Raw genomic sequence first — 122,279 nt, 5'->3', positions numbered from 1 at the left:
TGTGCGGGTGGAGGCGGGGCCACTTATATACATACAGAGTGCAGCAGAACGTAAGCTAGTAGAAGGTAAACAAGCGGATTTGCTGCATTTTCAGGTTGTTCAACAAAACAAAATGTCTCACTCCATTCATGCCGCTGTTCTATGGACCGAACCATGCTGCCTGTTTGGAGAAGGGCGATGAAGAAACACAACACACGGGAATATACCGAGGTCGGCAAAATGACCTAGCTTATTGTGCGATTCATGAATGGATTCAAATCATGTCCGATGCCGATGAAGAATTGTTGACACATTAGCATTAGCTTTCCTAGCGGACGAAAGGACAGCCACGCCTCAAATTCATTCATTCACGCCTTCAGCGTGAAATTCAGGTCATTCCTCACCACACACGGAACAGGACTAGCAAGTCTGCCAGGTCGCTTGGAAAGGAGGCCGTCAAACACTAAGTGTGTGTGTGTGTGTGTGTGTGTTGGGGGAAGGATAAAGACGACTAGGGAGAGTATGATATTTGATACTTATATGTTATGCATACTCAGGACAGCATCAAAGTCAAGTCATATATGGACATATATGCATCTGCATATTAATTTAATGATTGGTACACACAAGAACTACATTACTAGTGTAGTTTTTTTTGTTTTGTACATTAGACAAGGTCTGGGGAACGCCTTCCTTACGCCTCCATCAGGAAGGACATGTTAGGGGACACTGCTACCTGTACTTCCTGTCACCCCACATGGTGGGCAAACATGTCACAAATCATCTACCTGCCTCGATACAAAAAAGGGAGGGCCCTTTGTATATAGTTGTGGAGTCCTATAGAGCAGCTACACACAATAGCCCACACACAAAGCTTTCTAGATCTTCCACAATATGTGCCCTACCCACAGTCAGTGTTGTTAAGTTGATTTATCCATCATCATAGAATAGTCCAAAAGAGTCATCTTATTTTTCTGGAAGAAGGCCGTTTGACGCCCCTGCACCACTTCAAGCTCAGGTGGGATCTCCTTGTATTGCCAGTGACGTTGGAGGTCATCTGGACCATCAAGGGACAAGGAAACCTTCTTCCACCTTTCAATGTCACATGTTTGGTGCTCTCCTGCTAATTACAGTAATTGGGCAATTTTGGAAGGGGGAAGGGGGGGGTCTACCACTTGACTTTTTTTTGTTCCAGGAGCCTGAGGATGTTTTGACTGCTCTTCCACAGCCTGTTTTATGTTAATGATTCTTTGTAATAAATAGCTTTTTTCTCTCACTCCCATTTCTTCTTCTGGTATTTTGACGCTCTACTTAGAACCTCCTTAATCCAATCCAATCCACTTTATTAAAATAGCACATTTTATAAACAAGAGTCTCCAAAGTGCTACACAGACTAGTAAAATAAAAAGTAAAAATAAAATACAATAAATAAAAAGGTACAAATTGAATTTAATTCAAAACTAAAAGACCAAAAAATAAGTAAAATAGATATTAAAATATAAAAAACAAGAAGCATAGCAATAAAAGTATAAAAAATAAAACCAATTAAAATAAAAAAGACCATAACGACTCACTGCGAGTTAAAAGCCAGAGAATAAAAGTGGCTTTTAAGACCAAACTTAAAGCTTTCGATGTTGGGGGGCTTTTTTTTTTTTTTTTACTTGGGAGGGGTGAGAGTTCCATAGCTTGGTCTCCCCTGGTCTTAAGTCTCGTCTTGGGCACCACAAGTTGGACCTCACCCTCGGACCTCAGTGACCGCGTTGGAGAGTAAATTAGGATGAGGTCCGAGATGTATTTGGGGGGCCAGCACAATTCAAACAATAAAATCTTAAAATCAATCCTAAAGCAAACACGCAACCAATGCAGGGAGGCCAGAATTGGGATGATGTGCTCCCCCTTTTTTGGTTCCAGTTAAAAGCTGTGCCGCAGAGTCCTGCAAAGAGACTTTTGGCTAATTCCAGAGTTTTCCTTAAGATCCAAAAAGGGATTTCTCCCATGCAGTTCTTTTGCGGCATTTGTTTTTGACCTTGCAGCATTTATGCAACTGCAGCATTTTTCATTTGCATAAGTTTATGGCCCTTGTGTGTTTTTGGGTTGTTGGATTATTTCTGTGTTTAGTGTGTCTGCTCACCTGTTGAGGCTATTTCCATTCACACACACACACACAAGCATTGATTAACCGCAAACGATACAGTGCGGATTTATTAAAGCATTATAATGAGCTACAGTGGCGCACTGTAAAGGAAAGTTCAAGTGAAATTAATTAACTATACATGCAAGAATAATAATTTAATTACGCTGTCGTGCACACTCAAAAAACAAACGTTTAGCCTAAAAAAAAAAAAAAAAAAAACAACGCAACAGTTTCCATTAATCTTTCTTAGTTATGACAACTTAATTTGAAATTGCTTTGAACCAACAAACAATATTGCGTTGCACAAATGAGCTTTTCCTCTTCACTCAAAGCTTATTTTAAGTAATGCTTACTGAATAATTGTTTTCATAGGGACAAGTTTTTAAGTAACTCAAAAAAATATGTTAAGTCAACTGACTTAATCATTTTATTCAAAGTAGTTTAATTTGTTGTCTACTTAATTATAATAATGCACACAGCTTTTTAAGTAGCAGTAACTATATAAGTATATATATATATGTGTGTGTGTGTATATCTATTATGTTACCAAGCTAATTTTATTAAGTCATGGCAACTTGAATTTTGTTTTAAGCTTACCAACAATAAAATTTGAGTGTATATGACATGCTAAATTAAGTTCATGTAATACCCAACATTATTATTTGAACATAACTTAAAAAAAAATAAAGCTAGCAACTTAGAAAGTTTATCTAAATCAATTAATTACATTTTTTACATTGCATTTATGTATTAAATCATAAAGTGGTGTCAACAGATACTCTGAATGACTTTTTAGAGTGTGTAGTCTCCATTGTTTATGTTTCTTGAACGCTCTATTTTATCTCGCAGGCGGCTTTTGGTATCACTCCGCCCCACAGTGATACGTCGTTCCAACTGACACGAGGCATGACAAGTACAGTAAATAAAACATCATTTCACCAGCACAATATTAATTTTTCGTCAATAATAAGAAAATATACTTAACAGGGATGGTATAAGAAGACAAACAATCCACAGCGTGCTGTTTTAAATCAACAGTTTCGGTTGGGAAGACAAACAGGTGCGGAGTCAAAGGTCGCGACAGGTGACACGGCTACCTGCGGCTGCTACCGCTGAGCCAGCTTGCTAGCGTCAACTAACACAAATATAAACATCTTAAAGAAATTATATTCAAATTGAATAATATTGTCTTGTCTTATGTTGTATATACATGCGTTCCCGTCGTGTGTCATTTGTAACCAAGCCCATAATCATTTAAAAGTGAGCGTACAAACCTAGCTAGCCACGTTAGCTTCGGATCTTCGATATAGAATGTTTGGAATTAGTCGGCAACATGTCGCCTTTTCAACGAGAGGGGAGGGCAAAATAGTTAAATTTCTCACCTTTGATGGTGCTTGAAAGCTCAGCGCTTCCACAGGAAGAGGTTTCAAAGGCAAAAAGCAGAGTCAGAAGTTGTTTCTCTAAAGGAGGAGGAACAAGTGCACTCATGAGGGAGGAGTAGGGAGGGCGTTCATGAAGAAGTAACAGCCTCCTCTGGAATAGCTATTCTTTGTAACTCCCGCAGAGGCGAGGTGTGGGGGAGCATTCGGTTCAGCTCTGCTTTTCCTCCTTTCCTTCGACATGTCTTCTCTCCTTAGCATTTCAGGTGACTTTTTATGATAATAAACAATCCCATCAGGGGGTATTCATACGTCAAAAAAAACATAAAATCAATTTACTACTCTCAAACTGTGGTACGATTACAATGCTGGTGTAAAAGGAAACCAATGTAAAGTAGTCGGTACACAGGTTATGTTCAACAGGGATGCACCAACTCATGTGTGGTTAAAAACACAGGCTGCATTCCCACGTGTGTCCAACAGGTGGAAGCATTGTACCGCAAGTAAACCCAAGTGCGGTTTCAGGCAGCTCTCCAACCTTCCTGTTTAAATGTTTCCATTGTGTGTGTGCGTGTTTTTTTTTTTTTGGGGGGGGGGGGGGGATATCCACATCTCAGCTATGTGATTCTGTAATACATATACATGTATTTCTATATTATACTCCGTCGTAACAGGCACTGCCTGAGACAGCTACAAACATGGACGACTTATGTGACCTTTGGTAATATTACATTATTTTTTCCTCGTGAATTTACGACTATATTTTTTCTAACTTTACAACTTTTTTTGAAACAATTTTTTTCTCATATGTATGACTTTATTCTTGGAATTTCAGATAATTTAAATACTCCGTTGTAACAGGCATTGACTGAGACAGCTATGAACATGGACGATTTATGTGACCTTTGGTAATATAAGACTTTTTTTTCTCGTGAATTTACGACTAATTTTTTCTAAATGTACAACTTTTTTTTAAACAATTTTTTTTTCTCATACATGTATGAATTTATTAGATTATTTAAATACTTATATATTTAAATACTTGTAACAGGCATTGCCTGAGACAACTATGAAAATGGATTACTTACGTGACGTTCGGTAATATAACGACTTTTTTTCTTGGGAATTTACGACTATATTTTTTCTAAATTTACAACATTTTTTAACAATTTTTATTTCTCATATATGTATGACTTTATTCTTGGAATCTCTGAATATTTAAATACTCTGTTGTAACAGGCATTGTCTGAGACAACTATGAAAATGGGGGACTTATGTGACCTTTGATTTTGGGCAAAGATAATATTTTTTTCTCGTAAATGTCTGACTTTTCTCATAAATTACTGACTTTTTATCTCAAGTCTAAAAATTTATTCTAGTATTACAATATTATTATAGGAGTTTTTTTCTCATATTACAATACTACAACTTTCTCAGAAATTTCAGACTTTTTTTTATTTTATTTTTATTCTCATATTTACTTGTACATTTATGGACTTTTTTTTTTTACAACTTTTCTTCTCATAAATTATTATTCTCATTAAAAAAACACTTTATTTTTGAAATCTCAGATGTTATTTTTTAAATGTGACCCAAATACTCGGCCTTAATTTTGACAGCCCTACTAAAAATTTGCCTTATTTTTATCTCAAGTGTAAAACTTTATTCTAGTATTACAAAATTATTATGAGTTTTTTTCTCATATTACAATACTACAACTTTTCTCAGAAATTTCCGACTTTTTAAAATTTTATTTTTATTGTCATATTTACTTGTACATTTACGGACTTTTTTTTCCACAACTTTTCTTCTCATAAATTATTATTATTCTCATAAAAAAAAACATTTTATTCTTGAAATCTCAGATGTTATTTTTTTAAATGTGGCCTTAATACTCAGCTTTAATTTTGACAGCCCTACTAAAAATTTGCCTTATTTTTAAAACAAAAAAATGAGCTGTGGTCGGAATACGCCCCCCCCCGGGGCGGCACTTTGGGTACACCCGTCCTTTCATATGACAATATAAAACGAAGCACAGGTGGAGCCTGAGCTCGGATGCACCTTACTGCATTATTTACATTTTATTTGATCTTATTAGAACGATGCAACACACTCTTTTCCCCGGCATCGCAAAGAAGCAAAAAAAAAACAAGACCAAGAAGTGCTGTTGGTTGATCACGAGTTCAGAAATCTGGATTTAAAAAAAAAAAAAAACATGTAAAAACCTTTTTTTTTTTTTTTTTGTAAATGTGCGGAAATATCTCCAGAACGACAAGATCAACTATGTACACAAATATGTCTTCTACTGTATATTACTACACATGTTACTGCGTTTACCACGCCAGTACTCTCTCTCTCCTCTATCTTCTACAAGCCGACACAATGAAGGAAGCAGCTTATTGGTCGATCTGAGGAACACTTTAAATATCCTTCAGCTGTACTGTAAAATGTCAAAAGTGTCCCGTAAAATGAGAAAGCGGATGGGAAAGCAGAAATAAATAAAAAAAAAAATAAAAAAAAAAAAAGTCCTGTTTTGTCCCGTGTTGGAATACTGCTGAGTGTGAGGAGGTCAGTAAGCCACTTCATCAACGTTCTTTTTGTTCAAGACGGACAAAAAAAAAAAAAAAAGTGAGGTTTTTCCGTATCCTCGTCTGTGATGTTGGCCGTGGGACGAGATGGAAGGACACTTTTTGTCTTTCTCTCTTTGCCAAGGGAGGGGGGCAGGAGTCTAGAGGAGTTTAGCAGCCTTCTTGTATGTTTCACAGTTGAATCTTTTCTCCACACTATAGGAGATTTAGATATATTTTTATATATTTTTTTATATATATATATATATATGTACAGTACGTCATGGATAATTCCGACAGGAGCTTCTGTGTACAAAAGGCGCCCCCCCCTCCCCTGGGGGGGGGGCAGGGGTACGCACTGTAGTGTGTGTGTTTGTGGCATGAGAGATCCTGAGATACGCATGGAGGGAGAGTGATACAAGTGTTGGTGTATTAGATATAGATAAGTATAAAAAAAAGACAAGAAAAGTATACATATGTAAGCGTTTTTTTTTTTTTTTTTAGGGGGGTCGGTTAGGAGGGGCTGGAGCGCGGCAGCGCCAGTATCCGTCCGTTGCTCTTGCCCCCGTTCATGTGCGCGAAGGGGATGTGGTGCTCCTCGTAGCTGCCCCCGCGCAGCCCCACCGAGGAGCCCTCGTCCCTGTCCAGACACTGCTCCCGCTGGGAGTAGGACGACGGGTCCAGAGGGATGCTCTCCATGTTCTCCATGTCCAGGTCGAAGTCCTCGCTCTCGGGGGGTTTGTTCTCGTCGCTGTAGAAGAAGGAGCGCTCCCGGAAGGACGGGTGCAGGTCGTCGCGGAGCATTTCGATGATTTCCTGGAAGGTGGGACGCATCTTGGGGTTGTACTGCCAGCACATCTGCATCAGGTTGTGTCTGCTCGGACGGATGGAAGACGACAACACGGATTCAGACCAGCGTTCCGGAAAGACACCGGGGTCCGTTTTTACTCACAGTCTGTCTGCGCAGTTGTCGGGGCGGTCCAGGTAGCCCCCGTCCATCACGAACTTCAGCACCTGCTCGTTGGACAGGCCTTGGTAAGGCTGCTCAGCCAGTGTGCTGATTTCCCACAGCACCACCCCAAACGACCTACAGGGGGCAGCGGAGACAACGCTTTCATTGGCCTGATGCTGGTTTATTATTGGAAACAATAAACAAGCAACATTATCGCACTGGTTGTTAGCATGCTAATGTTAGCATTGCTAGCATGCCAACATTAGCATAGTAGCATCTTTAGCTCTTTTCATGACTAGACAGTTAGCACTATCATATCATGCTAGGTGTTAGCATGTTAGCATTACTAGCATGCTAACATTAGCATAGTAGCATCTTTAGCTCTTTTCATGACTAGACACTTAGCACTATCATGCTAGATGTTAGCATGTTAGCATTACTAACATGCTAACATTAGCATAGTAGCATCTTTAGCTCTTTTCATGACTAGACACTTAGCACTATCATGCTAGGTGTTAGCATGTTAGCATTACTAGCATGCTAACATTAGCATAGTGGCATCTTTAGCTCTTTTCATGACTAGACACTTAGCACTATCATGCTAGGTGTTAGCATGTTAGCATTACTAGCATGCTAACATTAGCATAGTAGCATCTTTAGCTCTTTTCATGACTAGACACTTAGCACTATCATGCTAGGTGTTAGCATGTTAGCATTACTAGCATGCTAACATTAGCATAGTAGCATCTTTAGCTCTTTTCATGACTAGACACTTAGCACTATCATGCTAGGCGTTAGCATTACTAGCATGCTAATATTAGCATAGTAGCATCTTTAGCTGTTTTCATGACTAGACACTTAGCACTATCATGCTAGGCGTCAGCATTACTAGCATGATAACATTAGCATAGTAGCATCTTTAGCTCTTTTCATGACTAGACACTTAGCACTATCATGGTAGGCGTTAGCATTACTAACATGCCAACATTAGCATAGTAGCATCTTTAGCTCTTTTCATGACTGGACACTTATGAGCACTTAGCACTATCATGCTAGGTGTTAGCATGTTAGCATTACTAGCATGCTAACATTAGCATAGTAGCATCTTTAGCTCTTTTCATGACTGGTCACTTATGGACACTTAGTACTATCATGCTAGGTGTTAGCATGTTAGCATTACTAGCATGCTAATGATGACTCATGCTGCATGATAGGCTTTTTTAGCTGTAGTATATGAGAAGGTTTTTTTCTATCTATTTGTTAGCATAGGTCCTGTGATTGGCTGGCCACCAGTCCAGGGTGTACCCCGCCTCTCGCCCAAAGACAGCTGGGATAGGCTCCAGCATGCCCGCGACCCTCATAAGGATAAGCGGTATTGAAAACGGGTGGAAGTAAGCATAGGTTAGGTTTTAGCGTGTGGGTGTAAATAAGCGTGTCGCCCACCAGCAGTCTGAATGCGCGGTGAAGACGCCATCTTTGAGAGACTCTGGCGCCATCCACCTGACGGGCAGAAGGCCTTTGCCGCCTTTCCTGTAGTAGTCCGTCTCGTAGATGTCTCTGGTCATGCCGAAGTCTACCAGGAAGACAAAAGAAGGTTAGAATGGAGTGTTTTTCTTACACGCCGTATGAGGTAAAAAAAAAAACAAAAAACAAAAAAAAAAACACCTCCTATTTTGACGGTGAGATCTTGAGCCACCATGCAGTTTCTGGCAGCGAGGTCTCTGTGCACAAACTTCTTGGCGTTGAGGTAGGCCATGCCGTCGGCGATCTCAGCCGCCATTTGTATCATCTCCTTCAGCGTGGGAGGCGGACGGCCCGGGTTGTTCTGAGGGACACGTTTTCCTCATTAGATCACCAAGTTCGAGTTAGCAACATACAGTAGATGACATCGACGAGGGAACGTTACCTCGGCATCGGGCCGGAGCGAGCGCAGGTAGCTCTTCAGGTCTCCGTGGGTCATCAGCTCCATCACCACCAGGGTGGGCTGGCCCTTGGACACCACGCCCAGCAGACGCACCTAATAAACAATAAATGAAGAAGCAGAAGATAAAACAAACAACAGTCCAGAAAATGACACTTAAGACACGGTGCGACTTCCTCTGTGGGCAGGCCGAGTCGCTACAGCAGGGGTCCCAAACAGGCGGCCCGCGGGCCAAATGTGGCCCGCAGGACACTACTTTGAGGCCCCCGCATGGTATGAAAGTTTAATGTTAGTTTGATATGGATGCTGTATGGTATCATGTACCCAGAAAAAAATATTACGTTTAATTAATGTTCATGTTAAAGGTTAAATAACTGTTAATAGTTATCCTCCCTATCTGTGTGGAAGTGGTAAGTTTTTGGCTATTTAAGTTTAAAGGAAATAACTTTGAAGGCTACCGTTTAGGTCGCTAGCTCGCTAGTTTGCGAGTTAGCATGTGTCTCGAGACCCTGCAGTTGCGCAATATGTTGTAAATAAAAAAAAGTATAAATGTGACTATAGTCGTGTTTTGTCATGTCTACAGGGCTCTAATAATGCTTTGTTCATTTTAATCTGAAAAAAAGCATTTGTCTACCCACCAACTATATGTGGTTTCTTAAGTTTTTATTATTATTATTATTATTATTATTATTATATTTATTACTGATTGATTTTCTTTATTCTTGATTTGTTTATTTATATTTCATCTTATTTTGTGTAGAAAAATAAAAAGTAAACCTGATGCGGCCCAGCCTTGCCCAGACCCTAGCTCCAGTGGCCCCCCAGGTAAATTGAGTTTGAGACCCCTGCGCTACAGGCTGGCCCCACCCACCAAGCCTGGACCTGACGCTCCATCATTCATTCATTTTCTACCGCTTTTTCCTCATGGTGCTGGAGCCTATCCCAGCTGTCTTTAGGCTAGAGGCGGGGTACACCCTGGACTGGTGGCCAGCCAATCACAGGGCACATATAGACAAACAACCATTCACACTCACATTCATACCTATGGACAATTTGGAGTCGCTAATTAACCTAGCATGTTTTTGGAATGTGGGAGGAAACCGGAGTACCCGGAGAAAACCCACGCATGCACAGGGAGAACATGCAAACTCCACACAGGGATGCCTGAGAGTGGAATTGAACGCTGGTCTCCTAGCTGTGAGGTCTACGCGCTAACCACTCGACCGCTGTGCCGCCCACACTCCATCATTTCACATAAAAAGTGTCCTTCAAAGATGGCTTACCACGTGGTGACAGCTGAAAGCTTTCATGACCGAGGCTTCATTGAGGAACTCGATCCTCTCTCTCAGGCTCGCCGACTCGTTGACCGTCTTCACGGCCACGCGGGTGTCGCCCTCGCCCTTGATGATGTCCCTGGCGATGCCCTCGTACACCATGCCGAAGGAGCCTTGACCCAGCTCCCGCTTGATGTTGATCTTCTCCCGCGCCACCTCCCACTCGTCCTCCTCGTACACTGCGCGGCACACACATCAGTCAAACCACGAGAGCGTGGCGTTTACGACGCTTCGGATGACTTACTGTCATTAGCGCTTAGGTACTCTGGGTTGGAGGAGGCGTAGATGGGACCGCTCGGCCCTTGTGTTTGACTGGAAGACAGGAAAAGCGGCAACCAATCAGGATCGTTACAAAGAGACGGGAACAATAACGAAAACCAAGGAAGTCCTACTTCTTCTTGAACATCACAAATCCCGCCATGGCCACACACAGCAACAGAACCAGGCAGATGACCGGCCCGATCACAATCTTAGCGATGTTGAGGGGATCTCCTGTGAAGGCAGACTATGAGACGCGACACACAAAGAAGTCCAAGTCCGATCTTTGCTTTCACTTACTGGCATCCTGCACGTAGAAGTAAGTGGGCTCGGTCCAGGATCCGTTCCCGGCCAGTGAGGTGGCACGGATCCTCACCGTGTAGTTCCCCGAATGCATGACTCTCAGCTTGCAGCCGCGCGTGGCTTTGTACATGTTCCTGGAAACGCAGTGGTGCTGTTCCTGGACGAGGCGTGACAAAAATACGACTCTTTATCGGAGCGTCTAGCGACTGAGGACGTGCCTCTGGCGATGCGTTCCTCACCTCGCTGTCTCCGATGCGCTTGTAGTGGACCTCGTACAGGATGATCATTCCGTTGGGGGTGGCGGGCTCCTGCCACGCCATGTGCACGGTCATGTCGGACACCTCGTAAGTGATGGCGCCCAGGATGTCGTCTGCTTTGTCTGCGGCCATGACAGAAGACACGCCATGAGACGGCCATAATTGGAAAGGGATGCTTATTTTCTAAAATGTGAATATGCAGGAAATAGCAGCCATATGTTACCCAATATAGCAGACATCATAAGAAAAAATAAGACATAGAAAATGTGTTTACCACCTTCTAATCATTAGAGCCCTCTAGACATTAAATAGCACCCCTACAGTCACCCTCACACTTCTATTACCCAATGCAATAAACATAATAATAGAAAATACGACATGTAAGACATATAACTGTTTACCACCTTCCAAATACACTTTTTAACATTAGTAGAGCCCTCTAGACATGAAATAGCACCCCTATAGTCACCCTCACACTTCTATTACCCAATGCAGTAAACATAATAATAGAAAATACGACATGTAAGACATATAAAAACTGTTTACCACCTTCCAAATACACTTTTTAACATTAGTAGAGCCCTCTAGACATTAAATAGCACCCCTACAGTCACCCTCGCACTTCTATTACCCAATGCAGTAAACATAATAGAAAATACGACATGTAAGACGTACAAAAACTGTTTACCACCTTCCAAATACACTTTTTAACATTAGTAGAGCCCTCTAGACATGAAATAGCACCCCTATAGTCACCCTCACACTTCTATTACCCAATGCAGTAAACATAATAATAGAAAATACGACATGTAAGACGTACAAAAACTGTTTACCACCTTCCAAATACACTTTTTAACATTAGTAGAGCCCCCTAGACATGAAATAGCACCCCTATAGTCACCCTCACACTTCTATTACCAATGCAGTAAACATAATAATAGAAAATACGACATGTAAGACATATAAAAACTGTTTACCACCTTCCAAATACACTTTTTAACATTAGTAGAGCCCTCTAGACATTAAATAGCACCCCTACAGTCACCCTCACACTTCTATTACCCAATGCAGTAAACATAATAGAAAATATGACATGTAAGACATATAAAAACTGTTTACCACCTTCCAAATACACTTTTTAACATTAGTAGAGCCCTCTAGACATGAAATAGCACCCCTATAGTCACCCTCACACTTCTATTACCCAATGCAGTAAACATAATAATAGAAAATACAACATGTAAGACATATAAAAACTGTTTACCACCTTCCAAATACACTTTAACATTAGTAGAGCCCTCTAGACATTAAATAGCACCCCTATAGTCACCCTCACACTTCTATTACCCAAAGTAGTAAAAATAATAATAGAAAATACGACATGTAAGACATATAAAAACTGTTCACCACCTTCCAAATACAATTTTTAACATTAGTAGAGCCCTCTAGACATGACATAGCACCCCTATAATGACTTTGGCTTATAGCCTATTAGCCAATATAGTAGGCATAATAATAAGAATGAGAAATTTCAGATGTGAATAAATTCATGCATTCATGTGTGGAAGACAGGAAGTGACATCAGCGGTTCAGAGCTACTAAACGGCGTACCTTCAGGCATGGTGCGGGCGCTGACGTAGGCCGCCATGCTGCAGCGGGCCGGGTCGCTGGGGTGGTTGCAGGCGTGGATTTCGATCTGGTAGCTGGTGAAGTGACGCAGATTGGAGATGACGGTGGACTCCTTGGCGTGCACGGTGACCACCGTCTTGGTGCTCTCGAACGTCTCCTCATCGTCGGGGGTGTGCGTGCCCGCCGGCCTGCCTGAAGCCGTGGTGGGTAACGGGTGCGTCTGGTTGGCGACGCCCATCACGGCACGCCGCTGTCTGGAGCGCCTGTGGTGCAGAAGGAGGAACGTCAAGATTAAGATTAAGATATGCCTTTATTCGTCCCTCAGTGGGGAAATTTGTATTGCACAGCAGCAAGAGTACAGAGTCAGTTAGCAGTACAAAAAAAGTACTACATGTAAGACATATAAAACAGTTTACCACCTTCCAAATGCACTTTTAACATTAGTGGAGCCCTCTAGACATTAAATAGCACCCCTATAGTCACCCTCACACTTCTATTACCCAATGCAGTAAACATAATAAAAGTAAATACGACATGTAAGACATATAATAACTGTTTGCCACCTTCCAAATACATTTTTTAACATTAGTAGAGCCCTGTAGACATGAAATAGCATCCCTATAGTCACCCTCACACTTCTATTACCCAATGCAGTAAACATAATAAAAGTAAATACGACATGTAAGACATATAATAACTGTTTACCACCTTCCAAATACACTTTTTAACATTAGTGGAGCCCTCTAGACATTAAATAGCACCCCTATAGTCACCCTCACACTTCTATTACCCAATGCAGTAAACATAATAATAGAAAATACGACATTTAAGACATATAAAAACTGTTTATCACCGTCCAAATACACTTTTCAACATTAGTAGAGCCCTCTAGACATGAAATAGCACCCCTATAGTCACCCTCACACTTCTATTACCCAATGCAGTAAACATAATAAAAGTAAATACGACATGTAAGACATATAAAAACTGTTTATCACCTTCCAAATACACTTTTCAACATTAGTAGAGCCCTCTAGACATTAAATAGCACCCCTATAGTCACCCTCACACTTCCATTACCCAATGCAGTAAACATAATAAAAGTAAATACGACATGTAAGACATATAATAACTGTTTACCACCTTCCAAATACACTTTTTAACATTAGTGGAGCCCTCTAGACATTAAATAGCACCCCTATAGTCACCCTCACACTTCTATTACCCAATGCAGTAAACATAATAATGGAAAATACGACATGTATGACATATAATTGTCAAGTAAGTGTTGACATGTTGTGTTTGCGTCTTACTTCATCTCAAAGACTTCGTTGTGGAGGTAGTTCTCAAACGTCTTGCGGTACTCCAACTCCTCCTTCTCCTTCTTCAGCTCTTTGTCCGTCTTGGGGCAGGCGCAGCACCGAGTCCCTGGGCCCTGCTCCTCTGTTTGGTTCCACTTTTGCTCCTCGTCGCTGTCCACCTGAGTGGGAACTCGTGATGGCAGCTTCATGCCTGAGCGGATGGAAGAGACAACGGCGTTACAAAAACAAACACACACACACACGCCTGGGAGGCGGGGGTCGCGCGGGGGGGGGGGCAAGTGACAAGTACTGCTGATGAATTACAAGAGACACCACGTCCCTTCGAGTTCTTCATGGCAGCCATGATGACCCTGATAACAACACTTCTGCTTACCCATCACCTGGGCTGCACACCTTGTTCACAATGTTTACACTGCACAATACATACTGGTACATACTAGTACATAGTAGTATACAGTAGTACACAGTAGGGATGCAAATCACTGGTGGTAGTCCATTCCATATGCACCCATATACTATATCACTTTATTTACACATAAGTACTACTTACCTCGTACTTCGGTCTGTGACAAAAAAATTAAATTAATTTAAATTAAATTAAATGACTAAAAAAAATGAAAAACTATTTTTTATTAAATTAAAAAAAAAGAAAAAAATCACTTAAATTATATTAGAAAGGCAGGAAGTGAACAAATGTAACAGTTACTGATTGTAAAAAGTACCAGATGGAGGGGTAGGATTTAATAAGCTTTGCTTCTTCCTACTCCTTTTGGACATGTGGAACTGTGAACTGATTATGTGATGCGTTCAATTGTAATCCAACGCATGTTCAAATCCAATAAAACCATTAAAAAAAATAAAAAATAATTACTAAAAAAAATGAAAAACTATTTTTTTATTAAATTAAAAAAATAGAATAAAAATAACCTAAATTATGTTAGAAAGGCAGGAAGTGAACAAATGTAACAGTTACTGATTGTAAAAAGTAGCAGATGGAGGGGTAGGATTTAATAAGCTTTGCTTCTTCCTACTCCTTTTGGACATGTGGAACTGTGAACTGATTATGTGATGCGTTCAATTGTAATCCGACGCATGTTCAAATCCAATAAAACCATTAAAAAAAATAAAAAATTAATTACTAAAAAAAAATGAAAAACTATTTTTTTATTAAATTAAAAAAATAGAATAAAAATAACCTAAATTATGTTAGAAAGGCAGGAAGTGAACAAATGTAACAGTTACTGATTGTAAAAAGTACCAGATGGAGGGGTAGGATTTAATAAGCTTTGCTTCTTCCTACTCCTTTTGGACATGTGGAACTGTGAACTGATTATGTGATGCATTCAATTGTAATCTGATGCATGTTCAAATCCAATAAACCCATTAAAAAAAAATAAAAAATTAATTACTAAAAAAAATGAAAAACTATTTTTTTATTAAATTATAAAAATAGAATAAAAATAACCTAAATTATGTTAGAAAGGCAGGAAGTGAACAAATGTAACAGTTACTGATTGTAAAAAGTAGCAGATGGAGGGGTAGGATTTAATAAGTTTTGCTTCTTCCTACTCCTTTTGGACATGTGGAACTGTGAACTGATTATGTGATGCATTCAATTGTAATCTGATGCATGTTCAAATGAAATAAAACCATTACCATTACCAAAGTGGCAGCCCAAGTACGCTACGAAAGAGTGTGACTTCCAGTGTAGACAAAAGGCCAGTGAGGTAGTTTTGACAATAAACATGAGGGATGAAAAAGCCGTGTTGCCACAAACATCAGCACGGTACCTTTCTGACAGTAGTCAAACTTGTAGAGCTCGCTGGCCTCCGCCTGGCGTTGACAGAAGACCAGGTAGTGAGTGATGTTGCCGTTGGGGTCGTTGGGGGGCTTCCATTTCAGGATGATCTGGGATGAGGAGTTGGATGAGGAAATGGGGTCCAGCGGTACCGAAGGTTCTGTGGCAGAGGACAGAAGAGGATCCGGTGTCACAATATGGCACAGAACATGGTGGCGGGAGGGGGGGGCGACATAACCAATTTCCATGTTATAGCAGTATGAACAGATTAGATATACAAGTCAGACATCTGAGTGGGTGATAAAATAGAGGATCTTTGACAGGTGCTAGCCTGCAGTGCTGTGTTTCCGTACTGACAGCTGTGAGGATGAAGGGTGGTGGCAAGGGGGGGTGTTGTCAGGACTATTTGAACCACCGGTCCAACCGCATTATTCCTTACGACGGTGCTGGCCTTCTGGCAAGGCATGCCGCTCTTAAACGACACTGGAACCTTGGACCGTGGAGGGCGGAGGTGGCAGGTGATTACCACCCTTCTCTTGGCATGGCCGCTCCAATGAAAAAGCTTGCTTTGTTTCTTGGCAGCGGCCAATGACAGGTCTCGTGTAAAAGAAGATGTAATGAAGGGTACGCGGAACAATTCAGGTGATTTTTTTTTACGAGAAGCACCTTGTCAGTGCATCTGTCATCATGTGTGGGGAGTGACACATGCTAACTGATAGCATCCATCCATCCATCTATCGTCCTGGAACTCCTCCCCACTGAGGCATCCTGACCAGATGCCCGAGCCGCCTCATGTGGCTCCTCTCAATGCCCAGGAGCAACGCTTCTACTCCGGGTTTTCTTCCGGATGACGGTGCTTGACACCTTATCTGTAAGGGATAGCCCCAGCCACCCTACGGAATAAAACTTTGTCTGCTTCCACCAGCCACCTTGTCATAGGTGAGGGTAGATGATTTGGTTCTGGAGGAAAATTCTTGCTAAAAATACAGCATGTCTTGCATAATCAATAATTTAAGTAATTAAAGTATTGATTATTTAAATTAAATTAAATTAAATTAAATTAAATTAAATTAAATTAAATTAAATTAAATTAAATTAAATTAAATTAAATTAAATTAAATTAAATTAAATTAAATTAAATTAAATTAAATTAAATTAAATTAAATTAAATTCATTCATTCATTTTCTACCGCTTTTCCTCACAAGGGTCGCGGGGGGTGCTGGAGCCTATCCCAGCTGTCTATGGGCGAGAGGCGGGGTACACCCTGGACTGGTCGCCAGCCAATCCCAGGGCACATATAGACAAACAACCATTCACACTCACATGGAGGAAAATTCTTGCTAAAAATACAGCATGTCTTGCATAATCAACAATTTAAGTAATTAAAGTATTAATTATTTATTTAAAGTAATTTAATTTAAAGTAATTTAAAGTAATTTAAAGTAATTTAAAGTAATTTAATTTAATTTAATTTAATTTAATTTAATTTAATTTAATTTAATTTAATTTAATTTAATTTAATTTAATTTAATATTTAATTTAATTTAATTTAATTTAATTTAATTTAATTTAATTTAATTTAATTTAAATTTAATTTTCTACCGCTTTTCCTAACAAGGGTCACGGGGGGTGCTGGAGCCTATCCCAGCTGTCTTTGGGCGAGAGGCGGGGTACACCCTGGACTGGTGGCCAGCCAATCACAGGGCACATATAGACAAACAACCATTCACACTCACATTCATACCTATGGACAATTTGGAGTCGCCAATTAATGGAAAAGTGTGATTTTAAGATAGATAGTACTGTCTTTTAAGAAGATACAGTGTCATAAAGATGCTAGCCTAATAACATATGGAATGTATTATCCTCGCTAAAGAATCGTGGCGTGGGAGTGATTTTCTTTCATCTTACTGGTGGCGTTGGTGCGCACGTAGATGATGTCGCTCTTGGCACCGTTGACCTGGTGCTCATCGGAGGCGGAAAGCTGTGTCTTCACCATGATGGCGTACTGCGTCCAGGGCTTCAGCGGCAGGATGAGGTGACCCGGCTCAAAATGATCCCTGTCGCCTTCGGTGGAGCGCGGCGGAGGGTCTACATCTGCGATGACCCAGCTGTTGGATCCGCAGGCGTCCTGCCCGTCAAACTCCGTCACGTTCTGAAAGGGTCTTTCGAGGAGGAAAAAAAATACACTTGATGAGGCTGTTGGACAGGATAAGACACAAAAATCATCCATCTTGGGTCCTAAATATGCCTCACAAACGTTCAAAACACTAAATATCTCAGAAAACTTGTATTATGAAGGGAGAAAAACATCCAAACCTCCATGGTCCTGTGTGAAAACATAACATAAATTAGACCAGGGGTGTCAAACACGCGGCCCGTGGGCCAAATGTGGCCCGCAGGACACTAGTTTGAGGCCCCCGCCTTGATACAAAAGTTTAATGTTAGTGTGGCCCGCGCAAGTTTGATATGGATGCTGTATGGTATCATGTACCCGGAAAAAATTATTACGTTTGATTAATGTTCATGTTAAAGGTTAAATAACTTAATAGTTATCCTCCCTATCCGTGTGGAAGTGGTAAGTTTTTGGCTGTTTAAGTTTAAAGGAAATAACTTGAAGGCTACCGTTTAGGTCGCTAGCTCTCTAGTTTGCGAGTTAGCATGTGTCTCAAGACCCTGCAGTTGCGCAGTATGTTGTAAATAAAAAAAAGTATAAATATGACTATAGTTGTGTTTTGTCATGTCTACAGGGCTCTAATAATGTTTTGTTCATTTTAATCTGAAAAGAATAATTTGTCTACCCACCAACTATATGTGGTTTCTTAAGTTTTTATTATTTGCTGATTTATTATTATTATTATTATATTTATTTATTTATTACTGATTGATTGATTTTCTTTATTCTTGATTTGTTTATTTCTTTTGTATCTTATTTTGTGTAGAAAAATTAAAAATTAAGATATTTGAGAACAGTGGAATGTTTTATCAGAGCTTTTATTGTAGAAAATCGGAACCAAAGCACTGAAAAAGTTTGTATATTTTTCTGCACGGTGGACTAGTGGTTAGCACGCAGACCTCACAGCTAGGAGACCAGTGTTCAATGCCACCCTCGGCTATCTCTGTGTGGAGTTTACATGTTCTCCCCGTGCATGTGTAGTTTTTTCTCCGGGTACTCCGGTTTCCTCCCACATTCCAAAAACATGCTAGGTTAATTAGCGACTCCAAATTGTCCATAGGTATGAATGTGAGTGTGAATGGTTGTTTGTCTATATGTGCCCTGTGATTGGCTGGCCGCCAGTCCAGGGTGTACCCCGCCTCTCGCCTCAAGACAGCTGGGATAGGCTCCAGCACTTATGAATGAATGAGATCTATCAGTGTGGAAATGGTTATAAAGCCATTTTTTTAAAGCTTTGGGACTCCAGCCAACCACAGTGAGAGCCATTATCCACAATGAACCTTCCCAGGAATTTCTGGCCAACCGAAAATGAGAACATCAGGTCATCTGTTGGTGACCTCAAGATGAAAGCAACTTGGCTTCTGCAGCAGGACAATGACCCAAAACACACCAGGAAGTCCACCAAAGAAAAAATTAAGTCATGGTTCCTATTGAGATGCTGTGGAGGCTGAATTACAACAATTCCTCCACAGCGCTGCTGGAAGAGACTCATTGCAGTTTATCACCAAGGTTTGATTTCACTTGTTGTCGCTAAGGTTAGCCTAAGCACTTATTAGCATTTTTGCTAGATTCCACTTGGGAACGTGAGAAGAACTTACGCCTCTTTGTACAGCACCATGAAGCCCAGCAGGTCTCGAAAGTCTGGGGGCCAGAAGGCCTCCCACTTGATCATGATCTTATCGCTCATGGTGCGGATCTGAGTGAACTTCAGCACGTGGTTCTCACCTGGCAACACAAATTGTAGACCATGAGGGGAAGACGGATACAGGAGATGATCCCAGTAAGGATGTAGATGAGGAGGAGGACTTCACCAAAACACCATGTAGGGGAGCATCCGCCCGTGTGCTAACTCTACCAGTCCAAAGCAGCGCATATGCTCTTCTCTTTACATTAGCGTACATAGAGTAAATATAAATATGTAAAAGAACAATCCACTAAAAAACACATCTGTGTTTGACATGGAAGAACACCAAAGAGCAGACATGAAGAGCTAACAAACAAAATGGCGATGCTAATAAAAGATCTGTAAACACAGGCCAGGTCAGGGAAACGACTGCATTTGCATCTGCGCTGTGTCGCCGTGGCAACTTACACGAGGCCTGGTCCCCGTTGGTTTTGGACGCAATGTCGTTCTTGCGGTCCTTGGTGCCGGTCACCTCCTCCATCTTGCGTATCTCGGACATGCAGAGCTTGGAGTTGTAGTGGAAGAACATGCGGCCCTGGAGAATGCTCAGCTTGTGCTTGGACCAGTCCCACAGCTGCCGCAGGTTCTGGTTGTCCAGGGCGTAGAAGGAGTAATTGCTGGGGAATGGAAACCATCATTGATCGGTGTGCCGAAGCCTTAAAGCAGGGGTCTCAAACGTGCGGCCCGGGATAAGACACAAAAATAAGACACAAAAATCATCCATCTTGGGTCCTAAATATGCCTCACAAACGTTCAAAACACTAAATATCTCAGAAAACTTTTATTATGAAGGGAGAAAAACATCCAAACCTCCATGGTCCTGTGTGAAAACATAACATAAATTTGACCAGGGGTCTCAAACACGCGGCCCGCGGGCCAAATGTGGCCCGCAGGACACTAGTTTGAGGCCCCCGCCTTGATATGAAAGTTTAATGTTAGTTTGATATGGATGCTGTATGGTATCATGTACCCAGAAAAAATGATGACGTTTGATTAATGTTCATGTTAAAGGTTAAATAACTGTTAATAGTTATCCTCCCTATCCGTGTGGAAGTGGTAAGTTTTTGGCTGTTTAAGTTTAAAGGAAATAACTTGAAGGCTACCGTTTAGGTCGCTAGCGCTCTAGTTTGCGAGTTAGCATGTGTCTCAAGACCCTGCAGTTGCGCAATATGTTGTAAATAAAAAAGGAGTATAAATGTGACTATAGTCGTGTTTTGTCATGTCTACAGGGCTCTAATAATGCTTTGTTCATTTTAATGTGAAAAAAATAATTTGTCTACCCACCAACTATATGTTTTTATTATTTGTCGTTTTATTATTATTATATTTATTTATTTATTACTGATTGATTGATTTTCTTTATTCTTGATTTGTTTATTTATTTTTCATCTTATTTTGTGTAGAAAAATTAAAAGTAGATATGAATGTTTTATCAGAGCTTTAGTTATATTTTTTATATAAGTTTATTTTATTTTTCTGTTTTTAATAAATGCATTTTTTTTTTTTTTTTTTTGAAAACCTAATGCGGCCCAGTCTCGCCCAGACCCTAGCTCCAGTGGCCCCCCAAGTTAATTGAGTTTGAGACCCCTGCTTTACAACCTGACCTCTGAAAAGAATCGAGAATCATTAGGAACCGGAATCGTTCAAATTCAAACAATACCCAATCCGAGCTGAAAACTATCAATGTCATTTTTGGTAATTATCTAACACATTGAAGCAAAGTTGATCAATAACAAGTAATGGTGGGGGGGTGTTGTATTCATAACAAACATGGCGAGGACACTCGGGGTAATTCGGTCGACTCACCCGATTTCCGTCTCCTCCCCGCGAATGATGCGGAGCTTGCGAAAGAAGGACAGTGATACGAGGGCATAGGACCGTCGCACCGTCATGTATCCGGTGATCTCCTCCAGTTGGCCCAGACTGGCCTCCAGTTCCGCTGCTATGTTGTCTGTCGCAAAACACACGCGAGACGTGAGGGAATCAATCATTCGCTGGAGTCGCTGCGGAAAAAAAAAAACGACTCCTTACTTCCTCCACGCAGGTTGATGACCAGACTGCCGTTGAGGATGGTGCAGCCTCTCAGCGCCTGAGCCGCCGTGACCGAGTCCACAGTCTTTAGGCCCATGCACACCTTTGGACAGAGGCCGGCACACGGTGTACAGTTCAGTCTGGAGGAACACAGAAACAAATCATGGTTACCCGGTAATTCACCAGCGGACACCACCGCACCCTGGTCCCTGGAGGCGGTGGACACCTTTAAACCCATCCCTGCATCACACCACGGCACGGTGGACACACATGTTCCCACTGCCCTGGGCATGGCACGTTTTGTGTTTGTCCGCCACGACGCGCTCCCGTGGGACTTTACGCCCACCCTATGACGGACCATACAGGGTCCTGGAGCACGGTGACAAGTATTTTGTTTTGGACATGGGCGGCCGACGGAGACTGTCTCGGTAGAACGGCTGAAGGTTGCGCTGGTGGACGACGCCCAACCCCTGACACTGTCGTAGGCCCCCGCTCCCTGGCAAGGCGCCCCCTGCTGGGCCATGCATGCCGACCCCCGCGTGGACGATCCCGTCCCCCTTCACCACACCCTTATCCCCTGCGGCAAGCAGTGCGCACACGGCGCGGCCGTGCGGTTGTCCCCGCATGCACGGACGGTTTTGACTATGGGTGAATTCTGCAGGGGGGGCTTGTGTAGTGGTAGGTTACCGGGACATAATTCACCCGGTAATTCACCAGCGCAACCGGACGCCACCGCACCCTGGTCCGACGCCCTACAGAGGTCCACCCTGCAGGAGGCGGTGGACACCTTTAAACCCATCCCTGCATCACACCACGGTACGGTGGACCCATATGTTCCCACTGCCCTGGGCACGGCACGTTTTGTTTGTCCGCCACGACGCGCACCGTGGGCCTTTTTACGTCCGCCCTATGACGGACCATACGGGGTCCTGGAGCACGGCGACAAGTATTTTGTTTTGGACGACACCCAACCCCTGACACTGGCGGAGCCCCCTTGCCGGGGTAGGCTCCCGCTCCCCGGCAAGGCGCCCCCTGCCAGGCTTGGAATGACGACCCCCGCGTGGACGATCCCGTCCCATTCACCACACCCTTGAGACCCCTGTTGTAATCAGACTGCACTTCCGGAATAACAAACAAAAAACAGATTACCTGGTAATAAACCATTTCTGATTCTGATTAGGGCGGCACGGCGGTCTAGTGGTTAGCGCGCAGACCTCACAGCTAGGACACCAGGGTTGAATTCCACCCTCTGTCATCTCTGTGTGGAGTTTCCATGTTCTCCCCGTGCGTGGGTTTTCTCCGGGTACTCCGGTTTCCTCCCACATTCCAAAAACATGCTAGCTTAATTAGCGACTCCAAATTGTCCATAGGTATGAATGTGAGTGTGAATGGTTGTTTGTCTATATGTGCCCTGTGATTGGCTGGCGATCAGTCCAGGGTGTACCCCGCCTCTCGCCCGAAGACAGCTGGGATAGGCTCCCGCAACCCTCGTGAGGAAAAAGCAGTAGAAAATGAATGATTCTGATTAGGGAATGCCCATATAAGGAAGTCCGGCTCACTGTGATGTCACAGGTGTTAGTGGAAAAAACTATCAAACACCTTTCAGGTGTGCAATGGCATGGTTTAACACCAGAATACAACATTCCAATCACATTTAAGCGGAAAAATCACCAAAAGAGTTTTGCTAAAGCAATTAATTCAAAGTATTAGGAACACTGGACTAAGATAAAGTCTACCATGCATCCATCTACTCTATTCTACTCTATTCTTCTCCCCCACTTGGTTCTCTGTTTTCATGTCGGAGTAAAGCGTCATGAGATAAGTGCTGTTGTGATTTGGCGCTATACAAATACATTCAACCGAACTCCGCCAGCAACCAACAACAGAAGGAAAGGTGATGCCATTTCTCTTTATCTGCCTCTCATCTCTGCTCTCGCCCTCCAACATCCTGTGAGAAATATCAAGCCCATTAAGCGGCGCGGCTAAATGTGTTTGTCTGCCCTTTATTTCGCTCCCTCTCGTTCCAGACGTCTGATTCCAAAGTTCACGTGGTGCGACAGACGCGCGAGAGAGAGTCAAACACACCATCTTGATTCTAATTCAATCTTTTGGAGTCGCCGCTCTAACCCCCCCCCCCCCCCCCCCCCCCCGTTGAAAGCACCTGGCTTACGTAACGTGCTCTCATAACACGTCCATCTCCCGGCACGGAGATGAAATTATTTCCTGAAGAGCCATCTGCACAATCCCATCACTCATAACACGGGGCCAGCTGAAATCCAAAGTACACGACAGCTTTTGTTGCTATTAAAACCAGGATTAGACACCAGTGATGGGTGCTTCTGCTCGGGGTCAGTATGTGGTCTGGCTGCTTTTGTTGAGCATCTTTCCATCTTTCCGACTTCCATATATGGGCATGCCTGGGTACAAGCTGTTAGCTGTACAAACTCATTGGGACCAATCAAAACGAGGCCTGCACTTCTTTGGATGTTATTGTGGGGTCTTTTGTGACCTATCTTGGGGTGATTTTGGTTGGGAAGGTGCGCCACTGGGGTCAGTATTTGGTCTGGCTGATTTTGTTGAGCATCTTTCCTCTTTCCATCTTTCTGACTTCCTTATATGGGCATGCCTGGGTGGGACCAATCAAAATGAGGCCTGCACTTCATTGGATGTTGTTGTGGGGCCTTTTGTGACCTATCTTGGGGTGATTTTGGTTGGGAAGGTGCGCCACTGGAGTCAGTATTTGGTCTGGCTGCTTTTGTTGAACATCTTTCCGACTTCCTTATATGGGCATGCCTGTGTACAAGCTGTTAGCTGTACAAACTCATTGGGACCAATCAAAACGAGGCCTGCACTTCTTTGGATGTTATTGTGGGGCCTTTTGTGACCTATCTTGGGGTGATATTGGTTGGGAAGGTGCGCCACTGGGGTCAGTATTTGGTCTGGCTGCTTTTGTTGAGCATCTTTCCATCTTTCCGACTTCCTTATATGGGCATGCCTGGGTACAAGCTGTTAGCTGTACAAACTCATTGGGACCAATCAAAATGAGGCCTGCACTTCTTTTGATGTTTTTGTGGGGCCTTTTGTGACCTATCTTGGGGTGATTTTGGCTGGGAAGGTGCGCCACTGGGGTCAGTATTTGGTCTGGCTGCTTTTTTGAGCATTTTTCCTCTTTCCGACTTCCTTATATGGGCATGCCTGGGTACAAGCTGTTAGCTGTACAAACTCATTGGGACCAATCAAAATGAGGCCTGCACTAATTTGGATGTTGTTGTGGGGCCTTTTGTGACCTATGTTGGGGTGATTTTGGTTGGGAAGGTGCGCCACTGTGGTCAGTATTTGGTCCGGCTGCTTTTGTTGAGCATCTTTCCTCTTTCCATCTCATGACTTCCTTATATGGGCATGCCTGGGTACAAGCTGTGAGCTGTACAAACTCATTGGGACTGCTTTTGTTGAGCATCTTTCCTCTTCTGTGTTAGAAGCTAACAGGCGATTTTACTGTGACTCCTCCATGAGGCCTACAGACGTCATGCGTAGAAAACAAAGGAGTGCATTGTGGGCCGCCGCTGTGTTGTGTTTGAGATTAATAACAGATTAGAGCAACTAAAACAACAATCTGCTGTACGTAACTGCAGGGCTGGAAGAACACAGCCAAAGGAGAAAGGAGAAAAACATCTTCCCTTTGACGTACAATCAATGGTGACCTCTTTCCTCGCCGGTGCCACATGTGCACTTTGAGCGTGGACGCCAAGCACAACCTTGTTTATCTCCGGCGCTCTCATTTGTGGCACGCAGAGCCGCGGGAAGCGTTGAGCCAGCACCAGGGGGAGTTTCAACTAAAGCTGCCCATAACTGAGTGAAGGAAGGTTCCGGGCGGGTCAACACTGATTGCATGCACTATTAGCTACATAGACCAAGGGGTGCAGCCCGGGGGCCCGTTTGAGGGCTGCAGCTTGTTCTTTAATGTTTGTGGCCTCGGGCACATTCTAAAAATAAATGTAAACAAGAAAACTAAAAAAAAAAAGAAACAGCATGGGCGATAAGGAAGGATTTGGGAGCCTCCGGCGGTTTTCCATCATTATTTCCACCATATTTGATCTAACAGAGCTGCTGTGGTCATTTCCTACACTGGCAATAATGCTTTCACACATGCAATCTAATGCTCTTATTTTGCACTGAACAGGAAGTGGCTGTGTGGAGGTTTTTGGGATGGCTTTGAACACTCGCTTTCAGAGAGTTTTTTTTTCTACCACCAGGTCATTGTGATGTCAAAGTGGGCCGACTTCCTTATATGGGCATGCCTGGGTACAAGCTATTACTATTGGGACCAATCAAGGTGAGGCCTGCACTTCTTTGGATGTTATTGTGGGGTCTTTTGTGACCTATCTTGCCACTGTTCCATGTTTTGGCCATTTGTTGGTAATGGCTCTCACTGTGGTTTGCTGGAGTCCCAAAACTTTAAAAATCGCTTTATAACCACTTCCACACTGATAGATCATCAATTCATCTTGGGGTGATTTTGGTTGGGAAGGTGTGCCACTGTTGCATGTTTTGGCCATTTGTTGGTAATGGCTCTCACTGTGGTTTGCTGGAGTCCCAAAACTTTAGAAATGGCTTTATAACCACTTCCACTCTGATAGATGATCAATTCATCTTGGGGTGATTTTGGTTGGGAAGGTGCGTTGCTGTTCCATGTTTTGGCCATTTGTTGGTAATGGCTCTCACTGTGGTTTGCTGGAGTCCCAAAACTTTAGAAACGGCTTTATAACCACTTCCACACTGATAGATCATCAATTCATCTTGGGGTGATTTTGGTTGGGAAGGTGCGCCACTGTTCCATGTTTTGGCCATTTGTTGGTAATGGCTCTCACTGTGGTTTGCTGGAGTCCCAAAACTTTAGAAATGGCTTTATAACCACTTCCACACTGATAGGTCTCTAACATGTAATGTCCCTCCGATGTATTCGTTCCTGATCCTATCCATCCTGGTCATTCCCAATGTGAACCTCAGCAGCCGCTGTCGACCACTCTCTAAACAGCTCAGCTAACAGCTGACTTTATCTCCAAGGTCTCTAACATGTAATGTCCCTCTGATGTATTCGTTCCTGATCCTATCCATCCTGGTCACTCCCAATGTGAACCTCAGCAGCTGCTGTCGACCACTCTTTAAACAGCTCAGCTAACAGTCTAGTCTAGGCAGCTGACGTCACACATCAGTACCCTTCCTGTGTCTGTTTGTTCCTGTTTAAAATCTCTCATTTCCTGTTGGGTCCAACCTGTCAATCATGCAATTACAGCTTCTGTCTAATATTGCTATGTGTGCAGAGTCATTAGCGAATGAAGTGATTATCTTTAGGGAAATGAAATCATGCACTTACGAGGATGAGTTGACAGTGGTGTAGCCGGAGGGACACTCTGGGACGCAGGCGCCGTCGTGGATGACGTACTCGTAGCACTCGGGGCTCTTGCTGTGCTCCTTCTCCCACTTGCACCTGCTGTGGAGCTCCTGGCAGAAGGCGAAGGAGACGCAGCGCCAGCCCTTGAAGGTGTAGTGGTTGTAGGGGCAGCGCTCCACGCAGGTGTCCCGGTGCTGGAGGCCCCGGCAGGCTACGCAGTGAGCGGCCGACCGGGGTTTCAGGCAGCCGCCGAGGCACTCGTCGTGACAGCACTGCTGGTCCTTGGTGCAGGCCCGGTGTTTGCACTGAACGGGACACACTGCGGAGAGACACAGGGGGGGTCACCAAAGTGACAAAAAAAATTAAAAAAATTATTTTTCTACACAAAATAAGATGAAAAATTAATTAAAAAATCAAGAATAAAGAAAATCAATCAATCAGTAATAAATAAATAAATATAATAATAACAATAAAACGGCAAATAATAAAAACTTATATTATATTAGGAAAGCAGGAAGTGAACAAATGTAACAGTTACTGATTGTAAAAGTACCAGATGGAGGGGTAGGATTTAATAAGCTTTGCTTCTTCCTACTCCTTTCGGACATGTGGAACTGGGAACTGATTATGTGATGCATTCAATTGTAATCTGATGCATGTTCAAATCAAATAAAACCATTAAAAAAATTAAAATTTACAAAAAAATGCGAAACATTTTTTTATTAAATAAAAAAAATAAAATAAAAATTATATTAGGAAAGCAGGAAGTGAACACATGTAACAGTTACTGATTGTAAAAGTACCAGATGGAGGGGTAGGATTTAATAAGCTCTGCTTCTTCCTACTCCTTTCGGACATGTGGAACTGGGAACTGATTATGTGATGCATTCAATTGTAATCTGATGCATGTTCAAATCAAATAAAACCATTAAAAAAATTTAAATTTACAAAAAAATGCAAAACATTTTTTTATTAAATGAAAAAAATAATAATTATAAAATATACATAAAAAAATATAAATAAAAATTATATTAGGAAAGCAGGAAGTGAACAAATGTAGCAGTGACTGATTGTAAAAGTACCAGATGGAGGGGTAGGATTTAATAAGCTTTGCTTCTTCCTACTCCTTTTGGACATGTGGAACTGTGAACTGATTATGTGATGCATTCAATTGTAATCTGATGCATGTTCAAATGAAATAAAACCATTACCATATTTACAGACTTCCTTCCTGGGTACATAGCAACATAGAAAGGAAGGCTAAGATTAGCCTAAAAAAAAACAAAAAACTCTAATATGTAGCGTTACTTTTGGCTAGGTGTGTGTTCATGTCTCACATGTGGATTATTGATAATCTGCAAAAAACGTAGCGAGGAAGGACATAGTCGACCCCCAGCGCCCTCGAGCTAAGCTGTAGTGGTCTACCGACTTCCGTTTGATGGGCTCATTCCGCACCAGATTGGTTCCCAGAAAGCTGGAAGCAATGCACAGTGTCAATGCTCCAGAGAGTGCTTATGTTCGGCGCACTCATCCGCCCGAGTGGAATCCCTCATCGAACGAGTCAGCAGCTGAGGGGATGATCTGCAAGCAGCGACCTACTGAGAATTATCGTACTCAAACAGCAGCACAAAAAACACAGTGACGGGTGGCGTCGCTTCTGCTGGAAGGCGGCGGCGGGGCTGTTGAGTGTTTTGCAAACAAGACACTTTTGTAACGTGAAACTCATGTGACGGCTGGTGAGTTGAGTTTTTTCACACATTTGGAGTAAGTCTAGAAGGTTCTACTACATGATTGATTCTTATCCATACTACAAACTTGGGCCTCAAGCGCCATCTATGGAGCCGCAAAAAAAAAAAGAGTAGGAAGAAGCAAAGCTTATTAAATCCTACCCCTCCATCTGGTACTTTTACAATCAGTAACTGTTACATTTGTTCACTTCCTGCTTTCCTAATATCATTTAAGCTATTTTTATTTTATTTTTTAAATTCAATAAAAAAATAGTTTTTCATTTTTTGTAATTATTTTATTTTATTTTTTTAATGGTTTCATTTGATTTGAACATGCATCAGTTTACAATTGAATGCATCACATAATCAGTCCACAGTTCCACATGTCCAAAAGAAGTAGGAAGAAGCAAAGCTTATTAAATCCTACCCCTCCATCTGGTACTTTTACAATCAGTAACTGTTACATTTGTGCACTTCCTGCTTTCCTAATATAATTTAAGTTATTTTTATTTTATTTTTTAATTTAAAAAAAAAAAACGCTTGCATTTTTTTGTAAATTTTTTTTTTTTAATGGTTTTATTTGATTTGAACATGCATCAGATTACAATTGAATGCATCACATAATCAGTTCACAGTTCCACATGTCCAAAAGGAGTAGGAAGAAGCAAAGCTTATGAAATCCTACCCCTCCATCTGGTACTTTTACAATCAGTAACTGTTACATTTGTTCACTTCCTGCTTTCCTAATATAATTTAAGTTATTTTTATTTTTTATTTTTTTATTTAATAAAAAAATGCATTTTTTTTGTAAATTTTAATTTTTTAAATGGTTTTATTTGATTTGAACATGCATCAGATTACAATTGAATGCATCACATAATCAGTTCACAGTTCCACACTGTGTTACTAACAGTTACTTTTACAATCAGTAACTCTTACATTTGTTCACTTCCTGCTTTCTATAATACAGTTTTTTAATTTTTTTTTTTAATAATGCACCTCGTACCGAAGTACGAGGTGATATGACCATCCGATGACATAATGTGTACCATAGTAAGTGTCAATATAGTGATATATATAGCACATCATGACTGGTTCAAGACTCTTCATCCTTGTATTTAGCAAACATCAACTGCTTGTATTGTTTCTCTAATCGGCTCATCGTTGTGCATTGTTTGAGGTCCTTACTCAAACGAATTGTGAAATATATTTCTCACATTTAGCGCTCATAAACAGGCCCCCCGGGGACACGCGTTGTTACAACATGGTTAAAAAAGTCATTGTGCAGGACAGGGGACCTTTAAAGGACAGACAGAAAAACAAGGTGGCTGTTTATACACAGGTCTGCCTGTTACGCAACGCTAGCCTCTGAGGATGGACAGGTGGGAACGCACCTCCTAAAGTGTGTGTGTGTGTGTCACTGTCCAAGTGTAAATGCGAGGACAAGTGTGCAAGGACAAAGGGTTCTCTGAGGTAATGATGAGCGTAATCATTAGGTTTACGCGTGGGAGGCGTTCACGTACTAATTACTATTAAGTATCGTTAGGCGCCTTCCTCCTCTCAGCGGTGAGTTTGTCAAGGGCTGTGATTTAAATGCGCTTGGCCTCATTAGCGTCCTGTGGACTCCCGTGTCCATTCTGCACCTCCGAGGGGGGGTGAAATCGGACCCGACATGCAAGGAAAAACTAATTAAAAACCAGTAGAAAAAAAACTAACACTTCATTTTGATACAACGCCCGCCGTGCCCCCCCCCCCCAAAAAAAAAGTGGCGTCATTCAACTTTTGCAAGCATCACGCAACAAAGGACTCCTGATCCCTGCAGGAGCGCTCCATGCCGGAGCGTGGGAGCGGCAGAAGATCCGCCCTCAGTCTGAGCCAATGTGCTGGCTGGCTGCAGAGGCTACCCATTGAAATGGCCTCTCCCCATCTCCAAGGAAGACGGCCCCCCAGCTTTAACCCTTTCAGTCCCTCTCTGGCTGATATCAGTAGAAACGTGCCCCTTACCACCCACCCACCCCCCCAAAAAAGAAAAAAACTGGGTTGTCTTTTCACTCCAGTTGCGCCTTTAGTTTTCAACGTGTAGGACAGCGTTGTTCTCTTCTAATGTGTCCAAACGGCGGCGAGCACCTCCGTTCCGTGCCTCAGGTAAGTGTCCCGTGTCTCGTCAAGTCCGAAAAACCATTAGAGGATTTTATAAACTTAAGTGGAGGTGACGCCTTCCTTTTAAGTTGTAAGTAATCACCACACAATTAGATAATCTGCTTTAAGCACTTCCAGACCGGCCATTCATCTCTTTGGGGGAGTGTGTGACCTGGTGCGGCCATCGTGACAACCTGACATGGATCGCTGGCATCGGAATGAGCAGAATTCCCGCTTGGAAGGGCTCATTCTCACCTTCGTGCATCGACGCTGTTGTGATCATGGTCATTATGTGTAACAGTATAACAATAAAACAGTCTGACAAAAAAAAAACCCACTATACTCATCACACAGCAACTTAACACTCAAAAAGTATACCAGAGAAATATACAAACATATAACAATACGAGTTTAACGTACAAAAAAATCAACAACTATTAGTTTTCCTTTTAGACATCTGCCTATGCTCCTTGTACTCCAATGAAATGCTTTGTTCTGATGAAAAGCATCATGGGAAACCGTTAAAATATTGTTTTGTTTGTTTTACGTGTCCTGGGAACCCGTTCATGAGCATTCATTACAATGGTGAAAAACTACTATAATATGGTGAAAAAAAGGGCTGCACGGTGGTCGAGTGGTTACAGCAAGGAGACCGGGGTTCGATTCCACCCTCAGCCATCTCTGTAATGGCTCTCACTGTGGTTTGCTGGAGTACCAAAACTTTAGAAATGGCTTTATAACCACTTCCACACTGATAGGTCATCAATTCATCTTGGGGCGATTTTGGTTGGGAAGGTGTGCCACTGTTCCGTGTTTTGGCCATTTGTTGGTAATGGCTCTCACTGTGGTTTGCTGGAGTCCCAAACCTTTAGAAATGGCTTTATAACCACTTCCACACTGATAGATCTCAATTCATGTCACTTCATTCGTTTAAAACTGCATTTTGTGTTCAGCTGTGTTGACACAGACTTATTTGATGGTGTGAAACATTTAAGTGGGTTAGCGCGCAGACCTCACAGCTAGGAGACCAGGGTTCAATTCCACCCTCTGCCATCTCTGTGTGGAGTTTGCATGTTCTCCCCGTGCATGCGTGGGTTTTCTCCGGGTACTCCGGTTTCCTCCCACATTCCAAAAAACATGCTAGGTTAATTAGCGACTCCAAATTGTCCATAGGTATGAATGTGAGTGTGAATGGTTGTTTGTCTATATGTGCCCTGTGATTGGCTGGCCACCAGTCCAGGGTGTACCTGATACATGTTTGTATCAGGTGCACCTTTTGGGTGTTAAGTTGCTATGTGATGAATTTAGTGCTGTTGGTAGTGACATCATAACTGTAACTGTACACTGGTATACTTGCACATTTACACATTTGGCTCCTAGACCTCACAACTAGGAGACCCGAGTTCAATTCCACCCTCGGCCATCTCTGTGTGGAGTTTGCATGTTCTCCCCGTGCATGCGTGGGTTTTCTCCGGGTACTCCGGTTTCCTCCCACATTCCAAAAACATGCTAGGTTAATTAGCGACTCCAAATTGTCCATAGGTATGAATGTGAGTGTGAATGGTTGTTTGTCTATATGTGCCCTGTGATTGGCTGGCGACCACAGGCTGATTGGTACCAAGCGTTCACCACTCAGGTGCTCCAACAACAGTGACCACACTGAAGAAGACGGTCTCCTTTGTCATGCACTTGTCAAAACAATTTCCAGGGTCAAAACCCAAGGCATCATCCCTGATCTGCTGGAGCCGGAGGCTGTCGCAGGGGAGACGTTATTCTTTCCTTAAAACATGCAAATCTCACAATAATGAGCAGGCTTCTCAGAATGAAGATACTGGTAGCACCGAAGCTCTGCTTCCACATGCCAGCAAGTCTGGTCTAAAAGCCTGCCTGCACACCTAGAATCCTCTGTTACCACTAAAACCCCCACCGGTCGGTCGGTCTTTAAATCATGTCATGGTGTTCTTTTTCATTGCCATGAAACAAGCACTTATTCAGGCCTTGTGCGTTAAACTCGTATCACCGGTCCCAGAAAATGCAAAAAAAAGGGGAGAAGTGGTGGCGTACTGGATGGTAATTAAAATTCCACTGCTATGACAAGGGCAGTATTTAGTTTCTAGCCCAGAGGAGAGGACAAAATAAAGTGCTTATGCTGACTGTCCTCCACGCATCGGTCTTAAACTTGAGAAGCGGATCATTTGGTTTGAAATTCCACTATGAAGACTTCATGAAGATGAAGCAGCAACACTCCGTCTTAGCTCAACGCCTGTGTCATACATTCATTCATTCATTTTCTACCGCTTTTTCCTCACAAGGGTCGCGGGGGTGCTGGAGCCTATCCCAGCTGTCTTCGGGCGAGAGGCGGGGTACACCCTGGACTGGTGGCCAGCCAATCACAGGGCACATATAGACAAACAACCATTCACACTCACATTCATACCTATGGACAATTTGGAGTCGCCAATTAACCTAGCATGTTTTTGGAATGTGGGAGGAAACCGGAGTACCCGGAGAAAACCCACGCATGCACGGGGAGAACATGCAAACTCCACACAGAGATGGCCGAGGATGGAATTGAACCCTGGTCTCCTAGCTGTGAGGTCTGCGCGCTAACCCACTTAAATGTTTCACACCATTAAATAAGCCTGTGACAACACAACTGAACACAAAATGCAGTTTTAAACGAATGAAGTGACATGAATTGAGATCTATCAGTGTGGAAGTGGTTATAAAGCCATTTCTAAAGTTTTGGGACTCCAGCAAACCACAGTGAGAGCCATTACCAACAAATGGCCAAAACATGGAACAGTGGTGCACCTTCCCAACCAAAATCACCCCAAGATGAATTGAGATCTATCAGTGTGGAAGTGGTTATAAATCCATTTCTAAAGTTTTGGGACTCCAGCAAACCACAGTGAGAGCCATTACCAACAAATAGCCAATACATGGAACAGTGACGCACCTTCCCAACCAAAATCACCCCAAGATGAATTGATGATCTATCAGTGTGGAAGTGGTTATAAAGCCATTTCTAAAGTTTTGGGACTCCAGCAAACCACAGTGAGAGCCATTACCAACAAATAGCCAAAACATGGAACAGTGGCGCACCTTCCCAACCAAAATCACCCCAAGATGAATTGATGATCTATCAGTGTGGAAGTGGTTATAAAGCCATTTCTAAAGTTTTGGGACTCCAGCAAACCACAGTGAGAGCCATTACCAACAAATGGCCAAAACATGGAACAGTGGCGCACCTTCCCAACCAAAATCACCCCAAGATGAATTGATGATCTATCAGTGTGGAAGTGGTTATAAAGCCATTTCTAAAGTTTTGGGACTCCAGCAAACCACAGTGAGAGCCATTACCAACAAATGGCCAAAACATGGAACAGTGGCGCAACTTCCCAACCAAAATCACCCCAAGATGAATTGATGATCTATCAGTGTGGAAGTGGTTATAAAGCCATTACTAAAGTTTTGGGACTCCAGCAAACCACAGTGAGAGCCATTACCAACAAATAGCCAAAACATGGAACAGTGGCGCACCTTCCCAACCAAAATCACCCCAAGATGAATTGATGATCTATCAGTGTGGAAGTGGTTATAAAGCCATTTCTAAAGTTTTGGGACTCCAGCAAACCACAGTGAGAGCCATTACCAACAAATGGCCAAAACATGGAACAGTGGCGCACCTTCCCAACCAAAATCACCCCAAGATGAATTGATGATCTAGTATCAGTGTGGAAGTGGTTATAAAGCCATTTCGCCCCTCATATGATATTGTTAAGCCTTTTTTAAAAAATACAGCAAGCTTATTATTAGCGTCCGGCCAGACGCAGTTTAGACGACAGTTATTACCGTGTGGCGGCCATTTTGGGTTTAGATGGCCCTCAGCCTTGTCTCACAGGCAGGTTCATTGAAGGTAGTTATTGAGCTCCTGCACACACTCGTGGCCAATTATTGTATTATTGTATACATATTGTATTTTGTAATTCTTGAAATGAATCAAGTTTAAACATGGATGTATTTGGTGTATTTTATGTATGAAAAGTTGATGAAATAAACTTTAACGTATACCACAAGCGAAGTATTCAATCATGTGTCACAGCAAAGTGGAAAAACTATCTGCCAAGGGAGCTCACTCGAGGTCACGACAAGCAGGAAAAACAAATCTGCACGGATGTGAACGTGACAACAATAAGCATCGGCCAATGAGCACAGAGTATTTATCTCCTTCTTCCTGGTAGCCGCCCGTGGTGTGGTTGTGACTCAACAGCACGTGACAACAGGTGGTGTAAACAATTTCATTAACGTCCGGGATGATGGAGAACAGGAAAAACACACTACAACAACAACAACCAACTGTTCTGTTCTCAACATCACCTGCGAGGAGGATATCCTGGTTGTTCGGGACGAGAATAGAAACGATAACCACGCACATGCATTGATGGGCAATTAGTATGCCAGCTCGACGGGGCAAATGACGCATAAAGAGGGTCTTTTCAATCTTGCCTTCCGGGCGCTTTGGACTCAATCTGAAATGACTTTTCTATCTGTGGCTGCACAGGACAACCTGTTTTGATAACAGATCATCCACTCAAGTATAAATAAAACAGAGCATGTGAGTGGAAAACATCATGAAAGAAACAACGTTCAATCCCGTGTGTTCGGCTGACTGATTATGAACAAAGCATGACGCTTGTTTACAAGGTCAATTAGCAGGCTAAACGACACAAATTAAAACTTTATACTCTGTAAAGGCTGTTATCACAGCTGGGGTGTTTATTGCCCAAAACCACAACGGGGATGAGGTGTTAACTATAAGCAGGCAACACACTTGCTTGCATGTAACAACTTTTTACTGTAATAGTCCTTGCGCAACACATCAGCTACAGAACCAATGTTGGAGTAGCGCCGATTAATTGTACACAACGCATCAGCAACAGAACCAATGTTGGAGTAGCGCTGATGAATTCTACACAGAGCATCAGCAACAGAACCAATGTTGGAGTAGCGCTGATTAATTGTACACAACACATCAGCAAAAGAACCAATGTACACAACGCATCAGCTACAGAACCACTGTTGGAGTCGCGCCGATTAATTGTACACAACACATCAGCAACAGAACCAGTGTTGGAGTGGCGCCGATTAATTGCACACAACACATCAGAAACAGAACCAATGTTGGTACACAACACATCAGTTACAGAACCAATGTTGGAGTAGCGCTGATTAATTGTACACAACGCAACAGAACCAATGTTGGAGTAGCGCCGATGAATTGTACACAACGCATCAGCTACAGAACCAATGTTGGAGCAGCGCCGATTAATTGTACACAACACATCAGCTACAGAACCAATGTTGGAGTAACGCCGATTAATTGTACACAACACATCAGCTACAGAACCAATGTTGGAGTGGCGCCGATTAATTGTACACAACACATTAGCAACAGAACCAATGTTGGTACACAACACATCAGTTACAGAACCAATGTTGGAGTAGGGCTGATTAATTGTACACAACACATCAGCTACAGAACCAATGTTGGAGTGGCGCCGATTAATTGTACACAACGCATCAGCTACAGAACCAATGTTGGAGTGGCACCGATTAATTGTACACAACGCATCAGCTACAGAACCAATGTTGGAGTAGTGCCAGTGAATTGTACACAACACATCAGCTACACAACCAATGCTGGAGTGGCGCCGATTAATTGTACACAACGCATCAGCTACAGAACCAATGTTGGAGTAGCGGCGATTAACCTGGTCTTTGGCGGCCAAATCTGGTTCTTGGGACATACCCAGACGCCTCCTTGGTGAGGTGTTCCGGGCATGCCCAGCCGGGAAAACGCCCCGGGGGCAGACCTAAGACACACTGGAGGGATTATGTCTCACAGCTGGCCTGGTAACGCATTGGTGTCCTCCCGGTGGACCTGGAGGAGGTGGCCGGGGACCGGGAAGTCTGGGCTACCGTACTAAGACTGCTGCCCCCGCGACCCGGACCCGGATAAGCGGAGGAAAATAGATGAATGGATGGATGGCATACACCCTGGATTGGTTGCCAGCTGATTTCAGGGCATATATAGACAACCACAATCATCGATAAAATGATCAATATTTTTTTTTTTTAGAATTTTTTTTTTAGCAATTTTTTTAAATCATTTTTTTAATCATTTTTTTAAGTCGATAATTATGCCAGCTGGATGAATAATTATGCTGGAAAAGTTGACACAATTGCCATAATTGTGTCAACTAACTGACTTTTTCAATTTAGTTGTACTTGTTATAATGACAATAAAGGACTATTCTATTCTATGCCGTATAATTTATAACAAAATGGTCTCAAAAATATTGGCGATAATATCGATTATCAACAATAATTTGTAGCATAATTATCAAATAGTAAAATGAGTTGCTGTTCAGGCGACCGTAGTGCTTATTTTCCTAGCGACCACAGGAGACTTTAGGGTTGAATGGAGGCGTCGATTGCTGCATTTACAGTACAATGGCGTCAGGATATTCCAAAATCGTTTTGACAGAGAATAGAGAAACAGTGCAGACATATTCTCCTCCACTCCTACTGAATCTTCTCCCCCGTGTGCACTCGCAAGAAACGCCTGTCGGCCCGGCTTTAGTAGATGCCTGGAATGTCTGGGATTCCACAGGACTGGCTCCAGGAGCTTGCACGGCCAGAGTTCGCTGGGTGCAGCCCTCAGCCGAGTGCCAAAGCGGTTAAGTCAGCTCAAAGGCAAAAGACTCGCGGTGAGTGAGTGGAGTGGGGTGGGGTGGGGTGGGGGGGGAAGGGGGGGGGGTGCAGCACACTTCAGCGTCCAGACAGCGAGACCGAGACTACGAGAGGCTCTTTAAATGTACCGACTCAGTTCAGCAATTTTCTCGTCTTTTCTTTCTCCCCCGAACTCAATCAATCCCAGACATTTTTCCAACATTCAACCCCTTCAGTCGTGGCCTTTTTTGACCCATCTTTCAAGGCACGCAGAATATTATGTTCTACAGCAGGGGTCTCAAACACGCGGCCCGCGGGCCAAATGTGGCCCGTAGGACACTAGTTTGAGGCCCCCTGAAAGTTTAATGTTAGTGCGGCCCGCGCAAGTTTGATATGGATGCTGTATGGTATCATGTACCAGGAAAAAATGATTACGTTTGATTAATGTTCATGTTAAAGGTTAAATAACTGTTAGTAGGTATCCTCCCTATCCGTGTGGAAGTGGTAAGTTATTTGAGAACAGTAAATGTTTTATCAGAGCTTTTATTGTAGAAAATTGAAACCAAAGCGAAGTTTTAAAAAAAAAAAATGTTTTTAATAAATGTGTTTTTGGGGGGGGGGGGGACCTGATGTGGCCCAGTCTCATGGTGATGCCTTTGATCTAATTAGATCAAAGGTATTCAGCGAGTAATTCCACATTTCTCAACAGACTCCAGACCTTCAAAAACATCAAACCATTCAATAATTTGTGCAATTATCCACATCACAGCAATCCCAACTTTTCCAGACATTCCTATTTTTCCTGAATACGGAAAAAACTATGTCTACATACAACAGATTCGAACCGTTCCAACCCCAACATGGACCCTTTCCTGCTTATTTGGGTTGTTTCTTTTTAAATTAGAGCCCACTTGACATGAAGTAACACCCCTATAGTCGCTGTCACACTCCTATTAGCTAATATAGTAGAAATAATAAGTCATTTAAAATATAATAAGTGTATATATATATAATATACAATCATCCAAACAAAGGTGGTCACTTCTAAACTGGTTTAATCTCCTGTGAAGAAAATGGCCAACATGGGCTCCTCAAATCATAAATTGTCATGGGTGCCCCACCTTTTGTAAAACACCGTATTTGTAAAAGCTTGAGAGCGGGATAAGTGGCGAGGGATAAGCGTGTCATCAATATCCCCCTTTTGCCTCAAGCGGCGCTGCTGCCGTGTCCATTCATGACCCCAGAGAGGAAACACAGCAACAAAGACAGGAAACAATTGTGAGGAACACTCCGTCAACTTGAGCCGTGGGGGGGGGGTGAAAAGGCCGGTGGCGCCAGAGATGGCAGTTGGGAGCAAAAGGGGGTGGGGGGGGGGCAAGGTCATCCATGTTTGCGTGATGGGGAGATGATGGGAGTTTGTTGTTTGTGTTTTTTTAAGGTGGGCCGTCCTGGTGAGGTGACCTCACTTTTCCCGTCCAACGGTAAAAGTGAGTGATTGGTTCACATGCGTGGTTACACCACCGTGTTACTCTTCTTCTGTCTCCTAGCAGCACGGCTAAACAATACCCCCCCCCCCCCCCCCCCCACCACCCCCCGGCCACACACACACACATGTGTGTAATTTCTAAGCTTTGTAGCTGTCCTGCACATATGCTGGGATGGATACGGTCACATACGTGACACATATCATTAAGCACCGCCCTCCGAAGATCATATCAATTATGCAAGCGTTCACGGGCAGGCAAATGCCCGCTGCCTCCCGTGTATGGTTCACCCAGCTCTAATTAAAGCTAATTAAGATGGTTTTTCATCATCTCCGGGGAGAAGGAATATCAGCTCATTTAATTTGTTTCAATGGGCACAAAGATTGCAAAGAAAGATTAGCAGCGCAAATAGGACATGTGGATGCTTTGCTAGGACAGCGTGGAAGCATAATAATAATAATAATAACCAGGTAATGACAACACATTTGTGTTAACTTTTCAATAACAGTGACTCAAAAGTCATAAGGACCCTGCAGCATATAGACAAACAACCATTCACACTCACATTCATATATCTATGGACAATTTGGAGTCGCTAATTAACCTAGCATGTTTTTTTGGAATGTGGGAGGAAACCGGAGTACCCGGAGAAAACCCACGCATGCACGGGGAGAACATGCAAACTCCACACAGAGATGGCCGAGGGTGGAATTGAACCCTGGTCTCCTAGTTGTGAGGTCTCGGTGCCAAATGTGTAAATGTGAAATATACCAGTGTACAGTTACAGTTATGATGTCACTACCAACAGCACTAAATTCATCACATAGCAACTTAACACCCAAAAGGTGCACCTGATAGAAACATGTATCAGGTACACCCTGGACTGGTGGCCAGCCAATCACAGGGCACATATAGACAAACAACCATTCACACTCACATTCATACCTATGGACAATTTGGAGTCGCTAATTAACCTAGCATGTTTTTGGAATGTTTGATGAAACCGGAGTACCCGGAGAAAACCCACGCATGCACGAGGAGAACATGCAAACTCCACACAGAAACGGTCGAGGGTGGGATTGAACTCGGGTCTCCTAGCTGTGAGGTCTGTGCGCTAACCACTCAACCGCCGTGCAGCCTGAATGAAAATTCACATCTTCTAAAATATCTTTGTATCAGTAGTAGACATATTTTCTAGTTCCCCCTTTACACAATTATTTATAACATGAAGGAAAATCGGGCGGCACGGCGGTCTAATGGTTATAACCACTTCCACACTGATAGATCATCAATTCATCTTGGGGTGATTTTGGTTGGGAAGGTGCGCCACGGTTCCATGTTTTGGTCATTTGTTGGTAATGGCTCTCACTGTGGTTTGCTGGAGTCCCAAAACTTTAGAAATGGCTTTATAACCACTTCCACACTGATAGATCATCAATTCATCTTGGGGTGATTTTGGTTGGGAAGGTGCGCCATGGTTCCATGTTTTGGCCATTTGTAGGTAATGGCTCTCCCTGTGGTTTGCTGGAGTCCCAAAACTTTAGAAATGGCATTATAACCACTTCCACACTGATCGATCTCAATTCATCTCACTTCATTCGTTTAAAACTGCATTTTGTGTTCAGTTGTGTTGACACAGACTTATTTGATGGTGTGAAACATTTAAGTGGGTTAGCGCGCAGAGCTCACAGCTAGGAGACCAGGGTTCTATTCCACCCTTGGCCGTCTCTGTGTGGCGTTTGCATGCGTGGGTTTTCTCCGGGTACTCCCACAATCCAAAAACATGCTAGGTTAATTGGCGACTACGTATGAATGTGAGTGTGAATGGTTGTTTGTCTGGCCACCAGTCCAGGGTGTACCCCGCCTCTCACCCAAAGACAGCTGGGATAGGCTCCAGCACCCCCCTGCAACCCTCGTGAGGAAAAAGCGGTATAAAATGAATGAATGAAAATGAATGAATGAAGGAAAATCATAGATATTATACCACCACCCACTAAAGCAGGCTTCACTACACATCTGAAAATACTCCCTGAGCTGTACGTTTGATCATTTCCTTTCCCTTCAGCGAGTAGGCTAAGCTAGCATGATGCGTATGTCATACATGGCATCTATTATGCTCAGCAGTACTCTGCATGTGTACATGAAGTACACCGTGGAAGGCGTGTACAAATACAGCTCATGAGCATGACCGCTACAAACACGCAAACTTGCGTGTTGTGTTAGCAGGAGTGCTGACTAAAAGCGCTTTTAATTCTTCTAATGTTGCACCTCTGAGGCTTTTCCATCAGTGGATGACAAGAACACTCCACGGGGGCCGTCGTATCTCTCGCTTTCCACGGCTGCAGCTGTTGACACGGCACGTGAGGCCCACCAAAATCTAATCATGCCGAGCTAACCGGCGTCTCTCATGACCTCGCTCTGCCACTCTACCCAACACACACACACACACAATTTAGCGTCAAAAAGGGAAGGGGAGCAATCTGTTGCGGTTGCAGCTAAAATTACCCACCCGGAGCAAGAGGAGGAAGGAGGGGAAACGGGTTGTGAGTGGGAGCTAAGCCAAGTCAAGCCTTAGGGATGTGTAGTCATGTTTCTTTGGTTTTGTTGAGCTACCTATTATCCCGCACTACTAAGTAGCCGTGTGATGATAATCAGAGAAAATAAACACAGGTTGACACTACAACAACAACAAAGCCTTGGAAAAAATGTGATGACGACCATAGAACCCAATGTAAATGTGAAAAATCCTCATCAAATCCATCATCAGCAAACCGCGTAGTGCTTAAAGCTGCTATACTGTATATCTAAACTACAAATGACTTGTTTTTACAACCAAAAAATATAACAACAACCATTCACACTCACATTCATACCTGTGGACAATTTGGAGTCGCTAATTAACCTAGCATGTTTTTGGAATGTGGGAGGAAACCGGAGTACCCGGAGAAAACCCACGCATGCACGGGGAGAACATGCAAACTCCACACAGAGATGGCCGAGGGTGGAATCGAACCCTGGTCTTCTAGCTGTGAGGTCTAGGTGCCAAATGTGTAAATGTGCAAATATACCAGTGTACAGTGACAGTTATGATGTTGTCACTACCGACAGCACTAAATTCATCACATAGCAACTTAACACCCAAAAGGTGCTGATACATGTTTGTATCAGGTACACCCTGGACTGGTGGACAGCCAATCACAGGGCACATATAGACAAACAACCATTCACACTCACATTCATACCTATGGACAATTTGGAGTCGCTAATTAACCTAGCATGTTTTTGGAATGTGGGAGGAGACTAAAATATGATTTAATCTTTTTTTTAAGTCTCACGTCAATAAATAAATGATGCAATAAACGCAAACTGGATAATTTAGCGCAGGGGTCTCAAACACGCGGCCCGCAGGCCAAATGTGGTCCACAGGACACTAGTTTGAGGCCCCCGCCTTGATATGAAAGTTTAATGTTAGTTTGATATGGATGCTGTATGGTATCATGTACCCAGAAAAAATTATTACATTTGATTAATGTTCATGTTTAAGGTTAAATAACTGTTAATAGTTATCCTCCCTATTTGTGTGGAAGTGGTACGTTTTTGGCTATTTAAGTTTAAAGGAAATAACTTGAAGGCTACCGTTTAGGTCGCTATAGCTCTCTAGTTTTCGAGTTAGCATGTGTCTCAAGACCCTGCAGTTGCGCAATATGTTGTAAATAAAAAGAGTATAAATGTGACTATAGTCGTGTTTTGTCATGTCTACAGGGCTCTAATAATGCTTTGTTCATTTTAATCTGAAAAAAATAATTTGTCTACCCACCAACTATATGTGGTTTCTTAAGTTTTTATTATTTGCCATTTTATTATTATTATTATATTAATTTATTTATTACTGATTGATTGATTTTCTTTATTCTTGATTTGTTTATTTATTTTTCATCTTATTTTGTGTAGAAAAATAAAAAGTAAGATATTTGAGAACAGTGGAATGTTTTATCAGAGCTTTTCTTGTCGAAAATCGAAACCAAAGCAAAGTTTATTCATTTTTCTGTTTTTAATAAATGCGGTTTTTTTGGGTTTTTTTTGGAAAACCTGATGTGGCCCAGTCTCACACAGACCCTAGCTCCAGTGGCCCCCCAAGTAAATTGAGTTTGAGACCCCTGATTTAGCGTATTTGTATTCCTCAGCTTTCTCCTCCAAGCAGGAAGAGGGTTCACTCTGTGCATTTATTCAGCATCAACAGCATCTTCTGCCCATGTATGACATTGAAGATTGTTAAAATGATACTAAAGTGTAATTCTAATTGTAAATCCAAACCGGTTGAGCCCCAGAGTTTCCACTGTACACAAACGCCTCACACGTTGCGGTCAAACCTTTAAGCTCAACACGTCTTTTTCGTATTCTGGTGAAAAACAATTAGCTCCCAAACCACAAAGCCCCCAAGCCTAGTCCAAGTGGGTCAACATCTGGTCTGAACCAATTGTTGCCGCCATCAAACCTTGATGCCTTTTGGCAGTGTTTACTCAACCAAAATAAAAGAGATCCCAACAGAATCCAACTTGATCCGCCCTTCAAACAATCAGTTGTCCACGGGTAAGAAAAAAATGGCCGTCTCACATCGACTCCCTTTACGAACCTGAGACCGCAGCAGCTGGCGTCTGCCTCCCAGAAACAACTGCTGTGCAACAAAGCGGGTGGGAAATCATTGGATCAGCAGCTCTCTAACATGCGGGTCACGAGTACATTGATTTCCCGATGGTGGCCAGGGCTGTTCCAGTTCAAATGGGTTCAAGGTCCCATATTCTAATAGTTTTTACTAGTTTTATTTTTTTTTCTAGCCATGACGCTGCACAAAGGAGTGGGATGGGAAGACACAAATGCTAACAAGACTAGCAGTACAATGCTAGCATTACACATAGTGCTCATGCTTGGGTGCTCATACCAACAGATATCATTAAAAGCCATAATGGCCGACCTTTAAAGTAATGGTAATGGTTGTATTTCATTTGAACATGCATCAGATTACAATTGAATGCATCACATAATCAGTTCACAGTTCCACATGTCCAAAAGGAGTAGGAAGAAGCAAAGCTTATTAAATCCTACCCCTCCATCTGGTACTTTTACAATCAGTAACTGTTACATTTGTTCACTTCCTGCTTTCCATAATACAGTTTAAGGTTTTAAAATTTTTTTTTTAAATAATGTACCTCATACCGAAGTACGAAGTGATAGCATGTTAGCATTACATCATCAGTAACTGTTACATTTGTTCACTTCCTGCTTTCCTATGTTATATTTTATTTTATATTTTATTTTATTTTTTGTATTTAATTTTTTGTATTTAATTTTATTTTTGTATTTAATTTTATTTTTTGTATTATATTTTATTTTTTTGTATTTTATTTTATTTGTTATTATTATTATTTTTTGTATTTATTTTATTGTATTTTATTTTATTGTATTGTATTTTTTTGTATTTTATTTTATTTTTTGTATTTTATTTTACTTTTTGTATTTTATTTAATTTTTTGTATTTAATTTTTTGTATTTTTTGTATTTTATTTTTTGTATTTTATTTTATTTTTTTGTATTTTATTTTATTTTATTTTTTTGTCACGTACCGAAGTACGAGGTGATGGGTACCATAGTAAGTGTCAATATAGTGATATATATAGCACATCATGACTGGTTCAAGACTCTTCATCCTTGTATTTAGCAAACATCAACTGCTTGTATTGTTTCTTGAATTGGCTCATCGTTGTGCATTGTTTGATTTCCTTACTCAATCCATTCCATAGTTTGATTCCACATACTGAAATGCTATGGCTTTTTTAACGTAGTCCTAGCATATAAGTTTCAAATTTAGTCAAAGTATTGTATAGTAGAGGCTCTGTGCTTGGCTGATTCTCATAGGATTAAAGTCACAGACAACGATCGCAATTTTAACAAATTACTCAAGTCCCGAGAGGCTCCAAAATTGCCCAGAAGGGGATTACAGCCTCCAAAACAAAATATATACGTATGCTGAGCAAACAATAACGGGAGTCAGTAAAACTGACTGGAATAACAACACTGGTAAGAATGTGAGCATGCACACAAATGTGGCTGAAAAAGTGCAAAAACCGCCTTCAGAGGGAGCGCAGCACAAACATTAAACAGGTGGAGAAACATATCAGAGCGTAAGCCCTGTTGCGTAAGGGTGCAGGCGAAGGTGTTGGAGCGGCACCCGCGTGCAAGATTCTTTTGAGGGCTTTGGACTGCTTGGCAGTGCAAGGTGAGCCGCCATTGTTATTCTACTGCCAAAAGGCAAAGCAAAGCTGGGGCGACGTCGGTGATCTTGCGAAGCCAGCGAAAGGCTTCGTTGTGAGGAAACACTGACAAGCCTGACCGGGAAAAGCGTCAGGAGCTGCACGGAAATAGAAGTACTTTAGCAAACTCGAGCACATGATGCCACGCCAACATTGCAACACTGGGCTAACTTTAGCCAAAGCTGCGATTCATCATTTAACGCTGACGTAAAGGATAAATTATTCGTTGGTTTGCACGGCGACCTCGACTGGCTTTAATCTGGGCCAAAATATGATGAAGCAACATGATACATGGTGACTTAGGACTAGCGGTCCGAGGCCACCATTAAGCATGTTGCTACTATATGACCATGTATGAACTAGGCGGCCACCTATAGTCATGTGCACACGTATGCCGAGACAATGGTAGATAAAACATGATCCCAGAAAATATCCTATTTGTGTTCCTTCCTTCCTGCCAGCAGGCTACTTCCTGGTTCCTACCACCACTGAGCCCAAAACTGGCTTAGATGATTCCCTGTTCAATAATATGACAAAGTGCCTGCTATGCTAAAGGTCATTTGAAAAATGACAACGTTAGCATAGCTTTCGACAGTCCAGTCGGGGTCAGCAACTGAGGTCGGCAAATAGAAAAGGTGCGCGCTCACAGACAGTGTCGCTCGCTACATCGCAAAAGACGACAAATTTAGCATAGCTTTTGAAAAGGTGCACGCTAACAGACAGTGTCGCTCGCTACATCGCAAAATTTAGCATAGCTTTTGAAAAGGTGCGCGCTCACAGACAGTGTCGCTCGCTACTTCGCGAAAGACGACAAATTTAGCATAGCTTTTGAAAAGGTGCGCGCTAACAGACAGTGTCGCTTGTTACATCGCAACAGACGACAAATTTAGCATAGCTTTCGACAGCCCACCACGCGTACCGAGGTCGGCAAATGGAAAAGTTGAGCGCTCACAGACAAGTGCCGCTCGCTACATCGCAAAATTTTGCATAGCTTTCGAAAAGGTGCGCGCTAACAGACAGTGTCGCTCGCTACATCGCAAAAGACAACAAATTTAGCATAGCTTTCGACAGTCCACGCGTACTGAGGTCGGCAAATAGAAAAAGGTGCGCGCTAACAGACAGTGTCGCTCGCTACTTCGCGAAAGACGAAAAATTTAGCATAGCTTTCAAAAAGGTGCGCACTCACAGACAGTGTCGCTCGCTACATCGCAAAAGACGACAAATTTAGCATAGCTTTCGAAAAGGTGCACGCTCACAGTGTCGCTCGCTACGTCGCAAAAGACGACAAATTTAGCATAGCTTTCGAAAAGGTGCACGCTAACAGACAGTGTTGCTCGCTACATCGCAAAAGACGACAAATTTAGCATAGCTTTCGAAAAGGTGCACGCTAACAGACAGTGTTGCTCGCTACATCGCAAAAGACGACAAATTTAGCATAGCTTTTGAAAAGGTGCGCGCTAACAGAAAGTGTCGCTCGCTACATTGCAAAAGACGACAAATTTAGCATAGCTTTCGACAGTCCATGCGTACTGAGAGGTCGGCAAATAGAAAAGGTGCGCGCTAACAGACAGTGTTGCTCGCTACATCGCGAAAGACGACAAATTTAGCATAGCTTTTGAAAAGGTGCACGCTCACAGTGTCGCTCGCTACATCGCGAAAGACGACAAATTTAGCATAGCTTTTGAAAAGGTGCACGCTCACAGACAGTGTCGCTCGCTACATCGCAAAAAAGACGACAAATTTAGCATAGCTTTCGACAGTCCATGCGTACAGAGGTCGGCAAATGGAAAAGGTGCGCACTCACAGACAGTGTCGCTCGCTACATCGCAAAAAAGACGACAAATTTAGCATAGCTTTCGACAGTCCACGCGTACTGAGGTCGGCAAATAGAAAAAGGTGCGCGCTCACAGACAGTGTCGCTCGCTACATCGCAAAAGACGACAAATTTAGCATAGCTTTCGACAGTCCACCACGGTACCTAGAGGTCGGCAAATAGAAAAGTTGCGCGCTCAAAGACAGTGTCGCTCGCTACATCGCAAAAGACGACAAATTTAGCATAGCTTTTGAAAAGGTGCGCGCTAACAAACAGTGTCGCTCGCTACATCGCAAAATTTAGCATAGCTTTCGACAGTCCACGCGTACTGAGGTCGGCAAATGGAAAAGGTGCGCACTCACAGACGGTGTCGCTCGCTACATCGCTAAAGAAATGCAACTATTCAGTACGGTTACATGGCATTTTTAAGCGACAACATCTGTACCAAGCTAACGTGGCTCACACAGGTACGCTATATACTTGAGTACCATCTAGTGGTTCAAATGTGAACTACACCTCTCATGACAACAATGAAAAAAACCATCTCAATATAACATCGATTATCTGCAATAATTTATGGAAGAATTATCAACTAGCAAAATGTGTTATTGTGACAGGACTTGGAATTCTTGAAGAAGGAACTTTTTTTTTGTTCTCGTTCCCAGTAGGATCATTTGGATGTGATGAATGTGTAATTAAGGAGGTGTAAAAGACGGACATGATTGCATGAGTGAAGGACTTACTTCTCTGACAGTGCTTCTGCGTCCAGCATCGTTCACTGAAGTGCCCGTTGATGGTGGTGGTCTGGCAGGTGGTCTTCCCGACGGACGCCCCTGGGCAAACATCTCCACACTCCCTATCGTTCTTGTTGGCCACGATGTAGTTGTCTTCCACCGAGTCCAGGATCTTGGACCAGTCCAGCGTGGACAGGTAGCAGAGGTCCGGGTTCTTCTCGATCCGCACGGCCCCCCGGGTGATGTTCATCAAGCTATGGAGGCCGATCTCTCGCAGCTGCAGCATCTCGAACACCACCAAGGCGTAGTTGAAGAAGAGGTTGTTGCCTCGGATGACCGTCAGGTTGGGGAAGAGGTCGCTGAGGCTCTCCAGGCCGTACACTCGGAAGAGGAGCAGGTAGTCGGTCACCACCGTCAGCTTGGGGAAGGTGAGGCCCCGGAAGTCTTCGGGCTTGGTCCCAAACATGAGGATGATCTTCAGGTGGCCTTCGATCACCGTGCAGTTTGTCAGCGAGTTGAGGTTGGTCACATTGTTGCGGATGTCTTTGCTCAGACAAACTGGAAACAGGAAGGGAAGAGGACAAGCCATAAGCTATTATGTAAAGCATAATCTCAAACACGCGGCCCGCGGGCCAAATGTGGTCCGCAGGACACTAGTTTGAGGCCTTGATAGTGTGGCCTGCGCAAGTTTGATATGGATGCTGTATGGTATCATGTACCCAGAAAACATTAAAATTATTACGTTTGATTAATGTTCATGTTAAAGGTTAAATAACTCTTAATAGTTATCCTCCCTATCCGTGTGGAAGTGGTAAGTTTTTTTGCTGAACCCTCCAGAGTATCTGTGGCCTGGCGTCTGCCGAGGGGCGAAGCCAAGCAGTCTGGCGACACTTCATTAAAGGTAGTGAAAAAGGCTACTTATTCCCATTAGAGCATGGGTCTCAAACACGCGGCCCGCGGGCCAAATGTGGCCCGCAGGACACTAGTTTGAGGCCCCCGATTTGATATGAAAGTTTAATGTTAGTGCGGCCCGCGCAAGTTTGATATGAATGCTGTATGGTATCATGTACCCAGAAAAAAATGATTACGTTTGATTAATGTTCATGTTAAAGGTTAAATAACTGTTAATAGTTATCCTCCCTATCCGTGTGGAAGTGGTAAGTTTTTTTGCTGAACCCTCCAGAGTATCTGTGGCCTGGCTTCTGCCGAGGGGCAAAGCCAAGCAGTCTGGCGACACTTCATTAAAGGTAGTGGAAAAGACTACTTATTCCCATTAGAGCAGGGGTCTCAAACATGCGGTCCGCAGGACACTAGTTTGAGGCCCCCGCCTTGATATGAAAGTTTAATGTTAGTGCGGCCCGCGCAAGTTTGATTTGGATGCTGTATGGTATCATGTACCCAGAAAAAAATGATTACGTTTGATTAATGTTCATGTTAAAGGTTAAATAACTGTTAATAGTTATCCTCCTTATCCGTGTGGAAGTGGTGAGTTTTTTTGCTGAACCCTCCAGAGTACCTGTGGCCTGGCGTCTGCCGAGGGCCGAAGCCAAGCAGTCTGGCGACACTTCATTAAAGGTAGTGGAAAAAGGCTACTTATTCCCATTAGAGCAGGGGTCTCAAACACGCGGCCCGCGGGCCAAATGTGGCCCGCAGGACACAAGTTTGAGGCCTTGATATGAAAGTTTAATGTTAGTTTGATATGGATGCTGTATGGTATCATGTACCCAGAAAAAAATGATTACGTTTGATTAATGTTCATGTTAAAGGTTAAATAACTGTTAATAGTTATCCTCCCTATCCGTGTGGAAGTGGTAAGTTTTTGGCTATTTAAGTTTAAAGGAAATAACTTGAAAGCTACCGTTTAGGTCGCTATAGCTCTCTAGTTTGCGAGTTAGCATGTGTCTCAAGACCCTGCAGTTTTTTAAAATTTTTTTGTTTTTAATAAATGCATTTTTTTTGTTTTGTTTTTTTAAACCTGATGCGGCCCAGTCTCACCCAGACCCTAGCTCCAGTGGCCCCCCAAGTAAATTAAGTTTGAGACCCCTGATGTAAAGAATACTATGCTTAATGTTGCAATGGATCCATGTTATGAATGTTACATTTATTACATCAGCTGAAAGGGACTGACGCCTTGGGTAAGACGTCTGGCCTGTAAAGTTGAACAAGTCAGACAGGATGGCAAAGGAGGGGAAAATAATAGATCTCTTGGTAATTAAAGGGAATATTTCATCGCAAATATGCAGCCATGATGAGGAGCAGACGGGCCTTTGTTGACATGTTGTTTAGCAACCACATTTCTGGCCCTCAGTCACTGTCAAATGTGGAGCGAGGCTGCGCTCATCCTGGGTTTTGAATCCCACCCCCCTCCCCCTCCCCCCCTCCCACCCCGAGATGATTTGTGACTTCAGAGCAAGCATGAGCTCAGGCGCTGGAAATATTCATCCCAGAAGAACCCGTCAGTCACGTTTGGGGCAAGGACCGTTATTTGTGGCGGTGGGGTTTATGATGATGACGATGATGATGATGATGCTACTGTACAGACATGGCACTGGATGTCGGAGTCAGAGTAGATGCCACCAAGCTTTATTGCTCTCTGGTACTACCATATTTTACTTATTGTGTGGGAAAATATGGGCTAATAACTATAAAAGCTATCTTCACTTGCTAAATGTACTGCAAAAAAAAAGGTCAGTAAGGATAATTCATAATGCCGCCTACAGAGAACATACTAACTCCTTATTTCTAAAATCACAAATACTTCAACTTGCTGATATAGTTCATCTTCAAACAGCTAAAATAATGCTAAATAAGGCTAAAAATAACCAATTAGCTAAAAATGTCATCCAGTACTTCTCTACAAGAGAGGAGAAATATGATCTCAGGGAAGAACTACATTTAAATAAAACACTTATATGCTAGGACTACGTTAAAAAGCCATAGCATTTCAGTATGTGGAATCAAACTATGGAATGGATTGAGTAAGGAAATCAAACAATGCACAACGATGAGCCAATTCAAGAAACAATACAAGCAGTTGATGTTTGCTAAATACAAGGATGAAGAGTCTTGAACCAGTCATGATGTGCTATATATATCACTATATTGACACTTACGATGGTACCCATTATGGCATTGGATGGTCGTATTACCTCGTACTTCTGTACGAGGTACATTATTAAAAAAAAAAAAAAAAGTATTATGGAAAGCAGGAAGTGAACAAATGTGGCTATGTCCACACCAACTTCACACAAAAAGATTGTAAAAACTTCCTATTGTCCGCACACAAACATTGGAAAGAAATATCCTGTTTCTTACAGGACTGCAATGTATTTGTGGTGGGCCGAACCAGGGGCAGGGCGCTTAATGATCTAATGCTAACATGCTATCACTTCGTACTTCGGTACGAGGTACATTATTTAAAAAAAAAAAATTTAAACCTTAAACTGTATTATGGAAAGCAGGAAGTGAACAAATGTAACAGTTACTGATTGTAAAAGTACCAGATGGAGGGGTAGGATTTAATAAGCTTTGCTTCTTCCTACTCCTTTTGGACATGTGGAACTGTGAACTGATTATGTAATGCATTCAATTGTAATCTGATGCATGTTCAAATCAAATAAAACCATTAAAAAATAATAATAATAATTACAAAAAAATAAAAAACAATTTTTTATTAAATTTAAAAAATGAAATAAAAATAGCTTAAATTATATTAGGAAAGCAGGAAGTGAACAAATGTAACAGTTACTGATTGTAAAAGTATCAGATGGAGGGGTAGGATTTAATAAGCTTTGCTTCTTCCTACTCCTTTTGGACATGTGGAACTGTGAACTGATTATGTGATGCATTCAATTGTAATCTGATGCATGTTCAAATCAAATAAAACCATTAAAAAATAATAATAATAATTACAAAAAAATAAAAAACAATTTTTTTATTAAATTTAAAAAATGAAATAAAAATAGCTTAAATTATATTAGGAAAGCAGGAAGTGAACAAATGTAACAGTTACTGATTGTAAAAGTACCAGATGGAGGGGTAGGATTTAATAAGCTTTGCTTCTTCCTACTCCTTTTGGACATGTGGAACTGTGAACTGATTATGTGATGCATTCAATTGTAATCTGATCCATGTTCAAATCAAATAAAACCATTAAAAAATAATAATAATAATTACAAAAAAATAAAAAACATTTTTTTTATTAAATTTAAAAAATGAAATAAAAATAGCTTAAATTATATTAGGAAAGCAGGAAGTGAACAAATGTAACAGTTACTGATTGTAAAAGTACCAGATGGAGGGGTAAGATTTAATAAGCTTTGCTTCTTCCTACTCCTTTTGGACATGTGGAACTGTGAACTGATTATGTGATGCATTCAATTGTAATCTGATGCATGTTCAAATGAAATAAAACCATTACCATTACCATATGCTATCACATTCAGGTGTTTTGGTCTTTACGGGACTGACAAATCTGAGCAAGATTGTTTGAACATCTTTGCAGGGACCCGAGCGAAACCAAATGTCGATTAGACAAATGCTCATTGAGTTATGATTGTAAAAACGTTAAAGGATATCTGTATGACACGCATGCTAGCATCATCAGGGACAGGACAGAGGTACTCCAGGGGGGGGTTGGTGGCGGCGGACTTGCAGTTGATAACATCAACAAACTGATGAAATGCTGATGTAAGCACCAAAAAAGAAGGATTGGCCAATCGCCCGCTGAGAGCAAAATGTACTACAACCATCTTTGTCAATCTAGGAACACATACAGTTGTTTCCGATGGTATATGATAATGATAAGGCAAGGCGTCATCCATTTCACATGTCAGTAAAAATTCATCTCTCTTCCTCTTTTGCCTGACATAACCCAAGAGCGTTTTCCTTTGCAGGTGCAACATGGGACATTCCAGGCACTTGGAGGAACGCCGCCTGGTGAGAGGCTATATTTGTTTACCAAATGACCCGGCAGCCAGCCAGGGGGGCACAGGGTCAACTTGTCAGGGGGTACAACAGCTAAGGCATGCACCTCATTTTACGACAGCAGCTTATTTTATGACTTTACCAGTCAACTAGCACACGTTAGCGGTCATTAAGTAGACAAACAAGAAGCTTTAATATGTACCTCTGAAAAATTGTTATTTCATATTGCAGGTATTCCTCAAAAAACATGTTTTTGATATCATTCCATTCACATTTTTAACTTTTATACATTTTAAGAAATTTTAGTTTTTGTGTTACTACCCCAACCTTCCATAAGTGGGTCAAAAATGACCCGGTCAGGTTGTTTTCTTGAAATATCTTCATAATGAATTTTTTTTTAAATAATTTTATATTCCAGGTATTCCTCAAAAAACATATTTTTGATATCATGCCATTCACATTTTTAACTTACCTTTTATAAATTTTAAGAAATTTTTGTTTTTGTGTTACTACCCCAACCTTCCATAAGTGGGTCAAAAATGACCCGGTCAGGTTGTTTTCTTGAAATATCTTCGTAATGAAACATTTTTATCATTTCATATTCCAGGTATTCCTCAAAAAACATGTTTTTGATATCATACCGTTCATATTTTTAACTTATCTTTCATACATTTTATGAATTTTTTGTTTTTGTGTTACTACCCCAACCTTCCATAAGTGGGTCAAAAATGACCCGGTCAGGTTGTTTTCTTGAAATATCTTCATAATGAATTTTTTTTATAATTTTATATTCCAGGTATTCCTCAAAAAACATGTTTTTGATATCATGCCGTTCACATTTTTAACTTACTTTTTATACATTTTAAGATATTTTTGGTTTTGTGTTACTACCCCAACCTTCCATAAGTGGGTCAAAAATGACCCGGTCAGGTTGTTTTCTTGAAATATCTTTGTAATGAAACATTTTTATCATTTCATATTACAGGTATTCCTCAAAAAACATGTTTTTGATATCATACCGTTCATATTTTTAACTTATCTTTCATACATTTTAAGAATTTTTTGTTTTTGTGTTACTACCCCAACCTTCCATAAGTGGGTCAAAAATGACCCGGTCAGGTTGTTTTCTTAAAATATCTTCGTAATGAAAAATTTTTATCACTTCATATTACAGGTATTCCTCAAAAAACATGTTTTTGATATCATACCGTTCATATTTTTAACTTATCTTTCATATATTTTAAGAAATTTTTGTTTTAGTGTTACTACCCCAACCTTCCATAAGTGGGTCAAAAATGACCCGGTCAGGTTGTTTTCTTGAAATATCTTCGTAATGAAAAATTTTCATCTTTTCATATTGCAGATATTCCTCAAAAAACATATTTTTGATATTATGCCATTCACATTTTTAACTTATCTTTATGTAACACAAAATGGATCATCACATTTTCTATTGTTGTACGGGGTCATTTTCTTTTTCAAAGATGTAAAAAAAAGTGAAAAATGAAGATGTTTCTAACATGAAATCATTCTTGTGTGGTCCTAAATATAATACTAAATATCATACAAGTGATTATTCCTAACCTAAATGGCAAAATTGGCATAAAAAAAGGCATTGATTCTAGTATGGGTCATTTTTGACCCACTTATGGAAGAGTGTAGGGTCCAGTCACTCGTGCATCTAAGGGTTAAGTACATTTTCCATAAGTTAATGTGGCTCTTCACCGTTGGGGTTTATTAACGAGTATTAATGAGTCTTAGGTGTTGAATGATTTGGGTCGACAATCAATAGGAGCAGACTAAGACTAAAACTAAAACTCAGACTAAGCTAGTTTGTTATTATCATAGTTGCCGTTCAAGCCACAAATGTCAACAAGTTAATCTCCAAAATGGAAAAGTTTCCTTTCACATTGACTGGAAACTGCAGCGAGAAGACCAAACTTCCTACTATGAGAGACCTGAATCAGACCCAAACCGGGTGACCCAAAGTGGGGGTGGGGAGGCGAGTCACGGCAGGGCAAGGAGTGCAAGCTCCTATCGGGGTTGACTTTCAGCCAGGATAGTATTTTTAGCCACACGTTCCCAATCGAGGATCTAATACACACTGATAGTGAAAGAAGAACATGGTAGCCCCCCCTTACGAGTGAGTGAGGAATTCTGAAGCGGGGGGCGGGGGGCGCACCTTTGCCAAGAGTCGTAAATTAACAAATGACGCTTGGGAGGGGAAAAAAAAAATGCATCTTGAGCCGCAATGACGTGACCAAGCAAAACAAAAGTCAATTATGCAGATAAAATGGCTGAGAAAAGGTTGCTATGGCGACGGGATCAGCAAGGCCACATTGAAAAGTGTTTTGCGGTGCTGAGAATGGTCAATGAGATATTAGCAAAAAAAAAAAAAAAAAAAAAAGGGCCAGCGGAGAATGGGACAAATGTCCACGTGCTCCGTCACACAATGTGGTACAGCTCCGCTGTTCCTTCATTCATGACGGCTATTCTCACCCCCCACTCCCACCCCTCCTCCATGAAGGTGGGTGGCGGACAGACCGTGGGGCCAACATGTTTCGGCTGGGGGTGTGCATATGGCTGCCCCCGGAGGCCCTCCGAGAGGCCTCAATAAGCATGCGGGAACACAAACACCACGGCTATTGCGACACTTCCCTTTTCAAAAGGTTTCACTCTTTTCTGTTGCTCTTCTGAACTACTTGCAAATCTCATATCCGCTTACAAAAAAAAACAACAAAAAAAAAAACCACACAAGTCAGCATGATACGCGACTGTTAACAACATGTGATGTAATAACTTTCAGGAAGGCTTGTAGAGAAGTTGTAAATAGGAGCGCTGCAACAGCAACAGTACACAGACTTTGGAGTACATGGTACGTGGAGAACTTATATATAGATATATATAATTTAAGCTATTTTTATTTTATTTTTTTTAATTTAATAAAAAAAAAAATTTTTCATTTTTTTATAATTATTTTATTGTATTTTTTTAATGGTTTTATTTGATTTGAACATGCATCAGATTACAATTGAATGCATCCCATAATCAGTTCACAGTTCCACATGTCCAAAAGGAGTAGGAAGAAGCAAAGCTTATTAAATCCTACCCCTCCATCTGGTATTTTTACAATCAATAACTGTTACATTTGTTCACTTCCTGCTTTCCTAATATAATTTAAGTTATTTTTATTTGATTTTGTTAATTTAATAAAAAAATTGTTTTGCATTTTTTTGTAAATTTTAATTTTTTTAATGGTTTTATTTGATTTGAACATGCATCAGATTACAATTGAATGCATCACATGATCAGTTCACAGTTCCACATGTCCAAAAGGAGTAGGAAGAAGCAAAGCTTATTAAATCCTACCCCTCCATCTGGTACTTTTACAATCAGTAACTGTTACATTTGTTCACTTCCTGCCTTTCTAATATAATTATAGTTATTTTAGTTATTTTTATTCAATTTTTTTATTTAATAAAAAATAGTTTTTCATTTTTTTTAGTAATTAATTTTTTTTTCAAATTTTTTAATGGTTTTATTTGATTTGAACATGCATCAGATTACAATTGAATGCATCACATAATCAGTTCACAGTTCCACATGTCCAAAAGGAGTAGGAAGAAGCAAAGCTTATTAAATCCTACCCCTCCATCTGATACTTTTACAATCAGTAACTGTTACATTTGTTCACTTCCTGCTTTCCATAATACAGTTTTTTGTTTTTTTTTTATTGTATTTGCCGCGTGTTTGAGACCCCTGGACTAGAACAAATTAGGATTTGACCAAGTGTTGATCAACTATGATGACATAACTACGATCACATATCAGAAGTCCAGAAAGGTGCACTGTAGTCAGGCACACACCCCAAGCAGCCGGCGTGATGCTACGGACGTCTTTGGCAAACCTTTTGCATTTTTCAAAAACGCCGCAGCACCGCCACTTTATGGTGGCTGATGAGGTGTTTTGATTGCTGGATGGGGGGGCGGCGGGTCTGATATCTGCCAAAGAACCGACACTGGAACTGGCAGTGCGATACAAGCAGTCCACCCCAGATTCCACGCCGGCGCTTTAATCCAGCATCCAGAGCCCACATGACGACAACAGCTTGTCCTGGCGTGTATAGCGAGGAGCATGTCGGCCATGTGGCTGTGGTTTTTGGTTCCAGCCCTTAGAAGAACGTCAGAGCTGGGTGCAAAACCTGCACAGGGCACAAGTTTCCCCCGGTGTTGGGCACAATATCAGGGAAGTTGAATGCAATCCGACTCATCACACATTTGAAGCAACGTCACAAAAAAAAAATATCCTGGAGGATTTTGGCAACGGCGTGGCTTCCGGAAACTCAAACATTTACAAAGCGTGAGAAACTCCCACGGGACGGCAAAAAGTGGTGACATCACAGAAAAACGACAAACATAAGCAACAGAAGAATGTCATTCAAATTTGACGAGTTGGGTTTTATGCTACCCATTCCGATACCGAACGATCATCCATGAGCAAAATCAGCCAAATCCGATTGTGATGATAAATCATTCCATAAAAATAAGTGATTCCAACCTGGAATCGAACATTGAAAAAACAAGAAAAAAGGCATAATTGTACTAAAGTTGTACAATTACAGAAACATGTGCATTTACAAGAAAATGTCATACATTGATGAGGATAAAGGCATAAGTTTTTTTTTATTTACGAGTAAAAAAAAGTCGTAAAAAAATATATATATATTTTCTCAAACTTTTTTCACACTTTTTTTCTCTTAAATAAACAAAATAAAAAATGAACTAGTTGTAAATTCACAAGAAAAAAGCTGTCAATTTATGAGGGGAAAAAATGGAAATTGACAACTTTTTTCTCATAAACTTCTTAAGAGAAAAAGTTGTCAATTTAAAACTTTACATTTAAAAGAAAAAGTCATACATTTTTTTATTTATGAGTAAAAAAAAGTCTTTAAAAAAAATAAAAGTAAAAAATTGACTACTTTTTTCACACTTTTTTTCTCTTAAATGTACTAGGACAAAGTCAAAAATTAACTAGTCGTAAATTCACAAGAAAAAAAGTCAATTTACAAAAGTCGGCAAAAAGTGGTGACATCACAGAAAAACGACAAACATAAGCAACAGAAGAATGTCATTCAAATTTGACGAGTTGGGTTTTATGCTGCCCGTTCCGATACCGAACGATCATCCATGAGCAAAATCGGCCAAAACCGATTGTGATGATAAATCATTCCATAAAAATAAGTGATTCCAACCTGGAATCGAACATTGAAAAAACAAGAAAAAAGGCATAATTGTACTAAAGTTGTACAATTACAGAAACATGTGCATTTACAAGAAAATGTCATACATTGATGAGGATAAAGGCATAAGTTTTTTTTTATTTACGAGTAAAAAAAAGTCGTAAAAAATATATATATATTTTCTCAAACTTTTTTCACACTTTTTTTCTCTTAAATAAACAAAATAAAAAATTAACTAGTTGTAAATTCACAAGAAAAAAGCTGTCAATTTATGAGGGGGAAAAAATGGAAATTGACAACTTTTTTCTCATAAACTTCTTAAGAGAAAAAGTTGTCAATTTAAAACTTTACATTTAAAAGAAAAAGTCATACATTTTTTTTATTTATGAGTAAAAAAAAGTCTTTAAAAAAAATAAAAGTAAAAAATTGACTACTTTTTTCACACTTTTTTTTCTCTTAAATGTACTAGGACAAAGTCAAAAATTAACTAGTCGTAAATTCACAAGAAAAAAAGTCAATTTACAAAAGTTGGCAAAAAGTGGTGACATCACAGAAAAACGACAAACATAAGCAACAGAAGAATGTCATTCAAATGTGACGAGTTGGGTTTTATGCTGCCCGTTCCGATACCGAACGATCATCCATGAGCAAAATCGTCCAAAACCGATTGTGATGATAAATCATTCCATTAAAAAAAGTGATTCCAACCTGGGATTCGAACATTGCCAAATTTGAGGATTGCTACACATCTTCTGGAAAACTGTTCCAGATTTTATAAAAACAAACAATGTTCACTCCTGACATGCACACAAGCAGAGCTGTCTTAAAGTCAGTGCAGAAGAGACCCAAGTACTGGACTATTATGCTTATATATTTCCTGCTTCTAGTAAGGACTCGAGCAGCAGCATTGTGTACGTACTACAGCTGTTTTACAACTGGTTTAGATGATAGTAGCCCAGCCTGCTGGAAAACAAAAGCCAGGTATTAGTCTCTCCAAAGCCGACTTAAACACTATTCCCTTTCATTTTGGATGTTTTTTTTAAGCTGGTGAAAAGCTTCCGATGTACAAGGCTGTACAGGTTTTCCCCGAAAAAAAACAAAAAAAAAAACGCATTTATTAAAAACAGAAAAATATACAAACTTTTTCAGTGCTTTGGTTCCGATTTTCTACAATAAAAGCTGTGATAAAACATTCCACTGTTCCCAAATTTTTATTTTTCTGCACAAAATAAGATGAAAAATAAATCAACAAATCAAGAATAAAGAAAATCAATCAATCAGTAATAAATAAATATAATAATAATAATAAAAACTTAAGAAACCACATACAGTTGGTGGGTAGACAAATTATTTTTTTCAGATTAAAATGAACAAAGCATTATTAGAGCCCATTTATACTCTTTTTTTTTTTTTTATTACAACATATTGCGCAACTGCAGGGTCTTGAGACACATGCTAACTCGCAAACTAGAGAGCTAGCGACCTAAACGGTAGCCTTCAAGTTATTTCCTTTTAAACTTAAATAGCCAAAAACTTACCACTTCCACACGGATAGGGAGGATAACTATTAACAGTTATTTAACCTTTAACATGAACATTAATTAAACGTAATAATTTTTTCCGGGTACATGATACCATACAGCATCCATATCAAACTAACATTAAACTTTCATATCAAGGCGGGGGGCCTCAAACTAGTGTCCTGCGGGCCACATTTGGCCCGCTTATCAACCACGAATGGTGGTGAATGATATCAATGTACTTTTCTGATAAATCTGTGCAACCGTGTAGTAAAAAAAGTCAAGAAGACATGTTGATGGGACCCCCTAAGTGTCATCACAGCACGAATAAGCACCGGCTGGTTCAATCAGACGTACAAACTTCATTCATTCATTCATTCATTCATTCCCACCGCCCCAAAACACAAATCCGTCAGGAGCTTATTGTCACATTCCAGCAGAAACACAAACAAAAGAGCCATCGAAAGAGCCGATTAGTTCCTCCTGCATTCTCAGACTTCTTACATGGAGGCAGCGGGAGGAGGGGGGGGGGGCAAAACATTTTGTTTACAGTGCACTCAGACACAAAACACACGATAAGTGCTAACCTTTGTCCCTTTGCGTGCACGCATGCAAGCCGCCGTGACTTACAACGAGGCAACAACAGCACAGCACCGCCCGCCCCCCCGCCCGCCCTCGTCAATACATCAGCGCTGACAAAACAACAAGAACGTACCGCCGCTGCAAACGCCTCACAACGCCTTTCTTGCAAGGTGGATAAGGCGACATGACACGACAGTCATAACGCCACACGTGTTTTGCTAGCTGGGCCCGGAGTCTATGGAAGGGCGCTGACAAGGTCACGATATCACCTTCATGGAAGAAAGCCTTTTCCAGCTAGCCCGAGGCTAACGTTAGCAAGCCCAGATCGGACAAATTCACAAAACTCGCCAGGAAAAATGTTGTCAATTTATGAGATTAAAATCAATCATCCTTTTTCCTAAAAAAAATTACCACTTCATTGTCATTAATTTATTACTTTATTTTTTTACTTTATTATTTTTTGGCCTAAATTTGAAAAAATTAAGTCATAAAATGACAAGAAAAAAGTCATAATTGTACTAAAGTTCAATTATAAAAACATGTGCATTTACAAGAAAAAGTCATACATTGACGAGGATAAAAGGCTTTTTTTTTATTTACGAGTAAAAAAAAGTCGTACAAAAATAATAAAAGTAAAAACTTTTTTATTTTCTCAAACTTTTTTTCTCTTAAATGTTCGAGAACAAAATAAAAAATTAACTAGTTGCATATTCACAAGAAAAAAAGTCAATTTACAAGGAAAAAGTCGTAAAAAATATAAAAGTAAAAAATTGACTACTTTTTTTATTTTTTCAAACTTTTTTCATAGTTTTTTCTCTTAAATGTACTAGGACAGGGGTGGGCAAACTTTTTGACTCGCGGGCCGCATTGATATGACAAAATTTACGGGGAGGAGGCAGACTATATATTTTACACGTAACAGTCCACCTGGTACTATTGTATCTGTAAATTTGTCATGCAATCTGCTATTATTATTTATTATTTTATATTTATATTTAAATATTTTAAAAATAATAAAATATTATAATAATTACAATAAAATTAAAATAATAATAATTATATTATTATTATGTAAAATATGCAAATATAACAATAATATTATATATAATTAATATAATAATTAGCATTAATATAATAATTATAATAATCATAATAGTTCTAATAATAATTATAATAATCTAATAATTATTATTATTATTATTATTCTGTGCTTGTGTCCCTTTTTTCAGGAGCACTTTGTAAACAACAGACCATGTCAAAAAATGTAATTGATAAAACCATCAAAAGGTTGAGTTTAAATGAAATACTTTGGAAAGATTGGGCGGGCCGTATTCAAACACTTGGCGGGCCGGATGTGGTCCCCGGGCCGTAGTTTGCCCACCCCTGTACTAGGACAAAGTCAAAAATTAACTAGTCGTAAATTCACAAGAAAAAAAGGCAATTTACAAGGAAAAAGCTGTACATTGTCAAGAAAAAAAGCTGTCAATTTATGAGGAAAAAAATGGATTTTTTTTTCTCATAAACTTCTTAAGAGAAAAAGTTTACATTTAAAAGAAAAAGTCATACATTGAAGAGGATGAAGGCATATATTTTTATTTACAAGTAAAAAAAGTTGTAAAAAATGTAATAAAAAGTAAAAAAATTGACAACTTTTGACACAGTTCCACATGTCCAAAAGGAGTAGGAAGAAGCAAAGCTTATTAAATCCGACCCCTCCATCTGGTACTTTTACAATCAGTAACTGTTACATTTGTTCACTTCCTGCTTTCCTAATATAATTTAAGTTATTTTTATTAATTTAATTAAAAAAATATTTTTTGTAATTACATTTAAAAAAATATGTATGGTTTTATTTGATTTGAACATGCATCAGATTACAATTGAATGCATCACATAATCAGTTCACAGTTCCACATGTCCAAAAGGAGTAGGAAGAAGCAAAGCTTATTAAATCCTACCCCTCCATCTGGTACTTTTACAATCAGTAACTGTTACATTTGTTCACTTCCTGCTTTCCATAATACAGTTTAAGGGTTTTTTTTTTATTTAAATTAACAATTAATTTTCATGCTGATCTGAGAAATTTCCAAAATGTTCAACCTTTCATCCCTCCGATCACTCCTGTACCAGTGAAAATGTAAACATCAACTTCTGCAGATTACAAGCTGTATTACAAGTAGTTACTGTATGTGATGTTGTTTGGGCTATCCCTCTCTATCACAACCCAAGCGGGTCCAGACACAAGGGCCGGCCGTGTTGGGAGGATTTTTCCTCGCCTCCGTCGCCAAGTGCTTGCTGATGTGGGCTTGAGTCTAATGCAGAAGGAGCGTGCTTCTAGACCTGTTCCATGTGGAAGGTGTCTTCACATGACTTCTGTTGTGAATTGGTGCTACACAAATCAAACCGGCTATGAGTTCCCCATTACTTTATTTTTTATTTAATTTAAAAAATTTTACATTTTTATTAATTTTTTTTATTTTATTTTTTATTATTTATGAATGCACTCACTGACTTAATGAACGAATTAATTTTACCAGTCTGAGTTTTACCATTTGTAAAACAGCTGTAGTACATCCACAATGCTCCTAAAAAAAATCTATAAAAAATAAATAAATAAAAACCTTAAACTGTATTATGGAAAGCAGGAAGTGAACAAATGTAACAGTTACTGATTGTAAAACCTACCAGATGGAGGGGTAGGATTTAATAAGCTTTGCTTCTTCCTACTCCTTTTGGACATGTGGAACTGTGAACTGATTATGTGATGCATTCAATTGTAATCTGATGCATGTTCAAATCAAATAAAACCATAAAAAAATTAGAAAAAAAAAATTTAATTACTAAAAAATTGAAAAACTATTTTTTATTAAATTAAAAAAATTGAATAAAAATAACTTAAATTATATTAAAAAGGCAGGAAGTGAACAAATGTAACAGTTACTGATTGTAAAACCTACCAGATGGAGGGGTAGGATTTAATAAGCTTTGCTTCTTCCTACTCCTTTTGGACATGTGGAACTGGGAACTGATTGTGTGATGCATTCAATTGTAATCTGATGCATGTTCAAATCAAATAAAACCATTAAAAAATTTGAAAAAAAATTGTAATTACTAAAAAAAAAAAATTAAAAACTATTTTTTATTACATTTAAAAAATAGAATAAAAATAACTTAAATTATATTAGAAAGGCAGGACGTGAACAACTGTAACAGTTACTGATTGTAAAAGTACCAGATGGAGGGGTAGGATTTAATAAGCTTTGCTTCTTCCTACTCCTTTTGGACATGTGGAACTGTGAACTGATTATGTGATGCATTCAATTGTAATCCGATGCATGTTTAAATCAAATAAAACCATTAAAAATTTTGGAAAAAAAATGATAAACTATTTTTGTATTAAATTTAAAAAATAGAATAAAAATAAAATATATTAGGAAATCAGGAAGTGAACAAATGTAACAGTTACTGATTGTAAAAGTACCAGATGGAGGGGTAGGATTTAATAAGCTTTGCTTCTTCCTACTCATTTTTGGACATGTGGAACTGGGAACTGATTATGTGATGCATTCAATTGTAATCTGATGCATGTTCAAATCAAATAAAAACATTACCATAATCCCATGAGTGGTACAGCAATATAAACATGCGTTTTGGATGGAGTATATTTATGATGATGATGTAGTTTTGGTGCAGATTTTTCAAATGCAAATTAAATGTGATGAGAAAGCAAGTAAATAAGCCAAAAAAGCAGACTTGTTGACGAAAGAGTAGCTTAAATGAAAGGTTTACTTACTCTCCCCGGTGGCTTGCTGACAGCTGGTCAAGAAGCAGCAGGCTGCGGCCAAAACAAAAGCCAAAGTCCGGAGCCACATCACTGACTCGGGCTGAATCACCATCCGCCGCCGCTCCGGGTCCAACTCCCGAGTAAATCCTTCTTGGCGAGGGTGACAGTTGACACACTGGAAGGGGAGGAGGAGGAGGAGGAGGAGGAGGACGGTGGCGGTAGTCTTCAGGAAATTGTTTTGGTTTTGCGGCGAGAGCCAGCAAGTAAACAAAATATAACAACCGACATCCCGGAAGATGGGCGGAGGAACGAGTCCAACGTGTTCACTCGAACTCGAGCTTTGGCTAATGCTAATGCTAACTAGCTAGCTAGCTAGACTGCAGCGGAACGACGGCGGTTCTCAAGCGGATTTACGGGCGTCTTGAAACGGGTCGCGCTATCACACTCACACCGTTGTGTTAACCCGAAAGGTTTTTTTTTAACAAATCCACACTCGAAAGATACTTTTCCACGGAGCGCTAGGTTAAATGTTATTTTGGCTAACACGTCGCTAGCTGTCAAAACTAGCTAGCCCGGTCCCCCCGCCCCCCCTACTCCTCCACACGTACACAAGCTCGCGCCGCGGACACTCACGCCTGATCAAAAAACACCGCATGTGACCCACTCAAAGTTCATTTTTTCACAAAATTGAATTAGTTCTAATTCAGGCGAACATTCACATAAGAGTCCATGCTGCTGGCGTGACGTGAATATCAAATCATCCTCAAGTGTGCAAAAATAAATAAATAACCAAAATATGGCAAAGTGCTTCTTTTCTTTGTAGTTTTTGCAGCTCCGATACGAAATTCGAAATACAAACTGAACTCCAACTCGTCCACTCGATCGCAACAGTACTGCGATTTCCTTCCCAGAGATTTTCCAGCACCACCACGTTGCTTTATTTTCTTGGTTTTGCACTTTCTGTCCGTTTAAATGTGCTGTTGTTGCTTTCTATTCTAATGACAACAAAAGTCCCGGATGTGCTATTATTATTTAGTATACACATTAATGGGAAAAAAATCCTTTTCTTCTTGCACAGACAGAGGTAGATTGTCTCCCAGGCTGCGTTGGATCTCTTTTTCCCAGCCAGTAAACAAACCTGCCAGAGAGCCCAGATGGGCTCCCAGGAAAACGCGGACTGGATTTTCTTGGATCGCTTTTTAGATCAATCACGTGTTGTTATTGGAGGGTTATTACACTGATACACAAATACAAACATACAAAAATGTACCAGAATGAAGCAGAAAAATTGACAACTTCATCGTCATTAATTTTTTTCTTTCTTTTGTGTTTATGTTTTCAAAATAAAGTTGTAAACTTATGAGAAAAAAAAGTCATAAATCTACTAAAGTAAAAGTAAAAAAAAGAAACATTTTTACATTCAGGAGAAAAAACTCCAAAATTTACGATATTTTTTTTTCATTATTTACAATTTTTTTTTAATCATATTATTTCCTGTAAAGTTATGACTTTCTTCTTCATGTCAATTTACAAGAAAAAAAGTCATATTTTTTACGAGAAAAGTCATACATTTCTGACAAAAGTGGTACATTTATAAGCATAAAGCTGTTAATTCGCAAGAAAAATTCCATACATTTACACATGGAAAATTTACAATTTTTGTTGTGAATTCAAGAGTTACACATTTTTCTCATAAATTGACGAAATTTTTTTCAAACTCTTGAATTCACAACAAAAATTGTAAATTTGTAAAAGTTGGCAATTTATGAGAAAAAAAGTCAGAAATTATTTTTTTTCTCGTAAATTTATGAGAAAAAAGTCAGAAATGACCATTTTTTCTCATACATTTATGAGAAAAAATGGTCATTTCTGACTTTGAATTCACAACAAAAATTGTAAATTTGTAAAAGTTGGCAATTTATGAGAAAAAAAGTCAGAAATTGTTTTTTTTCTCATAAATTCATGAGAAATTCACTTTGAAATTACCATTGAAAAGAAGTCGCCATTTTCATAAATTTATGAGGAAAAAAAAATTAATTTCTGACTTTTTTTCTCATAAATTGCCGACTTCTTTTCAGCTTAAATTAAGAGTAACAGCAAAGAGTAAAGTTGTTAATTTGCAAGAAAAAAGTTTACTAAATTTACCAAAGTTGCAATATCACAAGAATAAAGTCTGACATTTCAGAGAAAAAAAACATCAATTTATGAGAAAAAAAACTTGTAAAGGAACAACTTTTTTTCTCATCAATTTCTGCCTTTTTTTCGTAAATTTACCAAAATAAAGTCATTATATTCAGGGAAAAAAAGCCATCAATTTATGAGAAAATTTTAAAATGTAAAATTTTCTCATAATTTATGAGAAAATTTTAAAATGTAAAATTTTCTCATAAATTGCCAACTCTTTGAGTTTAAACACAGAAGAAAAAAGTTGTAATATTGAGAATAAAGTGGTACATTCCTGAGAAAAAAGCTGTAAATTTATGAGAAAATTAGCAACTTTTTTCCCAAGTATAAAGCCATCAATTTACTTGTTAATTTACAAGAAAAAAAGTACATTCACAAGAAAAACTGACAACTTTTGTGTCTGTGTGGCTTGAGCAATGTGATGTAAACAAAGAATCATAGGAGTGTAAAATTGACTATAAGGGTGTTAATTCATGTGTGCAGGTCTCTAATGAGGTTAAAATGCGTATTTCCAGTCCCAATCAAGTTATTTATAAGAATACTCATACAGGGGGTTGAATAAGAGCATATTATGTACACGGAGAAGTCCAAATAACAAGGAAAGGTAGTGTAATGCTGGTGTCTAATTTGGAGCAGATTATCTCACATGATTTGTCTTTGAGGGTCATGAAAGTCAGTCAGGAAGTTGTATGTTTAGACGCCACGCGTCCAAAAACAAAGACCAGCAGCAGGACGTCAATGCGTTCTTTTCCTTGTTTGTTTTCCTGAAGTGATTTCCTCGCCAGAACACGTGCCCGTCGCCCATGCTTTACAACGTCGCACACGGAAACGCCGTCAACACATCGTCAGGCGGGATCGGAGGTGACCCCGGTGACCCTCCCCCACACACACACACACACACACATCGATCCTTCCCAGACATGATGAGCTGATGTCCTCTCCATGACTCCACCCCCCCCCCCCCTTCCCACAAAGACCTGACGCCAGGACAGATATCACATCACATGTTTGGATTTTTTACAATTAATACAATTACTTGAATTAATTATTAATAATAATTAAATAATAATAAAAATAAATAAAAAAATAAAAATAATAATATATACATATAAAATAATATAATATAATAAATAATATAATAATATATAATATAATTTTATAATATAATAAAATATAATTTTAAATAAAAAATAAATATAATTTAATTAAATATTAAAATATATATTAAATAATAAATATTTTTTGGGATTGTTTACAATTAATACAATTACTTAAATTAATTATTAATAATTAAATAATAAATTTAAAAAAATAATATAATATATAAATGTAAAATAAAAATAATATAATAAATAATATATAATATAATAAAGTATAAATAAAAAAATAAAAATTAATTAAATATTAAAATATATATTAAATAATAAATACTTTTATAATTAAATTACAATTAATTAATTAATATTACTAGAACCTTATCTTGGTAAGCACAGAGTGGAACCCCAAAACCTCAACACAATTATCCCCAATGCTAAGTCAGTTAGTCTGTTCCAGGGTCAAACTGTGCCACTCATAAAATATTTTTTTATAATTTTTATTACAATCTGACAGTCATTTATATTCCGTGTTCATATTTTACTCAAATTCCACATCCTGTCTCTATGGTTATCATCACAGTGTGAGATATTGTGTGTTTTTGAGGTTTGATGATGAGGAGGTTAGATGGGAGCCATCAGCAAGGTGGACACGAGGTTCTCCAAAGGCCAAGAATGTTTTTCCAAAGAGCGTCCTTGGAGGAAAGACTCCAGAGATGAGGAGTGCCAGGAAGTCATGTGAGGCTAGCGTATGGATCATGGGAACGCGGCGGCACCGCTGACGGGTTCACACACTCCCGGCCGAGGGGGAGAACAATAAGGTTCAAGCGTGATTCATCCCGGGGTTCTTCCTCCAGGACGGCAGGCTCCACTCGGGCCCGCTTCCCCTTCCGATGCGTGTGAGGCCACCCGGGGCGGAGATGGAGATCCCTTCCTGCGTTGCCAAAGTACAGTACGCTTGATGGATGCCTCGGCGGGGAGGCGGGGCCTCACGTGGACGACCGCTAACCTTTGTCTCGGTCCATGTCACCTTTTCCGCTATTTTTATTTCATGTTGACTGAACTTGGCGGCACGGTGGTCTAGTGGTTCGCGCGCAGACCTCACAGCTAGGAAACCCGAGTTCAATGCCACCCTCAGCTATCTTTGTGTGGAGTTTGCATGTTCTCCCCGTGCATGCGTGGGTTTTCTCCGGGTACTCCGGTTTCCTCCCACATTCCAAAAAACATGCTAGGTTAATTAGCGACTCCAAATTGTCCATAGGTATGAATGTGAGTGTGAATGGTTGTTTGTCTATATGTGCCCTGTGATTGGCTGGCCACCAGTCAAGGGTGTTAAGTTGCTATGTGATGAATTTAGTGCTGTTGGTAGTGACATCATAACAGTAACTGTACACTGGTATATTTGCACATTTACACATTTGGCACCTAGACCTCACAGCTTGGAGACCCGAGTTCAATTCCACCCTCTGCCATCTCTGTGTGGAGTTTGCATGTTCTCCCCGTGCATTTGTGGGATTTCTCCGGGTACTCCGGTTTTCCTCCCACGTTCCAAAAACATGCTAGGTTAATTAGCGACTCCAAATTGTCCATAGGTATGAATGTGAGTGTGAATGGTTGTTTGTCTATATGTGCCCTGTGATTGGCTGGCTACCACCAGTCCAGGGTGTACGCCGCCTCTCGACTGAAGACAGCTGGGATAGGCTCCAGCACCCCCGCGAGGATAAGCGGTAGAAAATAAATGAATGAAAATCATTTGGATTTTTATTTTCATTTATGCATCCATATTTTGTCTTTATATTTTTTCTTTATTTTCTATATTTTTTTATTTTTATTTTTTTCGCAATTATTTATTCTAAAGGATAATTTTTTTTTATTCATGATCAGCTCACCTGTTGTGGGTTCAGGTGAGGTGAGCAAGTGTTAAGACCGGAGTGGAGGCCCCGCAGATTACATATAAGGCTCTTATTATGAATCATGCTAATATTATTATTATTATCCTCGCTAGCCAAGGTTACCACCTGCTGCTCCTCTTGCTTACATCATCACATTATTAAACACACACACACACACACACACAGCATGAGTAGAAGAAACCAACCAATCAGGAGCGAGGTAGCAATACACGTGATGTGGCCCCCGTATGGGTGGATTTGGGTCCGATACCTTGCTGTGCTGTTTCCATGACAACATGTTTGAAATTTATTTTTTAAAATGTGTCCTTTGGTAGAAATAAAATGTTTGTAAAAGGGAACTGCGCTTTTTTTGGGGGGGGGTTCGCAATCTTTTCTGTGCATTCTAGCACAAAAAAACAAGTTAATATAAGCTAGCTAAAAATAGACATAAAATAAATAAAAATGCAAATGTAATTTTACAATAAACCTTTAATAAATAGCTTCATTAGTTTCCCATATTTACATAATAACCACCTTGACTTAACCATGCCATTCTCATTTCTTGGCTAAATTTTAGGCACACAGAGAGAAAGAGGAATGGGGGGGGGGGGGTCGGGGGGTCAGGGGTCCCAGGCCACAAATCATATGGTCCTAATGAAAACAACTAAACAGGAGGTGCCGCCCCTCGCCCTCCCCCCCCCTTTCCTGTTTGACGTCCACCATGACCTGTGCAATCGTCATCAGAAAACACGGGTGGAACCCCAGAAGGGGGGGGCGGGGCCCGTCACAGGTTTGGTCCTGTTTGTCATCAACATGACAAAGTGATACTGAAGGGAAAAAAAACTTTAGGTGCCGGCAGAGAGTGAAATGCTTGTTGAGTGTGAAAGGGGATGGACGTGGGCGTTCTTAAAAAGAAAAGATGATTTAAAAAAAAAAAAAAAAGGCTATACATATTTATATAGAAATATATATAGATATATATATATAAAAAAAAGACAGCATTCAATCTGCAACCCAAGAGATGGAGACAAAAAGACTGGAAACACAAAAGAAATACTACATTGGCACAGATGTGTTTTTACAGTGATGTTGGCTAACGTGGCTAACCGTGTGTACGCTGAAATGCACTTGAGACGTCCAAGATGTGTATGTGTGTGGGGGGGGTCCGGGGTGGGGGGTCGGGGGGCGACCAGTGCAGCTGTACTTGATATGACAGTATAGCACTGTAGCGTATAGCCGCAGCTTATTTAGCACCACAGGATCCACTTCATTCATTCTTCCGCCGCAAACATCAATCACCATGGCGACACGGCGTCATTAGGACAACACGGGGGGGGGGGGATTGGGGAGCGACGGCGCCAGATTACAGAGGCCGTCATGCCGGTTGCGTGATATGCGTGGATATGTGGCGTTCTGCGCTCCTACTTCCATATCGGGTCGCTTCCAAGGCAACGGTTGATTGTGATTGGTGGGATGGAGAAAGCAAAAAAAAAAAGGAAGAGGGGGGGGGGTTAAATCTCAATGCTGATAAGTGGTCTGCTTTTTGAGTTTCCGCCACAAAAGGGGAGTTTTCCGGGGGAGGGGGGGCGTGGCCCAGCGACAGCCCAAACAGGAGAAAGTGGACACGCCTTCTTCTTCTTCTTCTTCTTCAACAGTCCTGCTTGTGCTGCACGAAAACAAGTCTTATATGAAAGTGTATCGTTGGGGTGGACGGTGAGGGGGGGGGAGGGTGCCCCCGCCCCCCCGCCGCCGCCGCCACCCCCAGGCTGCGGAGGTTATACGCTGCTGTCCTCCAGCAGCGGCTGCTTGCCCTCGGCGCCGCTGCCCTGCGGGCTGTGGGAGTGGCTCTGCGCCCCGTTGCTGTGCTTCTTGTAGGCGCCGGGCCGCGCGCCGGGCCCCGTGTGCTCGGGGATGAAGAGCGCCACCAGCAGGGAGAGCAGCACCGAGCAGGCGCCGAAGAGGAAGGGGGGTCCGGGGATGATGGCGCTCTGGAGGGGGGGCGACAAGGGGAAGCGTACAGCACGTGCACGTGTTACTCTGAATGCTCTCCTGGGCCCACGGAAGGGGGGCGGAAGCACTTTGAGTATTTGATAGCATTAACTCATTCAATACCAAAGACCGTCATGCACACATTAGCGACAAATGTGAAAACTATAAATAGCTCATTGTCTTATATTTATAAATAAATAGTTCTTTTCAAGACCAGAGTTCAATTCCGCCCTCGGCCATCTCTGTGTGGAATTTGCATGTTCTCCCCGTGCATCCGTGGTTTTTCTCCGGGTACTCCGGTTTCCTCCCACATTCCAAAAACATGCTAGGTTAATTAGCGACTCCAAATTGTCTATAGGTATGAATGTGAGTGTGAATGGTTGTTTGTCTATATGTGCCCTGTGATTGGCTGGCCACCAGTCCGGGGTGTACCCCGCCTCTCACCCGAAGACATCTGGAATAGGCTCCAGCACCCCCTGCAACCCTTGTGAGGATTAGTGGTAGAAAATGAATGAATGAGTTCTCCTCCTATTTTGTGTGGAAGTGGTAACTTTTTGGCTTCTTATTTTGTCTTTCCCCACCCCTGGCCATCTTAGTATGGAGGTTGCATGTTCTCCCCGTGGATGCATGGGTTTTCTCCGGGTACTCCGGTTTCCTCCCACATTCCAAAAAACATGCTAGGTTAATTAGCGACTCCAAATTGTCCATAGGTATGAATGTGAGTGTGAATGGTTGTTTGTCTATATGTGCCCTGTGATTGGCTGGCCACCAGTCCAGGGTGTACCCCGCCTCTCACACGAAGTCAGCTGGGATAGGCTCCAGCACCCCCTTATGAGGATAAGCGGTAGAAAATGAATGAATGGTTCTTTTCATGCTTCAATTTGCCTCTCTGCAGAAAAAGCTAATTTTCTCAGTTTTTTGGTGTTTTGGCTGAGATCACCGCATGTTCTAATGGCCATTTATAAAGACTACAAAAGGCTAAAAACAAACTGCTATTTTTCTGATGGAAGAGGAGAATCAGTTTCTTTACATGGTTTCAATGTTTATGTAGCCTGGCAGTATGGAGCTCTCCTCTCCAAAATGGCTGGCAGTCAAGGAGTTAACGTTTTCAGTCCAACATAGTAGCTTGATCATTAATTTTGATTAAATGAGGTAACACGGTACATGTTTAGATATTTGAGCTGTCACAAAAGCATTAAATATGGTGAAAGTTGTGCTTGAAATGTATCATTTGGCAAAAAGCTGATAGTCGGGAACTGATATTTCCCTGAAAGTTGTTTCCCTATGTTCTACTGTTTATTACGAAAGAACGCAAAACATAGAACACAATATTCTGTGTGCCTTGAAATCAGTCAAAATGGCCGAATGAGTTACTTTGGAGATGTATATGATGTTTCATGCTAGCTAGCCCTTGCGCCTACAAGTCTGCTTTCAGACTTAAACGGCCACCCGTCCCACGCTCACCTCATCTGTCGGGTTGGACATGTTGGATTTGCCGCCTTTCTCCGAGCCGTCCGCGTCGGTCAGCTCCACGTGGAAAAGGTAGAAGACAAAGCCGTAGAGCGCCGGGCCCAAACCGTTACAGAGACCTCGGATGCCCGTGATCATGCCCTGGACCACACCTGCAGGGCGGCCGCACATTGGGGTCAAAAGGTTGCATGTCCTGCGGGTGGACGGTTTTTTGTTGGTGTGTAGTTTTGCGGCGACGCCTCACCTTGTTGGTCGGGGTCGGCGTTGCGGGACACAATGGCGCTGATGGCCGGGAATGTGATGCTGGACATGGCCGCCACGGCTCCGGCGGCCCACATCATCCTGTAACAGCAGAAAAGTCAGTGAAGTGGTCACTTGACTTGGTAACAAACAGGAAATCATCATTCTATTACAATAAATAAAGATGAATAAAGTATCTGTTTAAAAAAAATTAAACTTAAAGAAATACTTTTAAAATACTCTAATATTCTAAAATATTAGAATATTTTTCTTATATTTTAGAATATTTTTCCCCCCAAAATAAATTCATTATAAAAAAAAAAAACAATGGCAACTGGCCTTTGTATTAGCTAACAGAGGCAAGTTATGCAATGCTGCCCCCTAGCGGTGAGAAATTGCACTACAACAACATTCGGAGGAATACAGAATAAATTTGCTTCACACTGTGTTGAATTTTACTATTCGGACTACCCAGAAGTACATGAATCAAGTCAGCATGTAGTATTTGTACTACTAAGGAGCTACTAAGAAAAAAAAAAAAAAAAAAAGAGTAGGATGTTACTGACCAGGGCTGTGAGCCGAAGCCGTACCAGGCCAGCTGGAGGATCTGGAAGCCCAGGCCTAAGAGGATGGTGTTCTTATTCCCGATGGAACGCATCAGGACACCCAGAACCACCGTCTGAGGCAAAAAAAAAAAAAAAAAAAACACGTTATGTGGTATAAGCACCTTGTTATGTAGTATATGTGCCATGTTGTGTGGTATAAGTACAATGTACCATGTGACATGACACAAGCGCCGTAAGTACCTGAGCCAATATGGAGAGGATCCCCACCACAGCGATAAAGGCGGCCACCGTCGCTGATGAAAAGCCGATGACCTGAAGAACATTTGGATGTTGAGTTTGGTACTAGAAGCATCACCAGGAAGACCAGCTTGTCCTACGTCTTATTTAGGTCATAAACACCATCATAGACATTTAGTATTTTGCACCAAGGCGCCAGGCCCTAAAACGGACTAAAGGGAAAGTGACTTGTCCAACTGGTTTATCTGACGGTGTTGACATAAACTAAAAGCACTTCAAACCAACATCCTTGGCTAAAGTTGCTATTATTTACACACAGGTGTCACGCCCAACGGCGTCAACAAGACTACTACAAGGAAATATTCAGTAGCTGTTCAAGCTGTGGTGGTGGGCTGCACACCCCTTGTTATTATGGCCCATACTTCTTTTCATTCATTCATTTTCTACCGCTTTTTCCTCACGAGGGTCTCGGGGGTGCTGGAGCCTATCCCAGCTGTCTTCAGGCAAGAGGCGGGGTACACCCTGGACTGGTGGCCAGCCAATCACAGGGCACATATAGACAAACAACCATTCACACTCACATTCATACCTATGGACAATTTGGAGTCGCTAATTAACCTAGCATGTTTTTGGAATGTGGGAGGAAAACCGGAGTACCCGGAGAAAACTGGGGAGAACATGCAAACTCCAAAGAGATGCGGAATCAAACTCGGGTCTCCTAGCCACTCGTCCACCAAGCAAAAACACGGAGAAAACCCACACATGCACGGGGAGAACATGCAAACTCCACACAGAGATGGCCGAGGGTGGAATTGAAAACTGGTCTCCTCGCTGTGAGGTCTGCGCGCTAACCACTCGACCGCCGTGCAGCCCATTTCACAAACAATTTTTTCCATTTCACAAAGCATTAAAATGATTTCCAAAGAAGGATGTACATTTTTGCATAGAGGCCTACTATCAACAACTGTCAGTCCTCTGCATCAATCTCCTGCTATGGCTGCTAATCCAAGTTCATCATTTTATAACGCTAATAGATGATTAGAAAAGCCATCTAAAAATCCAAACTAAAATCTCTTACCATGCTGTTAACTACTCCCTTTAGAGAGCAGCACAAACTGGGTCTAACAAGGACAGAAAAACGCTGCACAACTGTGTAGTTTAAGACCTGGCAGCTGCACTAAATAACAGCCGTCAAAACTTATTTTATTATTTTTGAAGCTTAATTGTGATGGTGCTTTTATTGGGGGGGGGGGGCTCTGCGTCACCCTGGTGTGTGACTTGTGCGTTGTATCTGATGGTGTTACCTGTCTGAGGTACAGGAAGAAGCTGGAGTACTGGCCCGCCTCGGGCAGGTAGGACAGAAAGACCGTGATACAGATGAGCAGCACCGTGGAGTCCTGGCCCACTTTGCGTAGAGACTGCAAGGCAATACAAAAATAATAATAATAATAATAATAATAATTCATTCCTGCTAGGGATGCTCCCATCAAGGCTTTATGCTGCCCTTCCCCCGATACTGATCACGTGGACTGACTTAACAGCAACAGCTAGGCAAAACGTGTAAACAAAAGTAAGAAAAGGCTAACAGCAACAGGTCTGATGGAGTGATCCAACATGCTGGCATGGATTGGTATAGTCTGGGCCAAGCTGTCCAACACTAGTTAGGGTTCTCGTGGGTCAATGCGGGTGTTGAACCAGCACACGTGCAGGGTTTTTTGTGCTCATCGGATAATGACTAGCTTTCATCGGTACAGTTGGTTGTCCTAGCAACCGTTTTATCGATGCCGATGACATTCCAAGCATAACACGGGGCTGACTCACGGCGAAAGGATCGGCTTGTTCCCAGGAAATGGGCGCTCCCCACGACGCCGGCCTCATCTTCTCGGGCAGAGACTCGGGCACGGCCACCAGGATGAAGCAGATGTCCAGCAGCGCGATGGCGGTGGCCAGGATCACCACCAAGGTGTCGCCGTAGGCCTCCGACAGGTAGGCCCCGATGGCCGGGCTGGTGACCAGGCTGGCGGCAAAGGTGGCCGACACCTAATTGGGGGAGGGAGTGGCGGCGTGACAGACTCATTATCATCAGGGTAAACCTGTTTGGATGGTTTCTTCCACTTGTGCTTTTTGGAAATGACTGGGAATTCTTCCTTACCAAACCGTAAGCCGTGCTCCTCTCGTGCTCCTGCGTGATGTCAGCCACGTACGCAAAAATGACGGAGAACGTGACGGCGAACACGCCCGACATGGAGATGACGGCAAAGTACCACCTGAAGGAGGGGACGCAGGCAGGTGAGGGCCCACAAAAGGCAGAGCTGAAATCTGAAAGGCACGGCACTGTCGTCACTCACCACGGGCTGATCTTCATCAGCGGAATGGGCGCGCATGTGAAGAAGACCGTTAGCAGCAGGAAGGACTTGCGCCCCCATACGTCCGACAAGGCTCCGATGAGGGGGGCGCTGAGAAATGACAGGAGACCCTGGAGGACAAGACAACGATGGAGAATGCGAACATCACCAAACGTGATTCGGTTTGCACGTTAAAGGGAAATTTTAAAGGCATGCAATTGTATATAGTTGCTGTTATATTTGTTATTGTCATGTAAAACAACCATTTCAGATTACAATTGAATGCATCACATAATCAGTTCACAGTTCCACATGTCCAAAAGGAGTAGGAAGAAGCAAAGCTTATTAAATCCTACCCCTCCATCTGGTACTTTTACAATCAGTAACTGTTACATTTGTTCACTTCCTGCCTTTCTAATATAATTTAGGTTATTTTTATTCTATTTTTTTAATTTAATAAAAAAATAGTTTTTCATTTTTTGTAATTATTTTGTTTTTAATTTTTAATGGTTTTATTTGATTTGAACATGCATCAGATTACAATTGAATGCATCACATAATCAGTTCACAGTTCCACATGTCCAAAAGGAGTAGGAAGAAGCAAAGCTTATTAAATCCTACCCCTCCATCTGGTACTTTTACAATCAGTAACTGTTACATTTGGTCACTTCCTGCTTTCTGTAATACAATTTAGGTTTTTTTTTGTAGTAAATTTATTACATTATTCTCGTACGTTTATGACTTTTTGTTATACATTTGACTTTATTCTCATAAATTTACGTCTTCATTCTACAAATTTATTATTATTTTTTTTATTATATTTTTTTTCCTCACCGATTTTCTTTTTTTTCTCGGAAATCTATGCATTTATCTCAGATGTACACTACCGCTCAAAAGTTTGGGATCACTTGCAAATTTATTGTTCATTTGTTCACTTCCTGCTTTCCATAATACAGTTTAAGGTTTTTGTTTTTTTGTTTTTTTTTTAATAATGCACCTCGTACCGAAGTACAAGTAGAGGTGATATGACCATATAATGACATAATGGGTTCCATAGCAATATGTAGTATATATGACTACATTTGTCTCAAACTTTTTTAAAAAAAGCTATTTTTCTCTCTTTTTTGCTTAAATCTATGATCTACCGATGATTACTACAGAACAGAAAAAAAGTAGCAACAAACTTATTTTCTGATGTTGGTAGGTTCCGTATTCATATGCTGTATCCCTAAAGCCCAATATTATATCTGCCTCGCTGGGCTGGGATTGAACGGGTTCAGGAATTTTGGGGAAAAAAAACATGACATAGTGAGGGCGCTATGTTGGAACGACGATGAAGCGTGGGGGACGAGTGTACAGCTGAAAAACGAGAAAGATGTTGCGTGTTGCCTACCTTGACGCCGTGGATGAGGCCATTCATCAGGAACGTATGATGGGGGAACGTCTGGTGCAATACCTGCACAACGAACAGATAAATCACACCATTTCATTCCATAAAGCAAGCTACACGTGTTGTTGCATTGCTACGCACAAACGCAATCATGTTAGCTATGCAGGAAACGAGAGAGGAATGGACTCAAGAGAGGGTGCGGAGAGGGGGGAAAAAAAAAATCAATGGAGGGTAAATGTTGGTTGGTCCACCGGTGTCATTCAATGTGCTTCACCTCTTCTCTTCTTGGAACTCCTAATCATGTCTGTCAAGTTTGGGATGAAATATGAAAATGAAAACGAAACGAATAAAGTCGGCTGCAACAGGATGTGGCTAAGAAGGCCCTCCGCTCCCCGGAGGCTCCTCTGCCTAAGTGGATTCTGTTGCTGCTGGATACTAATGAAGCAGAAAGCATCCCTTTGCATCCACGCACCATGCCCTGATTGGTCCACAGGAAAAACATTACCACCCCCCCCCAAGGGAAGGCGAGGGGAACAAATACCTGAGCTCTGATGCAACTAACTGAAGAGAGAGCAGCCCCATCTTTTTCGCTGGAAGGCATGCACAAACATGTCTGCAGGTCTTGTGTCTTGCCGATACGCAGGTGTTATGCTAGCATCCTTTACAGAAGTTTGGGAAGACTTCACAATGCATGGATTATTCCACTTTGGGAATAATAAGTTTATTGGGTGAGCACAAGCTATGCAATTGGCATCAAAACACAAACAAGTGCAGGCACTGCTATTTTATTGGCTATTTTATTGATTTCAATACCTCTATCCATTCTGGGGGCGTTCTGGAAGCATTGTTAGCATGCTAATGTTAGCATATTAACATTTCGTTTTTGCTATTTTCTTGGGTAGCCACATATATTGTAACACTTACTACGACCATGCTGGTTGTTAGCATGCTAACATTAGCATGTTAACATAGCTAGCATGCACATAAAAGCAGTTTATGATTTTCATGCATATGAACTTAGTGCTTTCATGCTACGTGTTGGCATTCTAACATTAGCCTTAACATTTTCGGAAGTAGACACTCCTATTTAGCTAGGTGTTAGCATGTTGGCATTCTTTCAGTCATTCAAACCTCATCGATGGTATGTTTTCATAAATTCATTCATTCATTTTCTACCACTTTTTCCTCACGAGGGTCACAGGGGCGCTGGAGCCTATCCCAGCTGTCTTCGGGCACCCTGGACTGGTGGCCAGCCAATCACAGGGCGCATATAGACAAACAACCATTCACACTCACATTCATACCTATGGACAATTTGGAGTCGCCAATTCACCTAGCATGTTTTTGGAATGTTGGAGGAAACCCACGCATGCACGGGGAGAACATGCAAACTCCACACAGAGATGGCTGAGGGTGGAATTGAACCCTGGTCTCCTAACCACTCGACCGCCGTGCCACCCGTTTTCATAAATATGTAGTTAAAATAAATGTAGAACTAATACTTATGGTGTAAATCACAATGGGGGGGGCGTCTCTGTGCTTTTCCAGTTTGATATATTAACATTTTCTATAAATGAATGACCCTTTTGCATACGCCTGCATATACTATAATTAAGATATAGATACTTAATTGATCTCCAAGCTTTAAAAATGAAAAGCGCATGAGAAAAACTTACCGTGAGCATGGGGGTGGTGAGCAGACCCCACGCAAAAAACTCCAGGAAGATGACCACCACGGCATGGTAAACACTGGGCTCACCGATTCCCTGAGGCTGCACACAACAGACACAATAAACATGCTCATTTCACAATTCTGACTCATTATTATTGTATGACGGGCTCAATAAGTCACTAAACACAATTCTAGTTATTCAAAGTTTTTTTTTAAACTTACTCCTTATTAGTCCAATGTAATACATTGTCATAAATGAGGAAGTAAAAGCGGCGAGGCAGAGAATGTGGCGCCAACAACTCCACCATTGTGTCCCGCCTGCCACAGTCAAACCGCATCAGCCTCCTGATTACGCACCATGCAGCAACCTCATTCTCATCTACCTTTCACTGGCGTGCGGCTTACAATGGAGGTCGGTTGTATGGGTGGGGATAACAATAATTGCAAGCGAGGGCCCCCACTGGAAGCCCGACACACATATAACTCATTGGCAGTGAATATAAGTGTTCGTAGTTCTAGTTCATCTTTCTTCCAGTAGACAAACATAAGACAAACCATTCCTAAGACAACAGCGTTTGTTTATATTAGAGTTTTCTGCAGTCATAATAATCAATAATTCAATTAACCGCACAATAAATAAAAACAAACTCCACCATTTTGCATTGATTTTTGTAGAAACATGGTTATGGGAAAATTTGCTTTGGTTAGAGTCTGTTTTGGTTTAAGTCCGACCTTTCCAAGTATGGTTTAATGACATTATCCAAGGCTCCGCTGTACTTATCTAACGTGCCGTTTCTGTTTACGCCTGCATATCGGTGTTTGTACATAAATTCACGTATTTGCGGCCGGCCTTCAAGTTAGATTTGGCGCTGCCTGTTTAATTGTGTGTTACAAGTAAAAAAAACAAGTCAATCAAGCCATGTTTGGTTATTAAATCAGGTTTAAGAACATTAAGTTGTAAGTATTATGCACATTTTCCATTACATCTGCAAATATGGCACTCATATCGCAATATCCATGCCACTGTCACCTGCATACAGGATACAATTCCATACATGATCAGCCAATTAAGACATGGGATACTAGCAGGTTAATTTAAAGGCAATACTACTCCTACTATGATGCATGGAGGTGAAACTGAAACATAAGTTTTGCACATTGAAAGCCTTCCACATCAACTATACTGTAAATAAGTTCCAGACATGATCAGCCAATTAAGACATGGGATACTACCAGGTTAATTTAAAGGCAATACTACTCCACTATAATGCATGCAGGTGAAAGTGAAACATAAGTTTTGCACATTGAAAGCCTTCCACATCAACTATACTGTAAATAAGTTCCAGACATGATCAGCCAATTAAGACATGGGATACTACCAGGTTAATTTAAAAGGCAATACTACTCCACTATAATGCATGCAGGTGAAAGTGAAACATAAGTTTTGCACATTGAAAGCCTTCCACATCAACTATACTGTAAATAAGTTAGTTATGGTTGGATTCCTGCAATAAACATACACTTGTGAAAAGTGTAAATACTTTCTTGGTTACCTTACGTCGTCTCTTCAGCTGTAATTTAGGGAGTTGCAAAGCTGCTACCGGAAAGCTTCGCGTAGACATGACTTGTTTTGACAGCAACTACGCTAAGCTAACGCGCTAACATCAAAACAGCTCCATTGTCACAGTCAGTTGACTCGTCGGCTAGTACCCTTTTTTTGGTCCCCAAAAAAAACAAGCACTAATGTCACCATTTTTGTTAATGCGTATGTATAAATCGGTTAAAAATATGTAACATGGAAGTCGGCGATGTGCTTGCTAGCTCCATAGCCGGCTAACGTAAACTGGGCGCCTGTGTCTTTGCCCATCACTCACTTTTGGCTACCGTTGGCTAAACCCGAGCTAAACATTAACCACAAAGGGGTTAATGTGCGTTTCGAAAGCCGCAGCGGCGTGTGTGTGGAGCGTTGTATTATTTAGGAAAACAACCTTAGCAGAGATGACGTGTAAACCAGTGACCAACCTAGCATAGCAAGGCCGCTAAAACCATTAGCCGCCTAGCTAGTTGCATCCAGCGACAAGCTAGCGGTAACATTATTATGCAAGTGTACAAAAACAAAATGGACTGCTTAAAAAAAGCACGCCCAACCACCTCAAACCCAACGACTTTACGGCACGACATATATTTTTCTCAACGAAGTTACCCAAGATAAATAAATATTTAACTCACACTTCCTCCATCTTTTATTATAATTTTCTTGGCCAGAAGAATGCTGCGGTTCAGCCGCTTCTTCTTCTTTTTCTCCCCCGTCATTGTTAACTTATGTCCATTCTTGAGCGTCAGAGGGTCATGGCGCCGCCTAACAAAGGTAAAACAATTACAAATGTCGACTGTTCATCTAATAACATTCGTCGACAGGTAGCATCAGGCTGAACCAACTGCGGATGATGATTTCTCATCTCCACCTCGCTTCAAGCCCTCTTCTTCCGGAAGCAAACACAGCTCCGCCCCTCGCAATACAAAGAAAGACTGACGATTGGTTGCCCGCAGAAAGACGGCTTTTGATTGGTTCAAAGGAAGTCCGCCGCTCAGGCATTGGTAGTTTTACCACACAGCGCGCGGCGGCAAGTGACAAGGCGGAAATGACATAATAGCAAGTCGTGTTTGTTAGCGAAAATTAACAAACAGCCGTTAAAACCCTTTTTTGTCTTTGATATGCTAAAGAATACGTGTCAAAAGACGTTCAAAGTCACTTTATGGTGATTTACAAACAATAAACTCAAAAGTTATTGCATATCTTCAATTGACTAAAAATGGTGAAAAACTGTGTATTGTAAAAGTACCAGATTTCACTCTAACCAGCAAACTAACACCCATAATTGGTAACCATATTAATATTTATTGAGATGCACATGTACATGCATGGGGTGGAGGCACATGAACACCCACATAGTCAACATTTTAGTAACCAAACAAGGAAACGTACGTCAGTCTAAAAAAAATAACAATAGTATCAGTCATAGCAGAGATACAACTGCACATAGAACAGTGTTTTTCTACAGTAATCAGCCTTTTTTGTCCATATTCGTACCGTAGTGGCTGTCAATGTTTTTTTTAAAGTTCATTCAGGTACCTTAATTAAAAAAAAATTATGTACAGTATTGAAATACTAGTAAAGTCACATGGCGACAAAGTGGTACTGTTATTAGTGTGTCCGCTATTAAATACACTGTCCTTTCTTTCCACAGCAGCACCGACAAGATGGTAAAAGCCACCCCGTCGCCGCCAATGGTGACACATGGAGGCGTTAACTGGCCTCCTCTTCCTCCTCATCATCATCATCAATGTAAGGAATTTCCAGGTTGTCAAAACTCCCGCTGAAAGTGTTTGTGTTGACGGCAGACGGGTGCGTGGCGTCCTCCCGGCTAGCCTCGAAGCTCTCTGGTTGGACGACATTCGGTTCCGTCGGTTTGTACCGACTTGGCACCTTTGCTGTAGTCACACACACACGTAAGTCACATGACTTGATTGTTTTACTTCATGGAACAACATGTCATACAAATATAGGTCATGCAAAGTCATGCTCGTGCACGAGTGTGCCCATGCAGAGGAAGAAGCAGTTCACCTCAAGCCTAACCCAGAGGAAGGTTGGAACACCTTACCTCCTTACTGACCTTCCGAGTCCAGACTGCCCAGACGCTCGTCCAGACTCTCCGTGCTCATGGATGACGAAGAGTCCAGGATTTCGTTGTCAGAGTTCTCCTGTTCCAAATCGGGTAGCCTACACGCCAGGTCCAGCCTGCGGAGATGGTGGACTCTTTATGAAAACATCATAAACGCCGCACCTCAACATAGGTCGAAAGCTTTTTCTCTTACTTTTCTTGCTTGATGGACCTTATTCTCTCTATCAGAGTCCTCTCGTCGGAATCTGTCTGGTCCGGAACGTTCAGCTCAGAGGGTTTTTCCACAATCTGCAGAGATCAGAGAAGCAAACATGTCATGAAAATGGTAATATGCCAACATTAGCATGCTAACAATGCTAGCTGGGATGGGCTCCAGCACCCCCCTGCGACCCTCGTGAGAAAAAAGTGGTAGAAAATGAATGAATTTATGAAAACATACCATGGATGAGGTTTGAATGACTGAAAGAATGCTAACATGCTAACACCTAGCTTAATAGGCGTGTCCCCCTCAGAAAATGTTAGCATGCTAATGTTAGAATGCCAACACGTAGCATGATAGCACGAAGTTCAAATGTATGGAAATCATAAACTGCTTTTATGCGCATGCTAGCAATGTTAACATGCTAATGTTAGCATGCTAACAACTAGCATGGCCGTAATAAGTGTTACTATATATGTGGCTACCCAAGAAAATAGCAAAAAAAATGTTAATATGCTAACATTAGCATGCTAACAATGCTAGCTGGGATGGGCTCCAGCACCCCCCCGCGACCCTCATGAGGAAAAGGTGGTAGAAAATGAATGAATTTATGAAAACATACCATGGATGAGGTTTGAATGACTGAAAGAATGCTAACATGCTAACACCTAGCTTAATAGGCGTGTCACCCTCCGAAAATGTTAGCATGCTAATGTTAGAATGCCAACACATAGCATGATAGCACGAAGTTCAAATGTATGGAAATCATAAACTGCTTTTATGCGCATGCTAGCAATGTTAACATGCTAATGTTAGCATGCTACAACTAGCATGGCCGTAGTAAGTGTTACTATATATGTGGCTACCCAAGAAAATAGCAAAAAAAAATGTTAATATGCTAACATTAGTATGCTAACAATGCTAGCTGGGATGGGCTCCAGCACCCCCCGCGACCCTCGTGAGGAAAAAGTGATAGAAAATGAATGAATCTATGAAAACATACCATGGATGAGGTTTGAATGACTGAAAGAATGCTAACATGCTAACACCTAGCTTAATAGGCGTGTCACCCTCCGAAAATGTTAGCATGCTAATGTTAGAATGCCAACACGTAGCATGATAGCACGAAGTTCAAATGTATGGAAATCATAAACTGGTTTTATGCGCATGCTAGCAATGTTAACATGCTAATGTTAGCATGCTACAACTAGCATGGCCGTAGTAAGTGTTACTATATATGTGGCTACCCAAGAAAATAGCAAAAAAAAATGTTAATATGCTAACATTAGTATGCTAACAATGCTAGCTGGGATGGGCTCCAGCACCCCCCTGCGACCCTCGTGAGAAAAAAGTGGTAGAAAATGAATGAATTTATGAAAACATACCATGGATGAGGTTTGAATGACTGAAAGAATGCTAACATGCTAACACCTAGCTTAATAGGCGTGTCTACCTCCGAAAATGTTAGCATGCTAATGTTAGAATGCCAACACGTAGCATGATAGCACGAAGTTCATATGTAGGGAAATCATAAACTGCTTTTATGCCCATGCTAGCAATGTTAACATGCTAATGTTAGCATGCTAACAACTAGCATGGCCGTAGTAAGTGTTACTATATATGTGGCTACCCAAGAAAATAGCAAAAAAAATGTTAATATGCTAACATTAGTATGCTAACAATGCTAGCTGGGATGGGCTCCAGCACCCCCCGCGACCCTCGTGAGGAAAAAGTGATAGAAAATGAATGAATCTATGAAAACATACCATGGATGAGGTTTGAATGACTGAAAGAATGCTAACATGCTAACACCTAGCTTAATAGGCGTGTCTACCTCCGAAAATGTTAGCATGCTAATGTTAGAATGCCAACACGTAGCATGATAGCACGAAGTTCAAATGTATGGAAATCATAAACTGGTTTTATGCGCATGCTAGCAATGTTAACATGCTAATGTTAGCATGCTACAACTAGCATGGCCGTAGTAAGTGTTACTATATATGTGGCTACCCAAGAAAATAGCAAAAAAAAATGTTAATATGCTAACATTAGTATGCTAACAATGCTAGCTGGGATGGGCTCCAGCACCCCCCTGCGACCCTCGTGAGAAAAAAGTGGTAGAAAATGAATGAATTTATGAAAACATACCATGGATGAGGTTTGAATGACTGAAAGAATGCTAACATGCTAACACCTAGCTTAATAGGCGTGTCTACCTCCGAAAATGTTAGCATGCTAATGTTAGAATGCCAACACGTAGCATGATAGCACGAAGTTCATATGTAGGGAAATCATAAACTGCTTTTATGCCCATGCTAGCAATGTTAACATGCTAATGTTAGCATGCTAACAACTAGCATGGCCGTAGTAAGTGTTACTATATATGTGGCTACCCAAGAAAATAGCAAAAAAAATGTTAATATGCTAACATTAGTATGCTAACAATGCTAGCTGGGATGGGCTCCAGCACCCCCCGCGACCCTCGTGAGGAAAAAGTGATAGAAAATGAATGAATCTATGAAAACATACCATGGATGAGGTTTGAATGACTGAAAGAATGCTAACATGCTAACACCTAGCTTAATAGGCGTGTCTACCTCCGAAAATGTTAGCATGCTAATGTTAGAATGCCAACACGTAGCATGATAGCACGAAGTTCAAATGTATGGAAATCATAAACTGCTGTTATGCACATGCTAGCAATGTTAACATGCTAATGTTAGCATGCTAACAACTAGCATGGCCGTAGTAAGTGTTACTATATATGTGGCTACCCAAGAAAATAGCAAAAAGAATGTTAATATGCTAACATTAGCATGCTAACAATGCTAGCTGGGATGGGCTCCAGCACCCCCCCGCGACCCTCATGAGGAAAAGGTGGTAGAAAATGAATGAATTTATGAAAACATACCATGGATGAGGTTTGAATGACTGAAAGAATGCTAACATGCTAACACCTAGCTTAATAGGCGTGTCTACCTCCGAAAATGTTAGCATGCTAATGTTAGAATGCCAACACGTAGCATGATAGCACGAAGTTCATATGTAGGGAAATCATAAACTGCTTTTATGCCCATGCTAGCAATGTTAACATGCTAATGTTAGCATGCTAACAACTAACATGGCCGTAGTAAGTGTTACTATATATGTGGCTACCCAAGAAAATAGCAAAAAAAAATGTTAATATGCTAACATTAGTATGCTAACAATGCTAGCTGGGATGGGCTCCAGCACCCCCCCGCGACCCTCATGAGGAAAAGGTGGTAGAAAATGAATGAATTTGTGAAAACATACCATGGATGAGGTTTGAATGACTGAAAGAATGCTAACATGCTAACACCTAGCTTAATAGGCGTGTCTACCTCCGTAAATGTTAGCATGCTAATGTTAGAATGCCAACACGTAGCATGATAGCACTAAGTTCATATGTATGGAAATCATAAACTGCTTTTATGCCCATGCTAGCAATGTTAACATGCTAATGTTAGCATGCTAACAACTAGCATGGCCGTAGTAAGTGTTACTATATATGTGGCTACCCAAGAAAATAGCAAAAAAAATGCTAATATGCTAACATTAGCACGCTAACACGTAGCATAATAGCACTAAGTTCATATGTATGGAAATCATAAACTGCTTTTATGCGCATGCTAGCAATGTTAACATGCTAATGTTAGCATGCTAACAACTAGCATGGCCGTAGTAAGTGTTACTATATATGTGGCTACCCAAGAAAATAGCAAAAAGAATGTTAATATGCTAACATTAGCATGCTAACAATGCTAGCTGGGATGGGCTCCAGCACCCCCCCGCGACCCTCATGAGGAAAAGGTGGTAGAAAATGAATGAATTTATGAAAACATACCATGGATGAGGTTTGAATGACTGAAAGAATGCTAACATGCTAACACCTAGCTTAATAGGCGTGTCACCCTCCGAAAATGTTAGCATGCTAATGTTAGAATGCCAACACATAGCATGATAGCACTAAGTTCATATGTATGGAAATCATAAACTGCTTTTATGCGCATGCTAGCAATGTTAACATGCTAATGTTAGCATGCTAACAACTAGCATGGCCGTAGTAAGTGTTACTATATATGTGGCTACCCAAGAAAATAGCAAAAAGAATGTTAATATGCTAACATTAGCATGCTAACAATGCTAGCTGGGATGGGCTCCAGCACCCCCCCGTGACCCTCATGAGGAAAAGGTGGTAGAAAATTAATGAATTTATGAAAACATACCATGGATGAGGTTTGAATGACTGAAAGAATGCTAACATGCTAACACCTAGCTTAATAGGCGTGTCTACCTCCGAAAATGTTAGCATGCTAATGTTAGAATGCCAACACGTAGCATGATAGCACTAAGTTCATATGTATGGAAATCATAAACTGCTTTTATGCCCATGCTAGCAATGTTAACATGCTAATGTTAGCATGCTAACAACTAGCATGGCCGTAATAAGTGTTACTATATATGTGGCTACCCAAGAAAATAGCAAAAAAAATGCTAATATGCTAACATTAGCATGCTAACACGTAGCATGATAGCACTAAGTTCATATGTATGGAAATCATAAACTGCTTTTATGCCCACGCTAGCATTGTTAACATGCTAATGTTAGCATGCTAACAACTAGCATGGTCGTAGTAAGTGTTACTATATATGTGGCTACCCAAGAAAATAGCAAAAAAATGTTAATATGCTAACATTAGCATGCTAACAATGCTAGCTGGGATAGGCTCCAGCACCCCCCGTGACCCTCGTGAGGAAAAAGCGGTAGAAAATGAATGAATGAATGAATCCCAATAAGGGGGAACTACGTTACTATGTTACATTACAGTGAACCACTATCACAGACATGGTGTCCTGCCTTATAAGCCAGAAACCTGCTTACTCGACTCCGCCCCCTAAATTTCCATAATGGAGGCTCCTAGAATGATCCGTTTTCTTTGACCGCATGTTACCGTGTTCTGCCTCTTCAGCTTGAGTTGATTGACAGCCAAAGCCTCAGCGTACTCCAACTCCTGGATGTTCTGCAGCTTCTCCTTGTAGCGCCTGAACTGCTCCGTGATGAGGATCTCCACACACCTACATGCGGGCGAAACAAAGCAGAACCCAGTCCATACCTGCGGCGAGGGTTCAGGTAAAAAGTCAAGACTCACGTGGTCGTCCTCGGAACGTCCTTCATCCCCACAAAGGGGTCATCGTAGTCAGGAGAGCGAAGAATACACGGGGCAAAAACAATAGCGAGGGAGCTCGGGGACATCTTATTGTAATCTTCCTCGTTTGCCACCCTGCGGCGACACGCACATTAGCACGTTCCACATCAAACGACGTCAGGAAAGTGTCTCGTGGTGTTGCGGGGAATGGAAAACGTACCGGACAAGATGGAAGATAAGCCGCTCCAGCGTGTTGTAATTGGCCAGAGGAAGCTCGTCCACCTTCTGGTACACTGCCCTGATCCTCTCCGACCTTTCTGGAAGCTCTGCATAAAACAAAAAAGTCGCTAAATTTTAATAATAAATTAATTTCAAAGCGCAATTCAAATGAATGAATATGGACTCACCCACTGCATGCAGGAAGTCCTTGTAAAGACAAAAGGTCATGAGGGGGTCGGGCAGCTCTCTGAGCCACCGTTTCAGCAGGCCTGCCACGGTGTGGATGTGGTAGTTCTCCAGACAGGCCGCCTCGGGGTCTAAAGCCACAACACAAACGCTACTATAATCACGGTGAGGAATTTTCATCATTAACAGTAGTACTTATGCGGGCTGCATGGCGGTCGAGTGGTTAGCGCGCAGGCCTCACAGCTAGGAGACCAGGGTTCAATTCCACCCTCGGCCATCTCTGTGTGGAGTTTGCATGTTCTCCGTATGCGTGGGTTTTCTCCGGTTTCCTCCCACATTCCAAAAACATGCTAGGTTAATTAGCGACTCCAAATTGTCCATAGGTATGAATGTGAGTGTGAATGGTTGTTTGTCTATATGTGCCCTGTGATTGGCTGGCGACCGGTCCAGAGTGTACTCCGCTTCTCGCCCGAAGACATCTGGGATAGGCTCCAGCACCCCCGCGACCCTCGTGAGGATAAGTGGTAGAAAATGAATGAATGAATGAGTTCTCCTCCTATTTTGTGTGGAAGTGGTAACTTTTTGGCTTCTTATTTTGTCTTTCCCCACCCTTGGCCATCTTAGTATGGAGGTTGCATGTTCTCCCCGTGCATGTGTGGGTTTTCTCCGGGTACTCCGGTTTCCTCCCACATTCCAAAAACATGCTAGGTTAATTAGCGACTCCAAATTGTCCATAGGTATGAATGTGAGTGTGAATGGTTGTTTGTCTATATGTGCCCTGCAATTGGCTGACATTAATAATCCAGCCTCCCAAATCCCTTCAATGTATTTATTCTAAACTAAAAAGGCTTTGAAACTTAGTGCGGAAGAAGGACAAAGTAAGACGCCAAAAATGTACCACTTCCACACAGAATGGGTGAAAAAAGCTTTTTTCACTATTTCATGTCAGACTCTGCATGCACGGCAGTGCTAGTTAAGGTAATGTAATGTAAGGTAATGCTGGGTAATGTCTCATCATCATTACTGACACCTAGCGACAAGAATGTGATCGTTATCGTTATCATTCCATATTTTTGGACTAAGAATAGGTCATAGGTTAGACTCCAAATTGTCCATAGGTATGAATGTGAGTGTGAATGGTTGTTTGTCTATATGTGACCTGTGATTGGCTGGCCACCAGTCAGCTGGGGTAGGCTCCCTCGTGAGGATAAAATGAATGAATGATTATGAAAACATTCCATGGAAGGCTTTGAATGATTGAAAAAATGCTAACATGCTAATTTTAGCATGCTACACCCTGCATTTATATAAGTGTTACCTCTGAAAATACTAAATGTTAGCATGCTAACATGCTAATGTTATCATGCCAACATAGCACCGGAGCATGACAGCTGAAAGTGACGAGGATAGAAAATAGCAACCAAGCTGATGGTTAGCATCTATAAGCTATTAGCATCTAACCCATCTCCATGATCTGATGCAGCTCCCGGGCACGGCAAGCTGAGCCCGACTTGCGGTAGAGGCCCTCGGTGTAGAGCCCGTTCATCTCCACGTGCAGCAGCAGCAGCTCCACCACCTTGGGCACCGGGGTGGTCTTGCTGGTGAGGACGCACACGTGTACCCCGAAATGAAGGGCGCCTGGCACGCTGTCGTCCTTTTTTTTAATAAAAACAATGAAAAAAAGCATGTTAAGTGTGTGTGTGTTTTAAGTCATGTGGTGTGTTTTACCTGCAAGGCGCAGCGTGTTGAGCAGTCAGTGATGATCTTGGTCAGGCATTTCTTGTGACATATCAGCTTGCAGGCTGCAACATAAACGCTGGCATCAAACCGCCTTCCATCCCTCTCCGCATGTCCAAGGCCAAAGGTCACATAAGCCTGTCTCATGCCCGTTACATAAACTTACCGGTTTATTCTCCTAAACTTACTACTTTACTCTTGTAATATTACTACTTTTTCCTGGTACATTTATGATGTTATTCTCTCAGATTATTTCAATACAATAATACAGACTTCAATCTCTTTTTAAAGTTTACAACTTTTTTTGTCATGAATTTATGACTTTTGACGTAAATTAAGGACTTTATTTTCGCAAATTTACAACTTTTTTTGTCGTAAATTTACTTTATTACTCTTGTTAATTTATTACAATATTATTGTAATGGTAATGGTTTTATTTCATTTGAACATGCATCAGATTACAATTGAATGCATCACATAATCAGTTCCCAGTTCCACATGTCCAAAAGGAGTAGGAAGAAGCAAAGCTTATTAAATCCTACCCCTCCATCTGGTACTTTTACAATCAGTAACTGTTACATTTGTTCACTTCCTGCTTTCCTAATATAGTTCAAGGTTTGTTTTTTTAAATGTTTTTTATTTTTTCTAATTTTTATTATTTATTATTATTATTTTATTATTTTTTATATTTTATTTTATTTATTATTTTTTATTTTATTTTTTATTTTTTATTTTATAATTTTTTATTATTTTTTATTTTATTTTTATTATTTTTCATTTTATTTTTTATTTATTACATAAATTTAATAATATTTATTTATATTTAATATTTTAATAAGCAAATCTTATTAAATCCTACCCCTCTATCTGGTACTTTTACAATCAGTAACTGTTACATTTGTTCACTTCCTGCTTTCCAAAATACAGTTTAGGTTTTTTTTTATTTTTAATTTTTTTGTAGTAAATTTATTACATTATTCTCCTATGTTTACGACTTTTTGTTATACATTTGACTTTATTCTCGTAAATTTACGTCTTCATTCTACAAATTTATTATTATTATTTTTTTTTTTTATTTCTCACCAAATTTCTTTTTTTTCTCAGAAATTTACGCACTACCGCTCAAAAGTTTGGGATCACTTGCAATTTTTTTTGTTTTCCAAAGAAATTAAACTAGAAACTAAAATCTCTTATCATGCTGTTAACTACTCCCTTCAGAGAGCAGCACAAACTGGGTCTAACAAGGACAGAAAAACGCTGCACAGCTGTGCAAGAAGACAAATATCTGAGAGTGTCTGTGGTGCTGAAACATACCGCTGCACATGTAGGCTTTCTCCATGCCCCAGATGTAGGAGCCACACAGGTCACATGACTGCATGATGTTCACCTGGTAGGTGCTGAAGCGGTGGTCCAGCGGACCGTCGGGCTGTGAAGAGAAGCCACTGCAATGATTCCCTGTGCTTTGATATAACGTTCCATGCAGCCTGAAAAGTTTCTCAGCTTACACATTTGTCCTTTTTCCTTCTTTTCTTGGTCGTCTTGGAAGCCTGCAAGAAGGCAGAGTCGGCCACAAGTCTTAATTCTCGTCTCCAAGCCGTCTGAGCGACGTGAGAGCAACAATGACCTTGACCGGCTCCGACTCCAACCTCTTCATCTCGCCCCGGATGAAGCCGTCCAGCACGGACTGGAACAGGTTGACCACCAGGGATACTTCGTTCTTCTTCTTGGGGCCGGCCAGGGAGCAGACCTTGCTATGGTAGCCCTTCATCAGGTCCTTGTAGCCGATCTGAGGCTTCTGTGAAGTCATCACGTTTTTTTTTAATAATAGCAAACATCTCCCGTGACGCACAACACGCGTACACTGACCTGCACAGAGAACATGCCCTTGATGGTCTCTCTGAACTGCATGGTGGCGGTCAGGAAGATGCCCTCTGTTTGCGACAGCTCTTTTATTCGCAGTCGCAACTCGTTCACCTGAAAGGCGACATTATGGCTGAGATGATCACGTTCAATAGCGGAGACGGTGGCGCCTTCTCATCAATACTTCACTCACTCATACCGAAAACCTGAAAAGTCCTTCCAACTTAGGAAGAAAAAACATTTCTTCCAACTTTTTGAGTTCTGTATTAATCAGAACATGGGTAAGTTTCAGGAAAATATCAGTTCCTAACTAAAAAAAAAAAAACAACAATTTTTTTTAGCATAACATTAGGAATTACACGTGGTTCAGTTCCTAATGTTATGCTAAAAAAATAGTTTTTTGGAATATTGTCTTCTATGGCTACTATAAAAACATGACACCTACTACCGAGTTTTTATCTGGAAAAAAATTTCTTTAAACTTTTTGAGTTCTGTAGTAATCAGAACATGGGTAAGTTTCAGGAAAATATCAGTTCCCAACTAAAAATTTTTTTTTAGCATAACATTAGGAATTACACGTGGTTCAGTTCCTAATGTTATGCTAAAAAAATGTTTTTTGCTTTGGAAAATATTAGTTCCCAACTAAAAAAAAACAAAAAAAATTTTTTTTAGCATAACATTAGGAATTACACGTGGTTCAGTTCCTAATGTTATGCTAAAAAAAATGTTTTTGCTTTGGAAAATATCAGTTACCAACTAAAAAAAAAAAAAAAAATTTTTTAGCATGACATTAGGAATTACACGTGGTTCAGTTTCTAATGTTATGCTAAAAATATAGTTTTTTGGAATATTGTCTTCTATGGCTTCTATAAAAACATGACACCTACTACCGAGTTTTTATCTGGAAAAAAAATTCTTTAAACTTTTTGAGTTCTGTAGTAATCAGAACATGGGTAAGTTTCAGGAAAATATCAGTTCCCAACTAAAAAAAACAAAAATACGTTTTTTTAGCATAACATTAGGAATTACATGTGGTTCAGTTCCTAATGTTATGCTAAAAAAATGTTTTTTGCTTTTTTAGTTGGGAACTGATATTTTCCTGAAACCTACCCATGTTCTGATTACTATAGAACGCAAAAAATTGGAAGAATTTTTTTCCCAGATGAAAACTCGGGAGTAGGTGCCATGTTTTTATAGTAGCCATAGAAGACAATATTCAAAAAAACATTTTTTTTTAGCATAACATTAGAAACTGAACCATATGTAATTCCTAATGTTATGCTAAAAAAATAGTTTTTTGCTTTTTTTAGTTGGGAACTGATATTTTTGTGAAACTTATCCATGTTCTGATTACTATAGAACGCAAAAGTTGGAAGAAATTTTTCTCCAGGTGAAAACTCGTGAGTCGGTTGCATGTTTTTATAGTAGCCATAGAAGACAATATTCCAAAAAACATTTTTTTTAGCATAACATTAGGAACTGAACCACGTGTAATGTTATGCTAAAAAAATTGTTTTTTGCTTTTTTAGTTGGGAACTGATATTTTCCTGAAACTTACCCATGTTCTGATTACTATAGAACGCAAGAAAATAGAAGACATTTTTTTCCAGATGAAAACTCGGGAGTCGGTTGCATGTTTTTATAGTAGCCATAGAAGACAATATTCCAAAAAAAATTTTTTTTTAGCAAAACATTAGGAACTGAACCACGTGTAATTCCTAATGTTATGCTAAAAAAAAGTTTTGTTTTTTTTTTTTTAGTTGGGAACTGATATTTTCCTGAAACTTACCCATGTTCTGATTACTATAGAACGCAAAAAAATGGAAGAAATTTTTTTCCAGATGAAAACTTGGGAGTCGGTTGCATGTTTTTACATTAGCCATAGAAGACAATATTCCAAAAAAGAATTTTTTTTCAGCATAACATTAGGAACTGAACCACGTGTAATTCCTAATGTTATGCAAAAAAAAGAATTTTGTTTTTTGCTTTTTTAGTTGGGAACTGATATTTTCCTGACACTTACCCATGTTCCGATTACTATAGAACGCAAGAAAATAGAAAAAAAAAATTCCAGACGAAAACTCAGGAGTAGGTGCCATGTTTTTATAGGAGCCATAGAAGACAATATTCCGTGGGCCGCTACTGTGGGGGTCGGATTGTGAATAATGTCTGGGATTGAATGAGTTAATAGTGTAGACACACACTCAGTTATATCCTAACATATATCATGTCTGCCCCCCCCCATTATTATTATTTTCTCACCTGGTTGCCGAGAAACTCATCCAGGTTGCGTAGTTCTTTGGGATTGGTGATCTCGCGGTCCAGGGAAGCGTTCCACTGCTGGACCCGAGTGGCCCGGCTGATTTTGATGGTCGGGTTACGACTGATGCGGGCGGAGTGCTGGTCGGGCATGTGGTAGGTTTGAGGCGTGTACCTGGGCAAGGTGACTGAAAGCGGGGGGGGGGTGACCGAGTTAAAAGTGCAGTTGCAGGGAGTGACCACCAGTGGGCAGCATTTGAAGTCATACATACTAGCTTTATCCTGTGAAGGTGCCTCAATGCTGGTGGTTAATTTAGGGGATCGCTTTCGCAGGAATCTACTAAGAAACCAAATTCTGCAGAAAATACAACCTCCATTCAGAAACATGCAAAAGAAAAACCAACACTTTATGTTTTAGAGTATTTTTAGTTACTTCTCAGGTGTGGTAAGATGTGATTGGTTAGATCTCTGCAGGCTGGACTCATCATTGGCGCGACTGGCTGGAAGGCTGAACCGAGACCCGTCCGGTTCTGTAGGGATCTAGAAGAGAGAAAAAAAAATGTGGAACCCAAAACATTTTTTTTTGTACCCCCCACCCGCTGGTAGCCAAGCTCATCTCCCATCACCAGCCCACCTCATGCAGAACCGTTTGACCCAAATTTGGGTGATAATAGCCAGAATATGACTACTAATATGACTTATTTGACTTGTTTGTATTATTTGGAGTGCAATACTTCAAAGGAAACATGCAATCTGTTGCACTTTAATAGAGCTAGTCTTCTGAAAAATAAGATTCTGCAGGCATTTAAGCCTTGGCAGAGGTCTGAACGCTTGAATTGAAGAAAAAAAAACACGTAGCGACAAAGAAGAAATAAATGAATGAGAAGCTTCAGAGACGTTTGCAGGCTTCCTTCTTGCGCTGTCCCGCACACATGCAAGACGTGCATGCACAGCAGCGCCGGCCAAAGCGTGGCCACTCGGGTCTGTACCTTGACCTGAGTTTTGAAGGCGCGGACGTCCACGCTACTGGCTGAGGTCTTCAGGGTGGGCGCCCGGGGGCTCATGGGCGGCAGCGGAAAGCTCCAGTACTCGCTCTCCTTGGAGCCGGCAAAGTTAATCACCAAACCGCTACGGGCGTAGGCTAAACGTCGCTTGCGTTTGGGCTTCCTGCGCATGCGTACCCTGACCTGGTGTGTAGGGGTGCGGGGAGGAGGGGGGGGGGGCCGGGAAAGGTGATGAATGAAGCACAACGCTGGGGTGCTTGTGTGATGTACGTGAGGAGCCTGAGGAGGAAAGTTAGAGGAGTGCTTGGAGAAGCTCTTACCTCACTGGCAGACGGTGAGCTGTCCGAACCGGAGGAGCTGACCTTGGACAGCTCATCCGCAGACATGGACTTCCCCTTCCGCCTGCGTTGGATGGTAGTAGACATAGTAAAAGTAGACATAGTAGACATAATAAAATCTATTATACATAGTAAACATGTTTACGACTTGCAGAATATGCTTTTAAACATTGTTAGAGCCCTCTAGAAGTGAAATAACACCCCTATAGTCACCTTTAAAGTGCTATTACCCAATATGGTAGACATAATAAAACCTATTATAGATAGTAAACATGTTTATGACCTTCTAAATATGCTTTTAAACATCGTTAGAGCCCTCTAGACATGAAATAACACCCCTATAGTCACCGCTAAACTCCTATTAGCCAATATAGTAGACATAATAAAACCTATTATACATAGTAAACATGTTTATGACCTTCTAAATATGCTTTTAAACATTGTTAGAGCCCTCTAGAAGTGAAATAACACCCCTATAGTCACCTTTAAAGTGCTATTACCCAATATGGTAGACATAATAAAACCTATTATAGATAGTAAACATGTTTATGACCTTCTAAATATGCTTTTAAACATCGTTAGAGCCCTCTAGACATGAAATAACACCCCTATAGTCACCGTTAAACTCCTATTAGCCAATATAATAGACATAATAAAACCTATTATACATAGTAAACATGTTTACGACCTTCTAAATATGCTTTTAAACATCGTTAGAGCCCTCTAGACGTGAAATAACACCCCTATAGTCACCGCTAAACTCCTATTAGCCAATATAGTAGACATAATAAAACCTATTATACATAGTAAACATGTTTACGACTTACAGAATATGCTTTTAAACATTGTTAGAGCCCTCTAGAAGTGAAATAACACCCCTATAGTCACCTTTAAAGTGCTATTACCCAATATGGTAGACATAATAAAACCTATTATACATAGTAAACATGTTTACGACCTTCAGAATATGCTTTTAAACATTGTTAGAGCCCTCTAGACAGACATGGACTTCCCCTTCCCGCGCCAGGAGGGAATGAAAGCCAGAACTCCAACACTTACTGAAAGTCTTTCCGCCTGTGCACTTCCGGACTTGACTCGTCGCTCATCCTGCCCCGCCACCTCTCGCCCTTCTCCTTAAAGCCGCGTCCGTCTTTGTAGCGCTGAAGGGGGACGCTCTTCGGGGAGCCGGCACCGCTCTCATCGCTGCCAGCTTTTGGGTCCAAAGGAACAGAGAAGGGTCGGTTGAGGGCTGGCGGACAACCCCGACCGTCGCAACTCTCCCGGCTCCTGCCCCCCTCCTGCGCCGACTGACCGTTGACCGGATCCGTCTGCTCGCTTCTGTTGGGGCTGAGCTCCACTTTGTGCTGCCGCCGCAGTCCTTTCCTCGATACTCTGTTTTAAAACAATGTATTATCTAAGTGATCTAAGTACTCTTGGTTTCGTTTTTTATCGTTTTGAGCTTTGAATTGGCCTTAGAGTATCAAACACCACTTTCTAAATATGCTTTTTGACATTAGAGATGAAATAACACCCCTATAGTCACCTTTACAGTGCTATTAACCAATATGGTAGACATAATAAAACCTATTATACATAGTAAACATCTTTATGACCTTCTAAATATGCTTTTAAACATTGTTAGAGCCTTCTAGACATGAAATAACACCCCTATAGTCACATTTACAGTGCTATTAGCCAATGTGGTAGACATAATAAAACCTATTATACATAGTAAACACGTTTACGACTTGCACAATATGCTTTAAAACATTGTTAGAGCCCTCTAGACATGAAATAACACCCCTATAGTCACCTTTACAGTGCTATTAGCCAATATAGAAGACATAATAAAACCTATTATACATTGTAAACATGTTTATGACCTTCTAAATATGCTTTTATACATTGTTAGAGCCCTCTAGACACGAAATAACACCCCTATAGTCACCTTTAAAGTGCTATTACCCAATATGGTAGACATAATAAAACCTATTATACATAGCAAACATGTTTATGACCTTCTAAATATGCTTTTAAACATCGTTAGAGCCCTCTAGACATGAAATAACACCCCTATAGTCACCGTTACACTCCTATTAGCCAATATAGTAGACATAATAAAACCTATTATACATAGTAAACATGTTTACGACCTTCGAAATGTGCTTTTAAACATTGTTAGAGCCCTCTAGACATGAAATAACACCCCTATAGTCACGGTTAAACTCCTATTAGCCAATATAGTAGACATAATAAAATCTATTATACATAGTAAACATGTTTACGACCTTATAAATATGCTTTTAAACATCGTTAGAGCCCTCTAGACATGAAATAACACCCCTATAGTCACCGTTACACTCCTATTAGCCAATATAGTAGACATAATAAAACCTATTATACATAGTAAACATGTTTACGACCTTATAAATATGCTTTTAAACATCGTTAGAGCCCTCTAGACATGAAATAACACCCCTATAGTCATGGTTAAACTCCTATTAGCCCTATTAGCCAATATAGTAGACATAATAAAATCTATTATACATAGTAAACATGTTTACGACCTTATAAATATGCTTTTAAACATTGTTAGACCATTATCAATCATTTCTTCCCTAAATGTGAAGACTCATAATACATGGCGAGTTTAACAGTGTACAAGTATTATCCTTGAGTCATATCAGGAAAACGTACCTGATTCTTCCGGGTTGGCCTTTTGTAGAGTTCTCATCATCGGATATCTCCCCCAGTTTCAGCGACCTCTTTAGTGAAGTGCGCCACGCAGTTTGGATCACCGAGGCAGCTTTGTTGCGCTTCTCTGAAAACTCACGCCAACTCCTCTGAAATACCCCACACAACAATCTACTCACAAAGTAGTCAACACAATAAAATCATAAAAAAAGAGTATATAGAAATCAATCCATTCCCATATATTGAATGGAGTTGAATATAAATGGTTATATTTCAGCATATCATGAACATATTGAATCTATTCATATGTATTCATTTCAGGCCACTTCTGATGTTGCATTGCATGATGAAATAAAAGGCCGCTGAATAGATCCATTTCTGGCTGCCCGCCACTAATAAATTCAGACCGCCACAGACAAAAAATTGCTTGTGGTTTTTAAGTGTCATGAGGTGTAATTCACATTTGAGCCACTAGATGGTAGTCAAGTATAGTATACGGTGTACCTGTGTGAGACATTAGCTTGAGACATTATCAATGGGTGTAGCACTTTGGAAATTCCACCTGTATGATAAGCGATGCATCTCTCCTCTGCAGGAAGTGCATCCTCATCAAACAAGCCCGGAACCAACGCTGGAGGATGATGATGTGACGTATCACTTCCTTGTTGAGGGTGTCCTGGAGAAGCTGCCTCTCTTGTTCTTTAAGGAACACCTGAGTAGGAGGGGATGAATAAATACAGAAACAACAACAACAACAACAACAACAACAACGCACAGCAGGAATCCTCACCTTGGTTTTTCCTATTTGGTAGGTACCCTGGTCCAAGCCCAATCGGGTGAGCAGGTTGCTGATGTGCTCAGGAGATTCCTTTGCCTCTTTGGGAAGCAACATTCGGAATTTATCAACAAATTCCTGTCAGAGAGACAATATCATAGCTTTTTTAATACACTGCGAATCTTATCTTTATCACTTTCTAAATACGCCTTTTGACATTAGAGATGAAATAACACCCCTATAGTCACCGCTACACTCGTATTACCCAATATAGTAGACATAATAAAACCTATTATACATAGTAAACATGTTTATGACCTTCAATATATGTTTTTAAACATTGTTAGAGCCCTCTAAACATGAAATAACACCCCTATAGTCAGTTAAACTCCTATTAGGCAATATAGTAGACATAATAAAACCTATTATACATAGTAAACATGTTTACGACTTCTAAATATGGTTTTAAACATTGTTAGAGCCCTCCAGATATGAAATAACACCCCTATACTCACTGTTAAACTCATATTAGCCAATATAGTAGACAAAATAAAACCTATTATACATAGTAAACATGTTTATGAACTTCTAAATTTGCTTTAAACATTGTTAGAGCCTTCTAGACATGAAATAACACCCCTATAGCCACCGTTAAACTCCTATTAGCCAATATAGTAGACATAATAAAACATATACATAGTAAACATGTTTACGACCTTCAAAATATGCTTTTAAACATTGTTAGAGCCCTCTAGACATGAAATAACACCCCTATAGCCACCGTTAAACTCCTATTAGCCAATATAGTAGACATAATAAAACATATACATAGTAAACATGTTTACGACCTTCAAAATATGCTTTTAAACATTGTTAGAGCCCTCTAGACATGAAATAACACCCCTATAGTCACAGTTACACTCCTATTAGCCAATATAGTAGACATAATAAAACCTATTATACATAGTAAACATGTTTACAACCTTCTAAATATGGTTTTAAACATTGTTAGAGCCCTCAAGACATGAAATAACACCCCTATAGTCACCGTTACACTCCTATTAGCCAATATAGTAGACATAATAAAACCTATTATACATAGTAAACATGTTTATGACCTTCGAAATATGCTTTTAAACATTGTTAGAGCCCTCTAGACATGAAATAACACCCCTATAGTCACTGCTTAACTCCTATTAGCCAATATAGTAGACATAATAAAACCTATTATACATAGTAAACATGTTTATGACCTTCGAAATATGCTTTTAAACATTGTTAGAGCCCTCTAGACATGAAATAACACCCCTATAGTCACCATTAAACTCCTATTAGCCAATATGGTAGACATACTAAAACATATTATACATAGTAAACATGTTTACAAACTTTGAAATATGCTTTTAAACATTGTTAGAGCACTCGAGACAGGAAATAACACCCCTACAGTCACCGTTACACTCCTATTAGCCAATATAGTAGACATAATAAAACCTATTATACATAGTAAACATGTTTACGACCTTCGAAATATGCTATTAAACATTGTTAGAGCCCTCTAGACATGAAATAACAACCCTATAGTAAGTAACCATTACACTCCTATTACCCAATATAGTAGCCATAATAAGCGATAAGACATATTAGGCATAATAAACCTGTTTAAGACTTTCTAAATGAATGGGGTTGGGGTCCGGGTGGGGGTTTAGAGTAGGGTTTTAGATTGGCGTGGGTTACGGTCACAGCCGTAGCCCCTTGCTAGGGACTATTGCGCCTGTTGTGAGATCATTCAAAGCTGCAATAAAAGGTCTGGTGCTTGTGTGTCTCAGCCAACAATACAGTAACATTACCAGCGTACAATACTACATATCACCACAATGTCAACCTTGGATGCCCACCTTAAAAGTGTACTTGGCAGCGTAACCTGACTTCTGGACCAGAACCATCTGCAGGATGCCGGTGTAGCGGATTTGCCGGCGCACCAGCACATCATCAAAGTGCAATTCTTTCTGAAAAAAATAACAAATAAAAAGGACTTACAGATTAATGCAATATGAAATGGAAAACATGAGCAGGTACCTTTTCAGCGTTGGAGCGCAAGCAGAAAATAAAGAAGGGCTCGGCTTTTGCCAAAGTGTCCATCAACTGTGTGAGTGACGCCTGTGAGAAGATGACGTGGGTGAGCGTTTATGTTCTTGTTTTTATACCATCACCCAAAACAAGCATATAATAATTCCAACCTGAAACTGAGCGCAAACTGTGGCAGGCGTCGCATGTGAGACCACATCCACAACATGTCTGAGGGAGCGCAGGTCCATGAGAGTCTGGAAACACACAACAAAGTTTCATTAACCGCAGTGTCCTTTACAGTACACAAATACAAAATAACCGTCAGAGTTCCGATTTTATATTTTCCTTTCCACTTTCTCTTGTACTCCACATCATTATGAAAGTAAAGGCATTAAGTGGTGATGCACTACTAGGCTACTGGAGACATTTCATCATGATATTGAACGTGTTTCCAAACTAGTGTATCACCACTTTTTGTACTTTCATAATGATTTTGAACGCACGGGAAAGTAGGAAAAAAAAACCAACAAAACTTCAGCCACATTATCAAGTACTGTATATTGTACAACACAGCAGCAACAGAACCAATGTGACAACAGCAGTGAGCAGAAAACTGGTACCAGTCAAAAGTTTGGAGACATTTCATCATGTTATTGAATGAAAAGCTGTCTCTAAACTTTTGACTGGTCATGGTTTTCTTCTTACTGCTGCTACAATATTGGTTCTGTTGCTGCTGTGTTGGGCGAAAAGAGTCGACAAACAATTAATATATATCACTATATTGACAGTTACTATGGTACCCATTATGTCATTGGATGCTCATATCACCTCGTACTTGGGTACGTGACGAAACAAAACGAAAGTAAACTAAAGTAAACTAAAAAGTAAAGTAAATGAAAATAAACTAAAGTAAACGAAACAAAAGCAAACGAAAGTAAACAAAATGAAAGCAAACAAAAGTAAACGAAAGTAAACGAAAGTAAGCAAAAGTAAAGTAAAGTAAGCGAAAGTAAAGTAAAGTAAAGTAAAGTAAGCGAAAGTAAAGGAAGTGAAAGTAAAGTAAAGTTAGTGAAAGTAAAGTAAATGAAACTAAAGTAAACGAAAGTAAACTAAACTAAAGTAAACAAAACAAAAGTAAACAAAACAAAAGTAAACAAAACGAAAGTAAACAAAACGAAAGTAAACTAAACGAAAGTAAACTAAACAAAAGTAAACTAAACAAAAGTAAACAAAACTAAAGTAAACGAAACTAAACAAAATAAACAAAACTAAAGTAAACAAAACGAAACGGAAAGTAAACAAAAGTAAACAAAACTAAAGTAAACAAAACGAAACGAAACGGAAAGTAAACAAAAGTACACAAAACTAAAGTAAACAAAACTAAAATAAAATAAACAAAACTAAAGTAAACAAAACGAAATGAAACGGAAAGTAAACAAAAGTAAACAAAACTAAAGTAAACAAAACTAAAGTAAACAAAACTAAAATAAAATAAACAAAACTAAAGTAAACAAAACGAAATGAAACGGAAAGTAAACAAAAGTAAACAAAACTAAAGTAAATGAAACTAAACTAAAATAAACAAAACTAAAGTAAACAAAACGAAACGAAACGGAAAGTAAACAAAACTAAACTAAACTAAAATATAAACTGTATTATGGAAAGCAGGAAGTGAACAAATGTAACAGTTACTGATTGTAAAAGTACCAGATGGAGGGGTAGGATTTAATAAGCTTTGCTTCTTCCTACTCATCATGTTATTGAACGGAAAAGCATCTCTAAACTTTTGACCGGTCGCGTTTTTCTTCTTACTGCTGCTACAACATTGGTTCTGTTGCTGCTGTGTTGGGCGAAAAGAGTCTACAAACAATTAATTTGAAATGCATAATAAATAAATATGTCTCTATGGCCATATTATCAATGTTGCACAATTCAGCAGCAACAGAACCAATATTACAATAGCAGGAAGTGTATAAGAACCTTTTTACTTTCATAATGGATAGATGAAACATCTATCCATGTTTCTCACTTTCTCATGCATGCCAAATTATGAAAGCTTAAAAAAGTGACGACTAGTCAAAAGTTTAGAGACACTTTCCCATCCAGCAACATGCTAAAATGTCTCAAAACAGTTCACAATCATTCGGAAAGTAAAGAAATTAAGCGGGTACACACTAACACTAAACACTTTTTTTGACTGATATTTAACTGATATTTTCCATTTATGTACATAAATGTGCTATGATTTTAGTATTTACAGTCATTAAGACAGTAAACGTGCAACACTTTACCTTTGGAATGACTTGCTTCTGTCGACCGGCTCTCGTTTTCCTGCAGAAAATCCCGAAACATGATAAGGCTCCATCACAAAAAAACACCATTTCCTGAAGAATGTCAACTCTCGTTCATGTTTCACTCACTTCCTCTTTTCGAAATTGGCAAAGATGTCCTCAAATATGTCAAGGGGATGTTCGTCAGAGCGATCGAAAGAGAAGTCCAGCGTCCAGCTGTTGCTGTGGACATCAACAAAACAGTACGCTTACTGGGGCATTTCCATTTCCTACATATTCATTCAGAATTCAGATATAATGTTGGCTTATCGCACGGTGGTCGAGTGGTTAGCGTGCACGCCTCACAGCTAGGAGACCAGCGTTCAATTCCACCCTCTGCCATCTCTGTGTGGAGTTAGCATGTTCTCCTCGTGTATGTGTGGGTTTTCTCCGGGTACTCCGGTTTCCTCCCACATTCCAAAAACATGCTAGGTTAATTAGCGACTCCAAATTGTCCATAGGTATGAATGTGAGTGTGAATGGTTGTTTGTCTATATGTGCCCTGTGATTGGCTGGCCACCAGTCCAGGGTGTACCCAGCCTCTCGCCCGAAGACAGCTGGGATAGGCTCCAGCACCCTCTGCGACCCTCGTGAGGATAAGCGTTAGAAAATTAATGAATGAATAGTTTGATCTGGGGCTGCATAGTGGACGAGTGGCTCGGAGACCCGAGTTTGATTCCGCATCTCTGTGGAGTTTGCATGTTCTCCCCAGTTTTCTCCGGGTACTCCGGTTTCCTCCCACATTCCAAAAACATGCTAGGTTAATTAGCGACTCCAAATTGTCCATAGGTATGAATGTGAGTGTGAATGGTTGTTTGTCTATATGTGCCCCGGGGTGTACCCCGCCTCTCGCCCGAAGACAGCTGGGATAGGCTCCAGCACCCCCTGCGACTCTCGTGAGGATTAAATGAATGAATGATTATGAAAACATACCATTGAAGGCTTTGAATGACTTAAAGAATGCTAACATGCTAATGTTAGCATGCTACACCTAGCATTTATATAAGTGCCTAGCTCTGAAAATGCTAAATGTTAGCATAAATGAATAGTTTGATCTGGGACTGCATGGTGGACCAGTGGCTAGGAGACCCGAGTTTGATTCCGCATCTCTGTGGAGTTTGCGTGTTCTCCCCAGTTTTCCCCCGGGTACTCCGGTTTCCTCCCACATTCCAAAAACATGCTAGGTTAATTAGCGACTCCAAATTGTCCATAGGTATGAATGTGAGTGTGAATGGTTGTTTGTCTATATGTGCCCTGTGATTGGCTGGCCACCAGTCCAGGGTGTACCCCGCCTCTCGCCCAAAGACAGCTGGGATAGGCTCCAGCGATCCTTGTGAGGATAAGCAGTAGAAAATGAATGAATGAATAATTATGAAAACATACTATGGAAGGCTTTGAATGACTTGCTAACATGCTAATGTTGGCATGTTAAATGAATGAAAATGAATGAATGAATGAATGTTGGCTTATCCTCAAAGCTCACTTCTGGTCACATGACAGGTGGAAACCTTTCCAAAAGAAGACGTTTCTGTAGGCCTGTCACAAAAATGGCGAACGCCACAGCCGACAAATATTTTGTTTTTTTAATCAGAATGAACATGGTGAGCATGTGAAAACACGGACATAACACATTCCTAAAAGGTGCATGTGGATTCCATTCCACAACATTCCACACACAGCATAATGCAATTTGCTCCTATAAATCCCACCTGTTGATTCCTGTGTCTGAAAATCTATCATGCATGGGTGAAAGTGTGTGTAAGCATGGAATTTTTTCGACAAATTCCACATTTCACCCCTGCTAGCAAATGATCAATGTCGTACCTGGAAAGCCTCTGCTTTATGTCCTTGAGGGATTTTCGTGACGAGCGTCGGGCGCCCACTGAGATGACAAAAAAAACCACAAAACACATTTCACAACTCCTCCATCTCCACTTTCAAACACATACAGGTTCCACTTTCCGGCTAAATACCCACTCTTCTCCGCGTACTGGCGCCCCAAGCCCTTGAATACCGCCAGGATGCGGATAGTGGCTCGGAGCACGCCCCACCGGAATAAAGCCTCCGGACTGGATGTGACCAGGTGATGCAGGAATGATCGCTCGCTGCTCCGTAGAAGCCGTGCCACATCCGGATGCATGTGATCCGTGTTCTTCTGTCGGAAACCCTGTGGAACACCACAAATTGTCATTTGTCTGGAGTTTTATTTATGAAGTTTAAGTACAGTCTGGGGCGGCACGGCGGTCTAGTGGTTAGCGCGCAGACCTCACAGCTAGGAGACCAGGGTTCAATTCCACCCTCTGGCATCTCTGTGTGGAGTTAGCATGTTCTCCCCGTGTATGCGTGGGTTTTCTCCGGGTACTCTGGTTTCCTCCCACATTCCAAAAACATGCTAGGTTAATTAGCGACTCCAAATTGTCCATAGGTATGAATGTGAGTGTGAATGGTTGTTTGTCTATATGTGCCCTGTGATTGGCTGGCCACCAGTCCAGGTTGTACCTGATACATGTTTGTATCAGGTGCACCTTTTGGGTGTTAAGTTGCTATGTGATGAATTTAGTGCTGTTGGTAATGACGACATCATAACTGTAACTGTACACTGGTATATTTGCACATTTACACATTTGGCACCTAGACCTCACAGCTAGGAGACCAGGGTTCAATTCCACCCTCGGCTATCTCTGTGTGGAGTTTGCATGTTCTCCCCGTGCATGCGTGGGTTTTCTCCGGGTACTCCTTTTTTTTAAAATTTGAAGTTAAAATAACATTACTGGTTCTAAACCTGGCTGCACGGTGGTCTAGTGGTTAGCGTGCAGACCTCACAGATAGGAGACCCGAGTTCATCTCTGTGTGGAGTTTACATGTTCTCCCCGTGCGTTTTCTTCGTGTACTCAGGTTTCCTCCCACATTCCAAAAACATGCTAGGTTAATTAGCGACTCCAAATTGTCCATAGGTATGAATGTGAGTGTGAATGGTTGTTTGTCTCTATGTGCCCTGTGATTGGCTGGCCACCAGTCCAGGGTGTACCCCCCCCTCTCGCCCAAAGACAGCTGGGATAGGCTCCAGCACCCCCCGCGACCCTCATGAGGAAAAAGCGGTAGAAAATGAATGAATGAATGAAGTACAGTCGTGTCAACAGAGTAAGGTTCCCTGGCTAACAATGACATAAAAACGCCATATGATGTCTTATCACATACTACAGTATTAATTGGCCCTATACCCTAGAAACTGCCCATGAATGATAGCCGGGAAAAGGCCCCGGGGCAGACCTAGGACACGCTGGAGGGATTATGTCTCACAGCTGGCCTGGGAACGCCTTGCTGTCTTCCCGGTGGAGCTGGAGGAAGTGCCCGGGGATCGGGAAGTCTGGGCTTCCCGAATAAGACTGCTGCCCCCGTGACCCGGACCCGGATAAGCGGAGGAAAATGGATGGATGGATGGACCTTGCTAAACTGGTGGAAGTACCAGTGAGGTCATTGACCTGGCTAACTACAATGATGCTGCTTCGCTTCCACACGGCGTTCGCTAACCACATATGCTACATGCATTACCTTGATGCAATATTGAACGCTGCCAGCAAAGTGCTGAATGACAAACAGCGACTCGGAGTCGATGGAGGTCGCAAAGAGCGAGTTGTCCTTGAGACGCAGCTTCAGCTTGTCCAACACCGCCTTGTCGGTTGATTGAGGGATTCTACCACAAAACGCACAATTAGGAAAACACTTTTTTGGTTTCACGGTTATTCGCTCGTTACTTACGTGCTCTGCTCATCCAGCACGGGGAAGAGTCCGTCGCTGATCAGTTGAACGCATCTGCTGTTGTCGCTGTAGTCAAAGCTGCGATAGGTGATGCCCTCCGACGCATAGTCTTCCTGTAAAACGCTCACGTTGCATCACATGTTCATCACGTCAAACATCAGCGTCCCCATCGCCATCGAGACCTACTTGCTGAAGTTGGAAGATCTGCTGGTTCGTGTAGCAGTGAAGCTTCTCATTGCTGTAGTTGATGCACAGCTGCTCAAAGCCGTTTGTCTGCAGGTTCTCCAGGCCAAACAGATCCAGGACGCCGATGGACAAACACTGGGAATACATACACAAGACTCTGTAACGTAACACCACATACCGTATTTTCTCGACTGTAAGTCGCTCAAAAATGCATAATTAGATTGAAAAAAAACATACATAAGTCGCACTGGAGTATAAGTCACATTTACGGGTAATTTATTTTACAAACAAGAAAGAGGCCGACAATGTGTGTGATGAAGGAATTCTGACATGAAAGAGGAATACTTTCACGATTTAAGCTCCCAATCACAGGGCACATATAGACAAACAACCATTCACACTCACATTCATACCTATGGACAATTTGGAGTCGCTAATTAACCTAGCATGTCTTTGGAGTGTGGGAGGAGTCTACCATGCCGGCCATAAAATAAAATCCAAAACTATATTAGGAAAGCAGTTTAATTTATATGTTCAATTTACTACAAGGGCGGCACGGCGGTCTAGTGGTTAGCGCGCAGACCTCACAGCTAGGAGACCAGGGTTCAATTCCCACCCTCGACAATCTCTGTGTGGAGTTGGTTTGCATGTTCTCCCCGTGCATGCGTGGGTTTTCTCCGGGTACTCCGGTTTCCTCCCACATTCCAAAAACATGCTAGGTTAATTAGCGACTCCAAATTGTCCATAGGTATGAATGTGAGTGTGAATGGTTGTTTGTCTATATGTGCCCTGTGATTGGCTGGCCACCAGTCCAGGGTGTACCCCGCCTCTCGCCCGAAGACAGCTGGGATAGGCTCCAGCACCCCCCACGACCCTTGTAAGGAAAAAGTGGTAGAAAATGAATGAATGAATTTACTACAAAAAAATTTAAAATAAAAAAAAACAAAAAAAAAACCTAAACTGTATTTTGAAAAGCAGGAAGTGAACAAATGTAACAGTTACTGATTGTAAAAGTACTAGATGGAGGGGTAAGATTGAATAAGATTTGCTTATTAAATTGTTAAATACAAATAAATATGATTAAATGTATATAATAAATAAAATAAAATAAAAAATAAAAAAATAAAATAAAAATAAAAAATTAAAAAACATAAAAATAAAAAATAATAACTTCAACTATATTAGGAAAGCGGGAAGTGAACAAATGTAACAGTTACTGATTGTAAAAGTACCAGATGGAGGGGTAGGATTTAATAAGCTTTGCTTCTTCCTACTCCTTTTGGACATGTGGAACTGTGAACTGATTATGTGATGCATTCAATTGTAATCCGATGCATGTTCAAATGAAATAAAACCATTACCATTACCATATTACAAATGTAAGCTAACTTAACATGAGGTAATGTAACACACTACGTGACATAGACGACATACTAGTACTAGTACTCAGTCATGTGACTTACGCAAGCAGACTCCTCCATATCACGCCTGTTGAGCAGAGCGTGGTTGATGTGAAGGACGATCCAGTCAAACAAAGCGGCGTATAAAGACTTTGCCATGGAGTCCCGTGCAGCCGTGGCCTCCAAACACAAGAAATATTCATACAACTACAGTTCCATATGTCAAAGTCAAGTGAACGCTTTAATAAGTACCTTTTCTAGCGTGTATTGTGAAACCACCGTTGCATCGTCGCTGGAGACTCTCCTCTCGGTCAGAGTCTTTACAAGTCGCTCCTTTTTCACCTGGAAGGAAAAAAATCACCATTATTATCTGGCATCAGAGTAAGATTCTGTCCAAATAGAGCATCTTTGGCTTTATCTACATTTTCCACATACCTTGAGAAGCTCCGACAACGTGGACAAAACGTCCTCTGGTCCAACCTCCATAGCTTGGCTGTTCTCCCCCAGAGTGAAGTTGACATTGCCCAATAGCAAGATGGCGGAGAGAGTGGAAAATATGCTGCACAAATACACAAACGCACTTTCAATCACAATGTCGTGTACACTTCATGTTCATGTTTATGGGTGCAAACCACAAGCTAACAAGCAAGATAAACAAGCTAATAAGCGAGATATGGAGCTAAAGCGGCCATCATGCGGTCACTCAGCAGAAACACGTGCTACATTTTTCTCCGGCTCGACCGGACGAGCTCGGACATGTCGCACACAGCAGGATCAACGGCAGAAACCGATTGAGTCTTCGTCCTGGTGGGGTGCTTTTTCCTCACAATGGAAGCGCCAAGGTCCTTTTTGTGAAGATACTGACTAGCTTTCTTGATGTGCCTTCAACCTTTAGCTTGAGCTGCAGGACTTGTCTCACACACGTACTGTTTCTTGGTGGAAGGCAGGAAGCCAACCATCTCCATGGCTTGATGGAGCCTCTTGTATGCCTGTCCCAGCTTCACCTCGTCATCCAAGTGGAGGTCTTCCTGAAGAACAAGGACATGAGATACGATGACAAACCTTGTTTGGTTTCTTTTTGCAATTGTCAGACAAACAAGGTAGCTATTCAGTTTTTCTGCTTTGCAACAACGTAAACAGGAAGAAGGTTTCCTGTATAGACGAGTGTGAAAACCAGTGCTAATATACACAAACGTTACATACAATACCATAGCATAAGCAGCATAATTTACAAAAACATAAACCATAATGTAATGTACAACACTGTACACACCAGTCAAAAGTTTGTGGACACTTTCCCATTCAATAACATGATGATGCTTGGTTAGCAGTTTTCTCCTTACTGCAATTACAACATAGGTACTGTTGTTGCTGTGTTGTGCAATATTCTTATAATGTGGTCAAAGTTTTTTTTCCTACCTTCTCATGCAGTCCAAATGTGCTATATATATCACTATATTGATAAATATACAAATAAAATAAAATAAAATAAAATAAAATAAAATAAAATAAAATAAAATAAAATAAAATAAAATAAAATAAAATAAAATAAAAATCAAAGTATAAAAAGTGGTCATACATACAAAAGCTTGTGGACACTTTCCCATTCAATAACATGATAAAATGTCTCCAAACTTTTGACTGGTAGCAGTTTATTCCCTTATCGCGATTACAACATTGGTTCTGTTGCTGCTGTGTTGTGCAATATTCTTATAATGTGGTCAAAGTTTTTTTCCTACTTTTTCATGCAGTCCAAATCATTATCAAAGTACAAAAAGTGCTTATACACTTGCAGTCAAAAAGTTTGTGGACACTTTCCCATTCAATAACATGATAAAATGTCTCCAAACTTTTGACTGGTAACAGTTTATTCCCTTATCGCGATTACAACATTGGTTCTGTTGCTGCTGTGTTGTGCAATATTCTTATAATGTGGTCAAAGTTTTTTTCCTACTTTTTCATGCAGTCCAAATCATTATCAAAGTACAAAAAGTGGTTACACACTTGCAGTCAAAAAGTTTGTGGACACTTTCCCATTCAATAACATGATAAAATGTCTCCAAACTTTTGACTGGTAGCAGTTTATTCCCTTATCGCGATTACAACATTGGTTGTGTTGCTGCTGTGTTGTGCAATATTCTTATAATGTGGTCAAAGTTTTTTTTCCTACTTTTTCATGCAGTCCAAATCATTATCAAAGTACAAAAAGTGCTTATACACTTGCAGTCAAAAGGTTTGTGGACACTTTCCCATTCAATAACATGATAAAATGTCTCCAAACTTTTGACTGGTAGCAGTTTGTTCCCTTCTTGCGATTACAACATTGGTTCTGTTGCTGCTGTGTTGTGCAATATTCTAATAATGTGGTCAATGTTTTTCCCTACTTTCTCATGCAGTCCAAATCATTATGAAAGTACAAAAAGTGGTTATATACACTTGCAGTCAAAAGTTTATAGACACTTTTTCATTCAATAACATGATAAAATGTCTCCAAACTTTTGACTGGTAGCAGTTTATTCCCTTATCGCGATTACAACATTGGTTCTGTTGCTGCTGTGTTGTGCAATATTCTTGTAATGTGGTCAAAGTTTTTTTTCCTACTTTTTCATGCAGTCCAAATCATTATCAAAGTACAAAAAGTGCTTATACACTTGCAGTCAAAAAGTTTGTGGACAATGTCTCCAAACTTTTGACTGGTAGCAGTTTGTTCCCTTCTTGCGATTACAACATTGGTTCTGTTGTTGCTGTGTTGTGCAATATTCTTATAATGTGGTCAAAGTTTTTTTTCCTACTTTTTCATGCAGTCCAAATCATTATCAAAGTACAAAAAGGGGTTATATACACTTGCAGTCAAAAGTTTGTGGACACTTTCCCATTCAATAACATGATAATACGTCTCTAAACTTTTGACTGGTAGCAGTTTATTCCCTTATTGCTGCAGTTTATTCCCTTATTGCTGTTCTGTTACCAAAGTCTCTACCAGATCGGGACTGGCATGCACCGCCATATGGGTGCTACGGGTGCTCGGAGCGTGTGCCTGAATACAGTGCACCTTGCTGGGCCACAGCGGGTGTCTCCTCCCCCTCTATACTCATGCTTCTCCTGACAGTAGTGATGTGGTAGTACTAATGTCGTGATATGAGATATCAATGATAATGAGTGAGATAAGACAAGAAATCGAAGCTATTAAAAGGTCATGTGACTGACTCCTTGCTGTTGCGTGGAGATGCCGTCCTGTTGACCTTGCAACATCTACGCACAAGGTCACACAGGTATCTTAGTGGGCGGAGGCTACCTGCTTGAGGTAGAGATAATCCTGAGGCGGTAACAGACGGAACTCCTCCTGCTCGTCTTTGGACGCTCCCACCAGCAGATAGTAGAAGACATGGTAGTTCCTGCGGGGGTCAGAGGTCACAAGTGCATGGGTAACCACCAGTAAGGCATCATAAGATGTGGTTATTGCAGCAAACATCCGTATGTAGTATGTATGTATGTATTTATGTATGACGCTTACCTCTCCCGCTTATCTCGGCCAACCAGGCGGCACGTTTCAAGCAGGTACTTCTTGATAACCGCCCTGGAGAGACAAGACCATTAGCAATTTGTTTTTAGAACTCCTGATTGCCGCCAGGATAGCAAAAGCGCTTACCCTCGAATCACGCCGCTCTCCAGATAGTTGAGCTGGATAAATTTCCCGAAGCGACTGGAATTGTCGTTCTCTTGTGTCTTTGCGTTGCCAAAAGCCTGTTGGAGACACAGGAAATCGTTTTTTTTTGTTTTTTTTTTAAACCAACGGTACAGTGTCCATCGATGGGTGCTGCTGTTTTGGTTAGCAACATAATAATTAGCCATTCAATGTCCGATAGAGACTATGAACTGAGGTAGTCACAGCTAATTCAGGCTCAGTACAAACAACCTCTACATTGGAACACCTCCAACCACTTTCCCCCCGACCCCTGATGCGAGTCTTTGAGTTCTTACGTTGTAAAAAATATGAGCTGGAAACCTCATATTACAAATATAACAACATAAAGTGGCCAGAAATATTTCAATATTGAACAAAGCAAAAATTTGTTCTCAATCAGAAAAATCACTCCACTCTTTATTGCTCTCTGGTTCTACCATATCTTACTTATTGTGTGGAAATATGAGATAATAACTATAAAAGCAATCTTCACTTGCTAAATGTACTGCAAAAAAGGCCAGTATGGATAATTCATAATGACGCCTACAGTGAACATACTAACTCCTTATTTCTAAAATCACAAATACTTTAACTTGCTGATATAGTTCATCTTCAAACAGCTAAAATAATGCATAAGGCTAAAAATAACCAATTAGCTAAAAATGTCATCCAATACTTCTCTACAAGAGAGGAGAAATATGATCTCAGGGAAGAACTACATTTAAATAAAACACTTATATGCTAGGACTACGTTAAAAAGCCATAGCATTTCAGTACGTGGAATCAAACTATGGAATGGATTGAGTAAGGAAATCAAACAATGCACAACGATGAGCCAATTCAAGAAACAATACAAGCAGTTGATGTTTGCTAAATACAAGGATGAAGAGTCTTCAACCAGTCATGATGTGCTAAAAATAAAAAATAAAAAATAAACTATATTAGGAAAGCAGGAAGTGAACAAATGTAATGAAATTAAATTAAAAACAAACTTAAACTATATTAGGAAAGCAGGAAGTGAACAAATGTAACAGTTACTGATTGTAAAAGTACCAGATGGAGGGGTAGGATTTAATAAGCTTTGCTTCTTCCTACTCCTTTTGGACATGTGGAACTGTGAACTGATTATGTGATGCATTCAATTGTAATCTGATGCATGTTCAAATCAAATAAAACCATCACCATAAAATGTGCTTATTTGTGCCTACGTTGCTGGGGTTTTCTTGCCAGTCCCACATTGTTGGTGCTACCAAGTCGGACTTGTGGGTTGTGAGGTCACTTCCTCACAGGTTACAGTAGGCATCGGTCATACAAAAAGGCTGTGTGTCAGTGAATGCACCTTGTGTTCTTGTCTGCTGTATTTGTTTTCTACGTTGCCATCTTAGAACAGAAGGACTTGAGGCATAATGTGCCGGCAATCCAACACACAGCTGCAGATATCTGCAGAAAGTAAGTAGATATCTGAGTAGCTGGTACGGAGCGTGCAGTAGGAACGTCATGTTTAGCTCACACACACACACACGCGATCAGGCTTCTGTTCTGCTGACTTCAGATCAGCTTCCTTTTCCAACCGTTAAGCCGCCCCCCCACAACCCAAAGGAGGCCCGCTGTTGTTCCTCATTCCAGCAGCTGCATTGCTGAGGGTCGTGTCTTAACAGGCCAAAGCCATCACACGCTGGAAGGTACACACTCAACCTCCTTATGCTTCATTAGCCTCACCGTCATGAATGCACACACGGATAGGCGGGAATTTAAAAAACGGTTGGGGAGGAAGGTGGAATATGTGGCGTTTATGGCGAAGGAGACGAGGATTCAGTTGAGAGATGACACTCAAATGATGTAATGGTAATATTTCATTTGAACATGCATCAGATTACAATTGAACGCATCACATAATCAGTTCACAGTTCCACATGTCCAAAAGGAGTAGGAAGAAGCAAAGCTTATTAAATCCTACCCCTCCATCTGGTACTTTTACAATCAGTAACTGTTACATTTGTTCACTTCCTGCTTTCCTAATATAATTTAAGTTATTTTTATTATTTTTTTAAATTTATTTTAAAAAATCATTTTTTGTAATGAATTTTTTTTAATAGTTTTATTTGATTTGAACATGCATCAGATTACAATTGAATGCATCACATAATCAGTTCACAGTTCCACATGTCCAAAAGGAGTAGAAAGAAGCAAAGCTTATTAAATCCTACCCCTCCATCGGGTACTTTTACAATCAGTAACTGTTACATTTGTTCACTTCCTGCTTTCCTAATATAATTTCCTTTTCTAAAATGTTTTTTTTATGTCATCCTAATTCAAAGACAACAACAAAAGCCAAAAACATTATATAACATTGTTATATAAACATATTTTAAATTTTATCACATTTTCTTAGAATTGCATTTAACATAATTTAATTTTATTAATATTTTATTGACTTATATAACAAAATAATTTTATAATTATTTAAATTTAATAATTTTTATAATTATAATAATTTTATAATTAAATGTTATAATTAATTTTATAATTAAAATAATTATAACAAAATATAGTTTTGGAAGAGTTTGGTAACCTCCTCTGGACTTTTACTGTTTCATTTTGGATGTCTTTTGTGATGTATTATCTATTTGCTGGAATTTTAAGTCTTTTTCCTGGTAAATGATTTATCAATGGTAAATGATCCACATGGTGTATACATACAGTACATACTGTACTCCATTGCCAACCCCGAGTATACACAGAGTAGCCTTCAAATGAAGCAGCAGGCGGCAATGACAGACGGAAGGTGAGAACTCGACAAACCCGACCGAGCCTGTCGTGACACGTGTTACCTCCGGGACAACGCCCTGCTTGCCGCGCATGCATTCCCACTCCTGTGGAGTTCAGGTCAACTCTCCCGAAACGCAACACAATGCAACGGGCTCAGTGCACGAGCTCAGTGAGCTGCGGGCCTCTGAGTCATCAGGACGAAAAGGGAATCCTCGCAGTGAGACAAAAGCAGCAGAATTCCATCGGCTCGTAAAACACGCAGCTCGGCACCATTGTCCCGGTTAAGATGTGGTTGGTTGGTGGAGAAGAAGCGGCAAAGATGTTGGATGACGGCCACACCGCAACCAACCACAACCACAAATTTAAGTCATTTCCTGTACAGTTCAAAATGTTGATGAGCCACAGTTTGACTCTGGAACAGATGATTTCACTAAAATGAAATAAGATCTATTGAGAGCTTTAGGAACGTGGAGCTTTGGGTTTGTTTCGTCCCTTCAGAATAAAAGTTTCATTGAAAAAGTGCATCAAGTGTATATTAATATTTACATTTGTTTGTGAATCTGAAACATTTAAAGGGGATCTGCTATGCTCATTTTTCAAGTGGACTCCCATAGAGCTTTCTAGATCTTCCATAATCTGTACCTATTCCAACTGGATTTTCTTGAATTTCCAAAATTTTCATTTTGTCCACCCTTTGATCCCGCTCAGAGTTTGGACGGCTTGTACCCGGGAACGCCAATATAAGGAAACCCGGCTCACTGTGAAGTGACAGTTAGTCGTGTTCGAAAAAATTCCCTGAAAGCGAGCGTTCAGAGCCATCCCAAACTTTTTTTTCAGGGCTCACTTCCAAATATTTATACCTCATGATCTGAAACGATTGGGAGTCGTTGTCATCTGTACTTCATTTTGCTGTACAGTTCAAAATGTCGATGATAGCCACAGTTTGACTCTGGAACAGATAATTTCACAAGACTGAAATGAGATCTATTGAGAGCTTTTAGGGCCAATCACTTTTTCCATACAGGAACATGGAGCTTTGGGTTTGTTTCGTCCCTTCAGAATAAAAGTTTCATTGAAAAAGTGCATCAAGTGTATATTAATATTTACATTTGTTTGTGAATCTGAAACATTTAAAGGGGATCTGCTATGCTCATTTTTCAAGTGGACTCCCATAGAGCTTTCTAGATCTTCCATAATCTGTACCTATTCCAACTGGATTTTCTTGAATTTCCAAAATTTTCATTTTGTCCACCCTTTGCGCCTTTGATCCCGCTCAGAGTTTGGACGGCTTGTACCCGGGAACGCCGGGTTGTCATCTGTACTTCATTTTGCTGTACAGTTCAAAATGTCGATGATAGCCACAGTTTGACTCTGGAACAGATGATTTCACAAGACTGAAATGAGATCTATTGAGAGCTTTAGAGCCAATCACTTTTTCGACACAGGAACATGGAGCTTTGGGTTTGTTTCGTCCCTTCAGAATAAAGGTTTCATTGAAAAAGTGCATTGTGTGCACTTTGGTTGTGTTGACTAATATTTACATTTGTTTGTTGATCTGAAACATTTAAAGGGGACATGCTATGCTCATTTTTCAAGTGGACTCCCATAGAGCTTCACATGAAGCTTTTTAGATCTTCCATAATCTGCACCTATTCAAACTGGATTTTCTTGAATTTCCAAAATTTTCATTTAGTCCACCCACGGCCTGCCTTTGGTCCTGCTCAGAGCTTGGACGGCTTGTACCCGGGAACGTCGATATAAGGAAACCCGGCTCACTGTGAAGTGACAGGTAGCCGTGTTCGAAAAAATTCTTTTTGGCATCCCAAACTTTTATACCTCATGATCTGAAACTAGGGGAAACAATTGGAGTCGTTGTCATCTGTACTTCCTGTTTAGGAGCAGAAGTGATGATTAAACGTGCCTCCAAAAAGAGGATCTGAGACAAGATGGCGGTTAGCACATACTACATGTGTAAAAAAAAAAAAAGACAAATCAGTGCAGGAAAAATAAACTGGTAGTAATCAACTTGTAAAGTAGTACACATTATGTTCCATCTATTATAATTACCGGTCTCTAAGCCGCTACTTTCTTCTCTAATGTTGAACCCTGTGACTTATAGATTAGTGGGGCTAATATGTGATCATGTTCGAATCCGGTGAACTCTCCTATGCTTCAAAACTACCGCTAATTGTTTAAATATGTATTCCGGAAAACGCTACTACTTACATATTCGGCCATAAGTTCAGGAAACCACCTTTATGCCAAACAAAGAGGAGGACACGGAAAGAGAGAGAGGCCGACAATGTGTGTGATGAAGAACACAACCATTCACACTCACATTTCATACATATGAACAATTTGGAGTCACTAATTAACCAAGCATGTTTTTGGAATGTGGGAGGAAACCGGAGTACCCGGAAAAAAATGGGGAGAACATTCAAACTCCACAGAGATGCGGAATCAAACTCAGGTCTCCTAGCCACTCGTCCACCATGCAGCCCCAGATCAAACTATTCATTTATACTAACATTTAGCAGTTTCAGAGCTAGGCACTTATATAAATGCTAGGTGCAGCATGCTATCATTAGCATGTTAGCATTCTTTAAGTCATTCAAAGACTTCCATGGTATGTTTTCATAATCATTCATTCATTTAATCCTCACGAGAGTCGCAGGGGGTGCTGGAGTCTATCCCAGCTGTCTTGGGGCGAGAGGCGGGGTACACCCTGGACTGGTGGCCAGCCAATCACAGGGCACATATAGACAAACAACCATTCACACTCACATTTCATACCTATGGACAATTTGGAGTCGCTAATTAACCTAGCATGTTTTTGGAATGTGGGAGGAAACCGGAGTACCCGGAGAAAACCCACGCATGCACGGGGAGAACATGCAAACTCCACACAAAGATGGCCGAGAGTGGAATTGAACTCGGGTCTCCTAGCTGTGAGGTCTAGGTGCCAAATGTGTAAATGTGCAAATATACCAGTGTACAGTGACAGTTATGATGTCGTCACTACCAACGACACTAAATTCATCACATAGCAACTTAACACCCAAAAGGTGCACCTGATACAAACATGTATCAGGTACAACCCTGGACTGGTGGCCAGCCAATCACAGGGCACATATAGACAAACAACCATTCACACTCACATTCATACCTATGGACAATTTGGAGTCGCTAATTAACCTAGCATGTTTTTGGAATGTGGGAGGAAACCGGAGTACTCGGAGAAAACCCACGCATGCACGGGGAGAACATGCAAACAAGGTAGAGGGTGGAATTGAACTCGGGTCTCCTAGCTGTGAGGCCTGCACGCTAACCACTAGACCACCGTGCAGCCCCTCTGAACATGTAATGAATGCACATAAGTGACTTTGTGGCGTGCGTCACATTCTTCTTCTGTTACTTCATACAAGCCAGTCACTTGTATGCTGCTTGTTCTGCTAATTTCCTGGTCTATGGTTATCATCGCACTTTTTGTTCTTTGCTATTACTGGTGCTTTGCTATTACTGTCAAAATAGCAGAACAACCTTATAAGGCTGTTGGAATTTTGAGGTCAATTTCCATCAGCTACATAAAAAAAGTGAAAGCAAAACCAAAACCAGAATTGACGGGATTCCACAAGACAACTTGACCGCCTACCTCGAGTACGGGGCTGGCTCCCAGGACGGTGCGCTCCATGCCACTGGAGTACGTCTGTTGGCTGAGCGCCGTCAGGCAGTGGATCAGATAGCTGCCGCTTTCCGTCTTCCCGGATCCGCTTTGGCCAGACATGACTATGCACTGGTTCGCCTTCCGGGTCAGCATAGCTCTGTAGGCCAGGTCGGCCATAGCGAATATGTGCGGGCTGAGCTTGCCCAGCGGCTGATTCTCGTACATTTTGACGTACTTGGGGTTGTAGTACAACGGTAGGAACTTGTTGGGGTTGAGCGCCAGGAGGATGTTACTGGCGTACGTGTAGATTTTATGCTTCTGGAAGCGTTGGCGTAAGACCTCCATGATGGAGTCCTCGGTCACAGTGGGGAGGTTACACAGATCATCATAGTCCTCCTTATTGCTTTCCACTTGGGCACCACCATTTGTGGCCTCCTCCAGGATGAAGTAGTACCCCATTCTCTCGGGGTGCCACTTCTGGGCACCCTTGGGCCACATCAGGACCCGCTCCAGTGGGAAGTCGCCATCCTCCAGTAGCAGCTTCTCCTCACGGCCGCTCTTCCTCACCTCCAGTAGACGATACGCCCGATCGGTGTCCAGCCCCAGGGTGACCACTGCATTGGAGATAACCGCCCTGGCAGTGTCCCCGGCGCTGATCTGGAGCGGGCAATAAGCGGGCGCAGTCTGCGGCAACCGGGGGGAGATCTGCACGACACGGGCCTCTCCATCAGAAGTGCTCATCCTGATAAAAGGGAAGAAAAGCTCAGCAGGATCCGACAAGCAAACTTGACCGCCACCATTATTTCACAACAATGTAAAAAGTCATTTGTTGTCAATCCCTTAGTATCACAAGTACAGAATATTCAATTAATGCAGATTTTAACCTCTAAAGTAGGCAGGGTGCGTGTTAAAATACTTTCACCGTCTTCTGGTGTACAAATATATATTTTATTTACTTTGTCTGGTTATATCTCAGCGACAATTAACCCTTTAAAGAAAACACACCCTTACTTTCTATACGTCAGCTCAGGTAACTATTTAAAAACTGAAAATTTAAAAACATAAAGTCAAGTGGACCTCACCTTTAAGAAAGAACTTTCATTTCATCTTGAGAAAGGCGAGTTTCTTTAAAGAAAACACAATTGGCCGAAAAAAAAATCACATACACAGGACACGAAATGGTGGGAAAAAGCCCACAACAACTTTTCCACCTGCGTTTTTCGGTAAAGATAAATCCACAAACAAGTCCAAAACACTTTCTAAAAAAGAAAAAGCAACTGACAAACGCTTCGGCGTCGGTAATGGTGCTGAAAAATGTCAAGTATGTTTGACAAGTTGGAGGATTGTGTCTTGTCGTCAACGTCGTCCAACGGAGAGAAAAGTTGCAAAGTTACTTCCTAGATCTTAACCCCCCACCTCCCCTTTAATGACAGGCGTCCGTCTTCAGAGACTGGAAAGTAGTCACCAAATGTGTATCGAAGTAGCTTAAATGTGACACAGCGTAGTGAAGACGTTAAAAAAAAGTCGACTGAACACGTTTAATAAGAATCCTGGATTACTTTAACAGAGCTCAGGTGAGTTTAGCTAGTTTCAATGAAGCTAACGTGGCATTACAGGTAAGCTTGCGGGGCGTGGGCGCCCTCTAATGGCAGGTCGGATTAACAACAGGCATGAGGCATCCTCAACTTTCTGATTATTTGGGTCATTTTTAAAGGAAAAATGCTCTTTTTAAAAAATATTTTGCCCAACATCCACAATCTTGACTTTAGCACATGTCTTTTTTCTTTTCTGTACATTCTAAAGACATAAAAGAGACAGCTAATGGACATGCCTATTCCACTTAGCCTTATGAAAAAATCTCCAAAAGCGCTAATAAAGCTCCATTTGAAAATGTGAACTGCATATTAACCAAGCTAAAGCAAAACTGTCATTATTGTTATTAACATTGTTATGCCCAAAAACGATGTTAATGGCATAGTCAACACATTACCATACCACAGTGGCTAGCTACTAGCTCACGATGCATCAGGTCACTACTGGAAGGTAATGCTACATATTGGAGCTAGGTGTAGCGTTCAATAGAATATAGAATATTGTAGGCAGGCAAACACAGGAAAGGCCAAACAGGAAACTCTACCAAAATAAGAGCAAGAACTAAAAATAGGTCTAAATGTCTGGATTGTGCTGAACGATTTGATGTTGAAATTATTTGAGTAATTAAGATAAGATGAATTTACAGCAATTAAGGTCAAAGGAAAAGTGGGAGTGTTTGGAAAAGTCTGAATTTTTTTATTGTGGAATATTTTCATGGCGGAATGGCTTGAACCGGTTGAGAAACGTGTTAATGGTGGAAGTTTGACAAATGGCCAATTTATTTTTACCAGGGACAAAATTGTGTAAAAAAATTGTGGAATTTTGTTTTTTTTTTGGGGGGGGGGGGTAAAATCGACTCGACTCGAATGATTTGATACTTGAATGGTTCGACTCATTCGAAAAATGAAGAAGTTAAACAACATAAAACAACAGAATAATGAGACATTTATGAAAAATTCCAGTGTGAATAATAATAATAATCATCATTATTATAATTGTTATTATAATAATGTTATTATATAATAATAATAATATTATTTAATAATATAATAATAACAATTATTATTATTATTAATTTTATTTTTTATTATATTATGAATATTATTATTAATAATATTCACACACAAATAAAACTGACTACTTTGCGGTTTTCATCTATTGCGGATTATTTTTTGAAAAAATGAAGAAATGAAAATGAAGAAGTTAGACAACATAAAACAACAGAATAATAAGAAATTTATGAAAAATGCCAGTGTGAATAATAATAATCATTATTATTCTTAATATTATTATTATATTATGAATATTATTATTAATAATAATTTAATATAATAATAATTAATAATAATATTCACACACAAATAAAACTGACTACTTTGCGGTTTTCATCTATTGCAGGTTATTTTAGGAGACTAACCCAGTGATAAACGAGGGTCATGGACTTTGCATAACAGCAGTGATCCCTTTTGCAGGAAGCAACCGCAGAAAAGAACAGAACATTTGTGCGGCTGTCA

The 122,279-nt window shown here is 40.8% G+C and overlaps 3 protein-coding genes across 6 annotated transcripts; all 3 read right to left on the bottom strand.

Moving 5' to 3' along the window:
- Positions 1-5,543: 5,543 nt before the first annotated feature.
- On the bottom strand, positions 5,544-65,251 carry insra (insulin receptor a). The gene is made up of 21 exons (XM_058069135.2): positions 64,118-65,251; positions 48,067-48,615; positions 27,100-27,436; positions 21,726-21,865; positions 21,501-21,645; positions 20,103-20,311; positions 19,609-19,735; positions 17,746-17,999; positions 15,826-15,993; positions 14,027-14,225; positions 12,696-12,976; positions 11,067-11,206; positions 10,825-10,984; positions 10,659-10,758; positions 10,511-10,578; positions 10,216-10,445; positions 8,918-9,028; positions 8,677-8,836; positions 8,455-8,584; positions 7,012-7,146; positions 5,544-6,933 (listed from the first exon to the last, which is right to left on the bottom strand). The coding sequence occupies exons 1-21, from the start codon at positions 64,218-64,220 to the stop codon at positions 6,573-6,575; spliced, it is 4,107 nt and encodes a 1,368-aa protein (XP_057925118.2). The 5' UTR covers positions 64,221-65,251; the 3' UTR covers positions 5,544-6,572.
- Positions 65,252-67,924: 2,673 nt separating this feature from the next.
- On the bottom strand, positions 67,925-81,681 carry slc71a1-2 (solute carrier family 71 member 1-2). Its single transcript, XM_058068659.2, has 12 exons — positions 81,417-81,681; positions 79,192-79,287; positions 77,519-77,581; positions 76,129-76,256; positions 75,933-76,047; positions 75,602-75,820; positions 75,085-75,198; positions 73,784-73,855; positions 73,544-73,656; positions 72,982-73,079; positions 72,732-72,889; positions 67,925-71,266 (listed from the first exon to the last, which is right to left on the bottom strand). Exons 1-12 carry the CDS (start codon positions 81,498-81,500, stop codon positions 71,054-71,056), a joined length of 1,473 nt encoding a protein of 490 aa, XP_057924642.1. The 5' UTR covers positions 81,501-81,681; the 3' UTR covers positions 67,925-71,053.
- A 385-nt stretch (positions 81,682-82,066) lies between these two features.
- On the bottom strand, positions 82,067-120,977 carry LOC131125296 (unconventional myosin-IXb). Of its 4 annotated transcripts, XM_078791354.1 has the most exons (42): positions 120,255-120,977; positions 119,161-119,914; positions 112,704-112,798; positions 112,569-112,631; positions 112,350-112,449; positions 109,982-110,082; positions 109,490-109,613; positions 109,307-109,396; positions 109,118-109,234; positions 107,655-107,789; positions 107,469-107,581; positions 107,262-107,403; positions 105,687-105,876; positions 105,534-105,591; positions 103,800-103,892; positions 103,671-103,710; positions 101,550-101,633; positions 101,389-101,469; positions 101,208-101,318; positions 99,325-99,447; positions 99,097-99,246; positions 98,538-98,683; positions 97,153-97,232; positions 96,900-97,050; positions 95,823-95,904; positions 95,488-95,685; positions 94,932-95,038; positions 94,771-94,853; positions 94,502-94,686; positions 92,246-92,353; positions 92,004-92,174; positions 91,885-91,926; positions 91,694-91,805; positions 90,371-90,444; positions 90,104-90,296; positions 88,645-88,773; positions 88,458-88,563; positions 88,241-88,372; positions 88,043-88,166; positions 83,064-83,158; positions 82,862-82,986; positions 82,067-82,679 (listed from the first exon to the last, which is right to left on the bottom strand). In XM_078791354.1, the coding sequence occupies exons 2-42, from the start codon at positions 119,911-119,913 to the stop codon at positions 82,495-82,497; spliced, it is 5,391 nt and encodes a 1,796-aa protein (XP_078647480.1). In that variant the 5' UTR covers position 119,914; positions 120,255-120,977; the 3' UTR covers positions 82,067-82,494. The 4 variants fall into 4 exon arrangements, with proteins under 4 accessions (XP_078647480.1, XP_057922694.2, XP_078647482.1 ...); XM_058066711.2 differs by having other exon boundaries at positions 96,900-97,232; XM_078791355.1 differs by having other exon boundaries at positions 82,533-82,679; positions 82,850-82,986; positions 96,900-97,232.
- Positions 120,978-122,279: the final 1,302 nt, after the last annotated feature.

The sequence above is a fragment of the Doryrhamphus excisus genome, linkage group LG6, assembly GCF_037039965.1.
Source record: "Doryrhamphus excisus strain RoL-2023G ecotype Guam linkage group LG6, RoL_Dexc_Guam_v1.1, whole genome shotgun sequence".
NCBI lineage: Eukaryota > Metazoa > Chordata > Actinopteri > Syngnathiformes > Syngnathidae > Doryrhamphus > Doryrhamphus excisus.
The sequence above is the reverse complement of the archived record's forward strand: the minus strand, read 5'-3'. Positions and strand labels throughout refer to the sequence as shown.

Coding starts and splice junctions, on each gene's coding strand:
- insra (XM_058069135.2), bottom strand. CDS start 64,220: ATGGTGATTCAGCCCGAGTCAGTGATGTGGCTCCGGACTTTGGCTTTT. Junction 21,866..27,099: donor ACCACTGTCAACTCATCCTC/GTAAGTGCATGA, acceptor GTGTTCCTCCAG/ACTGAACTGTACACCGTGTG. Junction 15,994..17,745: donor CGTGCGCACCAACGCCACCA/GTAAGATGAAAG, acceptor CCTCTGCCACAG/AACCTTCGGTACCGCTGGAC.
- slc71a1-2 (XM_058068659.2), bottom strand. CDS start 81,500: ATGACGGGGGAGAAAAAGAAGAAGAAGCGGCTGAACCGCAGCATTCTT. Junction 77,582..79,191: donor TCACCACCCCCATGCTCACG/GTAAGTTTTTCT, acceptor TTCGTTGTGCAG/GTATTGCACCAGACGTTCCC. Junction 75,821..75,932: donor GGAGCACGGCTTACGGTTTG/GTAAGGAAGAAT, acceptor TCCCCCAATTAG/GTGTCGGCCACCTTTGCCGC.
- LOC131125296 (XM_058066711.2), bottom strand. CDS start 119,913: ATGAGCACTTCTGATGGAGAGGCCCGTGTCGTGCAGATCTCCCCCCGG. Junction 99,247..99,324: donor ACCAAATAGGAAAAACCAAG/GTGAGGATTCCT, acceptor CCTCCTACTCAG/GTGTTCCTTAAAGAACAAGA. Junction 97,233..98,537: donor GGCCAACCCGGAAGAATCAG/GTACGTTTTCCT, acceptor GTTTTAAAACAG/AGTATCGAGGAAAGGACTGC.